Below are 144179 nucleotides of genomic sequence, written 5' to 3'. Positions count from 1 at the left end.
TCAGAATCTCTACTGCAAGATGGGATAGCTGTTGCGAGAAGGTACCTCCCTGCTTGTTGATATAAGCCACTACTGTGGTGTTGGCGCTCATCACCACCACGGAGTGGCCCGCCAGGGTTTGTTGGAACTGTTGAAGAGCCAGAAAGACGGCCTTCAATTCTAGCAGGTTGATGTGGAGGCACCTTTCCGATTCTGACCAAAGGCCTGAGGCTCTTTGGTTCAGAATGTGGGCCCCCCACCCTTGATTTGACGCATCTGTAAACAGTGTTAAATCTGGGGGAGGATGAGAAGATCTGCTCCCTTCCGTAGGTTCTCCTCGTCCTGCCACCATCGAAGATCCGCCCGTTCCGAAGGTCCTATGGGAGCTAGAAACGATTCCATTGTGACTTCAGCCGCCACTGAAAGGATCTCATCCTGAGGCGGCCGTTTGGAACAAGACGAACCAAAGATGATAGATGGCCTAAGAGACGTAACCACAGTTGGGCTGGAAGCTCTTCTCGTCTGAGGAAAGGTTCTGCTACCTTCCTCAGTCTTGCTATCCTTCCGTCTGATGGAAAGGCTTTGTGGAGAATCGTGTCTAGTTTCATGCCTAGGTATACCAGTTTCTTCGTAGGGCGCAGAGAGGACTTCTCGAGATTTACCAAGATCCCTAGATCTTGGCAAACTTCCAGAAGCCTGTCTTGGTGTCGCAGAAGGGTCGACTCCGAGTCTGCCAGGATTAGCCAGTCGTCCAGATAACGAAGGAGACGGATGCCGTTCCTGTGAGCCCACGACGAGATCAGAGTGAACACCTTGGTGAACACCTGGGGTGCCGTGGAGATCGAAACACAGCACCTTGAACTGGTAGGTCTAGCCGTCTAGGCCGAATCTTAAGTACTTCCTGGAAGACGGATGGATGGGGATCTGGAAGTACACGTCCTTCAGATCCAGAGTGCACATAAAGTCTTGTGGTCTCACTGCAAGTCTGACCGTGTCCGCTGTCTCCATACTGAAATGAGTTTGTACGACAAACTTGTTTAGTGCTGAGAGGTCGATGACCGGTCTCCAGCCTCCAGACGCCTTCTTTACAAGAAAGTCGACTGAAGAAGCCTGGGGAGCCGTCGTCGACCTCTTGGAGAGCATCCTTCTTGAGCATGGTCTCTACTTCTGCCCGGAGGGCCAACCCCTTTGCCGATCCCAAGGCATAGGAGTTCAACGACACTGGATTTGCTGTCAGGGGAGGTAGAGATGTTGTGAACGGGACGCGATACCCTTCACCGATCACAGAGACCGTCCAAGGGTCGGCCCCAAGTTGCTGCCACCTCTGCACGCAACTTTTTAGGCATCCCCCTACAGGTGAACACGCGGGGGGACTGCCACTCCCAGTGTTTGCGACCTTTGCCGCTTCCTCTAGGAGTTCTACCTCCCTTAGAGGACTTGCCGCGTTTCTTGTCTTTCGGCTGAAAGGACTGCGGCTTAGACACGCTTGTCTTAGCTGCCGGAGCCTGCTTAGGTGTCTTGCGAGGCTGCTGTTGATGTTGTTGTTGAGGGGCTGGAGGTTTATAGGGCCGAGATGTCAGGGCCCTTTGGAGGAGAGTGTCCTGGTTCGATCTCCTCCACCTCTCAGCCGTCTGCTCAATGTCACGAGGCTCCAGTAACTCTCCTCCAAAAATAGAGGAGTGCCTGAGCCTGCTGACGTCTGCAGTGGGGATCTTCGGATGGAACCTCTCGGACACTGAATCGCGTCTTTTGAGGATCATGTTGGCCCACAGGTTAGTGACATGGTGGGCTAGAAACTCAATAGAGCGAGTGCCCAAGAAGAGGAAGGTCTCCAAAGCTTTCCTATTGCTCTCCTTGGACAGATCGTCGGATCGCAATATGATGCCCAGAGACCCAAGCCAGAGATTAGGCCACGAAGTTGCCTGCATGGCACTCTTCGCGACTTTTTCCAGGTTTTGGGTCTCTGACGCTGCAAACGTCACCTGCCGGGTAGAGAGCTTCTCGAAAGAAGTTCCCTTTGCTAGTTCTTCCACGGCATGATGGAGTGGAAGAGACATGCAAGACTCCCCGTCGATCTCGAAATACCTCCTCTGTTGGACTAGAGGAGGTGGGAGGAGTTTGAACCCGGCAGAAGAACGTCCTGAGGAGGCCAGACCGGAGAGTTGAGCTTTGACCTTGTCTCTGACGCCTTTCACCCAGACCAGGGCAAAGCCGCACTAGTCTTGGGGGGCTTCTGGACACCAAAGACCTCGTCAAGCACGGTGTCTTTCCCCTCGCGAGGGGCTGTCTCCGGGTCCTTGATTTTGATGAGCTCCCTCATCAATCCAAGGACCTGCCAGAACGCATGTTCTGACTCGCTGTGCTCTCCTCTTGGTGGACTGGCAGCTAAGTCTCCCATCCCCAAGAGGTCTTCTTGGGGAGAAACGTGGAAGTCCTCCCCAGGGATAGCTGGCTCTTGACGAATCCACGGTGAAGATTTAGGAACAGTCTTGGTGTCCTTCGATTCCTCCTGGGAGGGAAGTAGGACTCCAACAAAGACGCCCGAGGAGGACCCTCCTCCAGTGCAATCCCTCCTCTATCCGGAGAAAATTCTACCCTTGGTGCCAAGGGAGAATTCTCCGAGTTAGAGGAATCCCCCGAGGACGAGATAAACTCATCTACAGGAGGGGGTGGAGCTGCAGAGGTTGGAGAAGAAGGGGTCCGCCTGATGGGGTTTCTGAAGACCAGCTTTTCCCGGGGAGGAGTCACCACGAAGCCCACTCCTTTCCTTTTCTTCAACGGTGGAGAACCCGTCACAGGGTCCCGTCCCTGATCAGTGCTGGAAGGCTTAATAGCCCGGACCACAGCATTGATCATGTGGCGGAACCATGGTAGACGGGTAACTGACGCTGTGTCAGCAATCCCCGCTGGAGAAAAGGGGATCTCGCGACCCTTAGGAGTGGACACCACAGGGCCTTCTTGAAAAGAAAAAAATGATTGCCTAGACCTCTCTGCCGATCTTTCTTGTTCTGCCGTTGTCCTCCTCTTGCGCGGAGGTGAATCCTGGGAACGCCTCCCAGGAAGAGCGTCCTGCTGATGATCCTTGCGATCCGTATGACCCACACGGGCGGGTACGATGCCGTGTCCTGGAGAGTTCGTGGAAGAAGTTTCGCGCGCGAGCGTGACGATAGAACGCGCTGGCGCGTAGGCGAGCGTCCTGTGGGTGAGCGTCCGCGAGTAGGAGAATGGCGACCATAGGACCGCGCGTGGTGGTGCGCAGGTGAACGCGCGTGGGGGCGCGCAGGTGAATGGCGCACAGGAGGGCATGCACAAGGTCGAGTAGGAGAGCGTGCATGTGAACGCGTAGGAGAATGTTCCAGAGAATGAGCTGGCGAGTGGGCGCGCGACCTCTTAGGAAAGCGCTGGTGATGGTGGGAGGAAGAGAGATGTCTCCTAGAAGACTTGATCTCCCTCAACTGGTGGAGCGCAGATCTGTCAGTGATTGGGGCGCATGAAGGAGAGGCCCCTTCTTTAGAGACTGCAGGCCCCACAGCGTGTTGGCGTGAAGGGCGAGCTGTAGGAGATCGTGGGCGTGGGTGCGCCAAACTTAAGAGGCGCTCAGTAAACGAAGGGCGCGCAGGAGCAACTGGGAGTGCAGGAATCGACGAGTGAGGCAAAGGTGAACCCTTGCGAGTGTCTGAATCAGAAGATCTTGAGGGCGCTGGCGAGCGTGGGCGCGCAGGGCGTGCAACAGGCACAGGCACTAGTGCGTGCTTGCGCGCGCGCAGGAGTGTGATGGCGCGCAGTACGCCCATCAGGAAGTTGTTGCTTCTCAGGCTGGGGGCGCCCTAAGGAGCGCTGGCGAGCAGGGGAGCTCTGGCGAGTAGGAGATTGCTGGCGCGTTGGAAGGCGTTGTACCTTCTCTGGATGTCCAGGAGAGCGCTGGCGCGCAGGAGATCACTAGCGCGTTGGGGAGCGTTGGTCCTTCACAGACTGAAGAGTGCGCCCAGAAAGGCGCTGGCGAGCAGGAGATCACGGGTGCGTTAGGGAGCGTTGATCATCCTCAAGATGAAGAGCGTGCGCTGGCGAGCAGGAGATCGTTGACGAGTAGGTGACGAAGACCACCTACGCTCAACTGCACGCAAGCGCGCAGGGGTCAGGGACTTAACCCCAGAGTCCTTTTCCTCCGAAGGGGACGGTGCCTGTAGGATTACAGGTGACGGCAGCACTGAAGATCTGGCAGGAGTAGGGAATCGTGAACGATCCGCAGAGAGGTCAAGGGATGTTGCAGGTATGACCTTCTCCTGACGAGGTAGTTCCTCCGCAGGGGGAGGAGAAGGAGACCCAAAGAGGCGCCTCTTCACCCCTTTATAGGGAGAAGGGAGCCCCCTCTCTCGAAGAGGCCTACGGGCCTTACGTCGAATGCGACCCCTGGGTAAGGAGCCAGGGTCATTGGTCCTTCGAAGAGGTGTCTCTGAAAGCGCGCTCCCCCGGGGAGAGACGAGCTCGCAGGAGAGATCGGAAGACCCACCTTCCCCTTCGAAGGCTGCGCGGAAGGGAGAGGTGAGTCTTCAGCAACATCCGAGGCAGCAGGATCAAGGGTTTGACTTGTCACGTCAGAAGAGACAGTCAAAACAGCGTCGACAATGTCCGAAGGATAAACCTCCGGAATTACCGGCGACTTTTTGACTGCAGCCCCCAGCTGCAACAAGTCAAAACAGGCCTTCCTTGGAGGGAGTGCCCTTAAGCCCCAAGGAAGCCCAAAGCTGAAATAAACCATGGTTAGATACCGTACAGTCAAATTCATCAAAATATAAAATATCCTCCCCCGGGGGAGGAGAGGGAACAACCTCGCTAAGGGAGGCCACGCCCTCTCCACCACCCCGAGGTTGGCAAAAACCACTAGGGCCTGCGATCCCACTCGGCGGTTTCACGGGTGAAGCCGGACGAGGGAGACCTTCGGAGGAGGTTCGGGCGGCGCAAGAGGAGTCCTTAGAGACCTCATTCTTCAAAGTCACCTTCGAAGGAGATCGGTCTCTCTTGGATTTCTTCTTGCGCCTACGGCCGAACTTCTCCCACTGGGAAGCAGACCACTCCCTGCACTCACTGCACACATTTCCTTGTCACACCGTTGACCTCGGCAAAGGGGGCAAAGGGCGTGAGGATCCGTATCCATAGAGGACATAAAAGTCCCGCACGGGCAATTAGGAAGTCCAGGGCAAGTACGCATTGTTATAGAGTCGAGGCCAACTTCACACACAAACTGTTTAACCCTGGATAGGTACGGTGGGTCGTTTGCGACCCCGAGCGTCAAAAAAAAACAGGTTTTTCTCACGTGACTCACCCCTGTGACTGAATTTGTGGGTGATCGACCTGCAGGAGGTGTCTCCCCTACACGCTCTAGTAGTGTCCAGATGTGCATTGCTGTAGCTGTACTCCTTCCCCGATTTCTGAGACGCGTCGGGGTCGTTCGCGTCCGAGTTTACCCTTCTGAGGTAGTTTGCATAATTATCAAAGTTATTACGTATTATGAAATTGTCGTAGAATGGTGCAACTTGTATAGGTTATCAGTTGTGGAAAGTCTTGGTGGATTGTTTGGCTACCATGTGCATGGTTTTTTTTTTAGTTAAAATGTCGTTCATCACCACGAGGACCATTTTACCGCGAGTGCCCCTTTTTCATTTTTTTTCATTTTTTTGCCAAGTCATTTTTCCGTAAGATATTGCCAAAAAGTGTCGTAAAACTTTTGCTTGTTTAGTGTTGGAAAGTGTGTCTAGATGATCTGGCTACCCATGCATGACTTTGTTTTTGTCAGATACGACGTAGTTATTGGTATATTGGGTATTTAACTGCGGTTACCAATTTCTGTTTTTTTTCAATATTTGTAAAAATTACTACGTAGTAAGGAATTGCCGTATATTATTCATTTTTTTTTTCATGTTTATGTGTTAGAAAGTGTGCCTTGATGGTTGGGCTAACACGTGCATGTCTTTTTTTTTATCTGAGATGTCGTATATTAGAATGTCGGGCATTTTACCGCGAGTGTCCCTTTTTAATTTTTTTTAATTTTTTTGCCAAGTCATTTTTCCGTAAGATATTGCGAAATAGTGTCGTAAAACTTTTGCTTTTTTAATGTTGGAAAGTGTGTCTAGATGATCTGGCTACCCATGCGTGATTTTGTTTTTGTCAGATACGACGTAGTTATTGGTATATTGGGTATTTAACTGCGGTGGCCAATTTCTGTTTTTTTTTCAATATTTGTAAAAATTTACTACGTAGTAAGGAATTGCCGTATATTATTGATTTTTTTTTCATGTTTATGTGTTAGAAAGTGTGCATTGATGGTTGGGCTAACACGTGCATGTCTTTTTTTTTATCTGAGATGCCGTATATTAGAATGTTGGGCACTTTTCCGCGAGTGCCCCTTTTTATTTGTTTTGCATTTTTTTGCTTAGTCATGTTACCGTAAGGAATTGGCAAGTAGTGTCGCAAAACTTATATTTTTATAATGTTGGAAAGTGTTTCTAGATGATCTGGCTACCCATGCCTATTTTTTTTTTTAGCCAGATATGGCGTATATATAAGTATGTGTTCGATTTTCCTGTGATTGCCATTTTTTCGTTTTTTCCCATTTCTTTCAAAATTACTACGTACTAAGGAACTATCACAGAGTAATATTTCATTTATATGTTTATTTGTCGGAAAATATGCCTTGATGGTTTGCCTAGCACGTGGCTGAAATTTTTTTTTCTGAAATGCCGTATATTAGAATGGCCATTTTTCCACGAGTGCCCCTTTTTATTTGTTTTGCATTTTTTTGCTTAGTCATGTTACCGTAAGGAATTGGCAAGTAGTGTCGCAAAACTTATATTTTTATAGTGTTGGAAAGTGTTTCTAGATGATCTGGCTACCCATGCCTATCTTTTTTTTAGCCAGATATGGCGTATATATAGGTATTTGTTCGATTTTCCGGTGATTGCCATTTTTTCGTTTTTTCCCAATTCTTTCAAAATTACTACGTACTAAGGAACTATCACAGAGTAATGATTCCTCTAGATGTTTATTTGTCGGAAAATTTTGTTTACTTTTTTTTTGATTGAATATCATCAAATTTTTTTAGCTAAAATATTGTTTTACATTTTTTTTTTTCGATTTTATTTCCCTTCAAAAAAAATTTTTTGGGTCAGAATTTTAATTTTATAGTCGTAAAATAATCGACAATTATCCAGCAACCCACCATACAATTTTTATGCATATCCAATAATAATTAGATTAGTAAATAACACCTTGAAATTGACATACCCTTCCTACATTTCAAGTGGCAGATTAGGGAGTCTGAGTCAGTGTGGTTGGCGGCCATTTTGTGGACATATCCGAAGCGTAAGCTGCCCTATCTATATATATTCTTGTTCCCTATAGAATTTGTGATATTCTAGTATATTTTTACCTGCATAAATATCATATTATATATTAAATATATGTATTTTTTTACGAAATTTCCAAGTACTCAAAAAATTACCTTTAGATATGGCCCCTGATATAAATGTAATTTACAAAATAATGAAGATTTTTTTTACATATTTCTATTTTAGGATAACATATGTTTATTCCCTAAAAAAATTAGCCACTTCCTATTTCATTTGGGTACCCAAAAAAATTCATGAAATTTGGACAATTTTTTTTGGCCAAAAAAAGTTACCCTTTTTTTCTCATTTCAGATCTTCACCTCCATGGGTCTGACTTCATCCAAAATACATCAAGATGTGTCCTAAACATTCAAGAATCAATTCCTAAAAGGATTTGTGTATATATGTATAAACTTTTTTTTTATGGATTTTTATGTCAGGTCTTTTTTTTTTTCTACTTAATTTTTTAAAATATTTATAATAAATAGTTTTTCTGCAGATGAGTAGTATTTATCTTTACAGTTGTTTTAAGCATTCATTGAAGTTTTTTTTGGCAAAAGAAAAAAGGAGGTTACTGCAAAAACTGATTTTTCAAGAATTTTTTTTGGCGTCGGGGTCGTTCGCGTCCGAGTATACCCTTAAAGGGGTGTCCGAGGACCGTACCTATCCAGGGTTAAAGAGAAAGCAGAAAAAGATTAAAGGCTGTCAAGCGAGGGTGAGAGCAGAAACGTCTGATCATCACCCGAGCCAAAAGTGAATTGAGCTATTCACAGTGTGTGAGGGGTAGCTAGCTACCCCTTCCCTACTCCCCGCTAACTAGCGGAGGGGTAGTTAACCCTCGTTAAAATTTAATGGCTCGTCATTTCAGCTCCGCCAAAATAATACCCCATGTAAATAGCGTGGTTTGTATTAGGTTACGGAACAAACTAAAAATATCAATGAAAAATTATCAAAACAACGAAGTTTTTGTTTAGTTTACATAGACTATTAAATGGATAGAATGTGTAACTTTTCAATTTCGTGTTCTATGGAGTCATCCAAAGCCATATTCAGCGTTCAATATACAAAAAAAAAAAAAAAAAAACTGCAACTTAATTGAGCGGGTAAACTTGTATGTTTGTATGCAAATGTAATACCAATTATTTACTGGATTTTGTTGCCATAGCTCACTTCGCTTAAAATTTTACATTACCTTATAGTTCCGATGTTTTGGCTAGCAGAACGTTTTGGTGTACGTGTTAGCCCTTGGGCTAGTATTTTGGTTATTTTACATCTCTAATTAATCCCCTGTTTGCTGCTGGTTTTTGCAAGGCCTTGGCTCACTACACACGATTTAATATTTCAATGTGCCTTTGTTTCGACAGGTGGCACATGGATGTGATGTGCACGCTAGCCACACATGCTAGCATTTGGGCGCTATTTTAATTATCTAATTAATCACTTCTTGCAAATCATTTGAAATGGTGACTGGCCTTGGGGGCTTCATTTCATAATAGGAAATTTAATATCATAAAAAATCATAAGTATCCTATATTATTATTATTATGGATGTAACTATGATTACACCATATGTAACAAAATATCATACACAGTTTACCATACAATTAATAGTTCACAGCATTTTGATTTTAATTCAGTTTGGACAGATATATGGCTTAAATTTCCTTAGCCTCCAATCCACCTTAAGTCCAAATTTGTTTTTCTCGGATAATAAATGTGAAAATAAAACCATGGATATATATACTTGAAAGTGTGAAACACTTAAAGGGGCAAGTTCAAAGAAGCGAGTTTAAGCTCAGTGCTCCTCCCTCTGTTCGAACATGACCTGGCTTACATTTCCCCTTATCAGACTAAATTTATCACACGTTTCTACCCCCTAAACTATCATAATTAACAATTAAAATATGAGCATTAATTAAATTGTAGGAGCCTTAGTAGTTCGTTGGGACAGAACGGGTGTAATATTATAAATGACGTGTTTGATAAACCACATTTTAAATGGGGAAACAAACACAAATACACTACCAAACTAACCTAACAGCAGTATCCTTCCCAAACTTCCTACCTGAAGGATAAGGGCCCATCTAACCACTGTTAGATTGCCATAATCTTCGCATACCCTAAGACTTAGTCAACTTTGTGTTAGCTTCTCAACCATTTCACTGCTGGCAAGGCAACACAATCATATTCTATAAATTATAAAACTAGTTTTATATTACCGTATTTACGACCAAATAAACAATCACAATAAATAAAATACTGAAAACAAGAGAGATTTAGAACACAATACGTTGAGTCCAGTATTCTGTTCGAACAAGTAACTGTTACAGAAGCGCCACCAGTCTTTCCTTTCAACTAACAGGTGACGAAGGTTCCTGCAGTATGCACCAAGATGACATAAGGACCAATGGAAATTTTTTATTAAAACCTGTAATTTCGATAATAAAAAATTCCGGCAGTAGTATATGGGATTCAAAATAGTGTATTTACAACAATCTATTCAATCAAGCGAGTTCTAATGTTGCAACTAATATTACACTGTTCTAAAATGAAATTGTGAGATTATGTTTGAGCAAAGCGAGCCATGGTGGAGCCAAAAAACGAAAAATCATGATGGTTGTGATTGGAGCATGTTAAAAGATGTGGAAAACAGTGTTCAATATAGGTAGGCCTACCCATGTCACATTATCTCCAAAGGTGCTGTTGAACCCAATCAATTTTGCATGAAAAACAAACTTTTTTCTGTTTTCTTGGGTTCTGATGTCACTAAATTCTGTATATCAGTTTTAATAACCCCCCCCCAACCAAAAAAAAAAAAAAAAAAAAAAAAAAAAAAAAAAAAAAAAAAAAAAAAAAAAAAAAAAAAATTCTACCTGGGGAACCCACATTACTGCTAGGGTTAATGTAGGGTGGTGGTACTCTGAAAACGAGTTTGGCGAAGTTATCACCACAACAACGGATTCTGACGTAGGAAAAATCTATTTTTGGGTGAAATAGCCATGTCACCCTGATGGAAGTTCCCTTCGGCAGCTTCCTACTGTGTATAATATTTCTGCGAGTGATATTACAAGAGAATTACCGGCGGGTATCACGGGGTTCTAACCCCCGGGACGACTATCCGAAGATATCGTGTGTAATCAGGGACGTATCTGTAGATAACCATAGATATCTGCACCCCCAAACATACTTTACCCAATCTAGTCAACTAGGGGGGAAGAATAAATGAGGAGCTGTTAAACTAACAGAAATAAAGGTTAATATATGATAGTTTAATTGCTAGCAAAAATGAAATTCGCTATAAGAAATGAATGAGTTCTGGCTAGCTTGTTGTTTTTCTCTATATGTTTAATGGGGGCTGGGGCATAACTTACGTATCGGTCAATTTAAATGTGAAGTATCCTTCTTACTCTAAGTCTATTGTTTACATCAGAGAGACTGACGGGGACTTACTGCGCATGCGTTTTTTTCATGGATTGCGGAGCTTTCTGTGCATTTACAATGACGATTTTGTCGGGTGGTTTTTTTTAAACCAATTAACAGCTCAAGTAGTTCTTCATAAGTTCCCGGATGATCTTTTACAACCCTATCCCCACCCCCTTTTCTCTTCAGTTTCATCAGGGCTTTCATATGTCAAGGTTGTTCTCTGAGGGAGTGGGAGATACATTCCCTCTTTTTCAGAGATAATAAACGGGCATATGAGTTCCTACAGAACCATGGAGTCATCCCTTCAGACATTCAATGCCCTTCCTGCCAACAGCCGTGAGTCTTTAGATCTCAAGTTAAGCAGTGGGCTTGTAATCGATCAGTCAAGGTTGCTAAGAAGGGAAAGCGTTGTGCATGCGGTTTTTCCGTAACCGCATTTAAGGGCACTTTCTTGGAAAAGGCTCATGTTCAAGCATGGGAAATACTGCTGTTCGTGAATCATTTCCTTGAAAGGGCATTTTCGCACGCCAATGTCACCTATAACCTTGGCTGGACATTATAAACTTCGGTAACTGGCGGTCTTATTGTTCAGAAGTTGCGGAAAATTACTGCCAGAACTTGCCGGCTATTGGTGGGCCTGGCATTGTCGTTGAAGTGGATGAATCCAAGTTTGGGAGATCGAAATATAACAGAGGTAGGTCTTTGTCTGGTGTGTGGGTGTTCGGTGGCATAGAGCAGGAGAGCAAAAATATGTTTGTGGTCCCTTTGGTGGACCAACCAAGAAATGCCGAGACCCTTGTGCCCTTGATACAACGTTATATCAAGGAGCGTAATCCACAGTGATTCATGGAAAGGATACAAAGATCTCGCAACTGCAGGGTATGTGCACCTCACTGTGAATCATTCACAAAATTTTGTGGATCCGAAGACAGGTGCACATACTCAAAACATCGAAAGGTTGTGGCGGGATATCAAGGGTTACGTTCTCTGTGGCGGAAATCAAAAACAATATTTTATTCAATATTTATTTCATTGTCTTTATCCACCAGGTAAAAATTATTATAATACATATTTTAATGTTTCATTTTTTCAATAATTAGCAAACTAAAGTGTGCTTATTCTTCCAGCACAAGAGGTCCAAGTGCTTACATTATTTCCAGCTTCAAGCCGCCAAACTGTAACCCCACCCATCTACGTCTACGACAGGGTCAGTGACAGTTCTTCCTTTGTCAATGGAAAACTCTCAGCCTTCGACCTCCCAAACTTAATGTAAGGATTTATTTGTGAATTGTGATTTCATTTTAGTTTATGACCTGGGAAGGGGGTCGAGGGCTTGCCCCCAGCTAGGGGTTGTGACCTGGAAGGTTTGTAACCTGGGAAGGGGGTCCGGGGGCTTGTTCCCGGCTAGGGGCTGTGACCTGGAAAGGGGGTCCGGGGGCTTGCCCTCAGCTAGGGGCTGTGACCTGGGAAGCAAGCCCCTACCTAGGGGTTGTGACTTGGGAACTACTAGATTAGGTTAGGTGGGTTTGTTAGGTTCTGTACCCTTCCACAAATTTCAAATGCGTTAAATTGTCATGTTTGGCCTATGTTCAGCCACTTACTTGATCCATATATTTTCCAACTGGTTATCTTGAGCTTATTTTAGTTTTCTGACCATTATTATTGCTGTAAATCAACAGTTTGAGACATTTCCCAACCTTAAAAAACCCGGTTTCCCACTGGGGTCCCCCATAATTGTCTTTATATGAGGGGGTCCAAAAACTCATGAACAGGTGGTCTGCCGCAAAATCAAGGTCAGAAATGCATAGAACACAAGATAACGGATAAGGGTCCGAAGTGCTACTGTCCTCAGCGGGCATCATGTCCTCTGTGGGTCCTACCCGCTGAGGCTAAACATGTTATATAGGGAAAATGCCCCCACCAGGCTATGTTGAGTTAGTGAATGGGGTCTCCCCTGCCATGTCCCTTTCAGGCAATGGAGCCATTTGTCAGACATGATAATTGGTAATAACCTGATAACAACTTCACTCACGAATGTATACCGAACGATAACATTAGCAACGTTATCAATGATACGCAGTGTTACCAACGATGACTCGGATTGTTAAAGTAATATTACCGGTTACACAATATATAAATAGTACAAAAAGGGTACAGAACCTAACAAACCCACCTAACCTAACTTAGTAGTTAACAGGTCACAAACCTCAGGTATTTACTGAGAACGGTAAAATTAGCCTCGATACGAATGATACACAGCGTTACCAACGGTACAGTGACATTACTAGCGATATTAATGCTAGATATTTCCATACGTATTCTAAATAATTTTTCAATATAAGTTTTACACAATATATAAAAAGTACAAAAAAGGTTCAGAACCTAACAAACCCACCTAACCTAACCTAGGAGTTCCCAAGTCACAAAACTCTCGTATGTACTGGGAATGTTAAAATAAGCAACGTTACCAATGATACACAGTGTTAACGTTACAAAGGAATTGCTAATGGTAGCAATGCTACGGTAATGTGTGTATTTTAATGAATAGTTCCATACACACTTTACACTATAAAGGTAAAAAAGGGGCGTTGGTCACCCCTGCATATTCCCTATATAACATGTTTAGCCTCAGTGGGTAGGTGCCCACTGGGGACACAACCAGCTGAGGACAGGTAGCACTTTGGGTACTGTTGAGATAACGAGTAGGAAAAATATAAGGTTCATGTATTTGGCTAAAAATTAAAATATCATATTCACCGAAATAAAAATGCCTAAAAAAGTCTAACGAACTTTTACAATACACAGCCTACATTGGATGTAAAAATTTCGACCAACAACATATTGCTGAGTACACTATACTTCAACACCGAAACTCAATACAAAATCAGAATGAGGAGGCATATATGTTTCAACACTATAAACAGTAACTGTATTACCAAATAGTCTCGAATCAGAGAAAAAAATGAAAGTTTTATGAAAACCGGTAACCGGTGATGGTTCCACCATGTTTAGCCCTACCATTAACTAAAAATCCTAACAAAGTTATTGGCTACGAGTAACAGAGTATTACAGTCATGAAACACGAATTAATTAGGCGTATAAACATACATTTGTATATTAGATGATACATTTACCAAAATTGGGCTAATTATCCTTCACCGAAGTTAGTTGCTGGGTTATTTTTTAGGCGATTGGCCACGTGGGACAACTGTCACCTGTCATTTTGAAACAATGGCTGCCGTCCGTCATGTCACTGTCAGTCCTACCCTGCTGCCGAAAAAATAGTTATCGTACAGAGTATTGCTTGACATAAGAGAGTCTGCATAAAAATGCTTTATAAGAGTGAAAAATTTTAATTATTGAGTAAAAATGATATATTATGCAACTTAAATCCAATTTTAGGTCATATAACATGACCTCCTATTATTTTGACGGCTAGAAATTAATTCATTACTCGTTTGTCTGACAGCGGTATCTTACAATTTTGACACCTGGCCAACATAGAAAACGGTGAATGCTATACTATGAAAGAATTTAATCTGCCTTTACAATCTATATTTAAGTTTAAATTGATTTGCAATAACCTTCTGGATGGTAAAAGCAGAATATTCTAAGTTTTTGATATAGCTTTATATATATTCAAACATTTATTATAGTCAATAAACTTGTGGCTTAAGATTTTTGGCCAATTTCAACGTTGTTATTAAGAAATGCATATAAAATGGACCATTTTATGCCAAAAATTGAAAGTCTAAAATCTTGTGAATGCTTATAAAACTTATTTTAAGACTATATAACCAGAAAAAAAAGACTTTTAAACGTTTTTGTCCCGTAGAATCTTATAGCGACAAAATTAGCTATTTTTCTTACAAAATTAGCGATTCTTCCCCAAAATAAACTGTACTACAAGTAATTTACACCTAAATAGCCAAACATTGCAACACTTCCACTATATATGATCGCTTACCTAACGAAAATTACTTTGCATATGACCAATATTTGTAACATTGTGATTGTGAACCGACGTTTAATATACAAATACGATGATTAAGAGAGAGTAAAAGAGCACCAGAGAATTGTCTTTTCTTAAAGAAATTTATGTCTCTTTCGGAATATTTTGCTCAAGTTTCTACAGGAAATTTAATTCACAGCTCATTTTTGCCTTCCAGTTTACCGTTGTAGCTTAATTACACCTTTTTAACCTTATCTTTTCAAATTAGTCAATATAAATCCCACGTCAAACTTAAAGGTTAACAGTAATTTATCATTTTATCTATCAAAATTACTAATTGCTGTAAAACAGGATTATTTTGTCAATTTATATATAGTGATTTTTTTTTTTACATAAAAGGCACAGTCTTTACCTACTAATTAAGCCACTTATCTATTTTCCATATTGATGATAGGGGAATTAAGTGAATTTGGCTTCAATATATATATATATATATATATATATATATATATATATATATATATATATATATATATATATATATATATATATATATATATATATATATATATATATATATATAGTATAATTTTGTCTGCTGAACATTCAACTTATATCAGACCGTATAAGTAATCTATGTAGTATTTCTTAAATGTAATTAATCTAGAATCATGATTTTTAAAAGTATTTTGTCCGAAGATAAATGAAATTATTTACTACCCCAGACAATAAGAATTTACTTTAAAATGCCCTAAATAACTTCCAAACAATTTCCACAAGTATACAAGGAAGCTTCATAATTAGATAACTTCATACAAGAACCATGCAATTGGACTACCCTGTTTTTCTGGTTTTAGTTTGATGGATATTACGCGATGAGAGGGTGCCAGACAGATGGAGTTAGTAGAAATTCAAAAGTTCAAACTTGCAGCTTTTTTTATGTTGAATAGGATGACTTAAGTCTTATCATAATTTTCATATGAAATATTTGTTTTAATGTTGTTAAAATATATTATTCACAATGTTCATTACTTCTTATATCGTTTATTTCCTTATTTCCTTTCCTCACTGGGCTATTTTTCCCTGTTGGAGTCCTTGGGGTTATAGCATCTTGCTTTCCCAACTAGGATTGTAGCTTAACTAGTAATAATAATAATAATAATAATAATAATAATAATAATAATAATAATAATAATAATAATAATAATAATAATAATAATAATAACGTTGCTATACCCATAACACAGATAGAATGAATAGCTTAGGTCTATGTCTTAAGATGACTACTATAGCAGAGGAGGACGCTACGGAAGAGTTCAGATAATTCTGAATCTTGAAGCTGCTGTTTATAGATTTAGAAGAACCAGATAAAAAAATATAACGGAGAGCACGCAAAATATCGCAATTAGGAAAGAAATTAAATAGCACAGTCTATGGACAGATGTGTAGATTTCATAATAAGTAGCACATCTATTTTATCTTCGGAACACACTAAACTGTCAAGCATTTGTTCCCAGCACATTAAAAATAAATTAGACATATTGAAAATGCAAATAAGCTAACTACTTAAGTTTATGGCTGAGAGGAAATAGTGTCTGTATGTACAGCAATCATTAGTGTCTATTGCCTTGGATAGTGGATATAATCTTATTTCCATTAAAAGAAAACATATATATATATATATATATATATATATATATATATATATATATATATATATATATATATATATATATATATATATATATATATATGCGTAAAAACCACAGGAAAACGTGATGCTCAGATGCAAAAGAACCACAGGGAAAATGAAAATACGAAATATACGCTTAAGTCCTGACTAGTTTCGTGATACTTCTTCAGAGGACTCTGAAGAAGTATCACGAAACTAGTCAGGACTTAAGCGTATATTTCGTATTTTCATTTTCCCTGTGGTTCTTCTGCATATATATATATATATATATATATATATATATATATATATATATATATATATATATATATATATATATATATATATATATATATATATATATATATACATATATATATATATATATATATATATATTTATGGAGCTGTTGTCAACACTAAATTGAAAAGCTGTATATAAAAATATGTATGTCCAATGTGTATTCAAGCTAATGCGTGACCCTAGTCTGGTCAAAATAACTAAGAAACCCCATCAAACATGTTATCAAGCCGTGCAAAATATCATTAAGCATACCACTAAAAAATAGCCAGTTGTATTCTACATCCTGTAAATTATAGCTAAATAAACCAATATATGCACACCTATTTTTATGTTTACGCTTGTCCAGTAACTTAAAATATATAACTAAATACTCGTAGACTTTTGGATGACATATTAGACTTTATGGATATTTTTTTCCTTCTATTCGCTATATTTATTAATAATCAAGGCTGTGCTGCAGAGTCACCAACGCAGTCTCTCACTACCAAAGCATTTATTACCTGAGGTTTCCTACACAGTTACACGTAACAAGATGACCTTGAGTCCTTTTCAAATGTAAATAAACCCTCCCCAAGTTTTCATTGTATTCCAATTGCTGTAATTCGTCGTACTTTCTTCGAATTTGGATAAATATGTATTATAATATACGTATGCCACAAAGTATTACATATTTCGGACAAATTTCCCAAATTCTTTATAGAAATCGACCAGGAAACACTTACAGTAGTCGATCTAGATTCTAGACAAACCCCTTCGTTATTCTGCAATGTACTACTTCTAGCAAGCTATTTTGTTCCAATTTTTAAATATAAATAAGATAGTCCAACCATTTAACAACTTAAAATCAATTTATTATTTCCTGTTGGCCTGTTACATGGATTAAGTGCATATTTTAATACTATTAAATTGTGGTGCCTAGGTTAAGCATGTCCGCTTAGATGTTATTGAGCTGACTTGGAAACATCTTTCAAGGATTACCCTTACATTAAAAGTCACAATGGGAAAATGTGCTCTTCCCCACGAAGGGGCTTTGTGGTTAGTGCACTGTAAGCATTAGGCCTACTACAGGGTCTTACATATGTTCCTTCAGCCCAAGTTACAGCCGCTCCCTACCTCTACTTTACCTAGGTTCCCACTTCCATTTTCTGTGGTAGTAGGTTGGCCAAGGCACCAGCCACCCGTTAAGATACTACAGCTAGAGAGTTATTGGGTCTGTAAGGACACCGCTCCCTTCGTCGTCCAGAAAATCAACAAACTGTTTATCTATTTGAATTCTCCTTTCGCCACACCGTGGTTTCCCATGTATATGTATTCCGCTCTATTAGCTATCAGAGCTACATTTTGACATATGTATTATTTCATTACATGTTTCTGTTAACTCATAATTCGTATATTTGTAAGTGTAAGAAAACACATATTTTGGAGGGCAATTCAATCTGATTTGGCGCCAGCGCCATCCTACCTTTCCGTCCGCACCTTGTAATATACTCCCACGCACATTTGAATAAAGTATCAGTTGATCTTGGTGACGCTTGTCTCACTGTCCTTACAGGTCCTTTGACTGGCCAGACATTACTACATTTGATCTCTCTCTCTCTATGACTATAGCTCATTTTTCCTTTACTTACAGATGCAAAAGAACAGTCTGGTTTATTTTTTCCACATTCTCCTGTCCTCATACACCTGACAACAACACTGAGATTACCAATTAATTCTTCTTCACTCAAGGGGTTAACTACTACACTGTAATTGCCCGGTGGCTACTTTCCTCTTGGTAGGGGTAGAAGAGAGACTAGCTATGGTAAGCAGCTCTTCTAGGAGAAGGACACTCCAAAATCACATATTGTTCTCTAGTCTTGGTCAGTGCCATAACCTTTGTACCATTGTCTTCCACTGTCTTGGGGTAGAGTTCTCTTGCTTAAGGGAATACTCGGGCACAATGTTCTATGTTATTTCTCTTCATGTTTTTTGTTTTTCAAGTTTTTACAGTTTATATATGAGAGATCTATTTTGATGTAGTGCCTGTTCTGAAAATATTTTATTTTAATTATTCATTGCTTATTATAATTTATTCATTTCCTTTCCTCACTGGGCTATTTTTCCTTGTTGGAGCCCTTGGGCTTATAGAATCTTGCTTTTCCAACTAGGGTTGTAGCTTAGCTAAATGATGATAATAATAATAATAATAATAATAATAACTATCATTATTGCACTATAGTCCATTTCTTTTAGCGATGCATATTTGCACCGACTCGCGGCGGTGCCCTTTTACCTCGGAAAAGTTTCCCGATCGCTGATTGGTTAGAATTATCTTGTCCAACCAATCAGCGATCCGGAAACTTTTCCGAGCTAAAAGGGCACTGCTGCGAGTCGGTGCAAATATGCATCGCTAAAAGAAATGGACTATAGTGCAGCAGCTCAGTAGTCTTTCTAGTCCCAGTGTAGGGTCACATGGCGCAAACTTTATGAGTCAAAACAAATCAAATACGTGCTTCAAACCAATCTGGGAATATAACAAACAAAGCCCGAAATGATCAAGCTGAATTTTCTCGGATCTCTCATTTTTTTTTACAATTGACAAGATTATTTCTTTCAAGGTATGCCACTACATTTTATTACTTTACTTTTTTATAGCTTAGCTGGTCCCACAATGCACAAAACTCTGTGGTATGCTGCAAAAACACTTCTTGTATATCAATCAATTTGGATTTGTATATGATGTTCATTGAGAAACACTATGTACACTGTTTCAATTCAAGTTGTCAAAAACAAAAATATCACAAAATTGAAAAGCAGGAATACTATTTCTCATTGAAAGGCCAGTAATTATATGCTATTTCAATTTTATGCCAAACAGGAATTTGCTATTAGGAATGGATGCTTGCTGGCCATTTTAGCGTGCTTTGTTTATTAATAATAAGGCCCAGTGAATAATAAGTTACATATCAATAAACAAAATTGTGAACAACATTGGCATTCAAATTCCATCGTTGACAATTGGAAATGCAATTATTATGAATTATTGACCATGGGTAAATTCTTCATTTTTCAATATTAAACTTACCCGATAATCATGTAGCTGTCAACTCTGTTGCCCGACAGAATTCTATGGAAGGGATACGCCAGCGATCGCTATACAAGAGGGGGGTGTACTCACAAGCGCCACCTGTGGCCAGGTACTGCAGTACTTCTTGTTGACACCACTTCAATTTTTCCTCTGTCGTACTTCCGGCAAGACGTTCATGGATACGCTTATAATTTTGGAGTCTTGTTCACGGTTTTTGGTGAAGTATTGCTCTAAGATTTCAGCTTTCGCTATTCAGGAAGTTCTATTATTAGCTTAGCTAGCTTTTGGAATTAATTTGATTAATTATGGTGACGAAGAGAGTATGAACTCTCTTTCACCTTTAAATGGCCGACCCTTCCCTTAGACGGAAGTGTTGGTGTCTAAGAGAGTATAGACTCTCTTTCTTAATTTTGCTTAACAAAAGTTATAGATTTATTTTATATCTCTCCGCCTTTTATAGGCCTCTTCGATTAACTTCCTTTTATTATAAAATTATTAAAATTAATTTTTATATTTGTTTATATTCGACCTTTCCTAATAGTAGGCGGTCTTTTCTTGTACCGAAGTTAATTAACATTGAGCCCGTCATTTCGGTTTTACCTGTTAACATATTATGCTATTTTAATGTTTTTGAAAGAATTTCTTTGATAGTCTCGTACTGTTTCAAAGTTGAACTAACGTTTTGTTTTGTCTCTGCAGTTGTTGACGTTCAGAACGTTCAACTTGCGCTCTATCGTTACGATAGAGAGAGAATTTTCACGGTGTCACGTTGCAGTTAGAGTAAACCGTTTATAACGTTTTGTTCATTCTTTCTTAGCTTAATGGTTTTAATTCTAATAAAGGAACTTTTTATTTGGGAAATATTTCAGTTTTTTTCCTTTAACAATAATATGTTTTAACGAGTATATATGATTGGGCTCTTCTCTCAGGTTCTAAGTCTAGAGAGAGAGAGAGATAGAGACGGAGGGAGAGAGAGCTGGATAAACGTTTCGTTCAAGCGAGTAACGTTGTTATCGTTTTTGCTCTTCTCCCTAGTCTCTTTAGGGGAAGAAGGTAAACGTTTCTAGAGTTTTATTCTTGTTCTCAAGCTTTATGCGGTGAGAGATTTTAAACGTAGTTTATTTGATCTAGTGTTTAGTCTCTTTCCAGCCACTGAATTATTTATCTTTCATTAGATTTTTCTGTTACATTGTAATTCTGTTTTCGCAATTACTAACTTTTAAGGAAGGATAGAATTGCGTGTTTCAAGTACAAACCACTTAAAGTTTCGAGTTCAGTGAAATAAGTGCAAACAGAAAATCAAAAGTGATAAGTGATTAGCGCAAAGTGTGTCAGTGTTGTGCGTGAGGGTACTTCTTGCGTGCCAGTCGTCCTCCCAGTCCGGGACCTCTTGCAAGCTCCCAAGCCCAGGGGAGAAGCAATGTCGAAGGGCAAAAGGGTTCGGCAGGCCTTGATCGGCGCACAGAAGTATCCTCGGTGGTTGCGGGCGTGTCTTACAGAGACCGTCACTCCCACCCGCAGACGATTGAGCCCTTATTTTACTCGTCTGCAGAAGAAATTTCGGGGAGATAACGCTGGACTCAGGTCTCAAGACCTCTTAAACGTAAAGTCCAGACCTCTAGAGTTCAACAACCCGGATGCAGTCATTGGGTTAGCTCTGACTCTCCGCAGTCATCAGGTGACTGCACACCTCCTAAGAGAGGTAAAGTGATGCCGCAACAGACCTCATCTTCTGTTAAGGCTTTGCCTCAGCAGACCTTAGCGTCTGCCGACCCCAAGATGACTTTGCTGCAGTCCATGCAGTCACAGCTTGCGGTCTTAATGCGTGAGTGTCAGGCTGAGAAGGTTACACCTACTCCTGCGATCGCTCCGCCTCACCGCAGTCCAGTCTGCCAGGCGTACGATGTTGAGGTTCCTCAAGATACCTTACCGCGTACTGAGTTGCCAGTTACCAGCGGTGTGCAGCAACCTCCGCCTTCCTTAAGGCAACCTCAGCAATGGGAGCAGGAATCTTATGCCTTACTTCCTCCGCTTCCGCTTGCGGTTCCACCAGCGAGGCAACAATCTCTTGAGGTACGACAACCTCTTCCATCAATGAGGCAGCCACCTCAGCACTCGCTGCAGCTTAGGCTAGCACCTCAGGAACCTCAACTGGCGAGACAAGAACTGCGTTCTGCGCAGCCGCTACCTCAACTCTCGCAGCTCACACCTCAGGAACCTTAACTCGTTCCTCAGGAACCTGCTACTGCGCATCCGCAACCCTTACAGCAAGCGCAACTCTTGAGGCAGCAACCATGCTATGAGTCAGCCACCTCAACGCATGCATCTGCCACTTTCTCCTCAACTTGAGCCTCTTCCCATTCAACTTGGAAATAACAAATGACAATAATAACACCTCATTACTTTCATAACTTGCATTTGTAATTATATACATGTATGCCTACACAAACATTATGATAATGGAGGTTATTTGTATTACTTATATAAAAATATATATGTATTCCTTGCAATATATTTTTAACAATATCGCAAAATATGGCAAAAATATCTTCAAAACAAAAATGAATCATGAGTTATGAATGTAAGGTAAATATTATGTTGATATTAAAACCCCATGCAAGCATGCATGAGGTAATGCAGTGTTGCCAACAGGGCGAGTTTCCCTTTCCTGAGGTGAAGTAGATTATAGTACATTTAGTGTAGCTTAATTCTACGATTATCATGCCGGCTATCAAATTCATCAACAAAACAGTCATGCTCTACATACAGCATGCTCTGCATACAGCATGCTCTGCATACAGCATGCTCTGCATACAACATGCTCTGCATACAGCATGCTCTGCATTCAGCATGCTCTGCATACAACATGCTCTGCATACAGCATGCTCTGCATACAGCATGCTCTGCATACAACATGCTCTGCATACAGCATGCTCTGCATTCAGCATGCTCTGCATACAACATGCTCTGCATACAGCATGCTCTGCATTCAGCATGCTCTGCATACAACATGCTCTACATACAGCATGCTCTGCATACAGCATGCTCTGCATACAACATGCTCTGCATACCTTACCGCATGCTTCTCAGTCACACATCTTTGGTTGTTGCCAACTCACTAGACTGTCAAGCAGTTTCATAACGTTGCCTTCTAGTCTGCTGCTTTTGCACCATTGAAACCCTCACTGAGAGAACTTAGCTTTTCTCGGATATGGTCCCTGTAGATGAGAAAGTGCTTTTCTCCCTCCTTCTGATATTCCCTTGAGGACTCTGTCATTTGGAGAGGAGCCTTTAGCTGCGTAGCCTCCTATGGACTTTTATTTAAGCATAACATGCTTCCAGGGAAGGTAATGGTTCCACTTCAGTCACTAACCCCGTCTGTTACCACACCTGCTCCCATAGACCTTGAGCTGTGTTGCAAGACATGCAGTCCAAGCTTAGTCCTTGTTAAAGGATTTTTTGTTTACGGAGTCAGTGTGTCACTGGGAAGACGTTCAACAACCAGCAGAAGTGACTTGTTGTGACGCAGTGCGGCAACCTCAGCAACCCGATAAGGAGTTGTCTGTACGACCCAGACAGTCTAGACAGCTTCGGGTTGTCACTGTACTTCCTCGCTTCCCCATGGTTGACAGTTCACAGACTGTGCAGCAGTACCATGATCTTGTGTCCGGCTCCGTCAGACGACTGGCTTTTAAGAGCTCCCACAAGTCGTCGCTGTCTGGAGATTCTCAGATGGACTATGGATCTGACCAAGGAACTGGGCCTCCTGGTCAATTTTGAGGAGTCTCAGCTCATCCCATCCCAGACCATTGTCTCCCTGGGTATGGATCTTCTGAGTCGAGCTTTTCGGGCTTTTCCGTCGGCCCCAAGGATCTTCCAAGCCCTAGAATGCATCCAGAGCATGCTGATAAGGAACCGATGCTCAGTCAGGTAGTGGATGAGTCTAACAGGGACACTTTCATCGCTGGCCCTGTTCATCGTGTTAGGGAGACTCCACCTCCCCCCCTTCAGTTTCATCTAGCTGCTCACTGGATAAAGGACATGACGCTAGAGACGGTCTCAGTTCCTGTTTCCGAAGAGAGGAGGTCTTCTCTCGCTTGGTGTAAGAACAGCTTTCTTCTCAAGGAAGTCTACCTTTGGCTGTTCAGAAACCCGACCGCCGTCTCCTCTCGGACACATCAGACACGGGCTGGGGTGCGACTTTGGACGGACAGGAATGCTCGGGAACATGGAATCAGGAGCAAAGGACACTTCACATCAATTGCAAGGAGTTGTTGGCGGTTCTTCTGGCCTTGATAAACTTCAAGTCCCTCCAGCTTAACAAAGTGGTGGAGGTGGACTCTGACAACACCACAGCCCTGGCTTACATCTTCAAGCAGGGAGGGACTCTTTCGTGAAGTTGCTCTAGATCGCAAGGGACCTCCTCATCTGGTCTAAAGATCGAAAGCTCACGCTGGTAACGAGGTTCATTCAGGGCGGTATGAATGTCATGGCAGATCACCTCAGCCGGAAGGGTCAGGTCATCCCCACAGAGTGGACCCTTCACAAGAATGTTTGCAGCAGACTTTGGGCCCTGTGGGGTCAGCCAACCATAGATCTGTTCGCTACCTCGATAACCTAGAGACTCCTGTTGTATTGTTCTCCGATTCCAGACCCAGCAGCAGTTCACGTGGATGCTTTTCTGCTGGATTGGTTCCATCTCGACCTGTATGCATTCCCGCCGTTCAAGATTGTCAACAGGGTACTTCAGAAGTTCTCCTCTCGCAAAGGGACACGGCTGACGTTGGTTGGCTCCGCTCTGGCCCGCGAGAGAATGGTTCTTAGAGGTACTGCAATGGCTGGTCGACATTCCCAGGACTCTTCCTCTAGGAGTGAACCTTCTACGTCTACCTCACGTAAAGAAGGTACACCCAAACCTCCACGCTCTTCGTCTGACTGCCTTCAGACTTTCGAAAGACTCTCAAGAGCTAGGGGCTTTTCGAAGGAGGCAGCCAGAGCGATTGCCAAAGCAAGGAGAACATCCACTCTCAGAATCTATCAGTCTCAAGGGGAAGTCTTCCGTAGCTGGTACAAGACCAATGCAGTTTCCTCAACCAGTACCACTGTAACCCAGATTGCTGACTTCCTGTTATATCTAGGAAAGTAAGATCCCTTTCAGCTCCTACGATCAAGGGTTACAGAAGTATGTTGGCAGCGGTTTTCCGCCACAGAGGCTTGGATCTTTCCACCAACAAAGATCTACAGGACCTCCCTAGGTCTTTTGAGACCTCAAAGGAACGTCGGTTGTCCACTCCAGGCTGGAATCTAGACGTGGTCCTAAGGTTCCTTATGTCATCAAGATTTGAACCTCTCCAATCAGCCTCTTTTTAGGACCTCACATTAAAAACTCTTTTCCTCGTGTGCTTGACAACAGCTAAAAGAGTAAGTGAGATCCACGCCTTCAGCAGGATCATTGTTTTCACATCTGAAACGGCTACATGTTCCTTGCAGCTCGGTTTTTACTAAACGAGCTTCCTTCACGTCCTTGGCCTAAGTCGTTCGAGATCCCAAGCCTGTCCAACTTGGTGGGGAATGAACTGGAGAGAGTACTTTGCCCAGTTAGAGCTCTTAGGTACTATCTAAAAAGGTCTTAACCTTTACGAGGACAATCAGAAGCCTTATGGTGTGCTATCAAGAAACCTTCTTTTCCAAGTTCTAAGAACTCAGTTTCTTACTATTCAGGCTTCTGATTAGGGATGCACATTCTCATCTGAAGGAAGAAGACCTTGCTTTGCTGAAGGTAAGGACACATGAAGTGGGAGCTGTGGCTACTTCAGTGACCTTCAAACAGAGCCATTCTCTGCAGAGTGTTATGGATGCAACCTATTGGAGAAGCAAGTCAGTGTTCGCATCATTCTATCTCAAAGATGTCCAGTCTCTTTACGAGTACTGCTACACCCTGGGACCATTCGTAGCAACGAATGCAGTAGTAGGCGAGGGCTCAGCCACTACATTCCCATAATCCCATAACCTTTTAACCTTTCTCTTGAATACTTTTTATGGGTTGTACGATCGGCTAAGAAGCCTTCCACATCCTTGTTGATTTGGCGGGTGGTCAATTCTTTCTTGAGAAGCGCCGAGGTTAAAGGTTGTGATGAGGTCCTTTAGTATGGGTTGCAGCCCTTGATACTTCAGCACCTTAGAGTTGTTCAGCCTCCTAAGAGGAACGCTGCGCTCAGTAAGGAAGACGAACTTATTTAAGGCAGAGTAATGGCTCAAGTCGACTTCCTTACCAGGTACTTGTAATTTCATTGTTATTTTGAATAACTGATAATATGAAATACGGGATACTTAGCTTCTTGATATACATGTACACTGGTTTTCACCCACCTCCCTGGGTGTGAATCAGCTACATGATTATCGGGTAAGTTTAATATTGAAAAATGTTATTTTCATTAGTAAAATAAATTTTTGAATATACTTACCCGATAATCATGATTTAATTGACCCACCCTTCCTCCCCATAGAACCAGTGGACCGAGGAAAAATTGAAGTGGTGTCAACAAGAAGTACTGCAGTACCTGGCCACAGGTGGCGCTTGTGAGTACACCCCCCTCTTGTATAGCGATCGCTGGCGTATCCCTTCCGTAGAATTCTGTCGGGCAACAGAGTTGACAGCTACATGATTATCGGGTAAGTATATTCAAAAATTTATTTTACTAATGAAAATAACATTTTTCCTCAATTGTAATTATTACCTAACATTTTGAACTAATCAAAACTTACCGAATTCTTGTACTGAAATCCTCATATGTTATACTTCCGGTATTCTTTTATGCCATGCTCTTCTCGGTTAGCAGACGGATTCCATGACGAGAGAGAGGATCTCCCCAGAGGAGCATTAAATCTATTTCTATAATTTATCATAATTTATTCTATTTTGGTAATCTATTACATCTACAGCTTCCCATTCACTATTAGCTGTTATTTGTTTAATAACCAGAGAAATATCAATTCAGTGAGATATATTAGGCAAGTGGAACTCATGTCTGACCAGAGGTCAAGCAATCTACCAAAAGGCAGATGAGAGTGAAAAAATGTTTAATTTATGCTCAGTGATATGACAGCATAGGTCATGTTAGGGTGGGGATCATAGTGGAGTGAATGCCCCTTCCCCCTCAGTAATTAAGGAGAAGGAACTAGGCTCCGAGGTTAGGTTAGGTAGTTATAGTTAGGTTAGGACTCATCCCTAGTTTTGTTTCATTCTATATTTTCCCCCATCTGAAAACCAAGGTGGTGGTCCCCTCAAAACACATGACCTATGTACCCTATTACAAAACTGGTTTGATGTGGTTTATACATATCTGCTATTAGTGCATGGTGTAATTAAATAATTTTTTGTACCTACCCACACAGAAACTCCAATTTCCACTGGGTTCTCACATAATTGTGTTATATTGGGAATGAACAAGTAAAGACTGGTTTGTGCTAACCATAATGGTCAGAAATGCATAGTACACAAGATAAGCAGCTGGAAAAAAAACGGATTTTGAGCGAAGCGAAAAATCTATTTTTGGGTGAGATAGCCATGGCGTCCTGATGGAAGGTTCCTTTTTGGTAGCTTCCTTGGGTATATAACTACTAGATATTCCCAGAGAATTTAACCACAGGTTATCACAGAATTCTAACTTCTGGAGCGAGTATCCTAAAGGTTTCCCTTTTAAGACATCGTATATCAACAGGGGACGCATGTATTAACGCGCCACATAGCTATCTACACCCTAAACAGAGTTAACACTTCGGTGTGTAGGGGCGGAGAATAGCTGGGAGCCGTTCCACAGCTAATCTCGTTCGTGGCTACTTTTGGTACTCGAGACGTAAACAAACGGGCGCCATTGCTAAATGACGTCACGTCCGTCGTCATCCTGAAGCCAGTTGCTTGCCGATCGCCATGATACAGCAGAGCAGGGTGGGACCTAAAAACTGGACGAAGTAGCAGGGAGGGTCCATCAGGACGCCATGGCTATCTCACCCAAAAATAGATTTTTCGCTTCGCTCAAAATCCGTTTTTTGGGCTCAAGCCATGGCGTCCTGATGGAAGAATACCAGAGAATCAATGTATCGTGGTAGATTTTCCCCTATTGGGTAAGTGCCAAAGGCTTTGAACAAGGTAGCATAGTAATCTTAATAAAAGAACCGTAGGGAAGAAACCTTCCTGCCCCCTTGGCAGTGAAGTTCCCACGGGCCATGCCGAGATCAAAGTGGTTATCGAAGGGCTATTCACCCTGCTAGAAGAACCTGAAGAACTTGGAGACAAGAATGAATGGTTGGCATTCGTATAGGAACATTCTCGAAGGCAGACGAGTGGTGGTTGGACACTGTATGTAGAGGAGAATAGTCTCGTCTCTAAGGTAGGAAGAGTAAGTATTCGTATTGGAATATTACATTGCAGAGGTGAATATATAATAAGGGTTAAGACCTTAGTATCTTCATTAACCATAAGGAAGGGGATAATAAAACTATGACAGACATGTATTTCATAGTATAAGTAGGAGCGGATTGAGACGCACAAGTAATAAAATAAGAATTTTATTTCACAATTGCAGAAAAATTAAATGAATTGCAATAATAAGTAAAGTTAATTTACAACAAATTATAATGTACATAGTAATAAAGACTTGCTCTTGAATCTGAAAGGGAATTTCAAATTTATTAGTAGGCACTCGTTCTCGAGGAACGTCAGTCTTTAATTAAAACACATCATGCTCTAGGCATGCGGCACTCGTGTGACGACTATGACATTTCACCTGGGATAAGAACAGTTATAAGAAAGCACTAAGTGTTTTCGACATCACTACGTATCGCTCGAGGGTCAACATAGGCACCCGAAGAGTTGGAGTCCCAAGTAACTCGCTGTTCTATGCAGAGTTAGGTGCAGGTTTCATAACACTACCTGCGGCTACCACAAAATGTTTGACTTCGTGCACTTGTTTTGCATAATGTTTGAAGAAAACACGCGAGGACTTCCAGCCTGTGAAACTTTTAAGGCTTTCGAAGTCCATACTCTGAAAGAAATTCAGAGACGATGCAACTTTTCTAGGATCGTGACCGGCGGGTGTACTGTCAGGATCCGCTCTGCGAATGAAGTAGGTGATTTTCGCTCTTAGTTGTTTCAGTGACAGGTCGCTGCCCGATGTTTCTCCTTTGAAGAGTTGGCCTCCACCAAAGTTCGAAGTTCTGCGAAGATAGACCTTGAGGCTCTCTACTGGGCATAGAGAGGCATCTTCCTTCAGGGGGCATATTCTCCAAGGGCCCCATCTTTTGGTGGGTAATTCGTTTTTGGCGAGAAACGTCGGATCCGGGGAGAGGGTAATGTCTCCTGAATCAGTAAACAGGATATGACCCTCTTCTCTTGATAATGCCACTATTTCGCTGACTCGGGCTCCTGAAGCAAGAGCAAAGAGAAATATAACTTTCTGAGTCATATCCTTGAGAGGGCATGAATCATTATCCAAGTTGGAGGCGAAATGGAGCACCTTGTCCAATGACCAGGAGATCGGTTTCGGTGGGGGTGCTGGGCGTAGACGAGCGCATGCTTTCGGCAGTTTATTGAAGATGTCGCTGGACAGATCAATTTAGAAGGCATACAACAGTGGTCTAGTCAAGGCCGATTTGCAAGTAGAAATCGTATTGGCTGCTAATCCCTGTCCATGAAGGTGAATAAAGAAGCACATGCAAAAATCAATGGTGATTTCCGTAGGATTTTTTGCCTTGACGAATGAGACCCATTTTCTCCAAGATGATTCGTATTGCTGTCTTGTGGATTCGGTCTTGTATTCCTCGAGGAAGTCTAGACTTTTCTTCGAGATCCCAAACCTCTTCTTCGAGGCTAGGGAGAGAAAATCATGAGATGAAGGTCCTTGATTTTCGATGAAGCGAAGACAGTCGACTTCTGTACTTGCTGGGAGAGAACTGGGCCCGGGAGAGGGATCAGCGTGGGCTGCAGCTCCAGGACCAGGGGGTACCAGTTGCTCCGGGGCCACTTGGGAGCCACTAGGGCCGCTGTCCCTTTGAAGGTTTTCAGCTTGGAGAGGACTTTCAGCAGAAGGTTGGTGGGAGGGAACAGGTAGATCTTGGACCATCTGTTTCAATCCAGGGACATGGCGTCCACCGCCTCTGCCTTGGGGTCCTCGTACGGGGCCACATAACGAGGAAGTTGATTGTTGTCGCTCGTTGCGAAGAGATCGATCTGAAGTTCCGGGACTTGGTGGGAGATGAAGGAGAATGATCTTGCGTCTAGAGACCATTCCGACTCTATCGGGCTTGTCCGGGATAGAGCGTCCGCCGTCACGTTGCGGAATCCTTGTAGGTGAACTGCAGATAGGTGCCACTTCTTCCTCTCTGCCAGACGGAAGATTGTTAGAAGCACCTGATTTATCTGGGGCGATCTTGAGCCTTGGCGATTGAGACATCGAACTACCACCGAGTTGTCTAGGGTTAGACGAATATGGATCGAGGGAGGCGGGGAGAGTTTCTTCAGTGTTAGAAGGACCGCCATGGCCTCCAAGATGTTGATGTGAAACGTCTTGAATAGTGGAGACCACGTGCCTTGAGCCTGTTTTTGGTGGGAGTGACCTCCCCAACCCTCCAGCGAAGCGTCTGTGTGGATGTTGAGTGATAGAGGTGGGTGTTGAAGAGGGATGGACCTTTTCAGGGCCTTTGCTTCCGACCACGGCTTGAGGAGAAGTCGAAGTCTGTTTGGGAGCCGTCTCTTGAGGTCTCTTCGAGCGATGGATGCAGAACGTCTCCAGACTCCCGCGGCATCCTTTAGCTGTGCACGAAGCACCGGGTTTGTCACTGAGGCGAACTGTAGAGAGCCTAGAACTCGTTCCTGCTGGCGTCTTGAGATCCGCTTGGATTTCAGTAGTCGCTTGACAGACCCTGCTATTTCCTTCCTTTTCTTCTGGGGGATGGAAAGGCGGTGTGACTGAAGGTTCCACTGGATTCCTAACCATTGGAACTTCTGAGCTGGAGAGAGGCGAGATTTCTTCACGTTTATCTTGAATCCCAGGTGTTCTCGGTACTGGGTGACTTTGCTGCAGGATTTTAAACAATCCTCGGGCGATGGAGCCCAGACTAGCCAATCGTCGAGGTAGGCCATCACCTGGACGTCTCGGAGGCGGAGCTGTTGTACTATGGCGTCCGCCAGCTTTGTGAAGATCCGAGGGGCCACGTTGAGGCCGAAGGGCATGGCCCTGAAGGCGTAGCTTTTCCTTTGGAGTCGAAATCCTAGGTAGGAGGAAGCGTGATGGTTCATTGGAACGTGCCAGTAGGCATCCGCCAGGTCTATGGAGACCGTGTAAGAACCTCGAGGCAGAAGGGTCCTTATCTGTTGAAGAGTCAGCATCTTGAACTTGTCATTCGCTATGAACTTGTTGAGGGGGGATAAGTCCAGAATGACTCTGAGTTTGTCGGAGTCTTTCTTGGGGACGCAAAACAGTCTCCCTTGGAACCTGGTGGACTTTACCCTCCTTATCACCTTCTTGTTCAAGAGATCTAGGACATATTCTTCCAAAAGGGGGGTTGATCGTTGGAAGAATTGCTGGAAGGTTGGGGGTGGTTGAGTCCAACTCCAGCCTAGACCCTTCTTGACGATGCTGTGTGCCCAGGGATCGAAGGTCCAACGATCCTGGAATTGGCGGAGTCTTCCTCCCACCGGAAGCACTTCATTGCTTCTGGTGTCCCGAGGACTTACTGCCTCGGCCGCTAGCTCCCCTTCCTCCTCTGCCTCTGGAGGGGCAGCGAGATGCGTCTCTGCTCGCACCCCTGTTTGAGCCTCTACCTTTGGGACGAAAGGTAGTTGTCCGTTGCTCAAAGGCAGGGGTGAAAACCGGTGACTGGGACAAAACCGGTTGGGTGACCAACTGAAAGGTCTGTTGTGGCTGAGCAGCCACTAGGGGAGTAGCGGGTCCCGGAAACTGTCGTCGCTGTTGACGTTGCTGGGGGTTTTGCTTGGAGGATTTCCTCTTAGGTTGAGGGCCATCGTCCTGAGAGGATTTCCTCTTTTTTGACATGCCCCACTTGTTGAGAAGGTTCCTAGTCTCAGTGGCAGCCTTGTCAGTGATCTCTTTCACTAGATCGGAGGGGAAGAGGTGTTTACCCCAGATGTTGGAGGAAATCAGCCTCCGGGGTTCGTGTTTCACAGTGGCACTTGAGAATACGAATTCTCGACAGGCTCTCCGAGCCTTCATGAAGTGGTACAAGTCCTTCACCAGAGTCGCCATGTGGGATTTGGCGAGTACCATGTAGTGGTCTGGGACTCTGGTGTCACCAGCCATGACATCAAGTTGTACCTGGTGGGACATGGATGCTGCGAGCCTTTCCTTCGTATCTTGTTCCCGACGAAGGAGATAGTCGTTGAGTTTCGGGAGGTCTTCGTTAAACTGACGTCCGGCTACGTCAGGATCTAGCTTTCCCACCACGAAGGTATGCTGGATATCCTTCCAGTGTCGAGCGTCGGGGGGAGTTACCATGGAGAAGGGTCTGCACTCCTCCAGTGCAGGGCAGGGTTTTCCTTCTTCCACAGCCTTGTGGCACGCAGCGAAGGCCTTTTCCGTGAAGGGAAGGACTGCATCGTCGGGTGCGACGTAAGTAGGGTGCTTCTTGCTCAGGGCCGGAAGCTTAGAGCAGGTAAAACCTCTACTTTTGAATGCGGTGGCTAGCATAGCCTGAGCCTTCAAGAGATCGAACACTATCACCTCCTTGGGTTCGGTCTCTTCTTTAGAGGCAGGTTCAGAACGAAGCCGGACGTAACAGTCCGGGTAAGCCTCAAAGTTCGCGATAACCATATGCTCGGCATACCTCCAAGGGTTGGCATGTGAGCATGCAGGGAGGTCCTTAACCGAGATCTTCTTCGGTTCTTTGGACCCTCCCATGGACTTGATGAACTCATGAGTCACTTGAAGTCTCTCATCCATAATGGCTTTTATCATCCGGAACATCTCTTGGGCGGATGGGATGGGTTCCGGGGTAGCGGAGGTAGACGGGAGAGACACTTCCGTCGGTGTAGGAGTAGGGGCGGTGATGGAAGGCGGAGCGACCTCCTGCTCCGACTCGGTGTATTCCACCTGGTCCTCTTCATCTTCCGCGCCTTGGGCCATGAGGGTCTTCTCCGTGTCCTCCGAAATATCCGACATGTGTTCATCGTTCTCGGAATCCAGGCGACACTTGTGCATGGACTGGGCCATGACTACGTCTGGTTCCACCGTGATCTGGACGGTGGGGATCTGGTCTTTGGGTACCACAGAATCAGGGGAGGCCTTTGGGAACAGTAGGGCCCTCATGTCTTCAGTGGCCAGGTATGGTCCAGTGGCGTTCTTTTGGAAGCCACGCACCCACTTGCGTAGCTTATCCCGAGAAGCGTCCCTGATCTCCGCTGAGGGAGGGTTATGAAAGGCATCGACTAGGCGATCCTAGCAGACCATACAGTTCTGCGGGTCCCAGAACTTCAGATCCCCTTTCTTGTTGGCACAAGGGGCGTGGGTCCTACACGCCGTATGCCCGTAGAAGTGCGGGCGCTTCACTGCACAGAAGCCGTGGTCACACTTCATCTGCTCCTCCTGTAAAAGAAAGAGAATATGAGTATGGGGTGGGTCATAAGAATGAATCTTAAACTAAAGTTAAATATTAATCATTAATTTTAACTTGACAATAGGTGTGATGCACAGAGGATGGGCTGAGAGAGGATAGGTACATACTCCGTGTATCTCGCCCGGCTGGTTACCGTAACCTTCATCCATGGACAATCCGAAGTGACCGAAGGCACAGGATAGAATTCAACATAGAATGCTCGTAGGGCAGTGGGAATTCTATTAGAAAATGTCAAGGATATAAGGCTAGGACTGAGGCCACTCAGTTCCAGAATTGGGGGCTAGAAGATCCCATAGGGTAACGGTTTCCGGCAACCAGCCGTGCCAAGATACACACAGCATGCTGGAAATCTGTGATATGCAAGAAGACAGCATGATTACTAATAGAACGGTAATAAAATACCGATCCATTTACGTAAACAAGTCATCTGGTTGCAGTGTAGGGCTATCAATATCTGATGATAGCTAGTAGAAGGGGGTGCAAGTCGCCTTGATGCCTTCGGAAGGCTCCGCCAGACCGCCGGCACGCCGGAGGCCACTCCAGCAGAGTTTCTGGCATTAGGGAAGACAATATAGAAGTCAAGACTAATACCAGGGTGGCGGCCGCCGGTGCCGACGGCACGCCGGCGGGGAGCGGCGGTTCCGGCAGCCAGAGGTTGCCGGCTTGGTGACAGGAACAAGGATGGTTATAGCAGAACCGGACTTCCGGCGGCGGATGCCGGCACTCCGGGGGTCGGCCGGTGGACGGACGACCAAGCTATGAGGAAAGAGGGAAGGCCATCGGCTGGATGCCGGCGGCAGGCGGCAGTCCCCCGGCACACGGAGGACTGGCGGTCCAGAGGGTAAGGGGTAAGTCACCAAGGTAGGAGGTGGGTATCACCGGCAGTGGAGGCGGCAAGGGACCGGCACCAGGATAGTGAAAGAGACAGAAGGAGGGATGTAGGGGTCCGGCCACGGACCCCAAGACATCCCACCTGAGTGGGTGTACCCATGATAGAGGCTAGCCCTATCACCCAGAAGCAGGGGCCGCAGAGGACCGGGAGCTAAGGTAGCCCAAGGGAGGGCTAGGGGACACCCAAGAAGGGGGGGACCCCTGCAGACAGAACGCATCCAGTGGCTAACCCCATAGGACACTATGAAGGGTATATGTACCAGAGCGGACTGTACACAGAAGCTCAAGGTAGCCCTATCACTCCACCCTAAGGAGGAGTTGTAGGACAGGGGACAGATGGGTATAGACTAACCTAAGTATAGGCTAGGCCATACAAGAGATAGGTGGGGAGGGGAGAAGAGAAGGGTCTTCTGTGGAGGAGGTTCTGTACCAGAGCGGCCACTGATGAAGGGAGGATACTCCCTAGCCTAAGGTAAGGCAGCTTGTCTGTAAACGGTGCATGGGTATCGTTTCAGCAAGGTACGCAACAAAAACCCCTCCAAAACCTAACCTAGAGCAGGGATGTTACGTCCTGAACTAGGAAGGATGGAAGACGTATCGCTATTGCAGGGATGGTCGGAGACCTAACCCCAGCAATAGAGGAAGGACTAGTCGTTCCTCATTCTCGGACGCAACCCTAAGGGGGAATCATTCCCTTAGGGAGGACAGAGAAGCGATATAATATTCTGATAAGAGCTTGAACCCCTTACGTGGTAGGGGGAGCAAGGTTATGCAGAAGGGATGCCCTAAGGCAGGGGATGAAGGAAGCATATAGGGGTTCTACGTGTAGGTTAGGTTAGAAAAACTCACTATCTAACCTGTCCCTTATATGGTCCCTGAAGGCGAAAACACTTGCATCACAGTCAAAAGTATTGTAAAATAATGCCACTATCTTCATAATAACCTAGGATCACTGATAAATATCATGCATGAACACTGATATAGGCGCTCTGGCCTAGGGGCTATAGTAGCCAACTGGTATGGGGTCAGTCGATGACCGATAAAAAGGCGTCAAAACACGATATAAAAGTTCCTAGCTATGAAGACTAAATAACTAATAGTATCGATTAGTTAAAGAGGCCGGAAAAAACGCTGTTGAGGCTAACTAAATAAGGCATGCAAACAACAGCGACGCCATAAAATGGCGGGTCCGGTCGAGGCACAGCTCTGCCACAAAACATCAAATATCTCGAAAAGTATAATTTACTTTACGGTCAGAGCTTAATTAAACAATACTGGAACCTTGTACTCAACTTTCCAGAAGAAGGCGAGGCCGAAGGTAGCGACATGACGAAGATGCAGGTTGATGAAAAGAGCTTAGGGAAAATCCGTCTAAGTAAGGCAAGCTACTAGCAGAAGGATGACGACGGACGTGACGTCATTTAGCAATGGCGCCCGTTTGTTTACGTCTCGAGTACCAAAAGTAGCCACGAACGAGATTAGCTGTGGAACGGCTCCCAGCTATTCTCCGCCCCTACACACCGAAGTGTTAACTCTGTTTAGGGTGTAGATAGCTATGTGGCGCGTTAATACATGCGTCCCCTGTTGATATACGATGTCTTAAAAGGGAAACCTTTAGGATACTCGCTCCAGAAGTTAGAATTCTGTGATAACCTGTGGTTAAATTCTCTGGGAATATCTAGTAGTTATATACCCAAGGAAGCTACCAAAAAGGAACCTTCCATCAGGACGCCATGGCTTGAGCCCAAAAATATGGCTCTTGTATTTAGCATGGAATTTAAATAAAAAATTATTGATAACCATTTCTCACCTCAATAAATAGAGAAGAGTACATATTTCATCTATCTAGACTATTATTTTATTAACTGATGGCTATGATTAAGGCACAAAATGATTAATTTCCTCATCAGACTTCATTGACCTAATATAGTTAGGACCACCATACTTAACTATGCTTTTAGATAGTGATATGACAGCATAGGTCATGTTAGGGTGAGGGTCATAATGGAGTAAATGCGCCCCCCCCCCCCGCCCCCTCACTAATTAAGGAGGAGGACCCAGGCTCAGAGGTTAGGTTTGGTAGTTGTGGTTAGGTTAGGACTCATACTTGGTTATGTTTCATTCTATATTTTCCCTCATCTGAAAACCCAGGTATAAATAAAATCATCAGACAGCAAGATTTTGTCCAGCAGATAAAGATCAGAATCAGTAGCTGAAAACAAGATAAGAGAACGATACTCGAAAAAAACATGGCAGAATTAAAAAATCTAAAATTTCTTCAGAAGAGAATGTTTGCCAAAAATTTCAAGACTCTCAATATACCTATTTTGGGTGCAATTGAAGAGGAAACAGTCAGTGTGTTTCTCAAAAATAAATTTGCAATCAAGAATTATGCCTAAAGAAACATTATCAATACTTTGAGGTTTGTTAGGGTTCAACTTCATGCTCCATAATTTGTACCAGGCACTAATTTTAGCTAGATCTCTATTAGGGGATTCAAGAACCCCAGACCTGCATTCAGGAGATTGAATTGATGAAGAGAATAGCCTCAGCTGCATAAGCAATGGTTTGTTTTTTAAGCCTGACCATACATCATGTGTATAAAGTGTAGTATGAAAAATAGTGGGCCAAGAACATTACCCTGAGGAACACCAGATATCACATTCCTATGCTCACTATATTGTCCACTAACAACAGCTCTTTGCAACCTATTACTCAAATATTTAATTATGATGATAGGAAAATACCCACTTACTCCTAACTGTCTGAGTTTGAAAACAAGGGCCTCATGATTAACACGGTCAAAGGAGACTTCATATGGATGCGATGTTGTAGACTGAATAATTTCTGTCAGCTTCCATTTGCAAGGGGAGTTACTGCATCTAGGGACAGTGTGCATATACTAATGCTGTCAACTTTTCATCTTCCTAGTGATATGTCTACGAGTCTCTTCTTCATGTAACTGTGGAATATTTCAACCATAAAAATCAGGAGTTGAACTGCGTTGTATGCGTTGCATCTGAAATAATTAAACAAAATATGACACACACATAATTCAAACATTTCATACACCACAATTGATACTTCTTCATTAACAGTTCCTTCAATGATCTTTTTTTCATAAAATGTGAATCAATTTATCTTAAATACTTTTTCAGGAAATCAATCATCGCATGTATGGTATGTGCATGATTTTACAGCAGTCATTTGACACCTATGGAGAAATATTTCACTTCTACAAAATGAATATTGAGAATGCTTACCTGTTAAGAACAACTAAATTAATAATGCACATGGTTGTGTCGCAAAAACAGTATATATGGTGACCCCGTAGCATTTAAGGTTAAAGGTGTCTGGTTTCAGTTCCAGTTCCATCAGAATAGACGCTCACCAGAACGTCAGTCGGGCAATCCCAACACCCCACTGTGGTGCTCTACCACAGCAGTGGCCTACCCAGTAAACAGCTCAAAAACACGGTCCCAGGCTGGGATCGATCTGCTGCGATGTGAATGCTAGGCAAATACGTTACCACTGTACTAGCTGGGAGGCTAGTATTGCACCTATTCTGAATGCAATGGCCCGCTCATCCCTCCTTTCCATTAGTGAGTCGAGATAGCTGAAAAGGGAAGGGAAAATATATCAATAGTTTGACATACTGAAATGCGTAAAGTAGGTGAGAATTGCATATACTACAGTAGTATTCACTACAGTAGTATTCTGAATTGATGACAGTGAGGTTAATATAACTATTATTACGATAATGATAATAATGGTGAAATTGACTTAATTGATTATAATCCTACACAACAAATATATAAGAAAAATATGCTTAATACAATTTTCATGTTCATTTGCTTTCTTCTCAGCAAGAACTCTTTTAGCAAATGAGGTAAACAGAATTTAACAGTAATGTACCCACTGAAGTTGATGTACATCTGTGAGAGAGGATTAGCTTCAAATTCTAGCCAAGCTTTGAGGAAACCATCCTTCGATAATGCATATGCAAGTGACCTCATGGTAGCCACCATCTCTTGGTGATCCTTCATTTTTGTAGCATGCTTGGAATCAAGTACTGTAGACATTCTCGCACTTGCTGAAGTGAAAAACATAAAAACTGGGCCATGAATGTTTTTAGTAACTCTTTCTCATAGAGCCATTTTTACACTATGTATTCTGTAATGAGAAGAAAAGCAGTTAATAGTTAAATATATATATATATATATATATATATATATATATATATATATATATATATATATATATATATACACACACACAAAATTTTAATAATTTTAATGCAGGGTTATAAACTGGAAAAATCATGCCCCTCAGCCATTTAATGTCTTCAGTAACAATCAAAGCTGTAAAAATATTACTACTTTTCTTCCTGGTACCTTATGCACTTGAAAAGAGGAGAATGTGGTAAAAATAAGCTAGACTATTCGGTGTACGTGTGACCAAAAGCAAAATGAGCCGTAACTAGAGAAAGGGATCCAATGTAGTATTGTCTGGCCAGTCAAAGGACCCAATAACTCTCTAGCGGCAATATCTCAACGGGTGGTTGGTGCCCAGGCCAATCTACTACCCAAGATGTGAAAATGTGCATACATACAGTTATTGCATACTAGGTCATTCTCGTTCATGAATAAAAGGTATAAACTCAATAATAAAAACAAATTACTCTCAGATTGCTACTGGTTGGTAATAAATATATTTGTCGCAAAAGCTATTGGGTCCAAACATATTAGACAAGTCCTACTTTAAAGATGACAGTCTTAGCACCATTTTCTATGAGAGAAATATACTACTGTAAATTGATGCCATCTCAAAATAATACCCACCCTTCAAATATGCACTACAATTGGATAAATTTAACCTTTTCATTCATTACAACTAACTGGCACTTTTTCATTCACTATTAATGATTTAATTCCGTCCTGTCTCTGATTCCCACCTGACTTGTTTTCTCAGATATATTAGAAAAAATATGAGAATTACAAACAATGAAATGGCAACACTGTCCTTGAGCTCCGAACGCCCGAGAAATAAGTCCAAGTTGTAAACAAACATTATAAAGTGATAAAATATTTGTATTTTGATAAGATATCTTCAAGGTATATGGATTAGTAGCAAAGAGGAAGCCTTAGAAACAACTTTGGTATAATTTAGGCTAAATACGGACAACTTAATATCAAGTTTTATGTTAACCTGTGCATATAATAATGGTCCAATCATAATATTTAGGCTATGACTAAACGAACTAGACTAAAGCGCTCACCAAGTTTCAAAGCATAATTTCTGCTTATTAGTGCTATACAGATGAATTAAGGATATGAGAAAATAGTAGTCAATGGAGAACAAATTACCCGGTCCAGCTGAAAATAGACCTAATCGTCATGTTATTTGGTAAGTTGAAGGGATTTAGGCTAGCCCAGGATAATGGGAGTGGCCGTATGCTTAATGCATGTTATAGTAATGAGGAACACCTCATTTGATTATTATTCAACCCTGTTACCAGTTAAAAATGATATTTTATGAACAATGTACCCTGCTGTATGTCAGTTTAGGCCAAGAAGGGGTATGCATAAATAAATTTGGGTAATTTGTAGGTGGTTGGGTCGCTGATTTTCCGTCTGCCATTATACTCGCCCACTTGGCTAATGTGCTTAGCACAACATGTACCGCTTGCCAGAACAGAGTTGCAATAAAATAATGTTTAACTGCAAGCATAGCGAGCCATTGCAGAGTAAAGACTAGGGAGCCTTTGTATATCAGTGGCCATATAAAATGGGAATTTTCTTCCCATTTTCTAGTCGTGGCTGCTGTACTACAATAACTGTGTCCGTTGTTCTGCAAAACCTCAACACAAGAAAATCATCTAACTTAAACTTCCCCACCTAACCTACAAGTTGTGTCCTTACCTAATGGGGGGGGGGGGGGTCCTACCGCTCCCTTGCCACCCCCCCCCCTTTAACTGCTGTATTCTTAGCTTACTGTGGAGTTGTGGCGCATGGCCGTCATCATACATACAGGTAGCCGCTATCATACATACAGCTCAAGACCAGTAAGTGATTAATTAGCTTTAGTTAATTAACCATTATACTCATAGATACAATAAAATATGGGTGACGATGGACATGGATAGGAAGGATTCTTGTTTTCTACGTGAGCACCAGGCCTGGTGACCTAACGTTCTACACGCGTACATAAATTTGATAAAATTAGGCTAGGAAGGAATTTGAGGTTTTATTACCTAATCAGGTGATGGCTTGTATTAATATTTTCAAATGTAAATTCTATGCTCCTTTTCAGAGTTCATGTTTTATAGATGGTGAAATGTAAGTTTTGTACAGGATATAGCTTAAAATATGGAATGTATTTTGATCTCAGCAAATTTTGACATTTTTTCTGCTGTAAATTAATTAATAATAATAATAATTTTATAAACAGCCATTATGTATCTGTAGCTCTGTTTTTCAAACAGAATATATGGAACAATACATAATCCATTTCTGTCATAATAGATTTTTAAGTCATCGCTACACTACGGTGTTTTAGAATATATTTCTTGACCGTAAATGTACTGTATAGTACTAAAATGTTTTAAGTAGCCATTATGTTTAAGTATTTCTGCACCCACATTTATGCATTAATATTAATAATTTCTATTTGGTTTTAGTTAAATATAAATTACATTTCCATGTCACATGTAAGTTTAACAATTGAGTTTATACAATACTGTACTATTTGGTAATAAGAATATATGGCTGGCAATATGAGTAATTGAAACAAGTACTGTATTATAGGTATGTAGAAAGCATTCCAGTTTATATATCATTTTCAAAATAATAGTTTCTGTTAAATGTCAATTAAAAAATATTGGGTTTTGTTGAATGATGACTGTAAAATAAAACTGGAATGAGGTTTCATGTATAAAAAGTTTGAGTGGTATATAAACTGGGCCACAGACCACGGTGGACATAATAAGTGAATTTGCCATAGGGTCAAAATTGTCCATGCTTGCTATTGGGGTGGGAATTGTGTTCAAAAGACATGATGTTGTTATTATCTGGAGACTTAGTTTGGCACAATGGTGAAGGTATAGACTAGTGATACTGTTTTTTCCTTGGGAGTTCAAGAATAAAAGTTTTAAACTGGTCAAGATCAATGCTGTAAGCAACTTCGTTTCATTAATGTTAAATTTTTATCCTGAAACTAGTGAGAAAATTATATCATAGTAGATAACTGACTATGGCATGTCTTAAACTGAAAAAAAATGATATTTTAATTATAAAATAAATTTTTGAATATACTTACCCGGTGAATATATATAGCTGCAACTCTGTTGCTCGACAGACAAAAAACTGTAAAAAAAAACTCGCCAGCGATCACTATACAGGTTGCGGGTGTGCCCATCAGCGCCAACTGTCGGCCAGATACCATACTCAATGTAAACAAAGACTCAATTTCTTCTCATCCCACTGCGTCTCTATTGGGGAGGAAGGGAGGGTCGTTTAATTTATATATTCACCGGGTAAGTATATTAAAAAATTTATTTTATAATTAAAATATTTTTAAATATTTAACTTAGCCGGTGAATATATATAGCTGATTCACACCCAGGGTGGTGGGTAGAGACCAGTTAAATATGTTTACATCTTATGAGCTAAGAGTTTTTATTTCATTTTAGAAGTTATCAAAATAACAAAAACAAAATAAATAGGTACCTGGTAAGGAAGTCGACTTAGACGATTACTCTGCCTTATAAATACGTCTTCCTTACGGAGCCTCGCGATCCTCTTAGGATGCTGACAGACCCCTAGGAGCTGAAGTATCAAGGGCTGCAACCCATACAACAGGACCTCATCAAACCCCTAATCTGGGCGCTCTCAAGAAATGACTTTGACCACCCGCCAAATCAGCCAGGATGCGAAAGGCTTCTTAGCCTTCCGGACAACCCATAAAAAACAACATTAAAAACATTTCAAGAGACAGATTAAAAGGATATGGAATTAGGGAATTGTAGTGGTTGAGCCCTCACCCACTACTGCACTCGCTGCTACGAATGGTCCCAGTGTGTAGCAGTTCTCGTAAAGAGACTGGACATCTTTCAAGTAAAATGACGCGAACACTGACTTGCTTCTCCAATAGGTTGCGTCCATTATACTTTGCAGAGATCTATTTTGCTTAAAGGCCACGGAAGTTGCTACAGCTCTAACTTCGTGCGTCTTCACCTTAAGCAAAGTTCGGTCTTCCTCACTCAGATGTGAATGAGCTTCTCGTATTAACAATCTGATAAAATATGACAAAGCATTCTTTGACATAGGCAAGGATGGTTTCTTAACTGAACACCATAAAGCTTCAGATTGGCCTCGTAAAGGTTTAGTACGCTTTAAATAGAACTTAAGAGCTCTAACAGGGCATAAGACTCTTTCTAGTTCATTGCCTACGATCTCCGATAAGCTGGGAATATCGAAAGATTTAGGCCAAGGCCGAGAAGGCAGCTCATTTTTGGCTAGAAAACCAAGTTGCAGCGAACAAGTGGCTTTTTCCGACGAAAATCCGATGTTCTTGCTGAAGGCATGAATCTCACTGACTCTTTTAGCCGAGGCTAAGCATACCAGGAAAAGAGTCTAAAGAGTGAGATCTTTCAGGGAGGCTGATTGAAACGGCTCAAACCTGTCTGACATGAGGAATCTTAGTACCACGTCTAAATTCCATCCAGGGGTAGCCAAACGACGCTCCTTGGTGGTCTCAAAAGACTTAAGGAGGTCTTGCAGATCTTTATTGTTGGAAAGATCTAAGCCTCTATGCCGGAAGACCGATGCCAACATGCTTCTGTAGCCCTTGATAGTGGGAGCTGAAAGGGATCGTCCTTTTCTCAGGTATAAGAGAAAATCAGCTATTTGAGCTACAGAGGTACTGGTCGAGGATACAGAAACTCACTTGCACCAGTCTCGGAAGACTTCCCACTTCGATTGGTAGACTCTAATGGTAGACGCTCTCCTTGCTCTAGCAATCGCACTGGCTGCCTCCTTCGAAAAGCCTCTAGCTCTCGAGAGTCTTTCGATAGTCTGAAGGCAGTCAGACGAAGAGCGTGGAGGCTTTGGTGTACCTTCTTTACGTGTGGCTGACGTAGAAGGTCTACCCTTAGAGGAAGACTTCTGGGAACGTCTACTAACCATCGAAGTACCTCGGTGAACCATTCTCTCGCGGGCCAGAGGGGAGCAACTAACGTCAACCTTGTCCCTTCGTGAGAGGCGAACTTCTGCAGTACCTTGTTGACAATCTTGAACGGTGGGAATGCGTAGAGATCCAGATGTGACCAATCTAGGAGGAAGGCATCTATATGTATTGCTGCTGGGTCCGGGACTGGGGAGCAATAGATTGGAAGCCTCTTGGTCAGCGAGGTTGCAAAGAGATCTATGGTTGGTTGACCCCAAGTGGCCCAAAGTCTCTTGCACACATCCTTGTGGAGGGTCCATTCGGTTGGAATTACTTGCCCTTTCCGACTGAGACCATCTGCTATGACGTTCAAGTCGCCTTGGATGAACCTCGTTACTAGGGAGATGTCTTGACCTTTTGACCAGATGAGCAGGTCCCTTGCGATCTCGTACAACGTCAGTGAGTGGGTACCTCCTTGTTTGGAGATGTACGCCAAGGCCGTGGTGTTGTCCGAGTTTACTTCCACCACTTTGCCTCGAAGGAGATACTCGAAGCTTTTCAAGGCCAGATGAACTGCCAACAGCTCCTTGCAGTTGATATGCATGCTCCTCTGACTCGAGTTCCACAGACCTGAGCATTCCCGACCGTCCAGCGTCGCGCCCCAGCCCAAGTCCGATGCGTCCGAGAAGAGAACGTGGTTGGGTATCTGAACAGCCAGGGGAAGACCCTCTCTTAGGTTGATATTGTCCTTCCACCAAGTCAGACAAGACTTTATCTTTCCGGAAATCGGGATCGAGACCGCTTCTAGCGTCTTGTCCTTTTTCCAGTGAAAAGCTAGATGGTATTGAAGAGGACGGAGGTGTAGTCTTCCTAGTGATACAAATTGTTCCAGGGATGATAGCGTCCCTACCAGACTCATCCACAGCCTGACTGAGCAGCGTTCCTTCTTCAGCATCTTCTGGATGGATAGCAGGGCTTGATCTATTCTGGGGGCCGACGGAAAAGCCCGAAAAGCTAGACTGTGAATCTCCATCCCTAAATACAGAATAGTTTGGGATGGGACCAGCTGCGACTTTTCCAAATTGACTAGGAGTCCCAATTCCTTGGTCAGATCTAGAGTCCACTTGAGATCCTTCAGACAGCGACGACTGGAAGAGGCTCTGAGAAGCCAGTCGTCCAAATAAAGGGAGGCTCGGATGTCCGATAAGTGGAGGAATTTGGCCACATTCCTCATCAGCCTCGTAAACACGAGAGGAGCTGTGCTTAGGCCAAAGCACAGGGCCCGAAACTGGTAGACCACATTTTCGAAGACGAATCTCAGAAAAGTTTGGGAGTCTGAGTGAATGGGGATGTGGAAGTAGGCGTCCCTTAGGTCTAGCGAGACCATCCAGTCTTCCCTTCTGACCGCTGCTAAGACTGACTTTGTGGTCTCCATGGAGAACTTCGTCTTTGTGACAAAGACATTCAGAGCACTGACGTCTAGCACCGGTCTCCAACCTCCTGTCTTCTTTGAAACTAGGAAGAGACGGTTGTAAAATCCCGGTGATCGAAGGTCCGAGACTTTGACCACCGCTCCCTTCTCTAGCAAAAGACACTTCCAGTTTCAGGGCTTGTCTCTTTTCTTCCTCTCTGTACCTGGGAGAGAGATCGATGGGGGACGTTGCTAGAGGGGGTTTGCGTACAAATGGGATTTTGTACCCCTCTCTGAGTAACTTCACAGATTGTGAATCTGCGCCTCTCTTCTCCCAGGCTTGCCAGAAGTTCTTGAGTCTGGCTCCCACTGCTGTCTGAAGTTGCGGGCAGTCAGACTCTGCCCTTGGAGGACTTGGGTCCTTTCCTCTTCCCTCGTTTCCCTTCGGCACGAGCACCTCCTCTGCTGGAGGCTCTGCCACGAAAGGGCGGAATAAAGCGAGACGCTGGAGTGTCTATCCTCGGTCTAGCAGACAATGTAGGCAAAGGGGGAGCTTTGCGAGCTGAGGACGCAACTAGATCGTGGGTGTCCTTCTGAACTAACGAAGCGGCAATTTCCTTTACCAAGACTTCAGGAAACAGGCACTTGGAAAGGGGAGCAAAGAGAAGTTCAGATCTCTGGCATGGCGTAACTCCAGCAGACAGGAACGAACAGAGAGACTCTCGCTTCTTCAGGACTCCGGACGTGAATGAGGCAGCTAGCTCATTGGACCCATCACGGACGGCCTTGTCCATGCAGGACATAATGAGCAAAGAAATATCCTTATCTGTCGAAGAGATTTTCCTGCTCAGGGCTCCTAAGCACCAGTCTAAAAAGTTAAAGACTTCGAAAGCCCTAAATATCCCTTTAAGAAGGTGGTCCAGGTCCGATGGTGACCAACAAATCTTCGAGCGTCTCATGGCAAGGCGGCGGGGAGAGTCTACAAGACTTGAGAAGTCGCCCTGGGCAGAGGCAGGAACTCCCAAGCCGAGAACTTCTCCCGTGGCATACCAGACGCTCGATCTAGAAGAGAGTTTAGATGGGGGAAAGGCAAATGCTGTCTTCCCTAAACTCTTCTTAGACTCTAGCCAGTCTCCTAACAGCCGCAAAGCTCTCTTGGATGAGCGTGAGAGAACGAGTTTAGTAAAGGCAGGTGCGGTAGAAGGCGTGCCTAATACAAACTCTGACGGCAGAGAACGAGGAGCCACAGAAATAAAATGGTCAGGAAACAACTCCTTGAATACAGCCATGACTTTTCTAAAGTCCAATGATGGTTGAGTTGCCTTAGGCTCGTCCAGTTCTGACGGTTGATCGTCTTGTTGTTCAGCAACATCCTCATCAGATAGTTCCTCATCCGAAAACTGATGAGGAAACGGCAACGGAGTGGGCAACGTCTGGATCGCTGAGTCCGGTCGCACTGGTGCATGCGTGACGGAGCCGGACGCAACGTCATGGAACTGCTGCACAGTCTGTGAACTGTCAACAACCATGGGTGCGCGAGGACGCACAGCGTCCACCCGAGACTGTCTAGACCGTCTGGGTTGTGCAGTCAACACCATAACGGGTTGCGGAGGTTGACGCACCGCGTCAAAACAAGTCACCTCTGATGGTTGTTGAACGTCCTGAACGTCAACAACCACCTCCGAGCGTTGCTTAACGTCAACGTGCGGCTGGCAACCCCCACTGGGTCGCATCGGTGGAGGAACCACCTCAACTGGTAGACGCGAGAAGGTTACCTCAGCGTCAACAGGACGCACAACCGATCGCTTGGAAGGTTGTTGGCCAGAAGGTTCAGCAGCAACCTTCTCCGCATTAAAGTCCTCCATCAAGGACGCAAGCTTGGACTGCATGTCTTGCAGCAAAGCCCATTTAGGGTCTACGGGAGCAGGTGCGGCAACAGACGGGGTTAGCGACTGAGGCGGTACCGCTTTGCCTCTCTTAGGCGGTGAGCAGTCATCAGATGACGGCAACGAGTCCGAACTGACCCAGTGGCTACAACCGGGACGTTGGACTTGTCCTGAAGGGACCGACTTACGTTTTAAAGGTCGTGAGACCTTGGTCCAAAGTTTCTTACGAGAAACACCTTCAGACGACGAGGTAAAAACGGGCTCTCTCGTCTTACGTAGGTAGGGGCCATCTTGGGGAGATACGCCTGATACCAAGGAGGGAACGTCTGTTCGCTGATCAAGGCCTCTCGAACCCATGCGTCGTACGACATTGCTTCTCCCCTGGGCTTGGGAGCTTGCAAGAGGTCCCGGACTAGGAGGACGACAGGCACGAACAGACGAACCCTCAAGCGCAACACTGTTCACAACACTTTCACTAGGCACTTTATCACTTCCCGCGGCACTTTGGCACTTTAGCTCCTTAACATCTGCCATGAGTTGATTGCGGTCACTAGCAAGGGACTCAACTCTCTCCCCCAAGGCATGGATAGCACGCATCATGTTAGCCATCGATGGTTCCTGAGTGCTAGGAGGGGGGTTAGGAACAACCACTACAGGGGAAGGAATAGGTTGAGGGGCATGAGGAGAGGAAAAATCTATCGACCTAGAAGAACTTCTCCTTACTCTATCTCTCTCTAGCCTGCGTGTGTACTTCTCAAATTCGATAAAATCGAATTCCGAAAGGCCCACGCATTCCTCACACCGATCTTCCAATTGACAGGTTTTACCCCGACAATTGGAACAAACAGTGTGAGGGTCGAGAGAAGCCTTTGGAAGACGCCTAGAACAGTCCCTAGCATTGCATTTTCTAAACTTGGGAACTTGTGAAAGGTCAGCCATTTTGAATTGGTCAAGGGAAAATTCCAAAAAACGATCTAAGTCATCAACAATGAATCCGATACAAAAAAGAGTTCAAGGATTTATTTGAAGAAAAACCCTGCACAGCGAAAGCTCAAAACCAAAATAAAGTACTTCACCAAAGATGATGGGAAAAACTCCAGGTTTCAACAGCGAGTAAAGTACGTCTTGTCGACACGTCGACAGAGAAGAAATTGAGTCTTTGTTTACATTGAGTATGGTATCTGGCCGACAGTTCGCGCTGATGGGCACACCCGCAACCTGTATAGTGATCGCTGGCGAGTTTTTTTTTACAGTTTTTTGTCTGTCGAGCAACAGTTGCAGCTATATATATTCACCGGCTAAGTTAAATATTTAAAATATGGTAATTTAAGTTTAACATTATTTGCAAACTGGATAAATTTTTTATTTTATACAAAAAATATTATTTTCTTACAAATATATTGTAATTCCCTCAGCCTTTCATTACCTGTATTAATTCATTCACTGTTTACAGCATGGTGTCTGACTTCTTCTACCCAAATGTTGGTGGGGTGGAAGAACACATTTTCCAGTTATCACAGTGCCTCTTGGGTCGTGGGCATAAGGTCATTGTTATGACACATGTCTATGGAGATCGTCGGGGAATTCGTTACATGACGAATGGGCTTAAGGTGAGGTTCACTTTGGGTAATACATTACATTATGTTTTTGCTGCTTTTTTTTCTTTTTTTTAATGGAGTGACCTATTGGATGAGTTTGATGTGGATTCTATATGTAGTATATATTACTGTTATATCTTTAGTATAATAATTACAGAATCAATAGCTGTGAAAAAGGTAATATTATATTTGTAATCTATTACTTTTTATTAGCATAATGTCTGAAAATTCTTTTTGTTTTTTTAGCATAATGTCTGAAAATTAAGGAAGATATATTTTTTTTCAAATTAGAAATATAAATTCTAAGTGATGAAGACTTGGCTACTTTTACATAAAGAAACAGATGAAAATGAAGTGTGGGATATGATTTACACCAGATTATAAAATAACTACTAAGTGTGGCTGTAGTCACATTCATAGCATAAATTGAAAGATAGCTATATGGTAAGCACATTATTACGGTACCTGGAAATCATTCATGTTATTTGAATCCAAAATTCTTACAACGAGGACTTACAATTCTTCATAATATTAGCCCATTTATTAATTTTCTAAAGATTTATACATTTCTGAGTTCCTGAGTTATAATTATAGATTGAAAATGTATATATTTTTTTTTTTTCACAGGTATATTATCTACCCATACAACCTTTTTATAGCCAGTCAGTGCTTCCAACTTTCATAACATCCATTCCTCTCTTACGAAACATACTTCTTCGTGAAAGAGTCACCATTGTTCACGGCCACTCGGCCTTCTCTACAATGGCACATGAAGCCATGAACCTGGCAAGAGCTATGGGGTTAAAAGTAAGTTACTAAGTCATATTTATGTTGTTTAAACATAATTTTTTTATACAGTAGTCCATACGGTGTTTATGCATAAATTTGTAATGTGAAAATGTATTACAGTACCTAATTTTTCACTTGTAAGGCAAGATACTGCAGTTACAGGATCAAGTAAATATGAATTGATGGGTATGATATAAAATCAAAATTTTATTATTAAAATATTTAGATTTTCACATTACTCTTTTTTTTTACAGAGCGTCTTTACAGATCACTCGCTGTTTGGCTTTGCAGATATGTCTGCTATTGTGACAAACAATTTCTTAGCTCTTTCTTTAGCTGATGTTAACCACTGCATCTGCGTTTCATATGTAGGGTAAGTATGCTTAGATGAATTAATGTATTAGCATTATCTATAGCTTAGATAGAGTAGGGCTACTGTACACTACCTAAATGTATAAATGTCCAAATGTGAAAAGTGTTCACTATTCTTCATTGTATCCAATGTATTTTATGTTTCGTGGGTACCATCACTGGTGTTTAATATATTGGGTAATTTGGTTGTAATATTTGCAACTTCTCTTGCTTCAATTTCACTTTTAGATTAATATAAATCCCTTATGGTAGTCATAAGGGAATGAAGATATGTGGTTAAAGGATACAGAAAAATAAAAAAATGTGGGATAAAGAAGGAATGATTACACTCTTTAACTAATAGAGTTGATGTGGATACATATAAGGTACATTACAAAATATTTATTGGGTAAATATTGAGAGATTCTTTGAGAAACAGTTTATCAGAAAAAATACAATAGCTAAAGTGACAGGAAAAGGGTTTGTAGGGAGGCCTTGGACATTATAGGAAAGAGAGATACTTGAAGTGCAAGACTTGATGGAAGTTCAGGAAAATGGAGAACTATACAGAGTAATGAATGTTTCATCTCCTTTTTCCTCAGATTTAAAATGAGGTAGTTTTAAAATGGTGTACTGTATATATAATATAAATCAGAAGATTTTTCAAGGAATGCTAAGTTGAACTTAGAATTTTTTGAAATATCTTTTGTCTCTAATATGGCATTTCTGAGTTGTGCAAGAACTGTATTAGGACAATTTATCAATATTTTTAAGGAGAGTTTTACGTGAATTATTGTCATTAAGGAGCGTGACTCACGACTTCTGACTTGGAATTCTGGAAATTAAGATTATTACATTTTTGGGTAGGAGAACATCTCTATCTCATGTTTCAAATAGGTTTTTTAATGAAAATGATTGGTTGGATTGCTAAAAAGTATTTTTTTTTATATATTTATGGTAGCTTTTCAGTTTCCGTAAGCAAACCTTTTTCTGACCTGGGTACTGAACTCGGTTGAGTCCCTTGTTAGGCTGGGAGGAACGTAGAGAGTAGAGGTCCCCTTTTTTGTTTTTGTTTCATTTGTTGATGTCAACTACCCCCCAAAATTGGGGGAAGTGCCTTGGTATATATATGTATGTATATACAGTAATTCCACCATTTTCTATAATTTCCTGAGAAATAGATTATCTGTTTTCTCATATATCACATTGTATTTGTTAAAAAAAAATGATTTCTGCTTGTATGCTCCTCTTATTCCTTTTTCTGCTCTTTTACATATTTACAATTTTGTGTTATGATTATGCTGAAAGATGCATAAAGTGTCAGAGATGATAACTGAATTGGTTAAAAGTGTAAAATTTGCCTAGAAAAGTACATATGAGAATATACTGTAGTCCATTTCTTTTAGCGATGCATATTTGCACCGACTCACGGCGGTCCCCTTTTAGCTCGGAAAAGTTTCGTGATCGCTGATTGGTCAGAATTATCTTGTCCAACCAATCAGCGATCCGGAAACTTTTCCGAGCTAAAAGGGCACCCCTGCGAGTCGATGCAAATATGCCTTGCTAAAAGAAATGGACTATAGTTTAGCCAGTCTTGCTCATTCGGTATATGTAGCGTATAGCCTATATGTGTGTTTGGGAGTGATACTTTTAGATTTGAGGGAAGGGGCTCGCCCAATATTCGACTTAAAAACGCAAATCCAACTGAAAATAACAAAGATAAGATAAATAAATACTTTAAAAAAGGGATTTTGACCAAGGAAAAATCTATTTCTGGGCTCAACCTGTGTCGCTCCGTGAAATGCTTCTTAAAGCACCATTTCAAAGGTATAAATACTGCTAAATATACCAGAGAAAAAAGTTGCATGTAATGCTAGGAATATATCCAGCTCGCTCACCCCTAAAGGGTGTCGGTATTAAAACTGGGGCGAGTAAAATCAGTATTATATCATTTAATACATTAGGCAAAACGATAATTGTAATAACCTGATATCTATTTCATAAGAAACCCGACTATTTTTTACATTTGTAGCTGGAAATCATAGGCATGGGGTTTAGGTTAGGCCTACCCTAGGCCAAAATTTTACAAAATCCAACCTACAAAGGGCTTCTTGGAACCAATTAAGTTTGTAAGTTGACGACCATCTGTATAGGTTAGATATTGCCTTCATAAGAGAGGCCAACAAAAATGCTCAATAATTCCTTATTCTACAAGTGCTTGTATTGGTTCTAAAGTGTAAGGTCTTTTTCAGGAAGGAAAACACAGTATTGAGAGCAAATGTTGACCAAGACAAAGTATCCGTCATACCAAATGCTTTAGATACAGAGGTTTTCAAGCCAGACTTATCAAAAAGACCCAAAGATAAAAGTAAGTTGCTCATCTTTAATTTATTGACTTCCACCATTTTGTATAAAGATTTAAGATTCAATTTTTTAGCTCTTATTATTATTTTAGGTTACACTGAACTTTATTTCCAGTGACAATGTGCTGTATTTCTAAGAAATACTGTACCGTGTTTATTTTTCACTGATTTAAAACAAGATTTAGAACTACAGTACAGTACTGTACTATATATGCAATGTTGCTAAGCTTCCTAGTAATGGTTAAAATTTCTTTTCAGTTAATGTTATTGTAATGTCTCGATTGCAGTACAGGAAAGGAGTTGATTTACAACCAGCTATAATTAAACATATTTGTGCTCAGTATCCTCAGGTGAGTTTGTGAATGTCAAACACATTCGGTGCCAATGTGTGGTTAAAATTTTCTTAATCCTTCACTGTATTTTTCCAAGAAAAATACCTTCATGAAACTTTAAAGCAGTGGAAGCTAAAGGCTTCAGAAGTCTGAGGATTAATTAAAAAGAATTTTTGCAAATAGTAATGTATGTGTGACACAGAAACTGAAATTGGATGCAATTAAGTTAGGAATGGAGGCTGATTACTGTTTATCAGCACAGTAATTTAAAGTTAAATTTTCTAATTCCCGATTACTGCTTATCTGTAATAAGCAGTTGATTTTTTTACACTAGTTAATTATATCTCTGCTATTTGAATTTTATTATAGAGTCTTAAGAGTTTGTAAGATTTTCATTTTTTTATTTGTAACTAAGTTTCTTCAGCTTTCATTCATCTTTTACTCTATTAATTAACTTAAAAAAAATGCATATGTATTTTTAATTGTAATATACATTTTTGTATAATTTTAATAAGTAGGTTTAAAAACTGATATATTAGGTAATGTTCACCTTTTACTTTCCATCTGTATTACGATATTATATTTCAGTTTCAGTTTTCCTTGGTTCTAACAGAAAATGGACAGAATTTTAGAGTCAATTCCGTTATTTCATATTAACTTTCGGCTAGTTTTCAAAATATCAGTCTAAATTTTAGTTCATTAGCTTTATCTGTTATAGAAATTGTTATATCTAATCATTATATTATGGAGTATTGGTTTACTGTTTGCTTTTAACATTTGGATGGGGGTCATCCGTCACTCTCTTCATCAATGAATGTTGAAAGAATTAAAGGTTCTTGACAGTTTCTGTTGGTTTCACGACTGAATAGGTTTCTGTCTTTTACTTTTTACTCATTTCCTTAGGCTTCTCTTCCTCCTTCTACTTTTCCTTGCTTCAGTTTTAAACTCACATTTGAGAACAAATTCTTATGGCAAGAACGATAAGACTATGAATTAATGACTTGGTCTTGGTAGATTGTTTGTAGTGAAAATAATAAATATAATAATTAAAATAATAATAGTAAATGAGAATATTATGATGGAGATCCGTTCCTAAAACGTTTTGTAACTCAAGCTTTTATGCTACTCTCAACACACCTAATTATGTACATATCAAAGTCACACGCCTATTCAGTAGTAAATTCATAATTTGGGCCATAAAAAACACTTTATGACATGAAAACAACTATGACTAAATAAATATGGAGGACAAGTACAGCATAAGATATGATAAAAAAAATACAGTTCCTTAACCTTTACTCCTGGGGTTGGCTTACACACTGGAAGGGGCCATTGCAAGGGATAAAGAGACAGACTTAAAGAGAAGAGGAAGATGGAGAAGGCATGAGAATCGCCAGAAGGTGATGGAGATACAGGGGTAATGCAAGTCACAAATGACTGCAAGTGCTGGAGAGGCTGCAGGAAGGTTAAGAAGCAGCTTGAGATACAGGGTATAGGATCTGTTACAGGCCTCTCTACCTTCTTGTAACATACCAGACAATTCATGACCCTTCAGAAGACATTACTGTGCTTGGCAGTGTTGGGGTCCTAAGCTTCAAATTTGCTAACCTCTCTTCTATCGGTCCAAAATCTTCTGCTATTCCCTTATTGTAAATATCCTGTGCTTTGGGGTATGTAGTACCCTGTCCTTCTCATTTTATTTTTCAAGTTATTTGTTTCTCAATCTGAATGCGGTCCTTAGCAGATAACTCCTCTCAATGAGATGTCAGCAGCTCTGTGATATCATCAGTTTCCACCTCCAAATTAAGCTTCTTACCTCTTGGTGACAAAGTCATCGAAAACATTGAAACTGGGAACAGTTTTTTTCCCACACACCATTCAGGTTTGTTTGCTGCACTTCATCCCAAGAATAAAAAATGTTCTTCATAGCTGAAAAGAAATTTTTCAATATTAAACTTAGCCGGTGATTATATAAGCTGCAACTCTGTTGCTCGACAGAAAACTCTACGTTCAAAATACGCCAGCGATCGCTATGCAGGTAGGGGGTGTACATCAACAGCGCCATCTGTCGAGCAGGTACTCAGTACTCAATGTAAACACAGAACCAATTTTCTCTCTGTCGGGCTACCGGCAAGGCCTACTAATTCGCTGTTACTAACTGGATTTGTTTTCACAACTATTTGGTGAAGTACACTATTCTAGTTTTGAGCTTTCGCTATGCAGGTGTTTTATCTTCATCTCAAAACTTGAACTCGTTTTGGATAGATTTAATTATGGTGACAAAGAGAGTATGGACTCTCTTTCACTTTTAAATGGCCGACCCTTCCCTTAGACGGAAGTGTGTTTAGGTTTTTAGTAATTTTGCTTAACACGTTATAGATCTATATATTTTATATCTTTCCGCCTTTATTAGGCCTCTTCGATTAACTTTCCATTTATTATAAACATATAAAATAAATTTTTATGTTTTGTTTATATGCGACCTTTCCTGATAGTAGGCGGTCCTAACTTGGAACCGAAGTTAATCAACGTTGAGCCCGTTATATCGTATTTAGCCTTTAAAGAATTTAAAACTTTTTAAATTTAATGTTTTATGAAAGAATTTCTTTGATAGTCTTCGTACTGTTTTCAAATATGAACTATGTTTAGTTTTTTAGACTACGCAGTTGTTGACGTTCAGGACGTTCAACATGCGCTCTATCGTTACGATAGAGAGAGAGTGTATCACGGTTTCACTTTGCAGTAAGAGTAAATCGATTCTGACGTTTTGTTCTTTCTTTCTTAGCTTAAATGTTTTAAATTCTAAATTAAAGGAACTTTTTATTTGGAAAACCTTTCAGTTTTTTCCTTTAGTCAAATAACATGTTTTTTTTTTGACGATATATAATTGGGCTCTTCTCTTAGGTGCGAAATCAAGAGAGAAAGAGAGAGAGAGATAGAGACAGAGGGAGAGAGAGGAGAGAAAACGTTCCGTTCAAGCGGGTAACGTTGTTCTCGTGTTACTCTCGTCCCTAGTCGCTGTACGGGGAAGAAGGTAAAACGTTTCTAGGGTTTTATTCTTGTCCCCAGGCTATGTGCGGTGAGAGATTGTAAACGTAGTTTATTTGAACTAGTGTTTAGTCTCTTTCCCAGCCACTGAATTTTTTATCTTTATATATGTTTTCTGTTTTTTGCTAGTATTAATGAGCTGCTTTATACGACTGATTTCGCAATTACTACCTTTTAATGAAGGGTAGAATTGCGTGTTTCAGGTAGAAATCAGTAAAAGTTTCGATTTCAGTGAAATAAGTGCAAAACAGAAAATCGATAAAGTGATATGCGCAAAGTGTTACAGTGTTGCGTCCGAGGGTTCGTCTGTTCGTGCCTGTCGTTCACCTAGTCCGGGACCTCTTGCAAGCTCCCAAGCCCAGGGGAGAAGTAATGTCGAACGACTTATGGGTTCGAGAGGCCTTGATCAACGAACAGACGTTTTTTCCCTCCGTGGTTTCGGGCGTATCTACCCAAGATCGCCCCACCCACACAAAGACGAGAGAGCCCATTTATTTCTCGTCTGCGGAAGAGGTTTCTCGTAAGAAACCATGGACCAAGGTCTCGCGGCTTTTTAAGCGCAAGTCGGTCCATTCCGCGCAAGTCCAACGGCCCAGTTGTAGCCACTGGGTCAGTTCGGACTCGCTGCAGTCTTCCGACGACTGCTCACCTCCTAAGAGAGGCAAAGCGGTACCGCATCAGGCAGTCACACCGTCTGTTGCCGCACCTGCTCCTGTAGACCCTAAGTGGTCTTTGCTGCAGACCATGCAGTCTCAGTTAACGTCATTGATGCGGGACTTTCGTGCGGAGAAGGTTGACACTGCACCAACCTCTAGCCTACAACCAACCACGGTTGTGCGTCCTGTGGACGCTGAGGCGACCTTCTGCCGCACTCCAGCTGAGAGAGTCCCGCCACCCATGCGTTCCAGTGTACCCTGCCAGCCGCATGTTGACGTTCAGTAACGCACGGAACCTTCCGTTGACGTTCGAGAGGTACAACAACAGTCTAAGTTGTTTTGTTTTGACGCGGTGCGTCAACCTCCGTATTCTAGAGTTGTTTTGACTGCTCAGTCTAGACAGTCAAAGCAGTCTCGAGTGGACACTGTATGTCCTCTCGCACCTGTTGTGGTGGACAGTTCAGTTGTTGACAGTTCACAGACTGTCAAGCAGTTACATGACGTTGCCTTCTGGTCTGCTACTAATGCACCAGTGAGAGACTCACTGAGGTAACCTAGCTGTTATCGGACAAGGTTCCTGTAGATGAGGAAGTTGCTGTTCTCCCTCCTACTGATATTCCCTTGAGGACTCTGTCATTTGGAGAGGAGCCTTAAGCTGCTTAGCCTCCTATGGACTTTAATTAAATCATGATGATTTTTTAAGGATCTTCGTCCGGATCTTGTAACTGCTGCTCCTCGTTCGCCTAAACGTCAGAACTTACACTAGGCCTAGCTACTTCGAAGCCGTTGTTTTTAAGCTAGTGCTCTCTCGCTCTCCTAGAGAGCGTTACGTTGGCTAGGCGACTGGTTTTTGCACCAGGAGGAGTTTTAGGGATACAGCCTTTGATTTCCCTACTTTTAAACTGGCTTATAGAGCGAGAGTCTGATAGGACACGAGAGAAGTTCTCGGCTTGGGAGTTCATGCCTCTGCCCAGATAGACTTCTCAATTCTGGTAGACTCGCCCTGGCGCCTAGCCAGGAGACGTTCCAAGTTGTTTACAGGTCAACTTCTCAACTTTTGTCGAGCCTTTGAAGTTTTGCTGTACTATTATGTCACACATAACAAGGCTTTCAGGGATGGTAAATGGTTCCGCCTCAGTCGCTAACCCCGTCTGTTGCCACACCTGCTCCCGTAGACCCTAAATGAGCTTTGCTGCAAGACATGCAGTCCAAGCTTGCGTCCTTGATAGAGGACTTAAATGTGGAGAAGAACCTTCTGGCCAACAACCTTCCAACCGGTCGGTTTTGCGCCCTGTTGACGCTGAGGTAACCTACTCGCGTCTGCCAGTTGAGGTGGTTCCTCCTTCTGGCCAACAACCTTCCAACCGGTCGGTTGTGCGCCCTGTTGACGCTGAGGTAACCTACTCGCGTCTGCCAGTTGAGGTGGTTCCTCCACCGATGCGACCCAGTGTGGGTTGCCAGTCGCACGTTGACGTTAAGCGACGCTCGGAGGTGGTTGTTGACGTTCAGGACGTTCAACAACCAGCAGAGGTGACTTGTTGTGACGCAGTGCGTCAACCTCAGCAACCCGGTAGGGTGTTGACTGCACAACCCAGACAGTCTAGACAGTTTCGGGTTGACGCTGTACTTCCTCGCGCACCCATGGTTGTTGACAGTTCACAGACTGTGCAGCAGTTCCATAATATTGCGTCCGGCTCCGTCACGCATCCACCAGTGCGACCGGATTCAGCGAGTCAGACGTTGCCCACTCCGTTGCCGTTTCCTCATCAGTTTCGGATGAGGAACCCTCTGATGAGGACGTTGCTGAACAAGACGATCAGCCCCCAGCCCTGCTATCCATCCAGAAGATGCTGAAGAAGGAACGCTGCCCAGTCAGGCTGTGGATGAGTCTGGTAGGGACACTGTCATCCGTGGATCAATTTGTGTCACTAGGAAGACTACACCTCCGTCCTCTTCTATACCATCTAGCTTTTCACTGGAAAAAGGACAAGACGCTAGAAGCGGTCTCGATCCCGGTTTCCGGAAAGATAAAGTCTTGTCTGACTTGGTGAAAGGACTATATCAACCTTAGAGAGGGTCTTCCCCTGACTGTTCAGACTCCCAACCACGTTCTCTTCTCGGACGCATCGGACGTAGGCTGGGGTGCGACATTAGACGGTCGGGAATGCTCGGGATTATGGAACTCGAGTCAAAGGACAATGCATTTCAACTGCAAGGAGCTACTGGCAGTACATCTGACCTGGAAAAGCTTCAGGTCTCTCCTTCAAGGCAAAGTGGTGGAGGTGAACTCGGACAACACCACGGCTTTGGCGTACATCTCCAAGCAAGGAGGGACCTACTCTCTGACATTGTACGAGATCGCAAGGGACCTCCTCACCTGGTCAAAAGGTCTAGACATATCACTAGTAACGAGGTTCATCCAAGGCAACTTGAATGTCATGGCAGATTGTCTCAGTCGGAAGGGACAAATAATTCCAACAGAATGGACCCTCCACAAGGATGTATGCAAGAGACTTTGGGCCACCTGGGGCCAGCCAACCATAGATCTCTTCGCAACCTCGATGACCAAGAGGCTCCCAATATTTTGCTCACCAATCCCGGACCCAGCAGCAGTTCATATAGATGCCTTTCTACTAGATTGGTCACATCTAGATCTATATGCATTCCCTCCGTTCAAGATTGTCAACAAGGTACTGCAGAAGTTCGCCTCTCACGAAGGGACAAGGTTGACGCTAGTTGCTTCCCTCTGGCCCGCGAGAGAATGGTTCACCGAGGTACTTCGATGGCTAGTAGACGTTCCCAGAACACTTCCCCTAAGGGTGGACCTTCTACGTCAGCCACGCGTAAAGAAGGTACACCAAGGCCTCCACGCTCTTCGTCTGACTGCCTTCAGACTATCGAAAGACTCTCGAGAGCTAGAGGCTTTTCGAAGGAGGCAGCCAGAGCGATTGCTAGAGCAAGGAGAACATCCACCCTTAGAGTCTACCAATCGAAGTGGGAAATCTTCCGAACTGGTGCAAGTCAGTATCCGTATCCTCGACCAGTACCTCTGTAACTCAAATAGCTGACTTCCTCTTATATCTGAGGAAAGAACGATCTCTTTCAGTTCCCACTATCAAGGGTTACAGAAGCATGTTGGCATCAGTCTTCCGTCACAGAGGCTTAGATCTTTCCAACAATAAAGATCTACAGGACCTCCTTAAGTCTTTTGAGACCACGAAGGAGCGTCGTTTGGTTACACCTGTTTGGAATTTAGACGTGGTACTAAGATTCTTTATGTCAGACAGGTTCGAACCGCTACAATCAGCCTCCCTGAAAGATCTCACCTTAAAGACTCTTTTCCTGGTATGCTTAGCCACAGCTAAAAGAGTCAGTGAGATTCATGCCTTCAGCAAGAACATCGGATTCTCATCCGAAACGGCTACATGTTCTACAACTTGGTTTTCTAGCCAAAAACGAGCTGCCTTCTCGGCCTTGGCCAATATCGTTCGATATTCCAAACTTATCGTATGGTTAGAAATGAACTAGAAAGAGTATTATGTCCTGTAAGAGCTCTTAAGTTCTATTTAAAACGAACTAAACCTTTACGAGGCCCGTCTGAAGCTTTATGGTGTTCAGTTAAGAAACCATCTTTGCCTTTGTCAAAGAATGCTTTATCCTATTTTATCAGACTGTTAATACGAGAAGCTCATTCCCATCTAAATGAGGAAGACCAAGCTTTGCTGAAGGTAAGGACACACGAAGTTAGAGCTGTCGCAACTTCCGTGGCCTTTAAACAAAATAGATCTCTGCAAAGTATAATCGACGCAACCTATTGGAAAAGCAAGTCAGTATTCGCGTCTTTTTATCTTAAGAATGTCCAGTCTCTTTACGAGAACTGCTACACCCTGGGACCATTCGTAGCAACGAGTGCAGTAGTGGGTGAGGGCTCAACCACTACAATTCCCTAATTCCATAACCTTTTTAATCTTTCTCTTGAAATGTTTTATTGTTTTTTGGGTTGTCCGGAAGGCTAAGAAGCCTTTCGCATCCTACTTGATTTGGCGGGTGGTCAAAGTCATTTCTTGAGAAGCGCCTAGATTAGAGGTTTTGATGAGGTCCTGTTGTATGGGTTGCAACCCTTGATACTTCAGATCCTAGGGGTCGCTCAGCATCCTAAGAGGATCGCGAGGCTCCGTAAGGAAGACGTACTTAAAAAGGCAGAGTAATTGTTCAAGTCGACTTCCTTACCAGGTACTTATTTATTTTATGTTTGTTATTTTGAATAACTGCTAAAATGAAATACAAAATACTTAGCTCATAATAATGTAAACAAGTAATGCTGGTCTCTACCCACCCCCCTGGGTGTGAATCAGCTTATATAATCACCGGCTAAGTTTAATATTGAAAAATGTTATTTTTATTAATAAAATAAATTTTTGAATATACTTACCCGGTGATTATATATTAAAGGACCCTCCCTTCCTCCCCAATAGAGACCCAGTGGACCGAGGAGAAAATTGGTTCTGTGTTTACATTGAGTACTGAGTACCTGCTCGACAGATGGCGCTGTTGATGTACACCCCCTACCTGCATAGCGATCGCTGGCGTATTTTGAACGTAGAGTTTTCTGTCGAGCAACAGAGTTGCAGCTTATATAATCACCGGGTAAGTATATTCAAAAATTTATTTTATTAATAAAAATAACATATTATATGATTTACTAAATCCTTGAAAATCAAGCTTCTTCTTCTTTGCTGCACTTAAAGCCAAAGCAAATGTCCTTCAAAGGTAGTACGCTTTGAAAGAGGCAATGGCAACTTGGTCCGTAGGGTGTAAAAGGGCTGCGGTAATTGGTGAAAGGTAAACTACCTTAATATTTAGATGAAAGTCATCCAAGTAGGGAGGGGAAGTTGGAACAAGGGCAATTGTCGAATGCTTTAAAGGGAAAACCTTTTCTGGCACAAAAGATTTGGTAAACAAGTCCTCAAAAACCTAAAGTGTCACTCAGGCCTTTCTGTTGGATATCCAGATAATGGCAGTTGACCCTTCCAAATGCCTTTGACTTCTCTTGGATTTTCAGCCTGATATGCCACTGAGTGTTTCAAATTTAGTCACTACCAGCATTAGCCTTACTGGCCAAAAATTCTTCACCTTCCCTCCCTTTCCACTTTTCACTTTTCATTGCATAAAAAACAATCTTTTATGTCATTATAATATGTCATTGATATTGGTTTTCCAACAATTTACATTTCAATAATGAGACCATTGCACTGTTACATAATCACTGTTTATTTCATAGGAGCAGATACCTTCACATGCTCAAGGATACGCTTTGTCATTGATACCGGTAATTGTTGTGACACTTAAACGGATTAGTTGGAGTATGTGGCCTATGCTTGACAGTGTTTTTCTAGTTTCTTCCTGTTTCACTCTGTATAATTTCACCTTCATGGTGATAGCTTTCCTTTTCTTTGAAACACTGCTATTTTTGACTGCTTTATGCTTTGGGGCCATGATGAAGAGCAATAAGTTACACAGTCTGCAATGGCTTTTCACGGGTAAATTTTTTGCGATTTCATTGTTCGCGACACAGAGAACCGTATAACCTATCAAATAAAAAATCGCATATTCATGGATTTGCGAGAAGTACTCTCGCAGCGCGACGATTTAAGGCAGCCCGCCCTCCTTTGCACCTGACTTGCTTAACGCCACTTCCTTCTCCGTCCAGCACAACATTCCATTTCACGCTGACTTAGCCTCAGTCCTGCATTGTCTCTCCTTGCGTGTGTGCATCTCCCTCTTCGGTCGTTTGTGAGCAGAATCACGTTTACATGTAAAAATGTGATGCATTTGTATACAGTAGTACATACATTTACAGTACATTACCATGTAAATATAAACACTGCAGGAGTGTGATTCACTACAGTACTGAGCAAGAAACGATACATCAGGAGTTGCGTCATGCTTCAAGAAAACGACTAGTACTTTGTACGAAAATGGCTAGTGATCTTTCTATAAAATATGTACACTAAATTAATCTTAAATGCAGTATCACTGTATACATATTATAAAGTACAGTATTACAGTAATGTATAGTATTGTTTATTAACTATACTGTACAATACAGTACTTTACAGAATATAAATGTAGACTACATGTACAGTGAGTAGTCAAACAATGCAAGTCACTCGAACAAAAAAGCGAACAGTTACAGTACAGTTAGCTGTACTGTAGTGATAGTACAGTACATATATTACAGTAGTACAGTCCTGTATACACTACAGTATCAGAAAGTGTCATATGAAATAGGAACAACAGAGTTTTGTTGTTATAAGTGTCCTGACGACTATTATAATGTTACGTAATGTACTGCACTGTACCTTAAAATTTACCGTGTTCAGTATGTAGTGTACACGTGTGCACATGTGCTGTGCACTTACTGAAATGTCTTCATTTCATTATAAAATACTTATACTGTGATAGAAACCAAGTAAAAATAATATTAGGCAGTACAGTACTTAATTTGTGAATCAACTGTGCGTAGGCAATGGACAGTGAGTTGGTAGGGTTAGGAGTTATCCCACTCTAGGGCAGCAAATATGTCGATATTGCCATGAACTGAGAACTTACTGTATTGATATTGTAATATTCTATTACCTTCTGATCACTGCAGTGAATTCTGAATGACATTCTGGTATTTATCTAGTTTATTGCTTTTCATTTACCATTAATTACCTTTGAAAGAAAGGCAATTTCTGATTGTTTTATAACTGTATACATGTGACCATTTTTAGCTTCTGTGAAAGGTGTGTAATGATATCCATGTAATCATTTTAAATTGTTATTTTTTCTACCAAAATGAATTTCCATTTTTTCTGTAAAGTACACTACATGCTTATCACTAATGGATTATGAAGATGGGGTTTCCACTCAAGCTTTACTTAGTGTCACCAACTCTTAAAATTAACTTTGAGTTTAGGAACTACCTTTCATCATGTTAATTTTCACCAGGTCAACTTTATAATTGGAGGCGACGGTCCAAAACGCAGCATCTTAGAAGAAGTTCGTGACGAGGTTGGCAGCGACAGATTAAAGCTTCTTGGTCCAGTTCCTCATGCTAGGGTGCATGGAGTGCTTGTTCAGGGTCATATATTTCTAAACACATCATTAACAGAGGCTTTTTGCATAGCCATTTGCGAGGCCGTTTGTTCTGGGTAATTATTTTGATTAGCATTTGACTTTCTTAGTTTCAGTCAAGAATTTTATTTTAAAAGAGTTTTGATGTGTTGGTAGGGACCTCAACTAAAATACTTCAACTTTTATAGTTCAATTGCTGTATACCAATAAGTGCTATGCAGTTCTACTGAATTTTATTTGGTAAATATTAACCCTTTTACCCCCAGGCTCTTTGGAAATTTCCAACCCTTAACCCCCAGGGGGTTATTTTTTTCCCAGCACATTTTGCAGTATATTTTTTTTTTAAATTGCTCTAACAGCCTTAATTTTTGTCATAGAGAGGTCATGTTGGTCTCAATCTCTTGGAAAATGCCTGAATTTTCTCAAAAAATTATTAAAAATATGAAAAAAAAATTTTTTATAGCATTTTTTTGCAAGGACGTACCGGTACGTCCATGGGGGTAAAGGGAGGGGTTTTGTGAAACGTACCAGTACGTCCTTTGGGGGTAAAAGGGTTAAGAGAAAGGACACTGACAAAAAAGAGTCAGTTATGCTTGCCTCAACTGAAAAGCAAATTTATAAGTATATTTGTCACAAGTGTTTCAAGAGCCAGGGAATTTTAAGACTGAAAGGAATTAGAAAGAGTGCCTCCAAATCGATGTCATAGAAATTAGTGCAGTGTAAACAATCAGGTTTTTTGCTCATAAATTCATAACAAAACCTGTTAGAAGAGGAGACTTGGTGGTATTTTCCAACTCCTTGACTCATGACAAATATTAATATACTTTTATGATGTATGAACATTGTTTAAACTTTTAATCTACAATCTAATGTTGTGTAAGGTAGGTTTAATTGAAATATTTCTTGAATACTTGCATCCTCTCAGTTTTTCACAAATTTAAGTGTGAGTAAACATCAAATCATCTTGAATATGGCATTTGGAATATGGAATTTACGGCATTTATAGGATGATGGCTAAGGAATTCTTCAATATTATCAGTTTACAGGTCGTGAGCACTAACGTTGGTGGAATTCCGGAAGTATTACCGTCTCACCTTATTCTTCTTGCTCACCCCAATATTCAGAGTAAGTCTTAATGTTCAGCCACTGATGATTTTCGACCCATATTGTAATCCGTTTGCCAGTCATACTCGACATGTTCTTACCTCTGTCTTGTAGTATCTCATTCCAGCCATCATTTTTAACTCAGCATTTTTATAAATATATTATTTTAGTATTCTATTGTTGTATCATCATCTTAGTAAAATATTTTCACTTGGTTTTGCAGTAAGGAATATATTTTTTCTTATCGGAATCAAACTGGATACAGTATCTTATTTTCTCAAGATGATTTTGTCTGATTACAGTTCTTAGAAATTATTTGTATTTTTCAATATAGCCCTTTAGATATATAACAGATACAAAAAAAAAATCTGAGGGAGTACTAAAATACGAATAAAAGCACTTTAAATGTTGGTTGAGAAAAAGTTTTCCATATTACAATTTTCATTTAAAATGGCCATAATTATGATTCCTTTAATCTTTTTCATTATTATTCAAGAAACTAATATACTCCAGTAATTGTTCAATCTGCTATATCTTATGTTTTTACTATATATTTTTTTTTTCTTTTTACATGAAAAAAAATTACATACAGTACAATATTTGCAAATTACAGTAATGATTTTTTCATCATCATTGAGCAATATTATTTTGGTTCTGTTGTGTAAGGATTAAAATTGATTTAGTGTTGGGTCCCATTGAACAATTATTAAAATTGATGTATTGTTAAACTAGATGAATTTTGAACAGACAGCAAGATACTGGGTTTTGTATAAATTAAGATTGGCTTAGACTAGGCTAGCTGAACTTGTTCGAAGCTAGATCACCGACACATTTGGATGTGCACTTTGCCAATTAGTCAGGATATTGGAGTTCTAACTGTCCCCAAAGTGGTTGATAGTGACAAGCGATGAGACTATTAAGGAGATCAATTGAAGCCTAGGCGTCAAAAGGAGGTTGATTGAATGTTGGGATAAAAATGACATTCGTATAAGAAATGAAAATATGTATATAACAGATTTTGAGTGAAGCGAAAAATCTATTTTTGGGTGAGATGGCCATGTCGTCCTGATGGAAGGTTCCTAATAGTAGCTTCCAAGGGATATATGAACTACAGTGATATTCCCAGAGAATTTACCTTTAGGTCTCCAGAATTCCAACTCCTGGCGCGAATATCCTTAAAATTCTCTTAAGGATACTGTATTGCAAAAATCAAGGGACGTATATCTTGATACTACACATAGCGATCTTCACCCCGAATAACGTTTTCGCCTCGAGGGGGAAGAGTGGCAATTTTGGAAGGGGAACCGTTATCAAGGTTACCCTATTTCCCATACTACTATTGAGTATTAAGATGGCGCCAAATTCAAGATGGCGGTAATTCCTTGTAGCATTGAGCATGGTGCTCCAAATATAATAGTTTCGGAGGGATTTTACGAAGGCCTTTTCTATAGAAAAGGAGGGTGGGTCCATCAGGACGACATGGCCATCTCACCCAAAAATAGCCGTTTTTTTTGGCTCAAGCCATGTCGTCCTGATGGAAGTTTACCAGAGAATTACTAGAAAGTACTGTATCTGTGGATTTTCATCGCTGCCTTAACCTTGGGACAATTTTTCTATGGTCATCTGGACCATTGAGACAAATGATGTTACCGTCATCCGTCATTACCACTAATCATAGACAATGTTAGTGCTTCCTGCCCCCTAGAGGGAAGAGTCATACTAGACAGTAGAAAAGGGTCCTCAAGGTTAGCATATATTGCATGAACAAACATAAGTATCCACCAGATATACAAAGGGTCTCACAGTTTGTATATATCAGTGTCAACTATATCCATTGTTTGTAAGCATACAATGATATGAGGTTTACTTAAATAAATAAGTAAGAGAACTCTGGCATCTTTAATGTGCAAATTGCAGGGCGAGAAAGGACGCAATTACATTCTAATAGACATTTATATTGAATAAATCACTAAATGGAATAACGAGTGAAACAAATGTAACATGCTAAAGGAATTATACGTGCAACGTAGAAAATATCTTTCCCTCCCTGAAAGGGAAGAAATAATGAGTGCCACTCTAAAACTGAAAAATTTTGATAAATTTTTCCAATATAAATTCTGTAAATGTTGTATACTATCAACACTGTGTACTACGTACACACGGCACAAGTGTTATCTGTATAATTCCACATCTGAGATTTTGAACAGACTTAGTGTCACCATGGTGACACTCACTTAAAAGGTATCACACTGGAAGTGTCAACACCTTTTCACCCTAATTGATAGTCAAAATCAATTAACTGTTCATCGCAGCACTAGACGACAGGTTTTCATACACTACCTGCCGCCACCACATAATGCTTCAGTTCATGGACTTGCTTAGCGTAGTGTTTGTAGAACACTGGATGATTTCCATCCAATATATGAGCGAAGACGCTCAAAGTCCACGTACTGAAAAAAGTTCAGTGATGAAGCAATTTTCCTCAGATCATGACCTGCGGGTGTACTGTCAGGATCTGCTCTGTGAAAGAAGTAGGTGAGCTTCGCCCTCAGTTGTTTTAGGGATAAGTTTGATCCTTTGAAGAGCTGTCCTCCCCTGAAGTCTGAAGCTCTACGAAGATAGACCTTTAGACACTACTGGACATAGAGAGACATCTTACTTCTGAGGGCAGATTCTCCAGGGACCCCATCTTTTAGTGGGTAGCTCGTTCTTGGCGAGAAAGGTTGGATCAGGAAAGAGATTCAGTTCTCCCACTTCTGTGAACTGAATGTGGCCCTCATTTCTTGATAGGGCTACTATTTCACTAACTCTAGCCCCTGAGGCTAAAGTGAACAGAAAAATAACCTTCTGGGTTAGATCCTTGAGAGAACAATCTTCACTTTTTCAATATTAATCTTACCCGATAATCATGTAGCTGTCAACTCCGTTGCCCGACAGAATTCTACGGAAGGGATACGCCAGCGATCGCTATACAAGAGGGTGGTGTACTCACAAGCGCCACCTGTGGCCAGGTACTGCAGTACTTCTTGTTGACACCACCTCAATTTTTCCTCTGTCGTGCCTCCGGCTAGACCTACATGGATACGCTGTTGATTCTGGAGTTTTTTTGCTCACGATTTGGTGATGTATTTGCTCTAGAGTTTAGCTTTCGCTATTCAGGAAGTTTTATCATTAGCTTAGCTAGCTTTTGGAATTAATTTGATTAATTATGGTGACGAAGAGAGTATGAACTCTCTTTCACTTTTAAATGGCCGACCCTTCCCTTAGACGGAAGTGTTGGTGTCTAAGAGAGTATAGACTCTCTTTCTTAATTTTGCTTAACAAAAGTTATAGATTTATTTTATATCTCTCCGCCTTTTATAGGCCTCTTCGATTAACTTCCTTTTATTATAAACTTATTAAAATTAATTTTTATATTTGTTTATATTCGACCTTTCCTAATAGTAGGCGGTCTTTTCTTGGTACCGAAGTTAATTAACATTGAGCCCGTCATTTCGGTTTTACCGGTTAACATATTATGCTATTTTAATGTTTTTGAAAGAATTTCTTTGATAGTCTCGTACTGTTTTCAAAGTTGAACTAACGTTTTGTTTTGTCTCTGCAGTTGTTGACGTTCAGAACGTTCAACTTGCGCTCTATCGTTACGATAGAGAGAGAATTTTCACGGTGTCACGTTGCAGTAAGAGTAAACCGTTTCTAGCGTTTTGTTCATTCTTTCTTAGCTTAATGGTTTTAATTCTAATAAAGGAACTTTTTATTTGGGAAATCTTTCAGTTTTTTTCCTTTAACAATAATATGTTTTAACGATATATATGATTGGGCTCTTCTCTCAGGTTCTAAGTCAAGAGAGAGAGAGAGAGAGAGATAGAGACGGAGGGAGAGAGAGGAGGATAAACGTTTCGTTCAAGCGAGTAACGTTGTTATCGTTTTTGCTCTTCTCCCTAGTCTCTTTAGGGGAAGAAGGTAAACGTTTCTAGAGTTTTATTCTTGTTCTCAAGCTTTATGCGGTGAGAGATTTTAAACGTAGTTTATTTGATCTAGTGTTTAGTCTCTTTCCAGCCACTGAATTATTTATCTTTCATTAGATTTTTCTGTTACATTGTAATTCTGTTTTCGCAATTACTAACTTTTAAGGAAGGATAGAATTGCGTGTTTCAGGTACAAACCACTTAAAGTTTCGAGTTCAGTGAAATAAGTGCAAACAGAAAATCAAAAGTGATAAGTGAGAAGCGCAAAGTGTTACAGTGTTGCGTTCGAGGGTTCGTCTGTTCGTGCCAGTTGTTCGCCTAGTCTGGGACCTCTTACAAGCTCCCAAGCCCAGGGGAGAAGTAATGTCGAAGGACTTATGGGTTCAGCAGGCCTTGATCGACGAACAGACGTTTTCCCTCCGTGGTTTCGGGTGTATCTACACACGTTGCCGACGTGATCACCCCACCCACACAAAGACGAGAGAACCCTTTTATTCCTCGTCTGCGGAAGAGGTTTCTCGCAGAAACCATGGACCAAATCTTGCAGCTTTTAAGTGCAAGTCGGTCCCTTCCGCACAAGTCCAACTCCTAGGTGTAGCCATTAGCCCTGGGTCAGTTCGGACTTGCTGCAGTACGACAACTGCACACCTCCCAGAGAGGCAAGGTGGTATCGCAACAGGTAGTAGCTCCGTCTGTTGCCGCACCAGCTGTTTTAGACCCTCAGTCTCAACGGACAGTAGCTCCGTTTGTTGTTGTCTTTCTTAAACTCTAGTGGTCTATACTGCAGACAATGCAGTCTCAGCTTGCGGTGTTGATGCAGGAGTTTCAGGCAGAGAAGGTTAATACACCTCCTCCTGCGAACGCTCCTCCCCCTCTGCGCAGTACAATCTGCCAGACGTATGAGGTTGAGGTTCCTCTAGCTACCTCCATGCGTGAGCTGCCGCGTTGGGAGTTGCCAGATATCAGCGCTGTGCAGCAACCTCCACTTTCCTTGAGGCTGGAGCCTCTTACCACGCAGCAACCTCCTCAACAATGGGGGCAGGAGCCTTATGCCTTACAACCTCCTCTTCCCTTGAGACAAGAGTTTCTTGCAGTAAGACCATCCTCGAGGCAGCAACCTCTTGAGGTACGACAACCTCTACCATCCTTGAGGCAACCACCTCAGCTCTCGCAGCTGCAACCTCAACTCTCGAGGCAAGCACCTCAAGAACCTCAACTCGTGAGACAGGAGCCGCGTTCTGCGCAGCCGCCACCTCAACTCTCGCAGCTCACACCTCAAGAACCTCAACTCGTGAGTCAAGAGCCTCTCTCTGCGCAGCCACCTCAACCCTTGAGGCAAGCGCAACTCTTGAGGCAGGAACCTCATGCTATGAGTCAGCCACCTCAACGCATGCATCTGCCACTTTCTCCTCAGCTTGAGCCTCTTCCCATTCAACTTTGAAATAACAAATGACAATAATAACACCTCATTACTTTCATAACTTGCATTTGTAAAACATATACATGTATGCCTACACAAACATTATAAAAAAAAAAAAAAAAAAAAAAAAAAAAAAAAAAAAAAAAATTTATATGTATTCCTTGCAATATATTTTTAACAAAATCGCAAAAATATGGCAAAAATATCTTCAAAACAAAAATGAATCATGAGTTATGAATGTAATGTAAATATTATGTTGATATTAAAACCCCATGCAAGCATGCATGAAGTAATGCAGTGTTGCCAACAGGGCGAGTTTCCCTTTCCTGAGGTGAAGTAGATTATAGTACGTATATTTAGTGCAGCTTAATTCTACGATTATCATGCCGGCTATCAAATTCATCAACAAAACAGTCTAAATCAATTCCCTCGGCACGTGCACTTTCAATGGACAGTAATGCGATATTACTCAATCTAGCACTGGTCATGGAATTTCTGAGAAATGTTACACGCCATGCAACATGCTCTGCTTACCTTACAGCATGCTCTACATACAGCATGCTCTGCATACAGCATGCTCTGCATACAGCATGCTCTGCATACCTTACCGCATGCTTCTCAGTCACACATCTTTGGTTGTTGCCAACTCACTAGACTGTCAAGCAGTTTCATAACGTTGCCTTCTAGTCTGCTGCTTTTGCACCAGTGAAACCCTCACTGAGAGAACTTAGCTTTTCTCGGATATGGTCCCTGTAGATGAGAAAGTGCTTTTCTCCCTCCTTCTGATATTCCCTTGAGGACTCTGTCATTTGGAGAGGAGCCTTTAGCTGCGTAGCCTCCTATGGACTTTTATTTAAGCATAACATGCTTCCAGGGAAGGTAATGGTTCCACTTCAGTCGCTAACCCCGTCTGTTACCACACCTGCTCCCATAGACCTTGAGCTGTGTTGCAAGACATGCAGTCCAAGCTTAGTCCTTGTTAGAGGATTTTTTGTTTACGGAGTCAGTGTGTCACTGGGAAGACGTTCAACAACCAGCAGAAGTGACTTGTTGTGACGCAGTGCGGCAACCTCAGCAACCCGATAAGGAGTTGTCTGTACGACCCAGACAGTCTAGACAGCTTCGGGTTGTCACTGTACTTCCTCGCTTCCCCATGGTTGACAGTTCACAGACTGTGCAGCAGTACCATGATCTTGTGTCTGGCTCCGTCAGACGACTGGCTTTTAAGAGCTCCCACAAGTCGTCGCTGTCTGGAGATTCTCAGATGGACTATGGATCTGACCAAGGAACTGGGCCTCCTGGTCAATTTTGAGGAGTCCCAGCTCGTCCCATCCCAGACCATTGTCTACCTGGGTATGGATCTTCAGAGTCGAGCTTTTCGGGCTTTTCCGTCGGCCCCAAGGATCTTCCAAGCCCTAGAATGCATCCAGAGCATGCTGAGAAGGAACCGATGCTCAGTCAGGTAGTGGATGAGTCTAACAGGGACACTTTCATCGCTGGCCCTGTTCATCGTGTTAGGGAGACTCCACCTCCGCCCCCTTCAGTATCATCTAGCTGCTCACTGGATAAAGGACATGACGCTAGAGACGGTCTCAGTTCCTGTTTCCGAAGAGAGGAGGTCTTCTCTCGCGTGGTGTAAGAACAGCTTTCTTCTCAAGGAAGTCTACCTTTGGCTGTTCAGAAACCCAACCGCCGTCTCCTCTCGGACGCACCAGACACGGGCTGGGGTGCGACTTTGGACGGACAGGAATGCTCGGGAACATGGAATCAGGAGCAAAGGACACTTCACATCAATTGCAAGGAGTTGTTGGCGGTTCTTCTGGCCTTGATAAACTTCAAGTCCCTCCAGCTTAACAAGGTGGTGGAGGTGGACTCTGACAACACCACAGCCCTGGCTTACATCTCCAAGCAGGGAGGGACTCTTTCGTGGAAGTTGTTCTAGATCGCAAGGGACCTCCTCATCTGGTCAAAAGATCGAAAGCTCACGCTGGTAACGAGGTTCATTCAGGGCGGTATGAATGTCATGGCAGATCGCCTCAGCCGGAAGGGTCAGGTCATCCCCACAGAGTGGACCCTTCACAAGAATGTTTGCAGCAGACTTTGGGCCCTGTGGGGTCAGCCAACCATAGATCTGTTCGCTACCTCGATAACCTAGAGACTCCTGTTGTATTGTTCTCCGGTTCCAGACCCAGCAGCAGTTCACGTGGATGCTTTTCTGCTGGATTGGTCCCATCTCGACCTGTATGCATTCCCGCCGTTCAAGATTGTCAACAGGGTACTTCAGAAGTTCTCCTCTCGCAAAGGGACACGGCTGACGTTGGTTGGCTCCGCTCTGGCCCGCGAGAGAATGGTTCATAGAGGTACTGCAATGGCTGGTCGACATTCCCAGGACTCTTCCTCTAGGAGTGAACCTTCTACGTCAACCTCACGTAAAGAAGGTACACCCAAACCTCCACGCTCTTCGTCTGACTGCCTTCAGACTTTCGAAAGACTCTCAAGAGCTAGGGGCTTTTCGAAGGAGGCAGCCAGAGCGATTGCCAGAGCAAGGAGAACATCCACTCTCAGAGTCTATCAGTCTCAAGGGGAAGTCTTCCGAAGCTGGTACAAGACCAATGCAGTTTCCTCAACCAGTACCACTGTAACCCAGATTGCTGACTTCCTGTTACATCTAAGGAAAGTAAGATCCCTTTCAGCTCCTACGATCAAGGGTTACAGAAGTATGTTGGCAGCGGTTTTCCGCCACAGAGGCTTGGATCTTTCCACCAACAAAGATCTACAGGACCTCCCTAGGTCTTTTGAGACCTCAAAGGAACGTCGGTTGTCCACTCCAGGCTGGAATCTAGACGTGGTCCTAAGGTTCCTTATGTCATCAAGATTTGAACCTCTCCAATCAGCCTCTTTTTAGGACCTCACATTAAAAACTCTTTTCCTCGTGTGCTTGACAACAGCTAAAAGAGTAAGTGAGATCCACGCCTTCAGCAGGATCATAGTTTTCACATCTGAAACGGCTACATGTTCCTTGCAGCTCGGTTTTTGCTAAACGAGCTTCCTTCACGTCCTTGGCCTAAGTCGTTCGAGATCCCAAGCCTGTCCAACTTGGTGGGGAATGAACTGGAGAGAGTACTTTGCCCAGTTAGAGCTCTTAGGTACTATCTAAAAAGGTCTTAACCTTTACGAGGACAATCAGAAGCCTTATGGTGTGCTATCAAGAAGCCTTCTTTTCCAAGGTCTAAGAACTCAGTTTCTTACTATTCAGGCTTCTGATTAGGGAAGCACATTCTCATCTGAAGGAAGAAGACCTTGCTTTGCTGAAGGTAAGGACACATGAAGTGAGAGCTGTGGCTACTTCAGTGGCCTTCAAACAGAACCGTTCTCTGCAGAGTGTTATGGATGCAACCTATTGGAGAAGCAAGTCAGTGTTCGCATCATTCTATCTCAAAGATGTCCAGTCTCTTTACGAGTACTGCTACACCCTGGGACCATTCGTAGCAACGAATGCAGTAGTAGGCGGGGGCTCAGCCACTACATTCCCATAATCCCATAACCTTTTAACCTTTCTCTTGAATACTTTTTATGGGTTGTACGGTCGGCTAAGAAGCCTTCCACATCCTTGTTGATTTGGCGGGTGGTCAATTCTTTCTTGAGAAGCGCCGAGGTTAAAGGTTGTGATGAGGTCCTTTAGTATGGGTTGCAGCCCTTGATACTTCAGCACCTTAGAGTTGTTCAGCCTCCTAAGAGGAACGCTGCGCTCAGTAAGGAAGACGAACTTATTTAAGGCAGAGTAATGGCTCAAGTTAACGCTGCGCTCAGTAAGGAAGACGAACTTATTTAAGGCAGAGTAATGGCTCAAGTCGACTTCCTTACCAGGTACTTATAATTTCATTGTTATTTTGAATAACTGATAATATGAAATACGGGATACTTAGCTTCTTGATATACATGTACACTGGTTTTCACCCACCTCCCTGGGTGTGAATCAGCTACATGATTATCGGGTAAGATTAATATTGAAAAATGTTATTTTCATTAGTAAAATAAATTTTTGAATATACTTACCCGATAATCATGATTTAATTGACCCACCCTTCCTCCCCATAGAACCAGTGGACCGAGGAAAAATTGAGGTGGTGTCAACAAGAAGTACTGCAGTACCTGGCCACAGGTGGCGCTTGTGAGTACACCCCCCTCTTGTATAGCGATCGCTGGCGTATCCCTTCCGTAGAATTCTGTCGGGCAACGGAGTTGACAGCTACATGATTATCGGGTAAGTATATTCAAAAATTTATTTTACTAATGAAAATAACATGTTCACAGATGAGGCATAATGTAGGACCTTGTCCAAAGACCATGAGATGGGCTTCGGAGGAGCTGCAGGCTTAAGCCTAGCGCATGCCTTCAGGATCTTATTAAAGATTTCATTCGTCAAATCCACTTGAAAGGCATATAGAAGAGGTCTAGTCAAGGCTTATTTACACGTAGTTATCGTGTTAGCTGCCAGATCTTGATTATGAAGGTGGATAAAGAAGGACAGACAGAAGTTTATTGAAATTTCTTTCGGTCCTTTTGCTTTAACAAAAGCAACCCACTTTTTCCAAGACGACTCATATTGTCTTCTAGTTGACTTAGACTTGTATTCTTCTAGGAAGTCTATATTGCCTTCGGAGATCCCAAATCTTTTCTTAACCGCTAGGGCGAGAAAATCATGAAATGAAGGTTTTGGGTTCTCTGTGATGAATCGAAGACAATTAACTTCTGAAGCCTCTGAGATAGTGCTAGGTTCAGTACAAGGGCCAGCCTCAGCCTCAGTTCCCTCACTAGAGGGAACCAGTTATTATTATTATTATTATTATTACTATCCAAGCTACAACCCTAGTTGGAAAAGCAAGATGCTATAAGCCCAGGGGCTCCAACAGGGAAAAATAGCCCAGTGAGGAAAGGAAATAAGGAAATAAATAAATGAAGAGAACAAATTAACAATAAATCATTCTAAAAACAGTAACAACGTCAAAACAGACATGTCATATATAAACTATTAACAGCATCAAAAACAAATATGTCATAAATAAACTATAAAAAGACTCATGTCCGCCTGGTCAACAAAAAAGCATTTGCTCCAACTTTGAACTTTTGAAGTTCTACTGATTCAACCACCCGATTAGGAAGATCATTCCACAACTTGGTAACAGCTGGAATAAAACTTCTTGAGTACTGCGTAGTATTGAGTCTCGTGATGGAGAAGGCCTGGCTATTAGAATTAACTGCCTGCCTAGTATTACGAACAGGATAGAATTGTCCAGGGAAATCTGAATGTAAAGGATGGTCAGAGTTATGAAAAATCTTATGCAACATGCATAATGAACTAATTGAACGACGGTGCCAGAGATTAATATCTAGATCAGGAATAAGAAATTTAATAGACCGTAAGTTTCTGTCCAACAAATTAAGATGAGAATCAGCAGCTGAAGACCAAACAGGAGAACAATACTCAAAACAAGGTAGAATGAAAGAATTAAAACACTTCTTCAGAATAGATTGATCACCGAAAATCTTGAAAGACTTTCTCAATAAGCCTATTTTTTGTGCAATTGAAGAAGACAGAGACCTTATATGTTTCTCAAAAGTAAATTTACTGTCGAGAATCACACCTAAAATTTTGAAAGAGTCATACATATTTAAAGAAACATTATCAATACTGAGATCCGGATGTTGAGGAACCACCGTCCTTGACCTACTTACAATCATACTTTGAGTTTTGTTAGGATTCAACTTCATACCCCATAATTTGCACCATGCACTAATTCTAGCTAAATCTCTATTAAGGGATTCACCAACCCTAGATCTACATTCAGGGGATGGAATTGATGCAAAGAGAGTAGCATCATCTGCATATGCAACAAGCTTGTTTTCTAGGCCAAACCACATGTCATGTGTATATAGTATGAAAAGTAATGGGCCAAGAACACTACCCTGTGGAACACCGGATATCACATTCCTATAATCACTATGGTGCCCATCAACAACAACTCTTTGAGATCTATTACTTAAAAAATCAATAATAATGCTAAGAAACAACCCACCCACTCCCAACTGTTTGAGTTTGAAAACCAGGGCCTCATGATTAACACGGTCAAAGGCAGCACTAAAATCAAGGCCAATCATACGAACTTCCCGACCACAATCAAGGGATTTCTGTACAGCATTGGAGATTGTAAGAAGGGCATCACATGCTCCAAGGCCTTTACGAAAACCAAATTGCAAACTAGGGAGTAGATGATTACCTTCAGCAAACCTATTAAGACGTTTTGCCAGAAGACGTTCAAAAACTTTAGATAATATGGGAGTTATGGAAATTGGGCGGTAATCAGTGGGACTTGAGCTACCACAAACACATTCACATAGAGGAGTAACATTACCAATTCTCCAACTAGTGCTAAAAGCTCCTCTTCTTGCTAACTTGCGCAAAATAACAGATAACTTTGGAGCTAAGAAATCTGCTGTCTTTATAAAAAACAAAGGAAAAATACCATTTGGGTCTACACTTCCATAAGCATCAAGGTCCATCAACAGAGCTTTAATCTCACGAGATCGAAAAGCTAAACTAGTTAGTTTAGCCTCGGGAAAACAGGAATGAGGAAGTTCAAGTTTTTCATTACTCTGTTTACTGTCAAAAACATCAGCCAAAAGGGTTGCCTTTTCCTTTGGACAGTGAGTGACTGAGCCATCTGGTTTAAGTAAAGGAGGAACTGTTGCATCTACACCAAAGAGTGCAGATTTAAGGGTAGACCACCATTTATGTTCCTGAGTTGTACCAGAAAGGGTTTCTTTTATGGTTAAATTGTACTCCTTTTCAGTTGAGGCATAAACTCTCTGAGCAAAAGCTCGAAGCTGAGTATAGTTGTTCCAGGTCAAATCTGATCTGTTCCCCTTCCAAAGATGATAGGCCTCCTGTTTCTCCAAATAAGCACGTCTACAATCATCATTGAACCACGGTTTGTCCTTCACTCGATACCTTAGCACACGAGAAGGGATACGCCTATCAATTATGTTGACTAGATTCTCATTCAAAGGGACAACAGGATCTACACTATTATATAATTGTGACCAATTCAAGCACAAAAGATCATGTAAAATCCCATTCCAGTCTGCTTGGGATTTCATATAAATTTTACAAGAATATGATATATCAGGGACAGGCTGCTCAGTCTTCACTAATAATGAAATCAAGGCATGATCAGATGTCCCGACTGGAGAACCAACCTTACTAGTTATAACGCCAGGGGAGTCAGTGTATACGAGGTCCAAGCAATTACCAGACCTGTGAGTAGCTTCATTTATGATTTGCTCACAGCCTGATTCAGAGGCAAAGTCTAAAGCTCTTAAGCCATGGCGATCGGTAGGAGAGATAGAACTTAACCACTCCCTATGGTGAGCATTAAAATCACCAACAAAGACAAAAGAAGCCTTTCTATCATCTTCTTGTATCTTAGCCATAATGGTAAGAAGACAATCGAAGATAGAATCATCTATGTCTGGATTCCGGTAGATCGAACATAAATAAAAGTTGTTATGCCTGCCACAAACTTTTATTACCTGAATCTCATGACATCCACATTGATAGCAGGACTTATGAGAAGCAGGGTACTCGGTCCTAATATACACCGCCATTCCCCTGGCCCTAGGGATGGCATCACGTTTCAACATTATTGGCTTCTTAAAACCAGTTATAAGGAGCTCAGATGAGTGCCTCATATTAGAAACCAAAGTTTCTGAGCACAAAAGAATATCATACTGTCTGGACGCAACTGTAAGGTCTTGGATATTTGCATGAAGACCACGAATATTGCAATACAGAAGACGACATTGACGAAATCTAGGACGTACTGGTCCCGGATTTCGCTCAATGTCTCCAGACAGCATAAGAATTAATAGAAATAAAAAAGAGACAGCATACTTAAAAACTAGATTAACAAGAATTATAACAAAAACAATACGTACAGAATTATAAACAAAGTGATTGATGATACCCATAGACTATAGTAAAAAGTCGGAAAAACTGGTCAACATGGAGGAGCCGATACACCATGCAAGGCTAAATACCCTCCAGGATAGCCACTTCAACTGAAGGGAGGACAGTAAGGATGGTTTTGAGAAGAAAAATAATCAGAAAAAGGAAAAGACAACCTCTTGATAAACCACCAGGCATCCATGGCCCTTCTATTAAGCCTGCCCAACACACCATTTCAAAAAAACAAGAGGAAGAAAAAAAAATAAGATAGAATAGTGTGCCTGAGTGTACCCTCAAGCAAGAGAACTCCAACCCAAGACAGTGGAAGACCATGGTACAGAGGCTATGGCACTACCCAAGACTAGAGAACAGTGGTTTAATTTTGGAGTGTCCTTCTCCTAGAAGAGCTGCTTACCACAGCTAAAGAGTCTCTTCTACCCTTACCAAGAGGAAAGTACACTGAACAAATTGCAGTACAGTAATTAACCCCTTGGGTGAAGATGTGTTAAGTATCTCATTGTTGTCAGATGTATGAGGAAAGACGAGAATATGTAAAGAATAGGCCAAACTATTCTGTGTAAGTGTAGGCAAAGAAAAAATAAGCCGTGACCAGAGAGAGGGATCCAATGCATTACTGTCTGGCCAGTCAAAGGATCCAATACCTCTCTAGTGGTAGTATCTCAACGGGCGGCTGGTGCCCTGGCCAACCTACTACCTATGTGGCTCTTGGACTATTTGGGAGCCACTAGAGCTGCCTTTCCTTGGAAGGATGTCAGCGTGTTGAGGACCTTCAGCAGGAGATTGGATGGAAGGAACAGGAATTTCCGGGTCCATCCGTTCCACACTAGAGACATGGCGTCCGTTATCTTCTCTAGAGGGTCCTCGTATGGGGCTACATATCGAGGTAGTTTCTTGATGAAGCTCGTCACGAAGAGGTTGATCTGCAGTTCCGGGACTTGTTCCAATCTGGAAGAGAATGGCTCTGTGGACCATTCTGACTATCGGCTTGAGCCTGAGTAGGGCATCCGCTGTCACATTGCGCATCATTTGTACGTGAACTGCTGATAGGTGCCATCTCTTCAGGTAAGGGATGGCTAACATTACCTAGATTATATGGGACCATCTCGAGCCTTGTCAGTTCAGACATCTCACTATCACTTCGCTGTCCCAGATCAGCCTGAGGAGGCCTGATCTGCGTGGAGAGAGTTTCCCCAACATCAACAGGACTGCTATGGCTTCCAAAAAGTAGATGAGAAGGGCCTTGCGTAGAGATGACCAAGTCCCTTGGGCTTTCCTCTGATGGGAGTGAACTCCCCATTCTTCCGTCGAGGCATCCATGCGGATGATCTTCGATAGTCGAGGTAGTTGCAAGGGCACGGTCCTCATTGGGCTTTTGGCCTTCGACCATGGGTTGAGAAGCGATCAAGGTAAGACCGATATCGGTCATTTTAGATCTCTTCGAGCGTTTGATGTGTATCTTCTCCAGACTCCTGACGCATCTTTCAGCTGTGCTCTTAGCACTGGGTCTGTCACTACTGCGAACTGGAGAGAGTTCAGTACTCTTTTCTGTTAGCGTCTTGAAATTCTGACGGATTTCAGTAGTTTCTTGACCGACCCTGCGATCTCCTTCTTTATCCCTAAGGGAAAGGAGAGACAGTGTGACCTCAGGTTCCAATGGTTCTCCAGCCATTGAAACCTTTGAGCTGGAGAGAGTCGAGACTTCTTGAAGTTGATTTTGCATCCCCGATGTTCCAGGAACTGGGTTACTTCTTTGGATGCTTGCAGACCAGCTGCTTCGGGTGCTGCCCGCACCAGCCATTCGTCCAGGTACTTTGTTACCTGAACAGTATCTAGGCATGGTTATTGCACGACTGCGTCCGCCAATTTCGTGAAGATACTTGGGACTGTGTTTAGTCCGAAGAGTATGGCTCTTAGGATATACTTTATCCTCTGTAACTTGAATCCTAGGTAGGAGGAGAGGGGGCGACCGACTAGAAGCTGCCAATAGGCACCTGTCAGGTCTATCAAGACTGTGAATGCCCCTTTGTATAATAGGGTCCTTATGTGTAGAAGGATTAACATCCTGAACTTGCTGTTTCTTTTGAACTTGAGTGGCGACAAGTCCAGAATGACTCTGAGTTTTCTTGAGTCCTTCTTGGGAACACAAAACAGCCTTCCCTGGAATTCGATGGACTTTGCTTTCCTTATAACCTGTATGCTCTAGAGCTATAGGGTATACTCTTCTAATACGGGATTGGAGTGTTGGAAGAGTTGAGGAAATGATGGTGGAGTCATGTATAGTTTCCATCCTAGTCCAATCTTGATTAGGCCTTGGGCCCAAGGTTCAAAGGTCCAACGATCCTATTGGAGCCTCCCTCCTACCAGAAGTGTCTCTTTGCTTCGACTGATCAGAAGGTTTACCTCCTCGACCGCCTGCCTGGGTCACCGCGGTCATAGAAACTGTGAGATGTTGTTGAACAGACCGAGAAAAAAGTCTAGACTTTTTCGTCTTCCTTTTAGGTTGGGGACCCACATCCGGGGAAGACTTCCTCTTTGAAGAGATGCCCCACTTCTGGAGAAGGTTCCTATTCTCCGTGGTGGCTTTCTCGATTAACTCTTTGACTACCTTGTTTGGAAAGAGGTCTTTACCCCAGATGTTGGAAGATATCAGCTTCCTAGGTTCATGTTTCACTGTTGCAGCAGCGAACATGAACTCCCTACAGGCTCTCCTAGCCTTCATAAAAGCATATAGGTATTTTACTAAGGTGACCATATGCATTTTGGCCAAGACCATGAGCATGTCTGGGGTACTTCGATCGGCTGAACACATCTCTATGCAATTTTGTAGGGATAAGGAGGCTGCAAGTCTTTCCTTTGTCTCTTGTTCCTTGCACAAGAGAAACTCAGAAAGTTTAGGGGGATTCTCACTAAACTGTCGTCCAGCGATGACCGCGTCCAGTTTCCCTACTGAAAAGGTTAAGTGGACTTCCTTCCAATACTTCTGCATGAGCAAGGCTAGTGACAGAGGCCTGCCCTCCTCAAGTGCAGGGCATGGTTTGCCTGCCTCCACTGCCTTGGCAACAAATTTAAATGCCTTCCACGTAAAGGAGAATGCTATTGAAGCAGGAGCAAGAAAGGTAGGGTGTCTCTTACTCAGGGCGAACACTTTCGACACTGAGTAACCCACCTTTCTCAGGCTACTTGACAAGATAGCCTGTGCCTTATCGTGGTCGAGAACCATGACTTCCTTTGGTTCCGTTTCTTTTTCTGACGTTGGTTCGTGCTTCAGTCGAATGAAGCAATCAGGGAAAGCGTTAAAGCTTGGCCAAAACTGGATTTTGTCTAAAGGAACAGCTCCCATCTTCTCTGAGATGTAGAGTTTGCCGTCTAAAATCGGCATAAGCTCTGCGTACCTCCAGGGATTGGTTTTGGAGCATGTCGGGAGGTCTTGGTCTCTGGGTCGCTTGAATGACCCTCGGGAGGCGATGAGTTGAGCTTCATGGAGCTCTCTCTTGAGTTTCGCTTCCTTTGTTTTGCCTTGTTTGCGAAAGTTTTCCATTAGACCTGCAAGATGGGCCAGTAACTGGCCCATTTTGTCTAATAGAGGGGTAGAAGGTGAAGACGTCGAGGTTAACGGCTCCAGGGCCGGCACAAATGGAAACAATTCCGACACGACATCGTCATCTTCTTCCAGGGGTGCCTTCCTGCCCTCCATCTCGATGGCAATCTGGACGCCGGGAGGTGTGAATCGTGCCTGGGGCACCACTATTTCACTACTTACTTTCGGGAACAGTAAGCTATGCATCCTATCGTTAGGTAGGTATGATCCCGGAGAGATCTTTTGGAACCCTCTTACCTATTTACGTAGATTCTTACGTGCCGCATCCCTAGACTCCATTGACTTGGGATCATCAAAACCTGCGGTCACTAAGGTCCGGCAGATATTGCAGACTTGGGGGTCCCAATATTACAGGGATTCGGTAATAATATTGCAGGGGGCATGAGACCTGCATGTTTTATGACCGTAAAAGTACTTACTCTTAAGATTACAGAAGACTGCATCACATTTCATCTGGGGTTCCTCCTGTAAAGAAAGGAAAGCAGAATGAGTATACAATTGTTTATCTCACCTGATAAGCAATATGTAATTAGTCATCTTTTAATTATTATAGCTTAGGATAGTAAGCTAGAGAGGAATAGTGAGAGATACATACTTGTGTATCCCTTGCAAGCAATTGCTGTAACCTCCCCCCATTATTAAATATAAAGAGTTTTCTTTATCAAGGCAACTCGAAAGAAAAAGGGTTCTAACCCCTAGGGATAGAAAAAGTGTACACTGCCACTGACCCTTCTAATTATTTAATACTGTGGGGTAAGTAAAAACTGATTTCCAATCAGAGTATTGAAGGAATTCTATTATTTCAATATAGGTTTGGTCTCAGCAGAAGCCTGCACAAGGGTACCCAAGATATGTTAGAAATTAACTACTGTATGATAATACTATAGTTTTCTGTTTGCAGTATATACTATATTGCAAAATACTGGCTACTGTATAAACATATACTGTAGTTCAGCCGGTGTGCTGCCGGCATGGCTAGCACCTGGCGGCACGGTCCAGCCGGCATGTTGCCGACTGGACTAGAAATTAGAAAAGACATATTTGTGTATCCTACCCAGCCAATTGCTGTGACCTTCCCTTCCAATATTAAAACCATAGAGTTTCCTGATCAGAGAAGCTCAAAGACAAGGGTTCTAACCTTTAAGGATAGAAAGTGTACTACCACTGGCCCTTCTAAATCATTTAATATTGTAGGGTAAAATGTTAACTGATTTCTAATCATAGTATTGAAGAAATTCTATTCTTTCAATATAGGATTGGTCTCAGCAAACGCCTGGGCAAGGATACCCAAGATATGTTGGAAAATAACTACTAGTATAATATATATAATAGTTTTCTATCTGCAGTATATACTATACTGCAAATATACTGACTACTGTATAATCATATACTGTAATTCAGCCGGCATATAGTCGGCATAGCTAGTCCCTGACGGCACAGTCCGGCCGGCATACTAGCTGAAAGAGAGAGAGAAAGCATGGAGTGAAGGACTGCCTTATTACTGTGTATGTTTACACTAAATAAGGATGTAAATGTATAATTTACTGCCTTTCCCCAGAAAGAAGGTTCAAATGGAAGGGGAGAATACATCATTCAGGCTTCCATCCAACAACAAGTACCGTTGCCGGCATATGGCCGGCAGGCTAGTACCCGGCAGCACTGGTACAGTCGGCATGCCGCCTGCTGAGTCAGTACCTGTCGGCGCCGGCCCGGCCAGCATGCTGCCGGCCGGGTTAGTACCCCGGCAACAGGACTTGTGGCCGGCAGTCCAAGGGAGGACTGAAGAACCTTGGTGACAGAAGGGTCTCTCCCCCCGGCAGCCGTTATGGCCGCCGGCAGCCGTTATGGCCGCCGGCAGCCGTTATGGCCGCCGGCAGCCATCAAACAGCTGCTGTGTAGGAGCCTGGCTGGCCCCGCAAACCGCCGGCAAGCAGTGAGATTGCAGGACGATGGCCATAGTAAAAGGACAGAGAGAGGCAGGGAAAAGGGTCCTATATCAAGTGTAAAAGGCGGCGGCAATGTTGCCGCCCCAATTACACAAGGGAAAAACTCTGTTTCAGTATCGGCGCCGTCCTAGGCGGCAGAAGAATGTCTATTCTTCAACCTAGGGTCTGCCAAAATAGTGTTAGGAGGTGTCGGCAGGTTTGCCGCCTCCTCTCAACAAAAGAGAAACATCGTTTCAGTGCCGGCGCTATCCTAGGCTGTAGAAGAATATCTATTCTTCAGCCCAGGGTCTGCCAGCATAGGACTAGTCTTCTAAACTGCAGGGAGAAGGTGGCAGCAACATACCACCCCAGGTGCGGTTTAGGGAGGCTTAGCCTCCTATGCTGGCAGCTATAAGCCAGCAGGGGAGTGACTACTCACCCTGCCGGTCTGCCGCCGGCAAAAGACTGAATACTCTGAGATTCTATCGAAAACCAAAGCTGGACACTCGCCGGCAAGGTGGGAGACCGAAAAACCCTAGCCTAGTCAACCCGGAGTAACTACTCTATGGCAAGACCAGAAAGGGTTGCTGCTTGTGGCGGCACTCAGATGGAAAGAGGGATTACCCATGACTCTCCAAGGAGACAAGTATCGATTTATATAATTCTAGGAGATATACTATCTCCCTTAGAATCGATAAAACGATACACAAGGGTAAACGGGGAAATGTCTGAAAGTATACTACATCGCCTAGGTTAGGTAATCTAGGCAAGACGAGATCTTGGTTACCTAAATCACCGAAACTCTAACGTATACGATCGACAAAAGGAAGAGGAAAATTATGCATACCATAAATATCTTTACAAGTATAATTATGCCTAAATAGCTTTCATAATTTATTAATGCTATTTCAACCGGGAAAGTCGTTCTACTAACTAAATAACACATGCCTAACGAACGACAGTGCCCATGGCACCTCCGGTAACAGGCCTAGCTCCTAAGCATAATAAATTACTCTAATTTCACTGTGAAACGAGCTAAAATTATATACATTGTAAAGAATCAATACTCAACTTTCCAGAGGCGAAAGAAGCTGGAGATTGCATAATAATCCTCGCAGAATCGATCGAAAAGGTTAGATCAACAGGGAACACCACCGTGCGCATTCGCTACAAAATTAGGAAAGACCGCCATCTTGATACTCAATAGTAGTATGGGAAATAGGGTAACCTTGATAATGGCTCCCCTTCCAAAATTGCCACTCTTCCCCCTCGAGGCAAAAACGCTATTCGGGGTGAAGATCGCTATGTGTCGTATCAAGATATACGTCCCCTAATTTATGCGATATCCTTAAGAGAATTTTAAGGATATTTGCGCCAGGAGTTAGAATTCTGGAGACCTAAAGGTAAATTCTCTCGGAATATCACTGTAGTTCATATATCCCTTGAAAGCTACTATTAGGAACCTTCCATCAGGACGACATGGCTTGAGCCCAAAAAAGTAGAATATATCTTGGTACTGCAGTTTTAAAAAAAAACAATCATAAATATATATACAAGTAGAGTGGTGACAATTTCCAACTCAAATGCCAATGCCCTTATTTCTGAATTAAACACATCCTTCCCGTTCTTGCTGTCAACCAATTGAATAAAGAGGTAAGCTAATTTGTTCATAATATGATCATTATCATCGATAACATTTCCGAAGTTTATTTTTATCAATATTATCAGTATTACATTGTTATTATTAGGAAAAGTGTCCTGTAAAAGGAGAGGAAATTGGATAACAAGAGGTAAAATGGAAAATAATATCAAGAATGGGTAAAGGAATTTTTTCCCTTAAATACGAAGTAATTATTTATATAATTTATTTATTAGTCTACTTTTTTATTCATTTATCCTTTTATTCAGAAACCAGGAAATCGATGAGAGATCACGGGCTCCATGAAGGGGCCGATGGTCTAAAATGTATTGGGACCCGTGGTCTAATTAGTCCAATGGATTCGGAATTATGCATATGTATGTTGACCACCGCTTGCCGCATGAATTCTCGAGAAAATCAACACTCCTTAGATTGTTCTTAATTTGATGACCATTTCTCCCACTCTGTACAGCACAATTTTGGAATCATATTCCTGCTTGATTTTTAAAATTTTTGTTTTGTCATTTATCGCAATAAATCGTTTAACAAGACCACGAGTCGCATTTTGGTACGTAAGGATTAAAAATCTTAAAAGGGGGTTTAGAATACAGAGGAAGTGAATGAAATTTAACATCTAGGTGGAAAGAAAATAAAGGAAAAAGATGAAAATAAAATAACAGAAAACAATGTAGTTGGGGCTAATAGATGCTGCAAATGTCCTCAATATTTAGATATTTTGGTACCAGCTACGGTGCGCTACGCAAGGCACGCTTGGGGGCTTGGGGCTTTGGTTAGATAAGGCATTGAGTCTTAAGTCCCACTGAGTTTTACTTTTAGTTTAGCTTTATATTTTCATTGAGCTCCATAAGGTAAAAATTATTTGATGAAGATTATTTCTAGCAATATGATACAGATGGGATTCGATGTACCCAGGGAAAGGTTTTTTATACGATACATTAGTCTTAAGACATAATACTGTCTTTATAAACATTGGTGCTTTTCAGCAGAACTTGTGGCTTTGGTTCTTTTTGCTTTACAGCTTAGCTTTCTCTCTCTGTCTGTTTCTCTTTCTCTTTAACTTTATCCCTTTTCTCTCTCTCTTTTTGTATGTGCGAGCACTTGCAAACTCCTGAGCTTACAACAACAGAGGGAGTAAGATTGCCCTTTTGAATGAAATACAGTATTACATTTGTGTTTTGCAAGAAATGACAGCTTGTCCTAGGCCCAGTTAAATTTTTTTTTGCTTACATTGGTATTTTTTTGCATACTGTACTTTATAAATGGTAGGATATTTACCTTTTTATTAAGGTTTATATAAAATTTTTATAGATCTTGGAGATGCAATTACAATTTATACATTCAGAACACCCATTTTTTCATATATAATCAATGAAAAGAGTAAATTCTTTCAAATCATTTACAGTATTCTATTATCACTTCTGTAATAATACTTATAAATTTTCTTTCTTGGTAATTTGGTTATGACTATTATATGATACTATATTAGTATTCGTGACAACAATTATAACCAAAAACTTTCATGGCCAATGTGTTTTCATAACCTAGGTTTAACCAAGACCTTGGAATTCGCCATTGAAAAAGAAATAAGTGGAAGACGAATGGATCCGTGGGTTATGCATTGGGAGATGAAAAATATATATACTTGGCCAGATGTTGCTCGCAGGACAGAAATTGTTTACAACAGGGTTCATCAAGAGAAGTTCAGCGCTGAATTAGTACAAAGAATCCCTCGGTAAGATTAATGTAAAATCTTGATAATATAAATAATCCTACTTTCCCTTGTAAAGGGAAATAATTTTTGCCTTGATTTATTTAAGATTTGTTCCGTAACCGAAATACAAACCACGCTATTTACATTGGGGGTTTACCTTTTAGCGCAGCTGAAATGACGAGCCAATAGTTTTAACGAGGGTTAATTACCCCCGCGCTAGTTAGGGGAGGGGTAGGGGAAGGGTAGCTTGCTACCCCTCCCCCCCACACACTGGTGACTTGCTTCACTTCACTTTTGGCTCGGCGATGAACAGACGTGTCTGTCCATCGTCCTCGTTGACAGCCTTTAATCTTTTTTCTGCTTTTTCTTTACTACAGCTTGTGTGTGTGTTTAAAGTTGACTACCTTATATTATCTTTGCTATGCGTACGTGCCCTGGTGTTGCCGGCCGCCCTTGTGGGACCTTTATGTCGGCCTTGGATACGGATCCTCACACCCTTTGCCCTCAGTGTCGGGGCCGACGATGTGACCAGGAAAACATGTGTAGTGAGTGTAGGGAGTGGTCTGCCTCCCAGTGGGAGAGGTTTGGCCGCCGGCATAAGAAGAAGTCCAAGAGAGACCGTTCTCTTTCCGGGGTTGCCTTGAAGGAGGAAGGTTCTCGGGACTCTTCTTTCGCCGCCCAAACCTCCTCCGAAGCTCCCCCTCGTCCGGCTCCTAAGGAGAGTCGGCCGAGTGGTAGCACATGCCCTAGTTCTGTTTCCCGACCTTGGGTGGGGGGAGAGGGCGTCGCCTCCCATAGCGGGGGCAGTTCCCCCTCCTCCTCCGGGGGAGGCCATTGATAACTCCTTGTCTAATGATGATCTCTTACAGATTTGGGCTTCCCTGGGGCTTAAGGGCTTGCCCTTCAGGGTCGCCTTGATTGACCTTGTCTCGTTGGGGGCCGCCGTTAAGCAGTCGCCGGCGGTAGCAGAGGTAGACCCTCTGTCTATCGTCGATGTCGTGGTGGCAGAGGCCTCCGACGGGGCGGGGCAATCCTCTGCAGGTGCACTTGAGGATGATGGTGCTCACGGCTCTCCTCCCCCTTCCGTACATCCTTCGAAGGGGGAAGTGAGTCCTACGGGCTCTTCTGCTGTTCAGCTTCCCTCTAAGGGAAGTGCCTTGACTGAGACTCCCCTTCGGAGGACTGATGGTCCTGATGATCTTCCCCGTGGCCGCCTTCGCCGTAAGGCTCACCGTCCGCTGCGTCACAAGGGCCTCCCTTCCCCTTATAAGGGGGTTAAGAGGCGCCTTTTTGGATCTTCTTCCTTCGAAGGGGACTCTCCTCGTCGTTCTCAGCCTACAGCTCCTGCTCCTTTGGACCTCTCTGCAGACCGTTCTCCTACTCCTGCTAGAACTTCACCTTCTGGGGAACTCGTCACCACCCGACGGGCAACGGTCCCTTCGGGCCAAAAGGATTCTTCCCTTTCACGTGCAGTGTTAGCGCACAGGCCCTCTCCTGCTCGTCAGCACTCTCCTGCGCGTCAGCACTCTCCTGCGCGTCAGCACTCTCCTGCTCGTCAGCGCTCTCCTGCTCGTCAATGCTCTCCTGCTCGTCAGCGCTCACCTGTTTGCCGGCGCTCTCCTGATGTTCGCCCTCCTCGTCAGCGCTCTCCTGAAGACATCCTACATCCTGTGGTTCCTGAAGAGCGCTTAGCGCGCCAGCATTCTCCTGCTCGCCCTTCTGCAGTGTTAGCGCACAGGCGCTCTCCTGCTCGTCAGCGCTCTCCCGTTCGTCCGCGCTCTTTTGAGGATCATCGCCCGCTTGCTCACCAGCGCTCCCCTGTTGTCTCTGATCATCCTGCGTCGTCGACCAGAGGTTCTGGAAGGACATGGTTCGCCATCTGCTAGCTCGCCATCGCACGATCATTCACCTGCGCGTCCTGCGCGCTATCGCTCGCCAACGCGTCACCATGCGACAACGCGCCATCGCTCACCTGCGCGTCAGCGTTCGCCAGCTCACCACCGATCGCCTGCTGATCTACGTCGCTAGCGACCTTCCTTGCCCACGCGGCAACGCGTTTTCTCGCCATCGCGCCAACGCATTCGTTCGCCGACTCGGCCACGCGCTCGTTCACCTGCACACCCTCGCGCCCACTCGCCCGCTCGCCCGCGCGCCCGCGCGACCGCTCGCCTGCGCGATCGCTCGCCTGCGCGATCGCTCGCCTGCGCGCCCGCGTGACTGTTCGCCCTCGCGCGACCATCGTTCCCAGCGAATTTCGCAGCCAGTGGTAGCAGCAGGAACGCGTGTTTCTAGACAGCGCTTGGGATCGCCTCCATCCAAACGCAGGACTGTAGTGCAGGACAGGGAAGACACTGCGGAGAGGTTAGTGCATCATTCTTCCCCCCTTTCTTTTCAGGCAGGTACTGTGGTGTCCACTCCAAAGGATCGCCCGATCCCTTTCCCTCCAGCGAGGATTTCGGACTCTGTGTCCGTGGAGCAACAGACTTGGTTTGGCCCTCTGATGCGGGCGTTAGTGAGGGTAATGAAACCAGCACTCGCCGATCAGGGCAACAAACCAACGGCTGCCTCTCCTACGCTGAAGAGAAAGAGAGGAGTGGACTTTGTGGTGACTTCCCCCAGGGCGAAGTTGGTTCCCAAGAGGTCTGTCGCGAAGCCCCCTTCTCCTGCTCGAGTGTTTTCTCCTTCTCCCGTGGACGAGGCTTTTCCGTCCTCAGGTGAGTCCAGTGAAGCGGTAGTCTTCCCCTCGGCACCAAGGGGGGAGACTTTGCTTCATGGAGGAGAGTCGTCTCGTGAGGAAGGGGCTCCTCGAACCTCTTTGTTGGGATCCTGTATCCCTCCCAGGAGGGAATCCAAGGACTCCAAGACCGTCCCGAAATCATCTTCGAGGATTCGCCAGGAACCCGCGGCTCCCCGGGGGAACGTCCACGCTTCACCCCAGGAAGAGATTCCGGGGACAGGAGACTTAGCTGCCAGCCCGCAAGGAGGAGATCAGCAGGAATCCGAACATGCCTTCTGGCAGGTCCTGAGCCTGATAACGCAACTTAACGGGCTTATGGACCCCGTGATCGCCCCCCTGAAGGCAAGGATACCATCTTAGATGAAGTGTTTGACATTCGGAAGGCCCCTAAGTCCAGTGCGGCTCTGCCCTGGTCTCGGGGTCTGAAGAGTGCCAGAGCTAGGGCCAACGCTCAGCTCGCGATTCTTGCCTCCTCCAGTCGTTCCTCTGCCGGGAACAAGCTCATCCCTCCTCCTCGTCTCCAGCAGAGGAGGTATTTTGAGATCTTGGGTGAGTCCAGCCTCGCTCTTCCTCTCCATCACTCCGTGGAGGAGCTGGCGAAGGGAGTTCCCCTTGAGAAGCTCTCTGCCCGGCAGGTGTCGTTCTCGGCGGCAGAGATCCTTAGCCATGAAAAGGTCGCTAAGTGAGCTATGCAGGCCACTTCGTGGCTGGACTTTTGGCTAGGAACTCTGGGCATCCTATTGTGCTCCGAGGACTTGTCCAAGGAGACCAATAGGAAGGCCCTGGAGACCTTCTTACTCTCGGGCACCCGCTCCATCGAGTTTTTGGCGCACCAGGTTACCACCCTGTGGGCCAACTCGGTGTTGAAGCGGCGCGATGCTGTGACCGAGAGATTCCATCCGAAGGTCCCCGCCGTGGATGTGTGTAGGCTCAGACATGCTTCCCTTCTGGGGGAGAACCTGTTTGAGCCTCAGGACATGGAGCGAACGGCTGAGAGGTGGAGGAAATCCAGCACGGACTCCCTCCTCCATAGGGCCCTTACAGCTTGGCCCTATAAGCCTCCAGCTCCGCCGCAACAGCAGCAGCAGCCTCGTAAGGCTTCGAAGCAGGCACCGGCAGTTAAGAAGGTGGTGTCTAAGCCCCAGCCCTTTCCAGCCAAGGTCAAGAGGGGCGGTAAGTCCTCCAGGGGAGGCAAGATTCCTAGGGGTGGCAGCCGCGGCCGCAAGCCCTAGGGGTGGCAGTCCCCCTGCGTGTCCACCTGTGGGGGGGGATGCCTTCAGAGTTGCGTCCGCAGGTGGCAGCAACACAGGGCCGATGCTTGGACGGTCTCAGTGATCGGCCAAGGCTATCGCGTCCCGTTTACAACATCTCAACCTCCCCTGACAGCGAATCCAGTGTCGTTGAGCTCCTATGCCACTGGGTCGGCAAAGGGTGGCCCTTCGGGCCAAAGTCGAGACCATGCTCGAGAAGGGTGCTCTCCAGGAGGTCATCGACGGCTCCCCAGGCTTCTTCAGTCGACTCTTTCTTGTAAAGAAGGCGTCTGGAGGCTGGAGACTTGTCATCGACCTCTCAGCTCTGAACGGGTTTGTCAAGCAAACCCGGTTCAGCATGGAGACAGCAGACACGGTCAGACTTGCGGTGAGACCACAAGACTTCATGTGCACACTGGATCTAAAGGACGCATACTTCCAGATCCCAATCCATCCGTCTTCCAGGAAGTACCTGAGATTCTGCCTAGACGACAAGATCTACCAGTTCAAGGTGCTGTGTTTCGGTCTCTCCACAGCTCCTCAGGTGTTCACCAGTGTTCACCCTGATTTCATTTTGGGCGCACAGGAACGGCATTCGTCTCCTTCGTTATCTGGACGATTGGCTGATCCTAGCAGACTCAGAGTCGACCCTTCTTCGGCACCGAGACAGGCTTCTGGATCTTTGCCAGGATCTAGGGATCGTGGTAAACCTCGAGAAGTCCTCTCTGCAGCCGTCCCAATGACTGGTTTATCTAGGCATGCTAATAGATACCAATCTCCACAAAGCCTTTCCATCAGACGACCGGTTAGCAAGGCTGAGGAGGGTGGCGGAACCCTTCCTCAGGCGAGAAGAGCTCCCCGCCCAGTCGTGGTTGCGTCTCTTAGGTCACCTATCCTCCCTGGCTCGTCTGGTTCCAAACAGCCGCCTCAGGATGAGATCCCTACAGTGGCGGCTCAAGTCCCGGTGGAATCAAGGATCCGATTCTCTGGACATTCTGATCCCAATGGGGTCTTTGGAACAGACGGACTTGCGGTGGTGGCTGGTTGACGAGAACCTGCGGAAGGGAGTGAGTCTTCTCGTCCTCCCCCCGGAATTGACTCTGTTTTCGGACGCGTCAAAAGAAGGATGGGGGGCGCACGTTCTGAACCAGAGGGCCTCAGGCCTTTGGTCAGAATCAGAAAAGTGCCTACACATCAACCTGCTAGAATTGAAGGCCGTCTTTCTGGCTCTTCAGCAGTTCCAACAGTACCTGGCGGGTCACTCCGTGGTGGTGATGAGCGACAACACCACGGTAGTGGCTTATATCAACAAGCATGGAGGCACTTTTTCGCAGCAGCTATCCCATCTTGCAGTAGAGATTCTGAGGTGGACCGAAATCCACTCGATAACACTATCAGCTCGCTTCATTCCTGGCAAGAGGAATGTGCTCGCCGACAGTCTGAGCAGGGCCTCGCAGATGGTGAGTACCGAGTGGTCTTTGGATCCTCAGATAGCCAACAAAGTCCTGACTTTGTGGGGTTCCCCGACTGTGGACTTGTTCGCGACAGCGTTGAACTTCAAGCTGCCCCTGTACTGCTCCCCAGTCCCGGACCCCAAGACACTCTGGCAAGATGCTTTTCAGCAACGGTGGGACAACATCGACGTGTACGCCTTCCCACCGTTCTGTCTGATGAGAAGGATGCTCAACAGGACCAGACTATCGGTCAACTGTTCGATGACTCTGGTAGCTCCGCTATGGCATTACGCGGAATGGTTCCCGGACCTTCTGCAGCTCCCGACGGAGCTCCCGAGGGAACTTCCTCCACGACACGAGCTTCTCAGACAACCCCACTCCGGCGTCCCTCACAAGGCCGTGGCCTCGCTTCGGCTAAACGCCTGGAGACTATCCAGCGTCTCTTCGCGGAGAGAGGCTTTTCGCAACAGGTTGCGGAGAGAATGTCTCGGCACCTGCGAAGGTCCTCTGAGGGAGTCTACCAAGCAAAGTGGAGAGTCTTTTGTGGTTGGTGTCGTGGGAGGGGTATCTCTCCACTCGATGCCACTATTTCAGCAATAGCGGACTTCCTCGTTTATCTGCGGGAAGAAATGCGCCTTTCGGTCTCGGCAGTGAAAGGCTATCGCTCAGCCTTAAGCTTGGCCTTCAGGCTGAGGGGCGTGGATATTTCTTCATCGCTAGAACTCTCTTTACTCATACGTAGCTATGAGCTTACCTGCCCCCAGTCGGAAGTGAGACCTCCTCCTTGGAACGTGGTTCGAGTCCTCAGGTCTCTTAAGAGACCTCCCTTCGAACCATTACGCCAGGCCTCCGATCGCCACCTGTCTTGGAAGACGGCTTTCCTACTCGCTTTGGCTTCGGCCAAACGGGTTAGTGAACTTCATGGTCTCTCGTACGACATCGCCCATTCAAGGGGATGGGGGGAGGTAACGTTCAGGTTCGTCCCTGAGTTTGTTGCCAAGACTCAGAATCCTGGAGTGCCGGATCCTCGCTTCGACTCTTTCAGGATCGCAAGTCTCCGTTCTGTAACAAGCGACCCAGACCAGCTGCTACTATGTCCAGTGAGGTGTCTGAGGCACTACATGAAGAGAACGGCTGCAGTCCGTCCTCAAGTGCGAGCTTTGTTTGTGAGCACAGGCAGGACTAAGAGGAGGGTCACCAGGAACACCATCTCAGCTTGGATTCGAGGGGTTATTCACCATGCCTTGAATCCAGACCCTCCTCCGTCACGTCGCCCTCGGGCACACGATGTCAGGGGTGTTGCTACATCCCTGGCCTTCAAGAGAAACTTCTCTGTGACGCAGGTACTCCAAGCTGGGGTCTGGAAGCGTCAGACGACCTTCACAGCCCACTACCTGCAAGACGTGACCCACAGGAGCCTCGATACGTTTTCTATCGGCCCTGTGGTGGCTGCACAACAGCTGGTCTAACCTCAGGCTCCTTTTTGGACAAGTAGCAGTAGGTTGAGGGCGTTGTTACCCGGTCTTAGTCTGCGTGAATGAAAGAGTATGTCTAACCCTTACTTCTTTCTTCATTCTCCCCTCTCTTGGGGAAGCAGCATCCTGGTCCTCGCATAGCTGACCTCAACCTCTGCAGGTAACCCATGCTTCTTTGTGCTCCTAGTAATAAGCTTAATACTGTTGCATCCCCCATACCCTAACGAGGTGGTATTGGGAACGTCCTATCCTAGATTCCTATCTAAAGGTCTCAAGGTCAACTTCATAGGACGAGTCACACTCTCCTCCACACACTGTTTATGTAGGCCACTCGTTCCTAGCGATGCTAGGAACTTGTGAGGTACAGGGGCTCCTTTTCTCTAGTGCTGCTCACTGAGGGATTGAGCCCCCGGGCAAGCCGAAGTCAGTAAGGCTGGGGACTTTCCACCCTTCCTAAGGGGTAAGTCACCCAATGTAAATAGCGTGGTTTGTATTTCGGTTACGAAACAAATGACAAATTCGAAGATAATTTGTATTTTTCCTAACCATACAAACCTTAGCTATTTACACATATGTGCCCGCCATCCCTGACAGCCAAGTCAAGTCCTACCTCTAAGTGAAGTGAAGCAAGTCACCGGTGTGTGTGTGTGGGGGGGGAGGGGTAGCAAGCTACCCTTCCCCTACCCCCCGCTAACTAGCGCGGGGGTAATTAACCCTCGTTAAAACTATTGGCTCGTCATTTCAGCTGCGCTAAAAGGTAAACCCCCAATGTAAATAGCTAAGGTTTGTATGGTTAGGAAAAATACAAATTATCTTCAAATTTGTCATGTTTGTTTGTAATCAAGGCAATAGTTCAAATTTTTATACGAGTTTCTTTGATATTGCTTGTAAATTTCAAGTGTTTGTCTTCTGCTTGTAAATTTTTGGTTGGTGACATTTATCTGTGCAAATATGGACAGCAGTAATTGTAGCTATGTCTTTTAACTCATTAGCATTACAAACATTAAAGTAGCCTTTTAAAATGTAATGAATAAATGATGTATAGCAATCGACTGACGAGTTACACCTAAACAAAACCTATTGTAAATGTATGATCACATTATTAATGAAAGTAACAGCTAACAGCTGCCATTTTCAAAGAATTAAGAATCCTTTAGTGTTTTAGCAACAAATGTTTCAATTTTTTATTGATAGATTTTTCTTTATATGGAGTTTTTACTTGGATTTTCTTCAGTGTTCCCATGAATTTATTCTGCGTATCTTTTGCTGAGTTTTCCAGTTCTTGGAAATACTTTTAGATGGCCATTTTTTGCCTCATTAGCTTAACTGATTATTTTAAAGAAACTTAATTTTTGGAGGAAGTTTTAAAGATTTGTTTTGGTTTACCTAGCACACTTCAGTTGCAAGAATTTTTTTTTTGAGTTGAATAAATTTATGAATTGAGAGAGATGAAACATAATAGACAGAAAGTAATATACTGTACCTAGAACTGAGGGGATAATTCAAAGAACAAGAACTACCATCTGCAATGTACAGTGTCCCAATACAAGTGATACCCACTCGAGAGAACATTTAACGTAGGAAACATTTTTGGCCGACTGTGCATGTGTAAAAACATTTTATTTCGCCATTTATTTACATGAAGGGTTATAGGTTCTAGCTCAGTCGTGCTGGAATGACACCTTTTTTTGTGCATTGATTGATTGATTGATTGATTTAAAGTTTTCAGGCATCCTTTGTGCATTGAGGATATGCAAATAATTCTTGTTGTATTTTCATATATAATTTTTTCTTTATCAAAGGTCATACAAAAAAATTCTTAATTCCTTACAAACTCCCATCATATTGGTTTTAGGGGAGTTCCTTGGATGTTTTGGGATCAATTTAGTCACATGTTAAAAAGATTCTTCAGTGACAGTTATGATTACCGTAACTGAGTAGATTTTATCGCTCCAGATTTCCAAATTTTAAAGGGTCTAAAGGCCGCTCATGAATGGCAGAGGCAAGGGATAGTGATATTGCACTATCAAGTAGGACAATGCCCTAGAGACTGCCCATATATACAGTACATATGATCAGCGCCCAAGCCCCCTCTCCACCCAAGCTAGGACCAAGGAGGGCCATGAAATGGCTGCTGATGACTCAGCAGAGAGACCTATAGGCTCCCACAAACCCCCCATCCTTAGCTCACAAGGATGGTGAGGTTACAGCGACCAAAGGAAACATCGAGTCTGAGCGGGACTCGAACCCCAATCTGGCGGTATCCAGTCAGGGTTGTAAATTCTATATAGGTCTTTTTAGTTTTAATTTTATTTATGATGAAAAAAATCTAAAGATTCTGTAAGTAATGTTAGATACTTTTGTCTCATGCAGGTACAAAAAGTGTGGTCTAGTGGCTGGATGGTTTATGATGTTTTTGGTCACAATACAGTTTTTACTGTTGAAGATTTGCAACAAAATTTGGCCAGCCGAGGTATGTTATACTGTATGTTGTCTTTTATAAATGAGAATGTTTATATTTTCAACCCACTCTTCTCCACATAACAATTTCTAAGTATGTACACTAAATAACATGTTACAGTGGCAGTTGTTGTTATGTTTAATGCATTCCAACTGCTGCCCATTGTGATATAGGAGAGTTATATATATATATATATATATATATATATATATATATATATATATATATATATATATATATATATATATATATATATATATATATATATATATATATATATATAATGTTTTTAAAATATTTCCTTTTAATTGTTCATTATTTCTCATATAGTAAATTTATTTCCTTACTTCATCTCCGCATTGGGCTATTTTTCCCTGTTGGAGCCCTTGGGCTTATAGCATCTTGCTTTTCCAACTAGGTTTGTGGCTTAGCTAGTAATAATGATAATAATAACTACATTGAACTTCACAGGAGATGGATATAGCACCAGACTACCCCACAGGATGTTCGAAGTGGTCATTTGAAGAAGAAAGACGACCTTGTGACGACATAAATCCAAGTTCAAATTTTGTTGCACCGCAGGCAAGGAGAAGACTAAGAATATAACCATCTTTAAGGAATATAGTCTATTGTTTGTACATGTTAATATATAATCAAACTGCTAATCTATTTTTCCGAACTTCACTAAAATTTTAGCATTCCTTCACAGAAGCAGTACAGAATGTCCCTCAACTTACAAAGTTAATAGATTCCAAGAAGCTCTCTGTAAGTCGAGTCTTGTTAAATTTTTGGATTAGGGTAGGCCTAACCTGAATTCCATGCCTATGTTTTCCAGCTATAAGGTCAAGAAATAGTTGGGTTTCATTCAAAATAGATATCAGGTTATTACAATTGTTGTTTTGCTTCTCGTATTAAATGATATAATATTGTTTCATTACAGTATTTCTTTATCGTATCTGTTATTTTCACTTGGATTTGTGTGTGTATCTCTGAATGTTTGTAAGGTGGGTACCTTCTGTACAGTATAATGTGTTAGATAACGTTACAATCAAAATTTATAAGCAGCAGCGATGTATTGTTCCTACCCTAAGCACGCGACATGACGGGATACCCTCATTTAACGAGAGCATGAAGGGCAGAAAAGAATAAACGCAGAGTGATCTGATCTTGAGGGAGCCCGTAGACATGATCCTTTTAAAGAGTAACTATTATTATTATCTTAAATTATAAATTGCCAGAACTGCAACTCTAGTTGGAAAATTGGAAAAACAAAATGCCTACAAGCCTGAGGACTTCAACTGGGCAAGCAAAAGCAGCCCAGTGCAGAGAAGAAATGGAAAAATAGAGAATAAGCTTTAAATAAAAATGAAAAAAATATAATATATTAGTGTAAATAATAATAATTAGATAAATATCCTATAAAATATGAAGTGAGACTCTAGTCAACCTGCTCCTGCTGAACAGAAAAGCATTTGCACAAAGTTTTGACTTCTGAATTTCCCCCGATTCAACTACCTGTATTTTATTGGGAAAACCATTCCACAATTAGGTAACAGCCAGAATGAAACTTATAGAATAGTGAATAATATTTAGTCTTATGAAGAAAAAGGAAAAACTGTTAGAATTAACTGCATACCTTGTATTACATAGTGAATGGTACAGTCTGGGAAGATTTAAATGCAAAAGATTTTTACAATTCTAAAAAAATCTTTTGCAGCATTCAAAAAGAGCTAATTGAATGATAGTGCCATGAAATTTAAGGCCGCAAATTTTTCTCCAAGAAGTTAAGATGAGTCACCACCAAAACATGGTATAATAAATGAATTAAAACATCTTTTTAGGATAGACAATCGTGTTTGGCTGGAAGGGCCAGGCAATCGTTAAATAAAAGGAATGGCAATCTAAAAAACAAATTAGGATGGACATTATCTCCAAAAATCATGAAGGACTTTTTCAATGTACCAGTATTTGGGGGCAACTGAAAATGAAACAGATTGTATATATTACTGAAAAGTAAATTTGCAGTAAAGAATGACACCTAACATTTTAATTGAAGAGCATATACTTGAAGACTCATCATAAATGAAAAGACCTACTTACAATTATACTCTGAATTTTGTTAGTGTTTAACTTTTTCATCCATAATTTACACCATACTGTATACTAATTTTAGTAAGATCTCTTAAGGTATTTAGCAACCACAGATCTATATTCAGGAGATGGGATCAACGCAGAGAGTAGCATCATTTGCATAAGCAACAAGCTTGCTTTTGAAGATGAACCACATATGAAAAAAAAAGAATAGTTAAATTAAAAGATGAACGGCACTACACTGAGGAACACCAGATATTACATTACTATAAACACTGAGATGTTTATCAATACAGTATCTATTATTTGGATAAAAATTAATGCTAAGAAATTGCCCAACCCCACCAAATTCCATCTGTTTAACTTTGAAAACAAAGTCCTCGTAATTAACAGCCAAAAGAAACCCTAAAGTCAAGATCACAATTTAGGAATTTCTGCACAATCATGGAGATTGTAAGATGAGCAATTGAAGCTCAAATGGCCTTGAAAAAAAAGTCACATTCCACAATAGAGAACAGATGATTATTTTAAGCATATCCATTCAGACTATTTGTCAACAATGGCTTGAAACTTCAAGGTAATATGGGTGTTATAAAATTAGGTGCTGAAAGGGATTGAGTTACAACCCTATTTACCTGAATAACATTATAAATTCTACAACCAGTGCTCAGCAGTCCAAGTACCTGGCCTTCGGTCTAAATCTTATAAGCCAATCCAGTGCAAAAAAAACCTAAACACCCGTAAGGGAGCGTCAACAAAGCGGCTGAGATAAAACCCAACAAGGTTATTGAATGAACGTGTGTCGCTACCTAGAAATCCCAAACAGACAAACATAATACTCAATTTGGGAGCATGGATCTCCAAAACGTTTGATATCTACAAAAACACAAAATAACACAGAGCTACGAAAAACATGTCTGAACGTTCACGGGTGCTAACAAGAAATGATGGGAGAAGGTTAGGTAGTGGTGTTGGTGGGGGGGGCAGTAGCTGTAGTGAACGACACCTCGTAGTAACGGGGGATTTTGAGGAAGGAGAAGTCTAATTGGAAAGGGATCTCTGGTAGTGGTATCACTCGCCCCAGTTTTAATACCGACACCCTTTAGGGGTGAGCGAGCTGGATATATTCTTAGCATTCCATGCAACTTTTTTCTATGGTATATTTAGCAGTATTTATACCTTTGAAATGGTGCTTTAAGGAGCATTTCATGCAGCGACACAGGTTGAGCCCAGAAAAAACCTAACTTACAAAACAATACAGACAACTTAGGAGCATACAAATCAGATACAGTTGTATCTTACAAAAAAAAAAGTAAATGCCACTTGGATTTATATCTACAGAAGCATGAAGAGAAATTAGGACTTTATACATTTACGATACCTCTACTGAATATTCTTTTTTTTTTCAAACATGATGGATGTTAGATGAATATGAAACCATACTGTTGGGTAGTACTGTTTGGAAAGGCCAAATTCTAAGGTTAATGAAAGGCAAAGTTTTCATAATCAAATGTAACTGCTACATTATTGCATCCCACTGCTGCGGACATAAATGGGCATTTGCTTTGTAATTTTTTTTTCAACTTTCCATTCACTCTCTTCTAGAGTGACTAGTATTAAAACAATTAAAAGCACTGTCTTATGAAAGTTTTATTAGGAATTTGAGCTGAAGTACAAGTTCTGTTGGTTTATTTTAATTTAAAAAAGAAAAGATGAGAGCTGAAAAGGAAAATCTGGTACGTTTTTTTTTATATGGAAGTAAAGTAATACAGTAGTACTATATAAATTCTAGGTTCAGTGGAGAAAGACAGCTGGATTTCTTTCAAGTTTCATACATAACCTTGAACTGCCATGGTAAAAATTTTTTTAGCTGATTTCTAAGCAAATTTAACGAGTGAAAGTATCAACTAATTTATGTACTGTACTAAAAATGCCAGAAAAGGGTTGAAGAATTACTTTTGATTCCCCTTATTTTCTTACAACATGCTGTCCAACCTCATTTAACTTTTACTTCATAATGCAATATTAGGGCTTTCCTCCAGTTACTCTTGGCCACTGAATGGCTTGCTAGGCCCAGTACTGGATCAAACGGTCTAAATGAATAAAGTTTGTAACCTATAGAATACTTGTGCCCAGATTTCATTTTTTGGCTTTGCTCTTGATAAGACAGATGCAATCATGTATACATTAATGACTCTGTGATCTATTTACAAGGTAACATAGGGGAATCCTATAAAAATCTTGAACGTTTAAATAGATCTCTCTTATATACTGTAAACTATGAAAAACTTATTTCAGCCTGTTTAACATGAACAAATTTACGGCACGCTCAAACTTTTCAGGTACCATTGATTCAACTGCTATCATAATTGCACTTCACAAAGTGCACTGCATAAAGGTCTTTGCAGTGGGCCTTCAGTCACTAGCCACGTGCACTTCTAGCTTCCGAGTTTAATGGCCTCCCTGATCCAGGATCAAACCGTATGACCCAAATTCTATATATCAATCCACATACAATGAAAGTTTTACCAAATCTTCAGTACTTACCGAATATGCAAGGAAGGTCTGTCCATCAAACTCCTCTTCTTTATTCCTCCACTTTCCTTGGTCATGGATTTTAGTAAAATCTCCCCCTGGAAAATAGGAGAGTCATTCAAAAAGTTAACATTACATGAACTGGAATCTCCTTAAAATGAATTTCTAAGGAATAATTACTTTATAATAATCATAAAGTAGCAAGTAAAACTGAAATATCCCACTCTTGAATTGCAATAAAAAAAGTGAGGGAAATTTAAAGCAGGGACAAATCATTGAAAGAAACAAGTTCATTTAGCAACAAATATATAAGAATATTAAATCCCCTATACAGAATTATAAGTTAATTATTAATGAGTTTAAGGCAATTAGGCAATATAACATTACAATTGCTGGATAAGGCAGACACCAGGTGCCATGTAAATCTGTTAAAATGATATTTTGATTATAAAATAAATTTTTGAATATACTTACCCGGTAAATATATAATAGCTGACGTCTAGGACGGCTCGACAGAAACACAAAAACTCGCGAGCGATCGCCATGAAGGTTGCGGGTGTGCCCACCAGCACCGACTATCGGCCAGATACCGCATATACATGTAAACAGCCTCAGTTCTTCTCATTCCGCTGGGTCTCTATCGGGGAGGAAGGGAGGGCCTATAATTTATATATTCACCGGGTAAGTATATTCAAAAATTTATTTTATAATCAAAATATCATTTTTAAATATTAAACTTAGCCGGTGAATATATAATAGCTGATTCACACCCATGGTGGTGGGTAGAGACCAGTATTAATACAATATAGGTGTATATGCTTAGAGTTTTTGACAGTTATATCATAACAAAACCCAAATAAATATAGGTACCTGGTAAGGAAGCTGACTCTGACGATTACTCTGCCTCGTTAGTCCGCTTTCCTCACGAAGCCCAGCCATCCTCTCAGGATGCTGAAAGACTCCCAGGAGCTGAAGTATCCAGGGCGACAACCCATACAACAGGACCTCATCAAAACCCTTAATCTGGGCGCTCTCAAGAAATGACATTTGACCACCCGCCAAATCAAACAGGATGCGAAAGGCTTCTTAGCATTCCGTACAACCCAAAACAAGATTAAAAACATTTCAAGAGAAAGATTAAAAGGATATTGGAATTAAGGGAATGTAGTGGTAGAACCCTCACCCACTACTGCACTCGCTGCAACGAATGGACCCAGTGTGTAGCAGTCCTCGTAAAGAGTCTGGACATCTTTTAAATAAAATGAAGCGAACACCGACTTGCTCCTCCAAAAGGTCGCGTCCATAATACTTCGTAGAGATCTGTTTTGCTTAAAGGCCACGGAAGTTGCTATAGCTCTTACTTCGTGCGTCTTGACCTTAAGCAAGCAACGATCTTTTTCACTCAAATGAGAGTGAGCCTCTCGGATTAAAAATCTAATAAAATACGATAAAGCATTTTTAGACATAGGCAATGATGGCTTCTTAACTGAGCACCACAAGGCCTCAGATCCACCTCGTAAGGATTTTGTACGAGCTAAATAAAACTTAAGAGCTCTGACTGGACACAGTACTCTTTCAAGCTCGTTGCCTACGATCTCTGACAGGCAAGGTATATCAAACGACTTAGGCCAAGGACGAGAAGGCAGTTCATTTTTGGCCAAGAAACCAAGCGGAAGTGAACATGTGGCTTTATCTGTAGAAAAGCCGATGTTCCTACTGAAGGCATGGATCTCACTGACCCTTTTAGCTGAAGCCAAGCACACTAAGAAAAGCGTCTTGAGGGTGAGATCCTTCAGGGAGGCTGAATGTAATGGCTCAAACCTGTCGGACATTAGGAACCTTAGGACCACGTCTAAGTTCCATCCAGGAGTTGCCATACGACGCTCCTTAGAGGTCTCGAAGGACTTAAGGAGATCGTGGAGATCTTTATTATTGGACAGATCTAAGCCTCTATGTCTGAATACAGAAGCCAACATGCTCCTGTAGCCCTTAATAGTGGGCGCTGAGAGGGAGCGAACATTTCTCAGATGTAGGAGAAAGTCTGCAATTTGGGCTACAGAGGTACTGGAAGAGGAAATGGATGATGACTTGCACCAGTCTCTAAAGACTTCCCACTTCGACTGGTATACCTTGATGGTAGAAGCTCTCCTAGCTCTCGCAATCGCTCTGGCTGCCTCCTTCGAAAAACCTCGAGCTCTTGAGAGTCTTTCGATAGTCTGAAGGCAGTCAGACGAAGCGCGGGGAGGCTTTGATGAAGATCCCTTACGTGGGGCTGCCGTAAGAGATCCATCCTTAAAGGAAGACTCCTTGGGACGTCTACCAGCCATTGAAGTACCTCTGTGAACCACTCTCTCGCGGGCCAGAGGGGAGCAACCAACGTCAACCTTGTCCCTTCGTGAGAGGCGAACTTCTGCAGTACCTTGTTGATGATCTTGAACGGTGGGAATGCGTACGCGTCCAGGTGAGACCAGTCCAGTAGAAACGCATCTATGTGGGTCGCCTCTGGATCTGGGACTGGAGAGCAATAGGTCGGGAGCCTTTTGGTCAACGAGGTGGCAAAGAGGTCTATGGAGGGTTGACCCCAAGTCACCCAAAGACTCTTGCACACGTCCTTGTGGAGGGTCCATTCTGTGGGGATCACCTGACCTCTCCGACTGAGACAGTCTGCCAAGACGTTCAAGTCCCCCTGGATGAATCTTGTCAACAGGGAGATGCCTCGATTTTTTGACCAGATGAGGAGGTCCCTTGCGATGACGAACAGTGTGTGGGAGTGAGTGCCTCCTTGCTTGGAGATGTACGCCAATGCTGTGGTGTTGTCCGAATTGACTTCTACCACTTTGTTTCGAAGAATGCTCTCGAAACTCATCAAGGCCAAGTGAACCGCTAACAACTCCTTGCCGTTGATGTGCATGCTCTTCTGATCCGACGTCCAAAGACCCGAACATTCCCGACCGTCCAGAGTCGCTCCCCAACCCAAATCCGACGCGTCTGAGAACAACACGTGGTTTGGGTTCTTGACTGCCAGGGACAGACCCTCTCGTAGACTTATGTTGCTGTCCCACCAGTTCAGGCATGCTTTTACTGGCTCGGAGACCGGGATTGACACAGCTTCCAAAGTCTTGCTCTTGTTCCAGTGTGAGTCTAGATGGAACTGGAGAAGGCGAAGGTGAAGTCTCCCTAGTGAGACAAATTGCTCCAGGGATGACAGAGTCCCTGAGAGGCTCATCCAACTTCTTACTGAGCAACGGTCTTTTTTCAGCATAAGGCGGACTTTGAGCAGGGCTTGCTCTATCCGGGTGGCAGACGGAAAAGCCCGAAAAACTAGACTGCGAATCTCCATCCCCAAATAGAGAATAGTCTGGGATGGATTCAGTTGAGACTTTTCTAGGTTCACCAACAGTCCCAACTCCTTTGCCAGACCCAACGTCCAGTGAAGGTCCTGCAGACAGCGATGACGGGAGGATGCTCTGAGAAGCCAGTCGTCCAAGTACAGGGAGGCTCGAATTCCCGATAAATGAAGGAATTTTGCCACATTCCTCATGAGCCTCGTAAACACGAGAGGAGCAGGGCTGAGGCCGAAGCACAGTGCTCGAAACTGGTACACCACATTCCTGTAAACAAACCTCAGATACGGTTGAGAATCTGGATGAATAGAATGTGGAAGTACGCATCCTGCAGGTCGAGAGAGACCATCCAGTCTCCCTCTCTGACCGCTGCTAGGACGGACTTCGTGGTCTCCATCGTAAATTTTGTTTTTATAACAAAAACGTTGAGCGCACTGACGTCCAGCACTGGCCTCCAACCTCCCGTATGTTTTGGGACTAGGAAGAGACGGTTGTAAAATCCCGGTGATTGAAGGTCCGAGACTTTCACCACCGCTCCCTTCTCTAGTAACAGAGACACCTGCTGTTGAAGAGCTTGTCTTCTTGACTCCTCTCAATACCTGGGAGAGAGGTCTAGAGGAACTGTTACTAGAGGAGGTCTGCGTACAAAAGGTATTTTGTACCCCTCCTTGAGCAACAACACAGACTCTTGGTCTGCACCCCTCTTCTCCCAGGCCTGCCAGAAGCTGTTCAGTCTGGCCCCTACCGCTGTCTGAGGACGTGGGCAGTCAGACTCTACCACGGGAGGACTTGGTTCCTCTCCTCTTGCCTCTCTTTCCGTCGGCACGAGCGCCTCCCCTGCTGGGGGCTCTGCCACGAAAGGGCGGGATAAATCTAGTCGCTGGGGTATCGACCTTGGGCCTCGCGACATAAGACGACGAAGGAGCTCCCTTGCGAGCAGAAGTAGCCATCAGGTCGTGTGTATCCTTCTGCACAAGCGAAGCCGCAATGTCCTTGATCAGCTGTTGAGGAAACAAGGCAGCTGATAAGGGGGCAAAGAGAAGCTCCGACCTCTGACAGGGAGTAACTCCTGCTGAAAGGAATGAGCAAAGAGTTTCCCTCTTCTTCAGGACTCCAGACGTAAAGGTGGCGGCGAGCTCATTGGAGCCATCGCGGATGGCTTTGTCCATACAAGACATAATAAGTACGGAAACATCCTGGTCGGCAGACGAGATCTTCCTGCTTAATGCTCCTAGAGACCAATCTAAAAAGTTAAAAACTTCGAAGGCCCTGAAAACCCCTTTAAGGAGATGGTCAAGGTCCGAGGCGGACCAACTAACTTTAGAGCGTCTCATGGCCAGGCGACGGGGAGAGTCTACGAGGCTTGAGAAGTCACCATGGGCAGAGGCAGGGACTCCCAAGCCGAGAACTTCTCCCGTGTCATACCAGACGCTCGCTCTAGAAGCTAGTTTAAAAGGAGGGAAGGCAAAGGACGTCTTCCCCAAACTCCTCCTGGTAACCAACCAGTCGCCCAGCAAGCGTAAAGCCCTCTTAGAAGAGCGCGAGAGCACAAGCTTAGTAAAAGAAGGCTTCGCAGCAGCTAAGCCTAGCGCAAACTCTGACGGAGGCGAACGAGGAGCGGAAGTAACAAAATGGTCTGGGAAAAGATCCTTAAAAATCATCATGATTTTCTTAAAGTCCATCGAAGGTTGAGCAGCCTTAGGCTCTTCTACGTTTGATAAAACGTCCAAAGGAATATCAGTAGGCGGAGGATCAGCCACATCCTCATCTGAAGGAACCTCGTCCGACAATTGATGAGTCTCAAGAAAGGGAGAGACCTGCCGCGGTGGCAATGCTTGACAAGCAAAGTCCACACGCAAAGGAGCAGCAGTAGTAGTCGAGGCTACGTCATGTCACTGCTGAAAGGACTGACCAGCAACAACAACAGGAGCTGATGGACGCTCGACGTCAAGTCGAGACTGCCTTGACTGCCTAGACTGAGCAGTCAAAACAACCCTTGACTGCGGTGCTTGACGCTCAACGTCAAAACAAGGCAACTGAGCTGGTTGGCGAACGTCCTGAACGTCAACACGAGACTGCGGCAGCGGCTGAACGTCAACACGAGACTGCGGCAGCGGCTGAAAGTCAACACGGGACTGCATCGAGTGAGGCTCCAAGTCACGTGACTGTCGTGACAAACTACCGACATCACGCTTCGTAACGTCAAAAGGACGAGTAAAGGCTCGTTTGGGCGGCTGACGGCCAGAGTCTCGATCAGCGTAACGGCGAGGATCATCGTGAACCTGCTCAACGGTATACTCCTCCATAAGGGAGGCAAGCTTATTCTGCATATCCTGCAGGACAACCCATTTAGGATCAACGGGAGTCGGTACGGGCCGAGACGATGGTAACGTCTGTGATGGCAAAACATTGCTCTTACTGAGACTCTCGGAGCCCGTGTTACGCTTACGCTTAATCGGAGAACAGTCTTCCGACGACTGCAAAGGGTCAGAGCTGTCCCAATGGCTACAGCCAGGACGCTGGACCTGTCCTGAAGGGACTGACTTCCGCTTTAAGGGTCTAGAAACTTTGCTCCAAGGTTTCTTTTGCGAGAAGCCTTCGGATGACGAGGAGAAAACAGCCTCGCTCGTCTTATGGTAGGGGCGATCTTGACGAGACACGCCCGATACCGCAGAGGGAACGTCTGTGCGTTGGTTAAAGCCTCTCGTACCCTTAAGTCCTACGACATTACTTCTCCCTGGTGCAGGGGAGCCTGAAAGAGGTCTCGGACTAGGTGAACGACAAGCATGAACAGACGAACCCTCGGTCGCAACACTAACAACACTTTGCGCACTAATCACTTTATCCCCACGATTTTCTAATGTGGCACTCTGACACTTTAACACATTCACATCCGCCATGAGTTGATTACGGTCCGATGCTAAAGACTCAACTCTCTCGCCCAAAGCTTGAATGGCAAGCAACATATCCCGCATGGATGGTTCATGAGTGCTAGTAGAGGGTTCAGGAACAACTACTACAGGGGAAGGATTAGGTTCAGGGGCATGGGAGGAGGAAAAATCCAATGACCTAGAGGAGCTTCTCCTCACCCTATCTCTCTCAAGCTTACGAGAATATTTATCAAACTCTAGCCAGTCGAATTCCGAAAGTACCACGCATTCATCACACCGATCTCCTAATTGGCAGGTTTTACCCCGGCAATTAGAACACACGGTATGTGGGTCGAGAGAGGCCTTGGGAAGACGTTTGTTACAATCCCTAGCATTACATTTACGAAATTTAGGTCCAGGGATAGGAGAAGGGTCAGCCATTTTGAAAAGTCAAAGAAAATCCAAAAACAATCCAAAGTCATCAACAATAAACGCTATCCAAAAAAGGGTTCAAGAGTTTTAATTGAAGAGAAAAACACCTGTCACTGCGAAAGCTCAAAACCAAAAAGAAGTACTTCACCAAGAATGACGAAAACTCCAGGTCAACAGCGAGCGGAATCAACTTGTCGACAAGACCGACAGAGAAGAACTGAGGCTGTTTACATGTATATGCGGTATCTGGCCGATAGTCGGCGCTGGTGGGCACACCCGCAACCTTCATGGCGATCGCTCGCGAGTTTTTGTGTTTCTGTCGAGCCGTCCGAGACGTCAGCTATTATATATTCACCGGCTAAGTTTAATATTTAAAATTACAAAAATTGAATCATAATTGTAAAATCTACTATGAGTAATGTAATGTCAATCTGTATATGTATTTGTTCTGTGTAACAAATAGTCTGTATGTAATGATGGAGTCCACAATTAAATACAGTATTGCAATAATTTAAACAAGAAAATCCAGAGGAACAGACTGTACAGTATTTGGTGTCATGTTATCGCCACATTATTCAAACATTCCTGCCATTTTAAACAGAATAGGCTCACTGGCACAAATAAAATACACAGAAACTTTATTACCATCCTTAATACTATAACTATAACAAGCCTAGAAGGAATAACAGAATGCTACAAGAACTAGACCTTATCATGAGATAAAGGCTATAATGGAAAAAGAAACAGAAGTAAAGAATACTGTTAACTATAAAATAGAACAAAACAATATCAATATAAATTTGATTATATGCAGAGAAGTACTGCATATCAGTGAAAGGTATGACAATGAAATTCAAAGATGTACATAATAAACCATCTGTGCCTTTTTCAAACATTTCCATTTGACTTCCAGTGCAAAATATTTTCACGAAGTGGTCATTACTTGTACATGCAAGGCAAAATTAAATTCACAGATGTTCCTTAAAGTGATATTGCATAAGGGCCTCACTGATCATAATGCCTGGTCCGTTTGATTTGCTTACAAATATGTAAATATGCCCAACGACTGGCTGCAATGTATTTTGTAAAATATGACATCATAATGCTACAAAAAGGTGTGAGAAGACACACTCGTGTGATGAAAAATCCATATTAATGTAAATCCATGTGTGTTTCTGACCTCATTAATGATAGACTACTGGCACGCAATCCAACAAACGAACGGCAGTTTAGTTGACACACGATTGACAGCTCACTGATCTAGTGAGAATCTCTTAATCTGTATTTACGACACTTGCATATCTTGACGAAAACAGATTTTACCCCAGTGCAACTAGAATGAGGAAAAAAATCATACCAGTATACATAGTTTTTATATTATATTAGATTTATTAATTTTGGCAATAAACCCTGACACAGGGACCTGGGGTGTATTCAGAACCTATGTGCAATGGGGGGAAATCCAGCAGTTGCACTATGATGTAAAAATGACAAGGTTGAACAACAAGAGTGGATATGTTGCAAAATTCTATCAGAAAGCTGGCAGAATACATGAGACAGAAGCAACTGGGTTCAGCCCCAAAATCTTTAGCATACTCTGCCTGCAAGCATTGGAATTCCAACACCTTCTCACAGCTGTTTAATGTAAAGATAGAAACAACAATAATAGTAAAAGAGATTATTGATAATTATGATACTTGGTACCTCAAATAGTGACGACCCAACGGCTGGCGTGCGCAGCACAGATATGTACCACTTGCTAGAACTGAGGAGCAATGAGGTTATGTTTATTTGCAAGCAAAGTGAGTCATGGCAGAGCAAAGACTGTGCTTGTGGGTGGAGCATGTTAAAGATTTTGGGTTGGACACAGTCACAGCCCATAAGACAGGCCATAAAACTGAAAGAATAATCTAAAAATACCCCAATAGGCTGCCTAAAGCGATTGCAAACTATCACAACAACTTATTTTAAAGTAGAAAGGGATGAAAGTAAAACTTGAGATTTTTATTAATATTGTTTGCTGATACGAGGAGAAAGTTCAATTGCAGTACAATACTTAGTAAAAGCTAAGAAGCTTGTAGTGGCCTATTGAAAACGTCCCTGCCTGGAAATCTGCTGGACTGGGGTTTGAATTACACTCAAGCTCGATAGTTTCTTGTAGTGTCTGCAACCCAACCATCCTTGTAAGCTTAAAGATGAGGGGTTTGGGGGAGCCTGTAGGTCTACCTTCTGACATTAGCAGAAATTGCCTGGCACTCCCTGATTCTAGCTTGAATGGAGAGGGGGCTTGAGGGCTGATAATGGTCAGTCTCTAAGGGACTGTCCTGCTATCTTGGGCATTGTCACTATCTCTTGCCTCTGCCATTCATGGGCAGCCTTAAAACCTATCAATAAGTTGTTATAGTGCCGGCAGACGTGTTTTGTGGAGCAAACAGTTAGGAACCAGCAGCCAGGAACCTATCCCCTAACAGCATTTTTTTTTCTTTTAATGGTAGCCTAAAGGTTCCATAAGTACATGCGTTCGGGGGCCTGTCTGGCTCCTGGTATTTTTATCTTGAAATATCTCAAACGGAGAGATACGCTACATTTAAGCCTACAATTGTTCAAGAGTTCTGATTGTTGTTACGATGCGACAAATAATGGGGCGATAAATAATGGAACAACACATTTTCAACTAGACTTGAATTATTGAAAATCTTTCAAGAAAGAAACATTCTTGACATAAAAATAGGGACTTGAAGCATTGAAGTCGGACAAACGAAATTATCAATGGTTCATTTCAAAATTACTTATTGGAAAAAGGGCAAACTCACTCTCACTCTCTCTCTCTCTCTCTCTCTCTCTCTCTCTCTCTCTCTCTCTCTCTCTCTCTCTCTCTCTCTCTCTCTCTCTCTCTCTCTCTCCAGAACACCCAAAGAGATTCATTGCCCCGGAATGATAAAGAGAGCATCAGGCCTAAATTAGGATATAAAGTCCATGAATATTGTTGTGCCATAAAAACAAGATATGATTTTAGGCCTAATACCCCCGTCTGTAGCATAGGCCTAGTTGACCTTCGATCTCTTAGTTAGTATAACCTTGACACTTGGAGTACAGTATAACCTTGACACTCGGAGTACCATTTTAATCTTTGACTTATGAATATGAATCTGATACTTGAACTCATCTCATAAGAGATGCTGCATTGCCATCAATCAGCAGAGATGCTGAATTTCCATCAGTCAGAGTAGATGCAGAATCACCATCAGTCAGGGGTGATGCTGAATTGGCAAAGTCAGAGGAGATACTGAATCACCATCAGTCAGAGGCAATGCTAAATTGGAATCAATCAGAGATGCTGAATTAGCATCATTCAGAGGCGATACTGAAATGGCATCAGTCAGGGGAGATGCTGAATTGACATCAGTCAGAGGCAATGCTGAATTGGCATCAGTCAGAGACGATGCTGAATTGGCATCAGTCAGAGGAGATGTTGAATCCCCATCAGCCAGAGGCGATTCTGAATTGGCATTCGTCAGAGGCAATGCTGAATTGGCATCATTCAGAGGTGATACTGAATTGACATCAGTTAGGGGAGATGCTGAATTGGCATAAGTCAGAGACAATGCTAAATTGGCATTACTCAGAGGAATACTGAATTGGCATTAGTCAGTGGTGATGCCAAATTGGCATCAGTCAGGGGAGATGCTGAATTGGCATCAGTCAGAGGCAATGCTGAATTGGCATCAATCAGAGGCAATGCTGAATTGGCATCAGTCAGAGGAGATGCTGAATTGGCATCAGAGAGAGGCAATGCTGAATTTGCATTAGTCAGTGGCAATGCTTTATTGGCATCAGTCAGAGGAGATGCTGAATTGGCATCAGTTAGAGGCAATGCTGAATTGACATCAGAAGAGATGCTGAACCGCCATCAGTCAGCGGTGATGCTGAACTGCAATTAGTCAGAGACTCAGAGGAGATGCTGAACCAACATCAGTCAGAGATGCTGAATTGCCATCAGCCAGAGGAGATTGATGAGATGCTGAATTGCCATCAGTCAGAGGAGATGCTGTTCACTATCAGGCAGAGATGCTGAATCACCATCATTCAGTGGAAATGCTGAATTGCCATCAGTCAGAGGAGATGCTGAATTACCATCATTCAGAGGAGATGGATGAGATGCTGAATTGCCATCAGTCAGAGGAGATGCTGAATTACCATCATTCAGAGGAGATGGATGAGATGCTGAATTGCCATCAGTCAGAGGAGATGCTGAATTACCATCAGTCAGAGGAGATAGATGAGATGCTGAGTTGCCATCAGTCAGAGGAGATGCTGAACCGCCATCAGTCAGAGGAGGTGCTGAATTACCATCATTCAGTGGAGATGGATGAGATGCTGAATTGCCATCAGTCAGAGGAGATGCTGAATTACCATCATTCAGAGGAGATGGATGAGATGCTGAATTGCCATCAGTCAGAGGAGATGCTGAATTACCATCATTCAGAGGAGGTGGATGAGATGCTGAATTGCCATCAGTCAGAGGAGATGCTGAATTACCATCAGTCAGAGGAGATAGATGAGATGCTGAGTTGCCATCAGTCAGAGGAGATGCTGAACCGCCATCAGTCAGAGGAGTTGCTGAATTACCATCATTCAGTGGAGATGGATGAGATGCTGAATTGCCATCTGTCATAGGATATGGATGAGATGCTGAATTGCCATCAGTCAGAGGAGATGCTGAATCACCTTCATTCAGTGGAGATGCTGAATCACCATCATTCAGGAGAGATGCTGAACCGCCATCAGTCAGAGGAGATGCTGAATTATCATCATTCAGAGATGGATGAGATGGTGAATTGCCATCAGTCAGAGGAGATGCTGAATTACCATCATTTAGAGATGGATGAGATGGTGAATTGCCATCAGTCAGAGATGCTGAACCGCCATCAATCAGAGATGGATGAGATGGTGAATTTCCATCAGTCAGAGGAGATGCTGAACCGCCATCAGTCAGAGATGGATGAGATGGTGAATTTCCATCAGTCAGAGGAGATGCTGAACCGCCATCAGTCAGAGATGGATGAGATGCTGAATTGCCATCAGTCAGAGGAGATGCTGAATCACCTTCATTCAGTGGAGATGCTGAATCACCATCATTCAGGAGAGATGCTGAACCGCCATCAGTCAGAGGAGATGCTGAATTACCATCATTCAGAGATGGATGAGATGGTGAATTGCCATCAGTCAGAGGAGATGCTGAATTACCATCATTCAGAGATGGATGAGATGGTGAATTGCCATCAGTCAGAGGAGATGCTGAACCGCCATCAGTCAGAGATGGATGAGATGGTGAATTTCCATCAGTCAGAGGAGATGCTGAACCGCCATCAGTCAGAGATGGATGAGATGGTGAATTGCCATCAGTCAGAGGAGATGCTGAACCGCCATCAGTCAGAGATGGATGAGATGGTGAATTGCCATCAGTCAGAGGAGATGCTGAACCGCCATCAGTCAGAGATGGATGAGATGCTGAATTGCCATCAGTCAGAGGAGATGCTGAATCACCTTCATTCAGTGGAGATGCTGAATCACCATCATTCAGGAGAGATGCTGAACCGCCATCAGTCAGAGGAGATGCTGAATTACCATCATTCAGAGATGGATGAGATGGTGAATTGCCATCAGTCAGAGGAGATGCTGAACCGCCATCAGTCAGAGATGGATGAGATGGTGAATTTCCATCAGTCAGAGGAGATGCTGAACCGCCATCAGTCAGAGATGGATGAGATGGTGAATTTCCATCAGTCAGAGGAGATGCTGAACCGCCATCAGTCAGAGATGGATGAGATGCTGAATTGCCATCAGTCAGAGGAGATGCTGAATCACCTTCATTCAGTGGAGATGCTGAATCACCATCATTCAGGAGAGATGCTGAACCGCCATCAGTCAGAGGAGATGGTGAATTACCATCATTCAGAGATGGATGAGATGGTGAATTGCCATCAGTCAGAGGAGATGCTGAATTACCATCATTCAGAGATGGATGAGATGGTGAATTGCCATCAGTCAGAGGAGATGCTGAACCGCTATCAGTCAGAGATGGATGAGATGGTGAATTTCCATCAGTCAGAGGAGATGCTGAACCGCCATCAGTCAGAGATGGATGAGATGGTGAATTGCCATCAGTCAGAGGAGATGCTGAACCGCCATCAGTCAGAGATGGATGAGATGGTGAATTGCCATCAGTCAGAGGAGATGCTGAACCGCCATCAGTCAGAGATGGATGAGATGCTGAATTGCCATCAGTCAGAGGAGATGCTGAATCACCTTCATTCAGTGGAGATGCTGAATCACCATCATTCAGGAGAGATGCTGAACCGCCATCAGTCAGAGGAGATGCTGAATTACCATCATTCAGAGATGGATGAGATGGTGAATTGCCATCAGTCAGAGGAGATGCTGAATCGCCATCAGTCAGAGATGGATGAGATGGTGAATTGCCATCAGTCAGAGGAGATGCTGAACCGCCATCAGTCACAGGAGATGCTGAATTAGCATCATTCAGAAATGGATGAGATGCTGAATTGTCATCAGTCAGAGGAGATGCTGTATCACCATCAGGTAGAGGAAATGCTGAATCACCACCATTCATTAGAGATGCTGAATCACTATCATTCAGGGGAGAAGCTAAATTGTCATCAGTCAGTGGAGATGCTGAATAGCCATCGGTCAGAGAAAACATACAGATTTTCTGACCTTAAAAAAAATAAAAAAACCATAGCGGACGGATAGCCTCTCTAGATGGTTAGACAGATAATCAGACAGACAGACTGGCCAATGACCAGACACTCAGAAGAAGCAAAAAATAAAAGTAGAAGGAAGTTTGACACTAAAATCCACTAATTTACATCTCGCATCAAGTGCTCCACTTATACGGAAGATATCTGAGATAAATGACTAGATTTTTTACTAAAAATAAAATGAGATAAGGTACTGTGAGATAAAGCGATTGGCCCATTATCTGATATTCTGTTTTTAGGTCTTATTGTGGCACTATTATTCTGAACCGAAGCTGGGACTAGTTCTTGTCTACTTTGAAGTGTGAAGTGGTGGCCGTTGTGTGCGCTGTGCGGCTGATCCGTTGGACACGACATTTTCATGATATTTTAATGTATTGATAAAATACACAGCAATTTAATCATTATTATGTTTTAGTGATCATCTAAGTTATTTTATTATCGAATTACATTTTTGTAAATTGAAGCATTTTTTTTAATATATTTGATGAATTTATGGCACATTTTTACAAAACATTTTGGGATATTTTTCCTATTTGATGTGTTTGGAGATTTATATAACCCATGATGACACACCCAAACAAACAGTTTTAATGTTTGGAAACGAAATAATATTCGAAATGATTAATCAAGTTTTCATAACAATGAAATTATTCAAGAATTTTTCCTTACGAAAAATCTATCGGTGAATTTAGAAATAACAGTATATGTGGCATGGATTATAATTTGAACAGTTAGTGAGTCTAATCAAAGTATGTTTTAATATTTAAATTTACAATTAAAACGAAGTCACGTGAAAAAAAGTAAATACTGTCACGTTCTTTTACAGTGAAAATAGTGAAAACATCGCGTGTTCTATTAAAAATTATTTAATTAATTTTTTTTCTTCAAAATACTGCGTCGTGATTTTTACAGTGAAAAATAGTGAAAACATCGCGTTTTATAAAAAAATATTTCAATTTTTTTTTTCCAAAATACTGCGTCGTGGTGTTTAGAGTGAAAAATAGTTAAAATAACGCATGCTTTATTGAAAATGATTTTAGTAAAGAATTTTTTTTTTTCGTTGATACCAGCTAGTAATGAAAGATCTGTAGTTTACTGTTGTTACTTCCGTAAAGCTTAATTTCCACTGGGAATAATTACGTTACTTGTATTATATCTTTACTATTATGATTATTACTTCCATTACATCGCTATTATTATCATTTTCACTTCTATACTATCATGATTACATCTATTATATCACTATCACTGCAATGATGATGATTATTATTATTATTATTATTATTATTATTATTATTAGCTAAGCTACAACCCTAGTTGGAAAAGCAAGATGCTGTAAGCCCAAGGGCTCCAAGAGGGAAAAATAGCCCAGCGAGGAAAGGAAATTAGGAAATAAATAAACATCATGAGAAATGATGAACAATTAAAATAAAATATTCTAAAAAAACAGTAAAATCGTCAAAACAGATATATAAACTATAAAAAAGACTTATTTCAGCCTGATCAACATCAAAACATTTGATTAATTTCAATATTTCAAATTTTCCTTTCTTATAAAATTGCATTTACTCAATCTTCAGGATTTGATTATTTTATAAAATTTTGGCCAGAGGTCAGGAAGCGCTGGGGTTGTGTATCGTAATACATGTGTATCGTAATACATGTGTATCGTATTCTTTATGTATCGTCTTCTCTAAGTGGAAGAATGGGAAATGTAAATTTTCTTTTAAATATTTAGGTAAAAACTACAATATATTTTCGGATTTCTGTTGATTCAATAAATAACCAAGAATGAGAATGAGTTCATTGAGCTTTTTTTCGTGATTATAATGAAAAAATAAGCTTTTATTAGAAAATTAGATAATAACTTTATCACAGAACTATATTATATAAAGACTAGTAAAATGTTGAACTTTTTATTGTGATTTTTCCTTCCACAAGGTGTTCAAGACTTTAAAAAAAAATGAGTTTGTAAGTATGATATACAGTATATATTGTATTGATTATACTGTATCATGTTGATCTTTTTGCTGAATTAATTAACTACTTTTCTACGGGCTACCAACGCAAGAGCCCGTGTCCAGCACAAGGTTGGACAATCTAACACGCAAGCAAGCAAGTTATCTAATAACTTGATAATGTATCGTCAGTGATAACAAACGCAAAAAAATAATCATTTATCATATCATTAATGACTTTCAGAAACTAGTGATCCAATAATTAAAAGGATGGCAGTATTTATAACGAGGGCATGCGTCACACTATCAACACTACTTCTGTGGGTATCCTACCCCACCCAAGGCCTCTACATGGAAACATACCCAAATGGCGTCTGGAAAATTCCCGAAGACACCCTCGTCAACCTGACGGTGTCCGTACGTCTCAACTCGAGCGATGAAATCCAGCAGGATAATGTCCTACAGGACGCCTCTTCAATAAAACTATCCCTAAGAATGGCGGCTGACGAAGACTGGAAGCTGGACATTGTTAACCCGGATGTAGAGTTCACAGCTGCTGAGGTCGAGAGCGGGGCTAATAAATCCATTACTCTGTCTGGTTACTATTGGGGTCTTTCGAAGATTACGTTTTACGTCACCGGTAATGAGTTCGAGCTTCCGTTAAAAAACGGCACTGTTCTGCACGACGATTTGCAGGTAAGTCAACGATGTTTTGATTGTATACGTACTTTGATATGCAGTGTAAACAGCGGGTATTTTTTTTGGTTTATATACATATATATATATATATATATATATATATATATATATATATATATATATATATATATATATATATATATATATATATATATATATATATATATATATATTTGTGTGTGTGTATACATCATATATATATATATATATATATATATATATATATATATATATATATATATATATATATATATATATATATATATATATATATATATATGATGTATACACACACACAAATATATATATATATATATATATATATATATATATATATATATATATATATATATATATATATATATATATATATATATAGCCAAACACTTGGTCTTTATCATGTCGGGGAGACTGTCCAACTGTTCCACGTACCGCAGTACAGCTGGCCACAGGAATTCTTGGCACACCTTGCTCTAAGAAAGTGTACCATGCCACACCCTTACTGTGCAGTGAGTAACCAAACAGGGAGTGTAGGGGGAGATGGCATAGGTGGTAGCAGGGATAAATACAGGAACTAGCCATGCATTAAGGTTGTGATGGTGCACTTCCTTTAGAATGATGGTGTACCAGGAACTCCCGTGTCCAACTGTACCTACGACTGCATGCATATGACCAGAAATCTTGAAAAAAAAACTATTTTATTATTCTCATACTATCTAATCAAGATAGTAAAGATAGTAGAAAACTGGGTTAGACATATCCTCGGCAATTTCCTCTATCAAATTATATATAATTCAAGATTGACTGAACCCTAATCCAATCTTAAGATAATGATTAAAGTGCAAAAAAATATGGCATTTGACAATGGAGGCCACAAGATCAATAGATACATGGTGGTGGGGGGGGGGGGGGTGTTTAGCAAAAATGATTAGATTAGGTCTATGAATTGTGGCCTTGTACAATTCATAGCAAGCTGCAATATCAAGTAAAAGTTAACAGGTTGTTCAGCCAGAAGAAAGCGAAAGGCAGATAGAGGTCGAAGATCCTTGATTAATGCCTACAGCACCTAGCATGAGGTGAACTGGTGGCACTAAATGGGTAAGGTCAATGTGAAAAGAAGCGATCACTATAGATCACCATATCCAAGGTCAAAGTTCATGAGAGTTTAGTGATAGAAGCCTAAAGGCTGTCATTCTTTTTTTAAGAGTGAATTAGTCTACTGTATGTAGTATCTTCTGTATGTAGTATCCTTTGATGTATCTAGCCAATGAATCCTTTATAGATTTAGTCAGCCGTGAAGACTGGCGAAATTTAACAGAGGCCCTTTGCGTCAATAAGCGTAGATGATAATGATGTAGTATCTAAGAGAAAGGATAAGGAATATGCTTAATAATTAAGAGAATAAAGCATCAAAGCACAAGAGTCTAAAAGAAAATGAAAATTAAGAAAAAAAAAAAAAAACAGCCTAACAACATGGTCCATACATAGCATAACTTTGGTGTGGCGTAGCCTATTCTCTAAGAGAAACTGTAAACAAACAGGTACAAAATAATACTAGTGTCTAATACTGAACCTCTGCTACTGTTTTCAAGCATTAGCTCATATTTATCCTAAATCTGAAAGTTCTATTCTCTGGGAGTGGACATCAAATTCTGTCACTCTAAAATCCATTCATAACATACAACAGAACTAGTTAAGACTGATTTGTTGGCTAAAGTTTAACAATAATTTATACTTTCCAAAATCCAGGAAAGAGATGTTGAAAAGAATCATGCATTTTTATTGTCTTCATTATAAATAGAAACGAAAAATAATTATGGAATAGAAAAAAAAAAACAATAAACTACTTATACTCAACGCAGCGAGAAAGGGTTGATAGGGGAAGGCATTGATTTTAAATGGATTACGCCACTTATGCCATATCTCCACAGATCACCAGCTTGCCTTCTTTCTCCAACCCTGCTCCACCTACTTACTCTCTATCCCTGTCTTTCTTTCTCTTTCTCTGCTTCTATATAGATTGGTGTATTTCCGAAATTATATTTGAAATTATTCTAACTTTTGTTCCACGCCATCACTGAAGTAGAATTCAATGTGTGTATATTTTAATAAGAGTTTCTCCCCTTCTAAATGTCATATGTCAGACATTGCCGTTATATACTCTGACGCACACACACACACTCGTAATGGATTATTCCCCTGCTTCAAGCTTGCTGTATGGCCACCTTCATAGCCAAGCTATGATAGTTATCCACAACATGAACAGGTGCATCTTGGAAGAAAAGAGAGAGAGAGAGAGAGAGAGAGAGAGAGAGAGAGAGAGAGAGAGAGAGAGAGAGAGAGAGAGAGAGAGTATGGGGCAGGCTAGTGATCTGTGGAGACATGGCATTAGTGTAGAAATCCTATATCGGCCCTTTCTCATTGCATTGAGTATAGTATCCATTGTAGACTATTCTGTGATAAGTAAGAGCTCTTAATTTCTATAAGCATAAGTAAAGTGTCCTTCGTTTCCATATTTCACCAACAAAATTAGAATATAAACTTTGGCCAGAGAGTGTTGTATTAGGACTGATTCTTCCCTTTATTACAGATCGTGGTCGACCGAAAGCTTCTGATGCTTGACCACGTCTTCATTGGATTTGGTCTCATCTTCATGCTCATCAACAACACCATGATGGGTTCTCAGTTGGACCTGCACCTCATCTTCAGTGTCCTCCGGAAGCCCCTAGGCCCATTGTGCGGGTTTATCTCTCAATTCACACTCATGCCCTTGGTAAGGAAATAATTTTCTGGGGCGACCTGTGACGGCCGGTGAAAGAAGTCCTTCTTTACACTTTTCTATAGATTTTTCCTTTGTCAAAATCCCTTTTCTAATGGACATGCTAATATGAGTGAAGTTCCATGTCTATATAAGCCTTATCATAAGCGACTGGGTGCAGCCCTACATCTTTAACATGCTAAGCCTACAAGTATCACAATTGGCTGCCATTTTCTCACAGATGATTCTTAAAAAATATCAATAATAATAAAACAGAATGTATGTAATTATGATACTTCAATCACTACTGGTCGATGCAAATGACGTGCACAGCATATTCATTTACTGCAGGCCCGAACAGAAGAGCAATGATATAACGATTATTTGCGAGTAAAGTGATCCACAGCAGAGCAAAGACCATTTAAGTGGTGGCCAATCACGATGCTTATGGGCAGGACATGTTAAAGATGAGGAGCTGCACTCAGTCGCAGCCTTACTTATCTGTTTGACATTATTGTTAATCTTAATGCACTTTATTTTTTTCTCTCTCTTCTATAGCTTGTTCATTATTCCTCCATTTCTTCCGCAATACGCTGCTTCCCCTGTTAGGGCTTCTTTGATTGTAGAAATAACTAGACTTAATAGTACCGGTTTGATGATGGGTTTTATTTTAATCTTTATCACTTAACGCCTCCATAATCGTTCATTCTGATTTTAGTGGCATTCCTTATCATAATTCACATATGCATAACGACATCTGCTACTACAATACTACTTTATTTATCATTATAGGTATTGATAATACTGTAACAACAGTGATTTCTGAAGATTTGGTAACTACTTACTAGGTTTTATTCTATAGCTGAGAAAAAGGTCTTTATATTATTGATATAGAAACAACCACTCAACAAGGACATCATCCAGCCAACAACAACATCAAACAAAAAATAACGAACATTAAAGACAATACAATGATAAAAAAAGCAATGATCACTTTAAGAGCAGTAATAATAATCATAATAATAAAGATCGAAAAAAAACCATTAATAAAGATAAAACCATTAAACAAAAAGGACTACATGCACTTGTTTTTCAAGTACCCCTAATTGTAAAAGACGAAATGAATGATGCAATAATCAGTCCTGACGCAGAAGTAATATTCTAATCAGTTCACGGCCATGTACTGCGATAATCCAATTCCTATCTTCCGTATCACTTATTACGCTGCAAGATTAGAGACTTATTTCATCTATTTAAAGATTTACGATGAAATTTAGCCTGAAATTAAGAGTGATTGATTACATAAATTTCTTGCAGCCTATGACAATTCAGTGTTCTATATCTATATTATCATCAACATTGCAACAGAGGGAAAACCTGCAGATGCAGTGATATACTAGAAGGTTAAAAAGTGAGAGTAGCTAAAAGCTAAAAGGAGGTTGCAAAGGCCTTTAATTAAAGTCTACAGTGTACCATTTGAGTGTACTGACAACACTACTCCATTAAATGATATCATCATCATTACTATTATTGCAACGAATAAAGGGCCATGTAATTGTATAGCACACTTGAGAGAGAGAGAGAGAGAGAGAGAGAGAGAGAGAGAGAGAGAGAGAGAGAGAGAGAGAGAGAGAGAGACCCCCTCCTGCAATTGACTTTCTTTCTAATCTCCTTAATTCTTACTTCAGCAGATGGCCTTCTTAATCTCCTCAGTTCTTACTCCTGTAGTTGACCTTCTTCCTAATCTCCTCAATTCTTACTCCTTTAGTTGACCTTCCTCCTAATCTCCTCAATTCTTACTCCTTTAGCTAACCTTCCTCCTAATCTCCTCAATTCTTACTCCTGTAGTTGACCTTACTCCTAATCTCCTCAATTCTTACTCCTTCAGTGTATCTTCTTTTTAATCTCCTCAATTCTTACTCCTGCAGTTGACCTTTCCAATACCCTCAATTCTTACTCCTGCCGTTGACCTTTCTAATCACCTCAATATCTTACTCCCGTACTTGACTTTCTTCTTCGCAATCTCACTCATTCTTACTCCTGCAGTTGGCCTTTCTAATCTCCTCAATTCTTACTCCTGCAGTTGACCTTTCTGATCTCATCAATTCTTACTCCTGTAGTTGAATGTCTTCCTAATCTCTTCAATTCTTCCACCTACAGTTGACCCTCTTTCCAATCCCCTCTATTATAATTTGCAATTGACATTTGCTTTCTTCGTAATCTCAATTCTTACTCCTGCAGTTGACCTCCTCTTTCGTAATCTCCTCAGTTCTTACTCCTGCAGTTAACCTTCTTTCTAATCTCCTTGATTCAATTCTTACTCCTGCAGTTGACCTTCTTTCTAATCTCCTCAATTCTTACACCTGCAGTTGACCTTCTTCCTTGTAATCTCCTCAGTTCTTACTCCTGCAGTTGACTTCCTTTATAATCTCCTCATTCTTACTCCTGCAACTGACCTTCTTTCTAATCTCCTCAATTCTTACTCCTGCATTTGACCATCTTCCTAATCTCCAATTCCTATGCCTGCAATTGACCTTCTAATCTTTTCTATTCTTACGCCTGCAGTTGACTTTCTTCTTCGGGAAGCTCTTCTTTGACAACCCTTTGGACCGCCTGGGTCTTTTCACCCTGGGATGCTGCCCCGGGGGACTCATGTCGAATTTCTGGACGCTGATGTTCGACGGTGACATCAACCTGTCCATTACCATGACTGCCGTCTCAACTATCGCTGCTATGGGTAACAGTCACATATTTTCCCTTGTTATTTGTATGGTGAATTCATCAGATTTCTTTGTCTTCTATATCTTTAAACGTTTCACAGTTCCAGATAAGAGACTAAGGAAATTTATTCCTATTTTGGGGGATTTGGTTCTTGGTCTATATTAGTGCTAAATCGAATAAAAGTAAAAGGCGATTCTGTTAAATTTTAGACGTTATTAAATTGACTCAAATCTATTAACTTTTCTGATTGGTTGCATTATTCCACGCTATAATACATGTCTTGATTATCAACATATAAAAAGCTTTTATAAACAATTTAAGGTTACTGGACGACATAATTTTCAAGTTTATTACACCTCTATCTCTTTACCATGAATCTATTCACGGAATTTTAACCTCCATTGGAGCTAGAAGGACCTTTCAACTTAAATATGTAAAATGGGTAAACCCAAAGCCACACAATGAAGTAACAGACAAAAGAGGTTGTGGAGTAAAAAGATAATTGAAAACGGAGGTTATATCTAAAAAAGCTAAAGAGTGAGTTCATCTACAGTCCTCCTTTCTCCCGCCCAGGTATGATGCCCCTCTGGATGTTCACCTTGGGCAAGAGTCTGCTGGAGGACAATGATAACCTGCAGATCCCATTCATGAACCTGGTCTTCTCCCTCATTGGACTGACCATTCCAGTTGGACTTGGAATCCTTTTGAAGTAATCGAGTTCAAGAGTTTTCATTAGTATCAATATTCCAAAAAAAGTGTGTTGAGAATATACACACATATGTAGGTGTATGCTTAGAATTCACATACCGTATATTACAGATGTACAGTTGGACACAAGAATTCGCACACCTCGCTCTGTTGAAATGCACCGCTACACCGTTACTGCGCGGCGAGTAATCAAGCAGATAGTGTAAGGACAAGATGGCAGAGGTGGTGGGTGGGGCTACACACTGGAATTCGTCACGCCGTAAGGGTGGGACTGGGTGTACTTCCTCAGAGCGAGGTGTGCCAGAAATTCCTGTGTCCGACTGTATTTGAGTAGCGGAACAGGTGAAATGTGGATGGCAGATAATGCGGTAGCATCGTTGGTTACAGTACCTAGTAGTTGTGGCTCCTTATTACAGCAACTATTCATTTAATTTACAAATAAAGTATTGTTTGATATACGGTACTTTATCTTGCACATGACATGATTAATCTACAACCAAACAAGTGTGTTGGGTTAGGTTGGAGGGTTCAGGCTGTATTGAGACGGCAGTGGTTCAGGGGTCGCAAACCCCCGTTAGGTCAGAACCCGGGATCTTAGGTTAGGTTAAGCAGGACATTAGACCTATTTAGTAGTTCTTCAAATGTTACTAGACAATTATGATTAGCCCAAGTTGGAAGTTAGACAAATTTTGTAGTTTTCTCAAGGTGTTAATATACTATTCTTTTTCTATTCTAGGCACAAGAGACCGCAATGGGCAACCAAGGCTCAGAAGATAATCAAACCTTTCACTCTGATTGTGATTCTCTTCTTCATGATTGTAAGATTACATTTTTTAAAAGGAAATTCTATATTCTTATTGCATAAAATCCTAAAACTTCTGTGGTATCAAACTCCTGAAGATTTCTGGGCTTTTTCAAGCAAATATAGTAATCATTATGTTAGCTCATGTTTTTCTTTATATATATATATATATATATATATATATATATATATATATATATATATATATATATATATATATATATATATATATATATATATGTACAGTATATATATATATATATATATATATATATATATATATGTATATATATATATATATATATATATATATACATATATATATATATATATATATATATATATATATATATATATATATATCTATATATTTATATATATATGTATATATATATATATATATATATAGTTACTATAAGTATAGCTATATATGAAAAATATTTGTAGAAAAAATAAAAAAATAGACGTCAGTTATACCAAAAATTATGGGTACTACGAGGGGTGAATAGTTCCCAACTGAAGAAATTGTTTATTTCGGGTAGAGTTGACGCGGTATCTTCTATTCTTCACAGATTGGTACCTACAACTCTTACAAGGTCTTTTTACTGATGACAGGCCCAATGGTAGCAGCAGGATTCCTGGTATCCCTTGGAGGTTATACTCTCGGCGCCTTGTTTGCCAAGCTGTTCTGCCTTGCAAAAGACAAGGTCATAGCAATCAGCATTGAGACAGCAATGCAGAACCCTGGGGTTGCCTTCATGTTGCTTAAACTATCTTTGCCCAGCCCAAACAGGTTAGTAGATTACTTGATAAATCGGCAATGTTTTTACAGACATTTCTCAATTCGCTAGATATCAGATATTATTTTGAATGTACACTGGATCGCAAAAGTATTGGTGCAAAAGGGTCTGATGCATACCGAAAGAATTAACTTAAGTGCTGGTGTCTTGGGAGGGTTGGTATGCCTAGTTATGGGTGCTCCAGAAGGACCGAATCACTGGGCCAATGTTTCAGAACGTCATTATACTGAAAAGCAAAGTCTCTGTCAGATAGCAGGAGCATACGTCTCCTCAGTTATGATGGAAATGTCACAGTCAACGTGTGGAGCCATCATTGAAACACTACCATATGTTATATATTGGAAAGAGGATTCAGGGATATCAGTAGTAGTCCTTCTATGGAACCCCCCAACATCAGGTATACTAACGGGGGATGCCAGACACTTATATTTCAGACTTTCATACTGTGGTCCAAAACGTTTTACACAAATCATGTACCAATACTTCATCCATCCAGTGTACTTAGCATGTATAAGGATCATAAATATACAGTTTTTGCAAGCAAATTAATTCTTTAGTGTTGTCAGCCATGTGAAGAATGATGAGATTGTGTGAAGAATATGCCAGAGACCTACTCAAGAGATGGATTCAACACCATACTGTCTGATCCTATAATTCTCTAGGAGGAATGTGCCTTAATCAACCTACCACTAACACACCTGTGAAGAATATGCCAGAGACCTACTCAAGAGATGGATTCAACACCATACTGTCTGATCCTATAATTCTCTAGCAGGAATGTGCCTTAATCAACCTACCACTAACACACCTATCAATATAAAAGAGGAATACCATGATTTTATGTAGTCTATAACATATTAATAGCCATTTTTTTACTTGTTAGCTCAAGAGACATAATAACCAAGGAGGAATCTGCTCTTTTTAAATTAATTCTTTATTTTAGAGACTTTTAGTAACTATGAAGTTTTAGAAGACAGTTCTGAGCAAGGTCTATAATCTTGGGTTAAGAATATTCACATATAGCTATCAATAGATGGGACTAGATTGGATTATATCTTTTAGGCCAGAATCTTGGAACTGGGATCCATTAGGTCATTCATAAATGAAAGTAATCTTCTCTAGATTTATATTACAGCAACGATTCTACTTTATTTAATCTATCTAAAATTCTTCCGACATCCTATAGGAAAAGCTTTCATGAATTTAATTGAAAGCTAAAGTACTGTAGTCACTATTAGATATAAGATTGTTAGTAATAATTGTCTTGCTTTCCTTGTCAGTGACTTGGCAGCTTTACCCATCATGGCTGCTATGATGCTAACTGGACCTCCTGTCATGATCCTCTACGCCATCTGCGCACTTTCAAGACGATTCTGTGGCTGCTGTCTGACAGGAAAAGAAGAAGAATCGACCGATACTGAAAACTGCTCCAAGGAAACGAATGCCTTTCTTCCAGTGGTGGAGGCTGGAGAGAAAGTACACAAAAATGGAGAACTTCCCGCGAAAACCTTAGAAAATGGAGAACTACCCGCGAAAATCTTACAAAATGGAGAACTTCCCGTAAAAACCTTAGAAAATGGTGAACTTCCCGCGAAAATCTTACAAAATGGGGAACTTCCCTCAAAAACCTTAGAAAATGGATCTATAACAGAGAAAAGTGAAAACGATGAACTATACCAGTTAGGAAAGACGAGCAATACTATTGTGCTTGAAGGCTTCACCAAGAGTTCCTTAAGGAAGAAAATGTCCGTTTGAAAGTAAGCTATGACGGACATGGTCCTATCAAATTTCCGTTAACCTCAGAAAGAATTGAGCCCAACATCAAGGATAACAATGGTCCTGTTTTCTGATTATTAGTTGTTTGTGTTATGCTTTTACATTGCAGTCCCAATTTAGACACAAGCCTAAGATCAAACACAAAGTGGTAACAAAGATTAGATGTGAGTCTATCATTGCAATTCCCTTAAAACGTAGTAAATACTAGCCTTAACTCTCATCCAATTTCACATTTACCTCCATTTTCTCTCAGACATGTAATCAGGTTCCATTATATCACACTACTGAAACTCGATACATAACCTTTTGATCTACAACAAAAGTTGATGTTCTTGATAATGGTAGATGGTCTTTAATGTTTTTCCGTTTTGTATTGTCATGCTTAAATCCTGAATAATCATCACACAAAATGTCTATTTATTAGAGTATTTATCTATCGACTGCCTTTTCTATGAATTTTCTAGCTAGCCGAAATCTATCGTACTTAGACTAACCATCCTGATTATCCAGACAATTTTTATAAAATGGTCACCCATATTGAATTTTTATAGAAAACAATAGATTGCTATAATTTTATCAGTTATGAAAACTTTGTGACCAAGTCAACAATTTTCCCTAGTTTCACAACTATATATCACAAGCGCTTTCAAGAGACACCGATGTCATTAAAAATACAGCTGCCTATATAGTAAGCATATTTCATTATATGAAACAGAGAGTCTGCTGTAATAAGTGAAACTGAAATCAGAAAATGCTGAAACAATCTTAATTCCCAGCAATAAATCCTTGTGGTGGAACTAATTGCTGTAAGAATAATCATTGTGACTCCAATTGTCCAATTTCATGGAAAGTTAACAAAGAATGCTTCAAGATTTTTTTGCACCATGTAAAAAAACTCGTGATAATCACCGATCTCTTGAGACGACTATACAGTATAGAGATATATTTGTTGTACATTGTCTGTGTTGTACATTGTCAGTGTTGGGGGCAGTTAAGGGAGTAGTAAAAAATAGAGGGTTGGGCATGAATGTAAAGAGAGTTCTATATGAGAAAGTGATTGTACCAACTGTGATGTATGGATCGGAGTTGTGGGGAATGAAAGTGATGGAGAGACAGAAATTGAATGTGTTTGAGATGAAGTGTCTAAGGAGTATGGTTGGTGTATCTCGAGTAGATAGGGTTAGGAACGAAGTGGTGAGGGTGAGAACGGGTGTAAGAAATGAGTTAGCGGCTAGAGTGGATATGAATGTGTTGAGGTGGTTTGGCCATGTTGAGAGAATGGAAAATGGCTGTCTGCTAAAGGTGATGAATGTAAGAGTTGATGGGAGAAGTGCGAGAGGAAGGCCAAGGTTTGGGTGGATGGATGGAGTGAAGGAAGCTCTGGGTGATAGGAGGATAGAAGTGAGCGAGGCAAGAGAGCGTGCTAGAAATAGGAATGAATGGCGAGCGATTGTGACGCAGTTCCGATAGGCCCTGCTGCTGCCTCCGATGCCTTAGATGACCGCGGAGGTAGCAGCAGTAGGGGATTCAGCATTATGAAGCTTCATCTATGGTGGATAATGTGGGAGGGTGGGCTGTGACACCCTAGCAGTTCCAGCTGAACTCGGTTGAGTCCCTTGTTAGGCTGGGAGGAACGTAGAGAGTAGAGGTCCCCTTTTTGTTTTTGCTTCTTTGTTGATGTCGGCTACCCCCCAAAATTGGGGGAAGTGCCTTGGTATATGTATGTATGTATGTACATTGTCTGAATTGACGTTGGATCTTACTGATTATCAAAACGAACTATGCCATCCTATGCTTACTGAGATACTTAGTATGCCCTAAAAGAACTTATGGTTCCAATTAGTTTTGCTCTTTGTTTTGTTAATATGTCATGTAGTTCTTACTAAAAGATTACTTATATATGGCATCCCCTTATCAAAGGACAAATTTGAAAAAGTAAGTCCAAATCATTTATAGAGATTTAGAGGCAATGGGGTTTGTAAGGTATATTTTATTGAATAAAATTGTTAAAAAATGGATATTTCCCTAACTAGTGGTGTCTAACTTGCCACATCCGAAGGTGCAATTCTAAAACAACGAAATTGATTTTGGAATTGGCAGATATGATAAACAAAATAATAGTTCTGTTCGGTGCACAAGCTAAAGTTAAATGTGGTCTCCATTAGCACAAATCTTTACTCTTTTTCTCAGGTGATTGATTAAAATTCAGAAGGGCACCCACTGGATAAATACATAAAGATAATGGCTTACCTATCCATTGGCTCAACTCAGGCCACCTGATTAGCGGGTCACAGGCCAACGCAGTAATTCATGTTAATAACCTTATCCAAATAAATATTTTGGAAACAATGGTCTAAACTCTAAGTTGTGGTTTGTTTTCCACTGACCCTACTTTAACCTCTTTCTTTATGCAAAAATTTGACCTCATAGGGATCCAATGTTCTGTATTGAAAGTGTGACGATGCCAACAAGAAAATTACTAACTCCAAACAAGTTTTTTCTTTTTCCTATTGTGGCTTAACACACACATAAATACTGGTCTGTACTGTATATCTATTATAAATTGGGCATGGTCTGTATCTTGTACAATTGTTACTTAACACAAAGAAGAATAACTTCTCTAAAAGCTTGTCCCTATTTGGGGTTGCTGTATTGGTTCCTCAACACATTCTTCCATTTACTTTAGCCCAGGGCATCTTCCTCGTTCAGTCCCAACTCCCTTATATCTCTTTTCACTCAGTCCATCCACAGTAAATTTTGGTCTAGCTAATCTTCTCCCACCTGGTAGTCCCATATCCATCATCTTCCTAATTGGATGGTCTTCCCTTCGTCTCTTTATATGTCCATACCATCTCAGTTTACTTTATCTCACCTTAGTTGAAGCTGGTGCTATTTTGAGGGTGCCTCTTAACATGTTTGTTCTAAACTTTATACGTTCTAGTAAGCCCAAATTGCCACCTCAACATCCTCATCTCAGATACATCAATCCTGTTCTCATCTCTCCTCTTAGTTGCCATAGCTCTTACACAGAAGTATATGTGGTGTCAAATATCCTAAAGGAACATCTCATTCCCCCAGTCAAAAACTCCAAATGTTAAGATGAGAACTGCAGCCATGTTGTAGGTCTACTATCATCGTACCCACAGCCGACTTACCCAGTAATTTACCAAGGACTTTTTTGTGGGTGTAGTTGTTGAAAATGGCATCAAACTTCAATATATAGGCTATCACAGCAAAAAAAAAAGAAAAATAAATCATAGACGAAAATACAGTCATTTGATTTTTGAAATTGAGAATTTCCTTTTTCATTAAGCAGGAATTATTTTCCAAGACTTGCCTTCATAAAGATCTGGGATTTTAGAAGTATCATCTGTTCCCTGTTGTGGTCCTCACCATGGTTTATTTTCAAATACAAAAGGTTATGAGAACATTGACCTTCCATGGAATTAAAGTGAAAAAAACAACAGAAACATAGGAATACAATACAATACTTTTAACAATCAACAACAAACAGGACTGTTTCTAATAGTTGGCACCTATGATATAAACACTCCAATGTCTCTAACTAGACCTTAAAACTCGTATGGAACAGTCACTTCAAAAGATAACAATAGCTGAGTAGGCTACTAACCTATAAAATGCAAATCACAGTAGAAACAGCATCAGCCATAAAGTGAAAATGACTTTGATTTCATGGGATAATAAGGATAAGAATATTGGCAAGCATTACCACAACTGTGGACGTCATCAAAGGTTGCTGGGTGTTCTGGAGGCATTTTCCAAATCATTTCGGACTGTACATATGCAACTTAAAACATGGTATTCGAACAAATATTTACAGAAACAATGTCAGCTTATTACTGGATTGAATTTAGGGTTTTGAATTAGGCATATACAGACCAGCACCTAGGCGTGCAAATCCATTCAGCAACCAAGTGTCCTTCAAGTAAATTCCCGGAGCTACGCTAAGGTAAAATTTAAATGCTAACCAGCAAGATGGAAAATAGGTAGCAAGAATGGAGGTAAAGTAAAATAACATAAAAGCAAGTACAGTTAGGGACCGAAGAAACACTGCAAAGACCATCAAATAATACCTACAATGCACCATGTGAGGTGCAATGATGGCACTAACCACCTATGGGGTCTGATTGCAGGATTGCTGGAGTTCGTATTATGGGTTTTGATTGCTGGAGTTCATATCATAATAGTAACCAACCACCGTAAAGACCAGATGTGTTCCGAGAGTGCGTTCGGAAGCTGGAAAGTTCGCTAGTCAAACATCTTTAGGTTCAGACAACTCCCAACCCACCCACAACTCCTAACACTTCAATGCTTCCCATCATTTTAACCTGCTATCACTAGCTAAGTAGGCTATAAATGTAACAAAAATTCCTGCAGTTAGATAATAATTGAAGTTTTCTTCACATTTTATCAATCAATAATTTCAAGTTATTCTTTCCAAATTTTCAGTCAGGTTTTTACCATGTAGGATCAAACCATAATTTAAAAGTTTAAAGGAGGGTACACAAGAAAAATTCTTGTAAATAAAAACAACACAATGTTGGAGTACTCCTTTTTTTATTTCCCTTTTGACATTACTGTGACATTGTAGTCGTGAATGTGAATGTCGCAGAAAAAACTGTACCACAACTTCTTCCTGATGTGTTTGGAAGCATTATAAGAAAGTCTTTAGCGTCCGTTCAGGGTAGTGGTTTTCCACCAGGGTCCACATACCAGTTCTGGGGTCCACACAAAATATCAAACTTTGGTCCATAGTGATATTTTAGCCGTCCATAGATCAACTGTTATTACCGAGAATAAATTTCTACAGTAATCTTCCCCATGACAAAGTTAAAAAGAGATAGTAATCTATCTCATTTATCTTGAGAGTTGAAATGGCTCCAAACCAAAATGGTCCATATGCTGTAGCACAAATTGGTCAACTAATCCTTGGGATTCATAAACCTATGGGTGAAGAGAATATGACTTGGCTTTATTACAATTTAATGATGGTTGATGAAGATTCCCCAGGCTATTGTCCCCTAGGAACAACCTCGAGGACCTTTAATGACCGAAACAGCTTATCATATACCCACAGTTGACCTTTTTTATATTAGAATGAATTAGACACCGTACAATTTACCGCTAATCCGTTTCCAACCGTCACGGTAAAGGGGTCCACAACACAAAATGAAGGTGATAAGGGTTCCATGGGTTAAAGATAGTTGAGAACCACTGATTTAATGCATTCTTGGAATTAGCTAAGCTTGTTTACCTGGTTAAAAGTTTCCCAACACTTTCCGTGTTTGGAGAATCTAATCTGGCAAGAAAAAAACAAAAAAGTTTCGCATGATGCATGACCAAATTTTGTCCATCACAAAAAGCTTCACATGATACATAGCTGAAAACCAGTCAATCTGGTATAAAGGAAAAAATGGAGGCTGAATCCAAAGATATTCGAATTCAGAAACTTTGAGTAGGATACAAACGATTTAAGTAAACTTTTTAATATCACCAGCTATGTGAAGCTAGTTTTGTTAGGGTGAAAAAAGTACAGTCAGCTCTCCTTATTCACGGGGCTTAGGTAACAGAGACAGGCGCGAAAACCAAGAATCCGCGAATACTTGCTGCCCTATGATGGGACAACTCCTAACCCTACCAACTCATTGCCCATTGCCTACACACGGGTGACTAACACTAACTACTACCTAATATTGTTTTTACTTGGTTTCTATCACAGTATAAGTATTGTGTAAATGAATGAATACATTTCAATAGATGTACAGTACATGTGCATACATGTACACAATGTACTGTACACAGTTAGGCTACGGTACAGTATAATACAGTATGTAACACTACATTAGTCATCGGGACACTAATAACAACAAAAAACTGTTGTTCCTATCTCATATAGCACTTACTGATACTGTAGTGTATAGAGTACCAATGTAATATATGTACAGTGCTATCACTACAGTACAGCTTAACTGTACTGTAAGTGTTCGCTGTTTTTGTTTGGACGACTCGTACTGTTTGACAACTCACTGCACATATAACCTACATTTACAAATTGCAGAGTACAGTAGTTATTTACGTACAGTACTGTACAGTATAGTTACGGTAATAAACAATATTATACATTACTGTAATACTGTACTGTACAATATGTATACAATGATATTGTATTCAAGATTAACTATAAGTAAATATTTTATACAAAGACCACTAACCATTTTCATACGAAGTTCTACGCATTCTTGAAGCATGGTGTAACTTCTAATGCGTCACATCTTGTGCAGTACTGTAGGGAATCATACATCTACAGTACATTACCCGGTAAATATAAACACTGTACGGGAATATGTACTACTGTATACAGATACATCACTGTTTTTACAATAAAACATGATTCTGCTCAAAACAGACTGAAGAGGGAGATGCACACATGAGGAGAAATGATGCAAGACTGAGGCCTAGTCAGTGAAGATGGGATGTTGTGAAGAGCGGAGGGAAGCATCGCAAAGCGAGGCAGGTGCAAAGGAGCGCAGTGTGTTTGAAATTGTCGCACAATTAGAGTACTTTTTGTGAACCCTCAAATATACGGTTCTCTATGTCGCGAAAGAGTGAAATTGTGGACAGGAAGGGCTGACTGTATGAGCAGATAAGGTTTAGGTTTATTTGTAGTTAGCTGGTGTAATCACATATGATTTGAAAGGAAAAGCTAAAGCTTAAGTGCAGGTTCAAAGTGAAGCTAAGACCATTCTAATTTTTGGACACAGTTTCATCCAATAAATTATTTATAGCAAATTAACTAGAACTATGATGAAGGACCTCAGAGGGAAAAAAAAAAACAATCTTTCTGGAAATCGGAATTCTGATCAAGGAAAGGGTATTGAACTTAGTCTTAGTACACGATAGAGGATTTAGTAGCTTTTTAATGTGATGCAGTGTGCAAAGTTTTGGGTAGCCCAACATGTATCACCGTATATATAGTATAAAAAAAAATTATGGTATCCTAGATTAGGTTAGGTAACTGTCCAGTGGGGGAAGCATAGCCTTAGCTGTGACTGGGTGTTCATTTGAGATTTTCAAATTATGCATAAGCTATATGGGGGGATAATACAGGGTAAAATGGAGAGTGGAGCATTTTGTGAGGGAATTCCGAAACAAGCTGATAAAGAGTCGGCAAATATATACGAAATTACCGATTGGTGATGTGTTCAAGTTGTAAGGTAATTAAGAGGATATGTACTAACCATAACTAATTCTGACTTAAATCATCATGCCCTTACTTACCAATGGGGAGGGGAGTAAAACAAACCCAATCACCCCTAAGCTAACATAATAAAAAAACTGATAATGACCTTTACGCAAAATTGAGCGTTTCCAGGAAAGGTTATCTGGAACAAATTTGAACGATATGAATATGATAATGTAAATAATGGTACCAAAACGCTTGTATTTATAAATGGTGGTTTTATAGTAGTTATGGGCGGAAAAACCTTTTCTACCAATATGTTTCCTTTGGAAAAAAGCTGGTTTTCTTTGAAAATGACACTTATTTTCAGTGCAAGTAAAAACTTCATTACCTAAGAAATAATAATCAAAGTGGTTTGTGTGTGCAGCTCAACATGTACCACTTTCCAGTACATAGGAGCTTGATGTTCTTCTTTTTCTGCGAGCGAAGCGAGCGCATGGTGGTGCAAAAACCATTGGATTTCTAAAAAATATTCCCGTTCTTTGATGGTCTAACGGGTTTTCGATTTATTTGCTATTGAAATGAAGGTCAAATTTAGTGAAAACACAATTTTCTACAGGAAAAACTATTTTTCTTCGTTCAAAATGTTGTTCTGTCTGTAACTATAATTTTACCCCTGGGCACATCTGTAAGTAAAAGGTCCTCCCAACCCAGTGACATGCCCCAAGCCTGTCACTGGGTACCATGTCCTTGACCTTGGGAAAGACTGCATTGTGCTACCTACAGTAACCAGTTAACGAGGCTCTAGGGTATAGTGGAGGTTTTAATTATTAACAATGAACATCAGTATAGGCCTATTGATACACCTGTATTTTATGTTATGTAGGCTAGACAGGATTCCATGCATCGCAACACTGAAAGAGCCACCCCGCAAATAACAAAAATAAAGAGAAAATAGTTATTTCTACAAATAATTCTTGTCTTGTTTACCTTTAACTGTACTGGTGAAATCCAATGACTTCTCTTTGGGACTGCAGCTGTCCATTAGGGATTTCTTAAGGCTTGTACAGTCGAGCATTTTGGGGGTATAATTGATAAGGACATTCTTCATGAAACTGTCCAAAATCAGATTAAGCTTTATTCAATCAACCATTCCTACCAATCACTGCACGCCATCTGCGTTGACTAAATTAAATGTTTCTTTTAAACCAGGATGAGTTATTGTTTCTCTGCATGCATATAATGTTCAAGCAGTGGTATGGAAGTTTCTTGGACTTACTTTGCACTTTATTGTATAACTTTTCAACTCTTTCAATTCTACCAAACTGACAATCTTGTCTTAGTAACTTAGTTTCACTCAATTTCATATATTATCTTCACAGAAGAAAAGGCTCCGTTATTTTTTTTTTTTCATTTATATTGGGCCTATTAATGGGATATTTACAAAACCAATCTGAAGAAACTGTAATGACAAATCTTGGCCTATTCCAATCAACACTAGTGAACCATTAACGGTTGACTAGAGAGCTTCTTAGCTAATACCTATTCCCTAATATGGCAAGAGGGTCTGCCCCTCTCTTTTATTCTTCTCCTGTACTTCTCTTTCTCCCTATTTCCTTAATCTTTCCCATCCCGAGTACCTGCCTTTGAGCTATGAATTGGATTGTATCCAGGGGTACTCTTCCTTTCCCCATATTCCCCACTTCCCTATTCTTATTATTATTGGCATTAACGGTTGAGACACTAATATTACGAAAAGATTTCTAACTGTAGGTCTGTTCTACACTATGGACTATGGAATTCTGGAATTCTCCCTCCCCAAAATGATTTTAAATACGGATATTTTAATATTACACAGGTTTCTTCTCTTAATATTGTCCCCTGTAGCGTACTCTATGACCTGCGATGAAATTGGTGACAGTCACGAAAGGAAGCAAGGCAAATTACAATTTTCATATTTGATTAATGTTGTTTATGTACCATGAAGTTTAGTGAATGAAATTGTCACTGTTTGAGCTAGAATTATTTATAAACCAAGTCACAGTTAATGATATATATATATATATATATATATATATATATATATATATATATATATATATATATATATATATATATATATATATATATATATATATATATATATATATATATATATATATATATATATATATATATTTTTTTTTTAAGCGGTCTGTATCAACTTCATACAAAGGTGATTGGCTGAAAATATCACGAAATATATTTATATTGGCAGGGAAATTTCATTACTTTCTTTTCGTAAAATTAATCATAGGACCTAACGTATGATTTTTCGTTATCAACAAGCAAGATGTTGTAATGAATTATGAATGTCACACAGTCAAACAAACACATATAAAATGCAATAATTCCGAATTTTAAAATAAACTACATATCCCTTTTAATAATTATATCTTAACTTCAAACTTAAGAAATTTGATGTTACAAAGCTTTCAAGAGACTAAAATTACTGCTAGATCTCTGCTCAGACAGAATCTATAACGTTTAGAACACTCCCAGAAGACTACAATTACTGCCAGATCTTTGTTCAGACAGCATCTTTAACGTTTAAAGTTCTTCCAGAAGACTAAAATTACTGGCTAATCTTTGCCTAGACCGCATCTTTAACGTTTAAAATGCTTCCAGAAGACTACAATTACTGCCAGATCTTTGCTCAGACAGCATCTTTAACGTTTAAAGTTCTTCCAGAAGACTAAAATTACTGCCAGATCTTTCTCAGACAGCATCTTTAACGTTTACAATGCTTCCAGAAGACTGACATTACTGCCAGATCTTTGCTCAGACAGCATCTTTAACGTTTACAACGCTTCCAGAAGACTGACATTACTGCCAGATCTTTGCTCAGACAGCATCTTTAACGTTTACAACGCTTCCAGAAGACTGACATTACTGCCAGATCTTTGCTCAGACAGCATCTTTAACGTTTACAACGCTTCCAGAAGACTGACATTACTGCCAGATCTTTGCTCAGACAGCATCTTTAACGTTTACAACGCTTCCAGAAGACTGACATTACTGCCAGATCTTTGCTCAGACAGCATCTTTAACGTTTAAAATGCTTCCAGAAGACTGACATTACTGCCAGATCTTTCTCAGACAGCATCTTTAACGTTTACAACGCTTCCAGAAGACTGACATTACTGCCAGATCTTTCTCAGACAGCATCTTTAACGTTTACAACGCTTCCAGAAGACTGACATTACTGCCAGATCTTTGCTCAGACAGCATCTTTAACGTTTAAAACGCTTCCAGAAGACTGACATTACTGCCAGATCTTTGCTCAGACAGCATCTTTAACGTTTACAACGCTTCCAGAAGACTGAAATTACTGCCAGATCTTTGCTCAGACAGCATCTTTAACGTTTACAACGCTTCCAGAAGACTGACATTACTGCCAGATCTTTGCTCAGACAGCATCTTTAACGTTTACAACGCTTCCAGAAGACTGAAATTACTGCCAGATCTTTGCTCAGACAGCATCTTTAACGTTTACAACGCTTCCAGAAGACTGAAATTACTGCCAGATCTTTGCTCAGACAGCATCTTTAACGTTTACAACGCTTCCAGAAGACTGACATTACTGCCAGATCTTTGCTCAGACAGCATCTTTAACGTTTACAACGCTTCCAGAAGACTGAAATTACTGCCAGATCTTTGCTCAGACAGCATCTTTAACGTTTACAACGCTTCCAGAAGACTGACATTAATGCCAGATCTTTGCTCAGACAGCATCTTTAACGTTTACAACGCTTCCAGAAGACTGACATTACTGCCAGATCTTTGCTCAGACAGCATCTTTAACGTTTACAACGCTTCCAGAAGACTGAAATTACTGCCAGATCTTTGCTCAGACAGCATCTTTAACGTTTACAACGCTTCCAGAAGACTGAAATTACTGCCAGATCTTTGCTCAGACAGCATCTTTAACGTTTACAACGCTTCCAGAAGACTGACATTAATGCCAGATCTTTGCTCAGACAGCATCTTTAACGTTTACAACGCTTCCAGAAGACTGACATTACTGCCAGATCTTTGCTCAGACAGCATCTTTAACGTTTAAAACGCTTCCAGAAGACTGACATTAATGCCAGATCTTTGCTCAGACAGCATCTTTTACATTTAAAATGCTTCCAAAAGACTAAAATTACTGCCAGATTGCTTCTTGGTAAGACAGGGAACTAGTCCCCACAACCAGTGCCGCTTAGCCAGACATTAAGGCTAAGTAGATAAGTGAAATACTGTCGCCCAGTATTATTATTTTTATTATAATTATTATTATTATTATTAATTCCTAATATTATGCTTTAATCCAAATATTCGCATGGGAACCTAAAACCTAGCTTCAAGCGTATATGCCCACAAAAACCTATGCGGACTTCATATGACCAGTCTAATCTAGAATCATATTGCAGAGGGCTGCCCCAGAAGGAATAGTCTGTTTTAGCATAAGACTAACTTAATTCATTACTATTTACATCTATGTCAACCGCTATTTGCGCAAAAACGCTTATTGACAAACTTTTAGCAACAAATAAATTCTTCTATTACAACTACAGCACTCGAATCAGTCAACTCGTCCAAGTTTAACATTGTAAGTCTTAGATTCTCTCTATTAAATAATCACAGCCATAATTCATCTTCTATTTCACAGTTTAGCTGTACAATATAAAAAATACATCCTTATAGCATGATATAAAAAACATCACCTACATAGATTTAAAAAAAAAAGGGAGAGATAAAATTCTCAAAATTTAAAAATAAACTATTTGCAAGTTAAAGTAATATAACAAATCACATGAAAGTAATAATATAGATTTATATATTTGTGTTATAACAAATATTGTCAGATTGAAAACCAAATGAACTGCAAATAACGTTGTATTGGCAAAGAATTTATATTCTAAACCCGAGAACTTACAGCTGTTCTGAATAATTAAGCTGGGAAGCACTGGGCAATCTGTAAGCAAGCAGGTACCAACACAAATGACTAGATTGATTTATTGATTAAATTTCTGACAGGGATAGCAACTAGAGTCTAGACTTGCGTCTCATCATTCTCATGATATAATACCCAATTCAGCAATTGTCAAACACATAATTGACAATTTGACAATCATAACACCCTCTCAGCCTTTCTCCGCAGCTACCCTCCACCAAGATAACGTTGCAACAATGCCAACCAGCAATCTAAGCGGCAATTGAAAAGAAACCTTCTTATCCCCCCTGCAACTTCTATGTTGGGAGCGGAACGATTGTTTGCGGCTGAGGGCAACAACTCGTACTCCTTATAAGGAGACAGTTTTGTCTTCCCGTCCCATTTTCAGCTTGAAAATGGGGTCGGAGTCGTCGGCGGTCTTTTTGACTTCCAACATATCTTTCTCTCCTCTCGGCTAATCTCCCTTGCTGGAATCAGAACGGGTGCTGGCAGCTGGGGGCAATAGCTCGTACTCCTTATAAGTTGACAATTTTGCCTTCCCGTCCTTTCTTCAACGTTGAAGATGGGAACGGAGCCGTCGGCTGTCTTTTTGGTATCCAGCACCTTTTTCACCTTCAATCTCTCTTTTCCCAGGTCAGGCATCCCTCTCAACCACCTTTGAAAGTCTCAATAAATCAAATCATAAGTAACTTTTATTTTTACTTTTTTATTTTAATATTCACAGGTACAGGAATTTTTTATTCCATCCTATCTCTACTACTAGAACTGCTACAATTCCCTCCTTTCAGCTCTCTCTCACTCAGCTGAAATCTCACACTATCCCTCCATCTCACAACTTAAGCTTAAACCACTATGAAGTTTTTTTTTACTTCACCTATATCAACATCTCCAACTAAAACTTTTCAACTCCATCCCGAGCTCTCCTACTTATCGGGACTTAGTACTATAGTTCTTTTTCTCTAACTAAGACTGGAGCCAGTGGGCTCTTGGGAAAGGCATCCCCTTCCCACAGTCGCCTACTTCATTCTCAAAACAACCCATCATAACCCAAAGCCTATCTCAATATCCTAAAATAAATGTTGCAGAATATCCCCCATCCCAACTACCTATCCCAATAAATCCTACCAAAACACCTGCGGGCTGCAAGATTGCAAAAGCCTGTGTCTGGCCAAAAGGGCCAGGCAATCTTTAACAACAACAACAACAACAAGAAAATAAAATGAAAATCCGCCTCACGTGTCTGACAACAAATAACTCGTAGTCAAGAAGGTTTAAAATTCTGTGATCGTGGGCATCATTACTATTCTTCTTCTTCTTCTTTGTCTGCATCATTTCCCACTTTTATGTGGGGTCGATGTGTCTGACCAGCGTTCTCCATCTACCTCTGTCCCACACTTCATCACCGGTTAATCCCTTTGATCGAAGGTCATCCTTGATACAGTCCATCCACCTTCGCTTTGGTCTCGCTCTCCTTCTCGTTCCCTGTACCTCCATTTCCATCACCCTCCTCCCAATATGCTGTTCATCTCTTCTCATGATATGACCATACCACCTCAGTCTACTTTCTTGGATCTTATCTGATAGTTTTCTAATTCCTGTGGTGCCCCTAATTACTTCATTCCGTATCTTATCTCTTCTTGTTACCTCACACATCCATCTCAACATTCTCATCTCTGCCACATCCAGTTTCTTCTTTTCTGTCTTCTTTATTGCCCATGTCTCTGCTCCATACACCATAGCCGGTCTCACAACGGTCCTGTGTACTTTACCTTTCAACTTAACCCCTATTTTCTTGTCACATAGTACTCCACGCACTTTTTTTCCAATTCTTCCTTCCTGCTTGTATTCTGCGGTTTATTTCTGCCCCCAGATCACCATCCTCTGCAACTGTTGATCCTAAATACCTGAAATTTTCAACTTTTCAACCTCTCTCCTTGTAAACTAACTTCCCCATCCTCTCCATTTTTCAATCTTAAATACTCTGTCTTTTTCCTGCTGATCTTCAATCCTCTATTTTCCATTTCTCTTCTCCACTCCTCCAGTTTCTCTTCTACTACCTCTCGCCTAGTGCTACACAGTATAACATTATCAGCAAAAAACATACACCAAGGAGACTGATCTATAATATCTTGTGTTACTACATCCATGACCAGATCAAATAGGTAAGGGCTCAGATCTTTCGATAATATTATTCCTACACCATTTCTTCCTTTCATATTTGCTCCACTGTAATAGATTTACAACCTTTGCCTAGTTCCCTTGCCTTATTTCCCTTCCATCTGGTCTCCTGCACATACAATACTCCAATCTTCCTTCTCTCCATGAGGTCAACCAGCTCTCGCCCTTTTCCAGTCATTGTCCCCACATTCAGAGTTGCTACTCTCATCCTCTCCTCAGATATTATCCTCAGAACTTGCCTCTTTAACCCAGCCTGCCCATGACTGGGTAGCCCTTGCCGATTTTTTGGAGGGATCAGGCGAGGTCCCAATGCGTCGCCTGGGGGAACGCCCTAGCATTAATTTCATTTTCACAACCTTCACTGGTCATATTGGTTTTGGCTAATTTTTCATGGCCGGATGCCTTTCCTTTCGCCAACCCTCCCCATTTACCCAGTCTTGGACCGGTGTAATGGTCTGTTTCCGCACCCCCCCCCCCCGTCCAAAATTCCCCCCAGGGGAAATATGGCCTAGGATATATATCCCCCGGGGGAACTTTGTCCCAGGATAATAATCCCCCCTCTGGGCCAAGATTCCCCCTTTGCTTGGTGGAGTTTAACCATTATTTCGGACAGGGGGAAAACAGACCATTACACCGGGTCATAAAAGTAAGTCATTAATTTCTTTAATCTTAATGTTTTTAGAGTGGCCAGTTCAACATTACCTCTTGAGAGTACAAGTTTATGACCTGGGAAGGGGGTCCGGGGGCTTGGCCCCTTCTAGGGGTTGAGACCTGGGAACTTCTAGGTTAGTGTAGTGTGAATTGGTAACTGTGACTGCTGGTGTTTGTATGCTTGCTTGGCAACATTGAGTCTCTAACACTGTACCTGCTTGGCCAACACCTTGCCACAACTTTAAGCTGAATAAAGCCAACGTTCCAGCAACTGTGTTTGGTATTCCACAATTTATTCAGCTTAATATTCAACATGGACAAGTTTCTAAGGCCCAGCCCGATTGATGTGGACCCAGAATCAGCCGATGCAGAGGACAAATGGATTATGTGGCATGATAACTTTGAGGCGTTCTGTGCGGCCATCAACCCGGACTTAAATCCAGATAAGTTGGCCTTGCTTCGTGCTCACGTATCTTGTAAACTGTTCAAGATAATCAAAAGTGCCACCACATATGCCACTGCCATAAGCTTGTTGAAGGCTAGATTTGTGAAACAGAAAAGTGAAGTGTTTGCCAGATACAAATTAGCCACCTGCAAGCAACAGAGTGGTGAGACTCTAGACGCTTTTTTGGATAACCTCAAAGGTCTGGCCTCGGAATGTAGCTTCACTGATTGTACAGCCGCTCAGGCTGAAGAACTGGCCATCAGAGATTCGTACATCACGGGTATGGCATCTAATGCAATCCGACAGAGACTGTTAGAGAACTTATCCTTGGACTTATCCACAGCTGTGAAACAAGCCCGTGCACTGGAAATGGCTCAACTGCACTCAGCGTCTTATGCAAGTGAAACCAATACCACAGTGGCAGCATTGATAGATGATCAGGCAAAACCCGAAATGGATCCCAACAGTTTTCCGATCGAAATGAGTGACTCCCTGAATCCAAGTGAGTGTGCTGCCGCCGTCAGCGGTCAGAGGTGCTTCTTTTGTGGAGGATCCCTACATCCCAGAGCCCACTGCCCAGCCAAGAAAGCCTCGTGTTCCAACTGTCAGAAGGTAGGTCATTATGCTCGTGTCTGCAAGTCGCAAAGAAAACGATGGAACAATAATGGTAAATCAACTAACTCTAATCTTGTAGCTGGAGTTGTCCCAGACAATCTCCCACAGTCCATCCCTGCTTCCTTAACAGGGGCCGCTGTGACTGCAGCTTCCCCTGCACTACGAAGTGTTTACAAAACTGTCCTACCTGTAGAACTGAATGGAGGGGAGGCCCTGGACGGGCTGGTCGACACTGGAGCATTTAAAAGCTTTATAGATGCCAAAGTAGCTAGGGCTATGAACTCAGTGACTCGTTCTTCAGCCTGCAGCATAACCATGGCTAATGCCAAACAGACAATGAAACTCAACAAGTGTTGCAATTACGATTTAACTGTAAGTGGAAGAGTATACCCTGAGTTCTGTCTGCACTTGATGGACGATTGCGTGGCTCCAGTTGTTTTGGGACATGACTTCCTACAGTTACACAAGCAAGTCAGCGTAGACTTTGGTGGGACGCTACCACCTTTGGAGCTAAGCATCCAGTCACCTTGTGCTCTGATAGCAGCTCAAATTGAACCGCCAGCCATCTTCGACAATCTGACAGTCGACTGTCACCCGATACAGGTGAAATCCAGAAGGTATTCCAAAGAGGACTCCGAGTTCATCAAGAAAGAAGTAAAAAGGCTGCTAGAGGAGGGCATCATCACACCGAGTCGCAGCTCGTGGAGAGCTCAAGTGGTAGTCGTCGATCAGTGTGATAAGAAAAGATTAGTCATAGATTACTCTCAAACCATAAACAGATTCACCAACCTAATTGCTTATCCTGTTCCAGGGATCACCGAGATGATTGAGAAAATTTCTACTTACCGCTACTTCAGCTCCATAGACTTGAAGGCAGCATATCATCAAATACCATTGAACATGGCTGATCGGAAATTCACGGCGTTCGAAGCGGATGGAAGGCTGTTCGAATTCACGCGTTTGCCTTTTGGAGTAACCAATGGGGCTACCTGCTTTCAGCAAGTTCTCGACGAAATTATTGGTAAGGAACAACTAGAGGGTACGTTCGCCTACATAGATGACATCACGGTCTGCGGTCACACACGTGAAGAACACGACAGAAATCTGAAACGCTTTCAAGAAACTGCATTGAAGTATGGACTTACCAAAAATGACAAGAAAAGTGTTTATGCTCAAACATCAATCTCTATTTTGGGCCATGTAGTGAATGATCACCAAGTCCTACCTGACCCGGAAAGAATGCGTCCATTGCTGGAGATGAACCCTCCGGACAGTACCCCTAGTCTCAAAAGAACGTTAGGACTCTTATCCCACTATGCGAAGTGGGTACCGAACTTCTCCCAGAAAATTCGACCTTTAGTCGAAGTGAAAACTTTCCCGATGGCCAAATCCGCAGAACAAGCACTCGAAGAACTAAAGAATGAAATATCTCGAGCTTCACTTGCTGCTATAGATGACGAAGCAGTCTTTGTAGTCGAAACAGACGCCTCTGCTGACGCCGTTGCAGCCTCATTGACACAAGAAGGAAAACCAGTGGCCTTCTTTTCTCGCTCGCTCTCAGAATCGGAGAAACGACAATCGGCAGTGGAACGCGAAGCATGTGCTATCGTAGAAGCCATCAAGAAATGGCGACACTTTCTGCTAGGACGTAAATTTAGACTCATAACTGATCAGCAATCGGTGCGTTTCATGTTTGACGCCAAGAACCATGGCAAAATCAAGAATGAAAAAATAATGCGGTGGAGGCTGGAACTGAGTTGTTTCAACTTCGACATCACATACAGACCTGGATCAAAGAACCAAGTAGCAGACGCTCTCTCTCGTGCCTCGGGATGTGTGGCTTCACTTACCTGTACTCAAGGAGACGAGCTGACTCAGCTTCACGAGCACCTGTGCCATCCAGGAATCAGAAGGATGACCCACATCATAAGACAGAGAAACTTACCCTTTACCATTGAAGAAGCTCGGACTGTCATACGTAAATGTCAAACCTGTGCTAAGATCAAACCTAAGTTCTCCAAAGAAAC

At 41.9% G+C, this 144179-nt stretch overlaps 2 protein-coding genes and 1 long non-coding RNA gene across 5 annotated transcripts; 2 read left to right on the top strand and 1 right to left on the bottom strand.

Moving 5' to 3' along the window:
- Positions 1 to 37637: 37637 nt before the first annotated feature.
- LOC137659464 (uncharacterized) lies at positions 37638 to 134767 on the bottom strand. The gene is made up of 4 exons (XR_011047548.1): positions 134276 to 134767; positions 100447 to 100532; positions 38221 to 38474; positions 37638 to 37917 (listed from the first exon to the last, which is right to left on the bottom strand). It is a non-coding gene; the product is annotated as an uncharacterized lncRNA (long non-coding RNA).
- Positions 39331 to 96890, top strand: PIG-A (phosphatidylinositol glycan anchor biosynthesis class A). Its single transcript, XM_068394914.1, has 11 exons — positions 39331 to 39707; positions 48217 to 48373; positions 48989 to 49168; positions 49405 to 49523; positions 51754 to 51869; positions 52123 to 52214; positions 62894 to 63096; positions 64059 to 64144; positions 86266 to 86452; positions 95721 to 95820; positions 96280 to 96890. Exons 1-11 carry the CDS (start codon positions 39652 to 39654, stop codon positions 96412 to 96414), a joined length of 1431 nt encoding a protein of 476 aa, XP_068251015.1. The 5' UTR covers positions 39331 to 39651; the 3' UTR covers positions 96415 to 96890.
- Positions 114102 to 128100, top strand: LOC137660200 (sodium-dependent organic anion transporter-like). 3 transcript variants are annotated; one of them, XM_068394913.1, is made up of 8 exons: positions 114102 to 114163; positions 116065 to 116516; positions 119110 to 119292; positions 121843 to 122014; positions 122572 to 122707; positions 123443 to 123524; positions 124081 to 124301; positions 125589 to 128100. In XM_068394913.1, exons 2-8 carry the CDS (start codon positions 116091 to 116093, stop codon positions 126061 to 126063), a joined length of 1695 nt encoding a protein of 564 aa, XP_068251014.1. In that variant the 5' UTR covers positions 114102 to 114163; positions 116065 to 116090; the 3' UTR covers positions 126064 to 128100. The 3 variants fall into 3 exon arrangements, with proteins under 3 accessions (XP_068251014.1, XP_068251012.1, XP_068251013.1); XM_068394911.1 differs by having other exon boundaries at positions 114104 to 114233; XM_068394912.1 differs by having other exon boundaries at positions 114146 to 114202.
- Positions 134768 to 144179: the final 9412 nt, after the last annotated feature.

The sequence above is a fragment of the Palaemon carinicauda genome, chromosome 20 (genome assembly GCF_036898095.1).
Source record: "Palaemon carinicauda isolate YSFRI2023 chromosome 20, ASM3689809v2, whole genome shotgun sequence".
Lineage (NCBI taxonomy): Eukaryota > Metazoa > Arthropoda > Malacostraca > Decapoda > Palaemonidae > Palaemon > Palaemon carinicauda.
This window is presented reverse-complemented; position numbering and strand designations above follow the sequence as displayed.

Excerpts from the sequence above, each read along its gene's own strand:
- LOC137660200 (XM_068394913.1), top strand. The coding sequence starts at position 116,091 with ATGGCAGTATTTATAACGAGGGCATGCGTCACACTATCAACACTACTT. Across the intron at positions 122,015-122,571 it reads CTCAACTATCGCTGCTATGG|GTATGATGCCCCTCTGGATG; the intron begins GTAACAGTCACA and ends TCTCCCGCCCAG. Across the intron at positions 124,302-125,588 it reads TCTTTGCCCAGCCCAAACAG|TGACTTGGCAGCTTTACCCA; the intron begins GTTAGTAGATTA and ends TTTCCTTGTCAG.
- PIG-A (XM_068394914.1), top strand. The coding sequence starts at position 39,652 with ATGGAGAACAAATTACCCGGTCCAGCTGAAAATAGACCTAATCGTCAT. Across the intron at positions 39,708-48,216 it reads CCTAATCGTCATGTTATTTG|CATGGTGTCTGACTTCTTCT; the intron begins GTAAGTTGAAGG and ends CACTGTTTACAG. Across the intron at positions 86,453-95,720 it reads TTAGTACAAAGAATCCCTCG|GTACAAAAAGTGTGGTCTAG; the intron begins GTAAGATTAATG and ends TGTCTCATGCAG.